Genomic DNA, 144,179 nt, shown 5'->3' with positions numbered 1-144,179 from the left:
CGTTGGTTCTGCTTTCTCCAGACTAGATAAGGAAGCAAAGTAAAGGCAGTGAACGAGGGCAAGACGAAATATCTCCAGTCATCAAAAGTCACGTCATTCTTGACAATCATAACATGGAAGTCATATATATTTTCGTCTATTTCGGAACCAGCATCAACACAAACAGCAATGTCAGCCTCGAAATCCAACACAGAGTATCTTTTTCCATCAGGGGCTACTTCGGACTAAGTAGGCAATTGAGAAGTAAAGTCCTCTCTCAACGATCAAAAATAAAGCTCTATAAATCACTCATTATTCCCGTTCTGCTATATGGTGCAGATGCATGGACGTTGACATCATCTGATGAGTCGACGTTAATAGTTTTCGAGAGAAAGGTTCTGCGAAAGATTTATGATCCTTTGCGCGTTGGCCACGGCGAATATCGCATTCTATGGAATGACAAGCTGTATGGGATATACAATGACATTGACATTGTTCAGCGAATTAAAAGACAGCGGCTACGCTGCCTAGGTCATGTCGTCCGAATGGACGAAAACACTCCAGCTCTGAAAGTATTAGACGCAGTACCCGCGGAGGAAGCAGAGGATGAGGAAGACCACTAATCCATTGGAAAGACCAGATGGAGAAGGACCTGGCTTCGCTTGGAGTCTTCAATTGGCGTCACGAAGCGAAAAAAAGAAACGACTGGCGCGCTGTTTTTAACTCGGCTATAATCGCGTAAGCGATGTCTACGCCAATAAAGAAGAAGAAGATATGGGGCTAAGGGAGGTATTGGTCCGATTCGACGCATTTTTGACATACAGACATACCATTATAAGAGAAGGATTATACCTTAATTTCAGTTATACAAATCATACATTGACCGACATTTTCGATCAAAAGTCAACTATAGGCACTGAGGTCCAAATATTCGGTACTTAGGGGCTTGAAAAAATTTTTGGTCATAAGGTGGCACCCACTGAAGGCATTATTTGTGCAAAGTTTTATCCCGTTATATTAAATACTTTTCATTTGTGTATTGGAAAGGGAAAGACTCAAATGAAATTTAAAATTGTGCTATATGGGAAGTGGTGGGAAGTGGGAACGGGGTTCACCATCCATTTCACACTATCGGTCAACCGGATTTCAACTTTTCTCGATTAAATTTAGTTTATACGTATAACCGTTAGGTGAACAAAACTATAATAATCTCAACTGATTGTAAGAATATAAGAAAGGCATCACTTAATTTATAAAACTTTATTTTAAAAGGTTAGTATCGTGAGAGTTCACTTTTGACTCTGATTTTATTTAGTGAATTTTCTTCCTTATATCTCTTTTTTTTTCTTTAAAGACGTAGACACTGCTCCCGCGGTTATAGCCGAATTAACAACAGCGCGCCAGTCATTTCTCCTTTTTGCAATAGTGCACCAATCCATTAAATGGAATACAAAGAGCAGCATGTGCGGATGTTACGGGTGCAATCAGGTCATGTCCGACTGATGCGCTCAATGTGATCCTGCATCAACTACCAATGGACATTTTTATTCACAAAACAGCAGCTATTGCGGCGATAAGAATAAAAGAATTGAGAGGTTGGAATCAGCAGAACTACGGACATAGTGTAATTCTAAACAAGTCAGACTACATTCTCCCAAAGCTGGATTTCAATAGACATTTCCAGGTGAGGATACCATCTAGACGAGAATGGAGAAGAGGTTCAATGGTAGAGGAAGATACCACCTCAGTCTATACCGACGGGTCCAAAATGGACTACGGAGTAGGCACGGGGGTATTGTCCGCTGATCTAGGCATATCTCTCTCTATACGTCTACCGAACTCGGCTAGCATCTTCCAAGCAGAACTACTAGGCATAGAAAAAGCCTCCGAAGTTCTATTAGAAAACCACGGGAATATACATAAAGCAACTATATTTACGGACAGCCAGGCGGCCCTCCTGGCATTGACTTCACCAATGACAAATTCCAGTATAGTTCACAACTGCAAGAGAGCACTAAGCTCAATAAAAGACAAGCTCCATCTAAACTTGATCTGGGTTCCCGGCCACAGGAACATTTTCGGTAACGAAAAAGCAGACGAGTTGGCAAAGGCAGGAGCTTTCCTCAATGAATCCAAGGCGGAGCTAATACCAAGCCCGCTAGGATCGATAAAAGGAGAGATCAATAGACAATTTTAGCAAATTGCAAACAACAGGTGGAAACTAAACAATTATGGCCAACATATAACAGGAAAAGAACCAATGACTTATTAAATAGGTCAAGAAAAAGTATTTACAGAATAACAGCTACCACAACAGGGCACTAGCCATTTGGGGAACATGCGTCCAAAATGGGATTGCCCTACAACGACATCTGCCGTGGCTGCGGAGTAGCAGGGAACAAGAAAACAATCTTCCACTTTCTCTGCGAATGCCCAGCTCTAGCCCAGATCCGACACAAAACACTTGGAATCCACCAAGCATCAAACCTTGAATGGATTTCCACCAAAAGCATATCGGACATAAGTAGTTTCATCGAAACCTCAAAATGGTTTGAGAGAGAAGGTGAAACGTAATAGCAGATACAGGAGGTTCTACGAATAGTGTATCAAAATAGCACATCAAGTGCTAATTGAGCCCGATAGGGCTGCACTCCTATCTACCTACCTACCAATTATAGATTCCAAGTGAAGTCAGGTTCTTCTCAAAATGTTATTTCCAAAGGAGTGGAGGTCTTCCTCTTCCTCTGCTTTCCCCGGCGGGTACTGCGTCGAGTGTTTTCGTTCATTCGGATGACCTAGCCAGCGTAGCCGCTATCTTTTAATTCGCTGAACTACAGCTCATCGTTCCATCGGATGTGATGTTCGCCGTGGCCAACGCGCAAAAGATCATAAATCTTTCACAGAACCATTCTCTCAAAAACTTTTATCGTCGACTCATTAGATGCATCTGCACCATATAGCAGCACGGGAGTAATAAGTGACTTTTAGAATTTTCTGTTTGTTCGTCGAGAGAAGACTTTACTTCTCAATTGCCTACTTAGTCCGAAGTAGGACCTGTTGGCAAGAGATATTCTGCGATGGATTGCTAGGCTAACGTTGTTGTAGGTGTTGATGCTGGTTCCAAGATAGACGAAGTTATGACTGTCAACGGCGGTGTGGGAGCCTAGTCGCGAGTGCGACGACTGTTTGTTTGATGACAGAAGATATTTCATCCTGCCCTCGTTCACCACTAGACCCATTTGCTGATTCCAAAGTAAACAGGACTTAAAAAAAACCAAACAAATGGTTTTTCGGTAAAATCAATTTATTTTATTCAAAATAGTCTACATCTGCTTCAATACAGTTTTTGCACGGTCCAAAAGCATGGCGAACGAGTGTTTTAGCTCGTTGGCAGGTATGGTCGCCTGTATGACGGTTCAAGCCATTTGAATGACATCTACATACGTCTACATAACGCTTTCCTTTCATGGGCAAATGTATTTTTCCGAAGAGGAAGAAGTCGCACAGTGACATATCAGGTGAATACGGAGAGTGGTTAATGGTTAAAATGTGATTTTTGGGCAAATAATCGGTCACAAGCGTCGATCGATGAGAGCAATTTTTGGTCGTCAAACCGTGCACCCACCTTTCGTAAGCCCAAATGTTCGGTCGAAATGCGATAAATCGATGATTTGGAGATGTTAAGTTCCATTTCCATGAACTTGAATAATGATTTCGGCTGATTTTTGATACACTCTGCTATGAGATTGGTAATCATCGCCATAAACTTGTTTCATCAATTCAAATGCTTCGGTAAAATAAAATAAAATGCTTAAATACCAATTTTATAACCAAATTTAATGTTGGCTGACACTTAAAACGCAATAACTTCACTTCCAATTGATGAAATGTTATGAAATTCTCACTGGACAATCGCTAAAGATAACAAATTCTAACGCACTAGTCGACATATAGATGGCGCCCCTAGGGGAGCTAGATTCAAAAAGTCCTCTTTACTTTGGAAAGCACCTTGTATGTATATGCGTGTGTGTTTATGTACATACGTGTAAATATGTATTATATTTTTATCGCATATTGCAAATACCAAAGCATGTACGCATGTTCTGTATATTTTATATTGTCTTCAATATAGGGTTGTTTTTAAGTGTACATATTTCGTCTACTACTCTATATGCATCAGTAAAATATATCTATGTATTTTTTGTATACACTGTAATTTATATCTTTCTTCGAATAGAAATCTTTACAATTTAAACAGAATTTACAAAAAATTGTTTAAAACTTACCGTCCTCAACAATTTAATAGCGAAATATGTCATTGTGTAGTATGGCAGCTGGCACAGGGTTGCAATTATTTTTTTACGTGTCGCGTGGGTTTTGGTTCGAAATTTTTCAGCCATTGCAAATATTTTTTTGTTCGTGTTTATATCATAGCATAAATGGGAAAACTCCGAAATCAGGTCCCCCTAATGTTTTTCCCATTTTTATGAGCAAAGTCTCATATTGCAATTTTATTGCTTATCATTGCACTTGACATTTAGTGCCTGTGTTCTTTCGATTTAATTTATTGTTCACAAGTGAATATTTATGTTCTAATTTACAAGTATCAAAAATATATTTTTCTATACATACATATATAATTTTATCTTATGTCAACAATATTTTCATGTTCATATTTCTATGAACATTTAAACAGTGGAAAGTGGGAGGAGCACCTACCGCCATTAGGTAAAATGTACGCGATACATCAACCAAATATAGTTGAAATGGATGCAATCAGATTATAACCATGCCCACCGAAAATTTTAATTCCGAAACCAGAGTACAAAAACCTCAATAATAAACAAAAAACATGCTCTTCTTAAAAATGATGTGTGTTGTTAAACATACATATATTCGGAGCCAAGTGAAATAAAGCGCGAACCCCCTCATTTATAGTTCTCAAAATTAAAGAGAAGGACTGAATCGTTTAATATTATGTGATATAGTATCAAAATTCATAACCACAATAATGATTTCCGCATTTGAATTGACGCACTTAAACCTTTAGTAGGTCCATTGTGAAATCACCGGGACTAAAATCCCCTCAATCTATTGTCTCCTTTCTAAACGTTCCCCAGGGAGCTCCAAAACAATAGTTTTATTTCCGTCTCACTATCGATAGTTTACTTATAGGTGGATTTCTATGCCTTAACTAATTTTCATAAAATTTAGTACAATTCACTTAATAAAGCTACATAATGATATAGTCAGGTAATACCAAATGTGAAATCGATTTTGGATAACAGCCCAGCAAGTCAAGGCTACGGAAACTCCCACACATTGAAGTAATTAACGCGGAAACAAACACATACCGTGTAATTCATAAGCCCAACACGTGAAAACGGTATAAACGGTTACACGAACGCAAGAGTTCGGGTTAGAATTTTCAATAGGGTCTTAAAAAATGTCTAGAGTTCTGGAATGTCGGTTGCACATAATCTCAGTTATTCATACATACAGCCACAATTCAGAATTCTGACGCCAAGGTTTTCTGACGCTTGGAATATCCAATTGGCGCCACGTAGCGAAAAGAAGAAACGACTGGCGCGCTGTTGTTAACTCGGCTATAATCGCGTAAGCGGTGTCTACGCCAATTAAGAAGAAGAAGAATATCTTTGAAAATATTCATTTAAATCAGATGCAGTAAAGGGCCAGAAGGTCTATATTAAATCAACAACGTATTTAAGGCATTTAATTCAATAAGTATTAATGCTGTATTGGTTAAAATCGCTTCAAAAATTGGCCATTATTTGTCGTAAAAATTAAATGACAAAAAAATGTTTTCGTGGGATATCTATAAGAGATATAAATATACCATCGCTGAGTTTCTGTAGACCTTTTCAATGTGTACAATACTTAATACATTGTTTTAATAAATTTCGTAAGGTTCAGTCTGCGTTTGCAATGTAACCGGAAGAAATGTAACTATTTACGACACATTAGAAACCTCAAAAATAACAGTATTTCTCCACTATTTAATGCGTGCTTTTATACATATAAACTCTCCTCTTCAATAACTCTATCTATTAAAAAAAAACCCATTAAAATCGGTTGCGTAGTTTTAAAGATTTAAGCATAAGGTACAGAAAAAGGGACTTTGTTGTTGTATGTATTGATTCAAAAATTATTTCATAAAAATGAAGTGTAGAAAGCCAAGGTCACTTAATTGAAACCAGCGCAAAGTAAGTAGATTTCAAAGAGAAAAAATATCGGTTGTATCGATATTATTGTTTAAACTATCGAAACTATTAAGTTCATCAGTACAAAAATTTTTATCTGCATATCCTTAGAAATATCATCAAGAAACCCTCGGCCGATAGTTGCGACTCTTTACAAAGCTTTACGTTCGCATAAAAGATGTTATATATGTACAAGTAGTATAGTCTCCTCTTCTTCTACTTCATGCTATCTTGTACAATAGTTATTTTTGCTTGTACATTTTTATCGTGATCACCGGGAATACACTGGCTGCCAAAGTTTAATAAAATTAATTAATTATTTATTAAATATTTGATTGTGCAGGAGAGATAAGTATCGTATTCCTTAAAGTGACCTGCAGTGAATGAGTTAAAATCAAGTTTGAGCTACTTGCGAAAAATTGAGTATGAAATAAGCAAATTATCCACGGAATAAATACAAGTGTGATTACTGATCACTTACAATTGGGAGAGAGAGAGAGTTTAGGCTTGTAAGCTGCTTAGCTTGTATTAAGAAACTTTTCACGTGTTTGGTTATGAGTTCACAATACTTATGAATCTTTGCTTAGGTTTCTCTGACAATTATGAATCCGAAACACTTGTGAGTATACTAAGAATGTCAATTATGCGCAAGCCACTTGAGCCGTAACGCTATAACCAAGGGCAAGAAAATCCATTACGAAAGTTTTAAAAGTTACTATTATAAAACGAGGATTTTGTGACTAGTTCCAATAATGACTACATACAAGTATAATGAAAAAAAAAACAGATTTTAATCACATATACCTTTATGCATGTTATCACGCATAATATTACATTTTATTTTATATAATGAGATTTCAATCCTTTTAAAGATATTAAAATTAAAAGTAACAAGTAAGGAAGCGCTAAGTTTGAGTGCAACCGAACTTTTTATACTCTTGCAACTTTCAGGAGTCAAAGCTAAGGAAAATACCTTAAGATATAAAACGTCAACCAGAGGATCGAAATCCAAGCAATTTTATATACGTACATACATACACACATACATACATATACAAGTATAACTCATATGATGACATACTCATAAGGTTTGTTAGAAAACTTAAAATCGATATATGTACGTAGTATATGGAAGTTGGGGTAGTATCGACCAAATTTTATCTATTTTTCCCAATACCATATACTGTTGGCATGTCACATACTAAAAAACTAAGCATATAGAGCAGTGGTTCCCAAACTTATTTTGTCCACCGCCCACTTTGAGAATAAATATTTTTTTAGAGCCCCCATTTTTTCACCTATTTAAAAACCAGTATAACTTCAAATTAAATTAATTAATTATTGTGACCTATATATGTACATATATTAACGGAGAATTCTAAACGAAACTTTTACTATAACCAGTAACTTGAAACCTAAGCGCAGTAGGTAACATACAACTGCGCTTAGGTCTCAAGTTAACTCTTACGGGCTCCACCTGCCAATAAGAATGATTATTGAAACACAACTTTATAGTATTAAAACAGAGAATATTTTATTAAAAATAAAATAAACGATCCATATAAAAAAACTAATGTGAAGGATGAATCTGATGCTGTTTAATAATTTTGTTAATATCAGGTTCCAATTTACTTAAGAACAGTCGCAAGTCGCCACGTTCGGTAACAAGCAAACGATTTCTATTTTTAGTAAGCAGTGTTGTCACAGCACTAAATCCACGTTCACACAAATATGACGATGGGAATGCTGTCAAGAATCGTTGAACGATTGACCACAATCCAGGGTACAAGTGCGAGATCGGTTTTTGTAGCCAAAATTCTTGGTAACCATTTTTGAACTTGATTTTTATTTCCTCGTTTGTTGTCAATTCTATAAGTTCTTCTTCCAGCTGAGGTGACATTGCTGTGTTGACATTTGAAAACGGATCCAGCACCCAGCCCGGTATTTTCAAGTTCAAAATGTCCTGGTATCGTTCGGTGAAGTCAATGTGGAGGTTTTCCAAATGTTGGCAGTAGGCAAACAATTCGTCGGTACTGCATGATACTGATAAATTCGGAAAATGGAGAAACTCACGTCAGCCCAGATTCTTTTTGTGTCAAAGCAGTTCGGCTGCGAAAGCAGCAACGACGTTTTTTGTTTTAATTAAATTTAGTTTATCGCCATGTAGTTGGAGACTCATGTCGTTGAACAATTTATACAGGTTCATGTAAGCTATATCATTATTTGATGTTATGAGCTTGTCTTGCAATTCTGTATCTTTAGTTTCCAAGAACTCTATAACGGAGTCAAACAGGTTGTAGAGTCGAGTCAGACAATTGTCTCTTGATAGCCAACCAACTTCAGTATGAAACAACAAACGATTGAAATCCTCGTCACTAATAACACAAAGCTGATGAAATAATCTATCATTCAAAGAGCTGTTGCGGATTTTATTGACTGCTTTGATGACATATTGCAGTGATTGAAATAGTTTTTCACTTACATAAGTTTCTAGCAACTAAATGTTGTCTAGGAATAACGCAATGTACACAAGGACATCTGGAATTTTATTTTTTAATTACGCTATGAAGCCTTTATGGCACCCTGTCATAGCCGGAGCGCCATCCGTAGCAACTGAAATAATATTTTTCAAAGGAATCTCTTTCTCATCGCAAAACTTTTCCACTATATTGAATAGGGTTTCGCCTTTTGTATCGATCTCTAAATTTCTATCAAATAATAGTTCTTCACATATTTTCTCATCTTTAATAAAACTCACGTAAAACAACAACAATTTTTCATTAGTTGGTAAAGTGGACTCATCCAGCTGAATTCAAAATTGACTTGACCTCAGGTGATCGTACAATGATTCTTCAATGTTTTCAGCCATTTCATCAATTCGTCTTTGCACAGAATTATTACTCAAAGGAATTTTTCGGATAATATCTGCGGCCGGTTTATGAAGCACGGTAGTTATTACTTCATTTATTGCTGGCAATATTAACTCTTCTCCGAGGTTATGTGGTTTGCCTTTTTGAGCAATTAACAAAGATATATTGTACGAAGCTCGAAGTCCGTCGTCATCTTGGTTAGCAGCCGCCGAAAATAGTTTTGCTACACTTGGCTGAGTATTATGCTTCTTCTCTAGGTCTTGAAAATATGCTACATTCTTGTCTCTCTTATCTGGATGCATTTTATTCAAATGATCCTGCAGTCTTGAAGGCTTCATTGCTTCATTCGAAAATGTTTTTAGACATAGAAGACACAAAGGCGAGGATGGGTTTGTGGGATTTTCAGTATTGCCGGCTGTTCTTTTTTACTTCCGACATTGTTTTGCTTTGAGAAATACGTTTAACTTCGCGAGTAGTGTAAAGGAGGCGTAAGTAATGCTCATCTATTGCGCGCAAAACCACAAATGAATATAAAATAAATATTACATTGTTTATATAGGAATGCTTAAGCACAATTATTATATAGTTGTCCAAAAATATGAATTCTTATTTTTTCTAGAAATACATTTGTAAAAAAAGAATATTTCTCCTTTTCGTGTTATCTTATTTTTTCCAGAAATACATTTGTGAAAAAAGGATCTTTATCCTTTTTTTATTTTCCACATAAAAGATTTAAGGAGTTCAAAAGCTCAAAACGTGCGTTACATCAGCTACCTACCCGACGTCATTTCGCAAGTGATAAAATAAATTATTCAAGAGCTCAAAGCATTCGCTAAATCAGCTCGAACCTACCTACCCTACACCTTTGCGCAAATGATTATACATATTATGATAGCAAATGCCCACATACTGATTTGGCAATGGCAATAGCAATACGTTTGACAGTTAGTATTCTATAAATTCTATCCTGTCGAGATGCCCCGTTATGAAACGGAGCGACCGATTGACATGATTTTCATTTTTTCTATATTCAATAAAATAGGAACAGATATATGAACTACGCGGAGAGAAATATAGAACCGAGTCTGTCATTTTGTTAATTCATATTAGTTGATGTTCACAAGTTTTTGTTGAGAGTCGAGAGCTCATGTAGTCGTTGTCTAAGAGGCCTCCTAGCTAAATAAAATTACAAATAACCCCCCAGGCCTCTACACAACGCCCCCATTTTCTTTCTGGGTCTCTTACCGCCCCTCTTGATACTTGCAGCGCCCACAAAGGGGCGTTATCGCCCATTTTGGATGGTCGAAAATTCTGATATTAGTTATATGGGGGCTAAGTCATGTTTTCGCTCAAATTTATTTATTTTTGGCATAAAGTTACACTATTATGAGCAAACACGCTAGCTCTTTTTCATTGAGATAACTCTCATATTGGCCGATATATGCGGAACAAAGTCACCTGGAAGTTCGAAAATCTTTATATTAGTATATCGGGACTAAGGGAAGTATTTGTCAACCCATTTTTGACATACAGACGCACCATTGTCAGAGAAAGATTATCACTGATTTTTAATTTTATATCTCACACATTGACCAACATTTTCGATCAAAAGTCAACTGTAGGTACCGAAGTCCAAATATTCGGTACCTAAGGGCTTGAACAGTTTTTATGTAATTTAAACAATTTTCGGTCATAAGATGGCATACACTAAGTACACTATTCGTGCAAAGTTTAATTCCGGTACATTAATTGCTTCTTGATTTACGTACTGGAAACTGAACGAATCAAATGGATTTAAAATTGTGCTATATGGGAAGTAAGCGTGGTTATTGTCCGATTTCGCTCATTTTCACAACGTGACATAAGAATATAAAAAAAATACCAAGTACCAAATTTTGTCGAAAACTGATCTTTCGGGTCCCGAGATATGGGACTTCACCCAAATGTGAAACCCATTGTCCAATGTTCACCCCGGCTCTCATAAAGCTTTCTCATACCATCTCGGTGGCAAAATTTTACGTCTCTGACGCATTAAGTTATTGATTTATCGCGCTTTTAGTAGTTTTGAACAGTACCGTTATCTGGGGAGTGAACGAGATTTTCATCCGATTTCGTCCACTTTCACACTATAGATAGGAGTTCTTGTATTACTTGTGCTGACCAAATCCCCCTCGGGGATTTGCTATCTTGACGTGATGAGGGGGCTCAGTAGATATAATGATCCAAAGAGCGACGCTGGCGGTAGCGTAGCTACCAGTAGGGCCACCCATGCCGGTAAGGTCGATGGTGGACGGAAAACAGTAAACCCTTCAGAAGGCAAGGGGAAACCACTGAAGTATACTTCCCAGCATATCATATGACAATGATAGCACAACCAAAACAATGGCCCTCAGTCTCCGGCAAATCGAGGGTGCTAAGAATCCCCGGAGGTAAAACAAAACAAACTTTAAACATCGGAACATGGTACACAAGAAGTTTATACGAGCCTGGAAAACTAGCTAATACGATTTTAGAAATGGAAAAATTAGACATCGATTTACTTGGCATAAGTGAAACATGGTGGCCAGATTGTGGAGAATTTATTTCCCAAAATACAAAGTTCTTTTTCTCTGGCAACCAAACTAAAAATCACCGCAATGGTGTAGGCATTATAGTTAAAGAAAATATTGCAAAATCTGTCATCGGATTCGGGCCGATAGATCATCTGATAGATCAATGATGCTAAAGTTATTTGCAAAACCACTGAATATTATTATTCAAGTCTATGCTCCAACGGCCGACAAAAGTGATGATGAAATAGAAACTTTTTATGATGAACTAGACGAACTTATGCGATTAACAAAACCATACGAAATAAATATAATTCAAGGCGATTTTAATGCAAAAGTTGGAAGAGAAAAATTGGAAGGAGTTGCAGGTCAATACGGCTTAGGTGAAAGAAATGAGAGAGGAGATCGACTAATTCAATTTTGTCAAGAAAACAAATTAATAATTTCGAACACATTATTTAGTCTGCCTCCCAGAAGACTTTATACATGGAAATCTCCATCGGACGCCTCTGATAATATCATCAGAAATCAAATAGATTATATTCTGATAAATAATCGATTCTGTTCCTCAATAAAAAAGTCAATACATATCCAGGAGCGGATGTACCTTCGGATCACAACTTGCTACTGGCAAAATTGCGTATTAGGCTAGCCGTAATTAAAAAAAGTAAGCCTCAATTTAAGCTAAATGTTGATAAGTTGCGAGACGAAAGAGTGAAACGCCTATTTGAAAGTGAAATCAATGAAAAAATAAATGATATCCCATCAGGAAGTGCGGAAAGTATATGGAGCGACTTAAAAGAGATAATTTGTACTACAGCAAAAAACTCTCTTTGAATAAAAAAGAAAGAAAATAATAAGAATAATTGGATGACAGATGACATATTAAAACTAATAAGTAAACGCCGGGAATATAAAAATAAAAACACTGACATGTATAGACAACTGAAAAGAAAAAAAGAAAGATGATCCGTAATGCAAATACAAATTGGATAAACAATGAATGCCAAGAAATTGAAAGACTACAATTTTTACATGATACCTTCCATTTACACAAAAAATTGAAAGAAGTCGCAGGTATTCATCGTAAAAATCCGCCCTCAATCCTCATAAATGAAAACAATGAGGTGGTATTTGATTTAAATGAAAATAAAAGAATATGGAAAAAATATATTGAAAACGTAGACAGTAGATTGAACCAGAATCTTCATCTTCATCACAGACCAACTGGCAATTATATTACGAAAGGCGAAATAGAGAGAGCTATACAATCCATGAAAAATTACAAAGCAACAGGTCCGGATGAGGTTCCAGCTGAAAGTTTAAAGTTAATTAATGACAAAAATATGACTCTTTTACTAAAGCTTTTTAACCAAGTTTATGACAATGGCCAATATCCAAAAGACTGATTAAAATCAACATTCATACCACTACCTAAGAAAAATAATGCGAAACATTTTAGTGAGTACAGACTAATTAGTCTAATGTCACACGCTCTTAAGATATTTCTAAAAGTCATTCACGCCCGAATATATAAGAAATGTGAAGAGTCAATGGGTAAGACGCAATTTGGCTTCAGAGAAGGTCTTGGAACACGCGAGGCATTGTTCTGTATACAAGTCTTGGTTCAAAACTGTAAAGATGTCCAAAAAGATGTATTTTTATGCTTTATTGATTATGAGAAAGCTTTCGACACCATTAAACACGATAAACTTATGGAAATTCTTCATTCTATGGGAATAGATGACAAAGAGATTCGTTGCATAAGAAATCTGTATTGGCAACAAACTGCCCATGTAAGCATCAATGGTGATATAACCGAAGAAATATCTATTTCACGAGGTGTAAGACAAGGATGCATTCTGTCACCCTTGTTATTTAACATATATTCGGAAGTAATATTTCAAGAATCGGTAACCAGTATTGATCAAGGTGTGAAAGTTAATGGTATTTTCATAAATAATATAAGCTATGCAGATGACACTACACTTATAGCCGATAGCTTGATGGGATTACAAGAACTTGTAAGCCGAGTTAACTTACGTAGTGACGAATATGGCCTACGCATTAACATAAACAAGACGAAGTACATGATTATTAGTAGGAAAAACATATACAATGACACACACCTCATGATTAATAACAGTCCAATCGAAAGAGTTAAAAATTTCAAGTACCTTGGTTGTCAGATCAATAAAAATTGGGATTGTTCAAAAGAAATAAAATGTCGAATCGAATTTGCGCGAACGACTTTTCTCAAATACAAAAACTTATTATGTAGCCATGACCTCAACATCACAACTAAAATACGTTTTTTAAAATGTTATGTTTGGTCAGTGCTTCTCTATGCGATGGAAACTTGGACTCTAAAAATCACAGATATGAACAAGCTAGAGTCCTTCGAGCTATGGCTTATTAGAAGAATCCTAAAAATCCCATGGACAGATTGAGTTACAAACAGTGAAGTTTTGAGAAGAGTGAACCGCAATAGAGAGTTGTTAAGGACTATAAAACAAAGAAAAGCAGCCTACCTAGGACATATTATGAGGCATTCTAAGTATGAGCTCCTACAAATAATTATCCAAGGAAAAATTGAAGGAAAGCGGGGTATTGGCCGCAAACAACTTTCGTGGCTTCGAAACAATCGACAATGGACAGGAATCCAGAACATTGGCAACCTTATAGATGTGGCGAGAGATATATGCTGCGATAATTCAAAATGTGTGATATTTTTTATTTTTTTTTCTTTCAATATACAATAAATAGTATATATTTAACATGTAAATACATTATTATATTAATATTAAGCTTATTAATATTGTACATAGTACTAAATGTTATATGATCACCAATATTCGAATACGAATTGGCAAATAAAGAAGAAGAAGCTTAAGCGGTTTAGGAGATATGCACATTAAACTTATTAGATGGCGGGGCCACGCCTTCTTTTTGAAATTTTTTTCTCGTAGGTGCCCTTTCCTATGACAAATATGAGTTTTATATCTTAATAGATATTTACACTTTATAAGTTTTCGGTTAATGGCGATTTGTGGGCGTGGCAGTGGTCCGATCACGCCCATCTTGGAACTATAAGTTTTTTTGTACTAATAAATCTGGTTACCAAGTTTCATCAACATATCTCAATTTTTACTCAAGTTATAGCTTGCACGGACGGACGGACAGACAGACAGTCAACCGGATTTCAACTATTCTCGTCACCCTAATCATTTATATATATATATATATATATATATATATATAACCCTATATCTATCTCGATTAGTTTTAGGTGATACGCATAACCGTTAGGTGAACAAAGCTATAATACTCTGTAGCAACTGGTTGCAAGTGTATAAAAATCACGTCAGTTCAATGGTATAAAATTAAATGAATTATTAACGAAAAACGAAATAACACACTTCGGGCCGATTCGGTAAAAAATAAAAATAGTAAAACATGAAACATACTCTTAGGTAAGATTTAACTCCAAAAATATAAATAAATATATTAGTGTTCCACTGTACACACTGGTAGTTTTACGCACAAAAAAAGAAGTACATAGGCACGAAATTTGTGTATATATTCATGAATAAAGCCACTCAACAATATGCAACAAATAGCTCAAACAATTGCAAACAATCTTCACACTCCATATTACACAAGCAAGTCATGCGATTGGAAGAAAATAATATTATTTAGTGAAAACAAGTTTGAGTGAATTTAGGTGTGATTCATGAATTTGAGAGTATAATCATAAGCCAAATTATTCACTGGAAATCTCTGGTTCCTTACATTGAATTGTGCATTGACTTTTAGTATAAACATTATTATTTCAGTGCCGAGTCATTTGTTTTTCATGACACTACTTGCAACCAGCTCCTATATTTCTGCGAAAACATCCCAACAGGAACTAGCTGGAGATGAAATTATAATGCTCCTTAACTGGGAGCATACGGGCCTCACTATGTAGATGTTCAATAGGAGACATCAAGAGGCATTCTATCGTGGTCCGGAGTGCAGTATTCTGAAGCTTCTTACTCTGCGTTCCACTGTATACAAGGCGACCATATTAGTGCGGCGTAGTTGAGGACCGGCCGGCCGATTGACTTGTAAGTTGCCAACAACGTGACACGAAGAATCACTGATTTTCGCGATTTTTTTAAATGTCGAAATTAACTAATCCGTCGGTTTTTTTATAAATAAATACATTCAAGACGAATACGAAATGATTTTTTTATGTTTATTTATTGAGTGTATATTCTTATATACATATATAAAAATGAATCGCAAAATGTGTTGCTAAGCGCATAGCTGAACAACGCCTGGACCAATTTGGTCAATTCTGTTTTCTAAATGTTCGTTGAGGCTCAAGGATGGTTTTTACGGAATGAAAATTTCGAATAATTGCCGGAAAACTCCTAAAATCAGCCTTTTTCTTTTTCCCATACAAACGAATGAATGTTTGTTTGTTAGTAACGCTAAGAGAACGGCTGCACCAATCTTGATGAAATTTTCAGAGGTGGTTCGTTGTAGATCGGGAAAGGTTTAGAAATAAAAATACCTTTTACTTTTTGTGAGGAAAAGTCGGAAAATTGGACAATTCCAAAAATTAACTTTTTTCCATACAATTTTTTTTTAAATTCTTGTTTGTTTTGTTTTTCAATATTTTGATTTGTAAATTATTTGAACCATTCAATTTCGGTCGCTTGCTGTCTTATTGCGGCTATTCAAAAGAAAAATTATTGAAATTCAATGAAAACTTTATGTGTGCTTCACACAAAGTGATCAATTGCAGATTGAAATATGTTAAGAGGCACGAAGAGGTCGCCATAATTTCGCCTAATAATATGGCTTTTTTGCCATCAACGTATGGCAGCCCAAGGCAAGGCAAGACAAGAAGTACTCCCAGGATACGATGACATACATACGTGCGGAATTATGGATCGCGGTCAATCAGCAAGCGATCGCCACAATGTCACAGCACGACTTTTCAAACAACAGTTACGAAGCTTGATGAACTTTATCTTGAAGCAACGTATATGTCGTGCTGTTAGATGCTGATGTTGAGTGGCAAAAGAGAGGTTTGTCGCACGTACACATTCTTCTTTGGATGGTGGATGATGATTACACCAGATCAAATTGATGAACCCATTGTTGCGGATATTCCTGATGCAGAGAAAAATCCAGTATTTTTGCGGACACCACAATCCCACTTCGGTTTGTATGTATGTCTGACAATAATTGCACGAAGCACTATACACGTGCTTTTCTTTCGGAATCACAAACTAGAAATAATGGATATCCACTCTATCGGCATCGCTCACCAGATAACAATGGCAGAACATTCAGCATTCAATTTAGAAAAGTGAATATCGAAGTTGACAACACATGGGTCGTATTATATTCACAATTATTGTCTAATTCACATTCAAAACTCATATCAATGGTGAGTATTGTAGTTTGGTGAAATCGATAAAATACGTTTGTAATTACGTCACCAAAAGAAGCAACATGACGGTTATTGGCCTTGAATGAGATAAGATCAGGAAGTATCAAATAGTTCGATCGTGAACTGCAATAAAGCGCTTTGTAGGATATTTACTTTTTTAATTCATGAACGTTTTCTGACTGTTTTGAGTCTTTCAGATATGCCTTGATATTAGACATGTAATGCATCGTCAAAGAAATGGTTACTCTGAAAGCAAGGTCAAGCAGAAGATGGATATCTAGGTGTGTTCTCAACTAATGCCTTAGGACGAATTTACACCATCCACCCGAAAAAAGTTCGATTGCTATTGATTAATGTACGCGGTTCTACTTCATTTGAGTCATTGCGTACTGCGAATTGCACGATGTGTGCAAGTTTTGGAGAAGTAAGCCAGCAATTACAATTGCTAGAGCATGTTAATCACTGGAATGCAAATGAAGTTCGCACACTTTTCGTGATAATCATTTCGACATATCACCCTTCAAATCCGCCTCCATTATGGGATACGAACAAAAATGACATTTCCGAAGACATTTTACACCGTATTCGCTAAGAATTGGAAATGGGAAAATTTTGGTTGATACTTCCAGTGGTTTGATATCCATTCCACCTGCCGTTTGTCAATTTACTTCAACGAAAGATAAACTCATCATGAATGCTTATACCAACATTGGCTAAATTATCGTAACTATGATTGCTTGAGAGCTCGCGCAATTTTAGCTACCAAAATACCGATGGTAATGACTTAAACTGGAAGATTCAAAGTCAAATGCCGGGAGGTTTGAGCTCATACAAAACGATTGATCCTCTTGATAACGAAGACGAATCCGTGAATTATCCAGTGGAATTTCTAAAATCTTTAGAGAGGCATGGTATACCGCCGCATAATTTGCGTCTCAGAGTTAGGTCTGTCATTATTTGTAATGGAACCCGACTGATAGTGAAGAAGCTATCGAATACAAGGGGCCGAATGCTTGATTCCACGAATTCCTTTGAGCTCCAACGATTTGCCATTTCAGTTCACAAGGATAGGCGCTAGAAGAGTGTGGCATAAATCTGGAAATGCCATGTTTCTCACACGGCTAGTTATACTTGACATGTTCACATACGCACCGGAACTGAAAGCAAAAAATGTCGTTTATAAAGCTGCCCTACATTGAAAAAAAAATGTAGGGAAAGCGCAAATTAATGATTTTTAACACAATATCAATTCAATTTTCTTTTTATTTCAAAACACATAATTTCAAAGGACAACCCCTGCGGAGGCAGCTAGTAGTTAAATAAATTGTTAAAATGACACGTAAAACAAGGTCCTGTACGATGTCCACGATTGTGGCCGTAATTTTGATCTAAAACAAATTTTTCCAAAAAATTATTAATCTGTAGGAAAGTCGCTATAGCGCTATGGAAGCTTTCTTTTTTTTAAATTGGACAAAATGACGGTTTGAACAAAAACTATCGAATTTGGCCTATTTTTTATGTTTTTTGAAGAAAAAATCAGAACATTTCACAAAAAATAAGCTTCCACAGAGCGATAGATACTGACGTTAAAAACATTCTCTCCGAATTGGAACTAGATATCTTCAAAACTCTTCCTTTGACAGTGGAAATAGTTTTTAAAAACACAATTCTGAGAAAAATGCATTTAAAGATTGGAGTCGCTTCCCCACTCTGCTCCCTTTCGACAAGAAACGTTGGAGCTACCGTAGTAATTTGAATTTCGATTTCAAAATTTGAGAGAATTAAACATTTCAGTGTATACGATCCGTTAATGCAACCAAAAAAAAATCGATTTTTAAAAAATTTCACACTGAGACGATCTCTTAACTTTGTAAAAACTAACTTTAAAAAGTTGAATATTGAACTTTCTACTGTAAATTGTTCTGACTATTATGGAGGTATTGAATTGAGTCTTAATAAAACTATTATGAAATTATTTGAGAAGTATGTTCCTATAGTAATTGTTAATAAAAGTAAAATTACAAAACCGTAGTTCTTAACAATTTGGATATTATATATGTACATACACTGACTTTAGCAAAGCTTTCGATAAAGTAAATAAAGCTTTCAACCAAGATTTCTTCAATGGGTATCTTCTTAATAGAACACAAAGAGTGATATTTGAGGAAACTCTTTTAGATTCAATTAATGTCTCTTCAGATGTTCCGCAAGGTAGTCTTCTTGGCCCGACTCTGTTCTGGTTACTTAAACACGATATCTTTTCTGCCATAGATTTTTCAAATATTTTATTATATGCCGACGACGTAAAGCTTTGTAAATCATGTACATCAATTGATGATAGGTGTTTGTTGCAAACAGACTTAAGTAATTTGTTTCTTTGGTGTGTAGAATTGATTTGCCATTAAATCTCAAGAAGGAAGGTGATTTTCTAGATCTGGGTTCCCCTCTGTTTGAGTAATAAAATACAATTTGCTATAGCACGTTTTTAACCTTGTTAATTTGGGAGTTACTATACACCCTAAGTTTAATTTAATTCTTCATATTGATACCATTGTCTTTAAAGCAAAAGATATTCTCAGTTTTCTTAAACCTTAGTCAAAATAATTTAGAGATCCAACATTGGTTAAAAATATACATATTTGAACATGGCTCTGTTGTATGGTAACCTAGATTTTAATGCTCATTCCTGCATATTTGATTTATCTCACTTTTCTAAATATATGTACATATAAAATATATTTACATAGCTGTTGAATTTTTTTTCTCTGTAACTGAGCAATTTTAGATTTCGTCGTTTTAAAACTGTTTTGTCTTTCAAGATCCCGCACGTATGCGGATGGGCCTCACGCGTCGATTGGGCGGGAGAAGGGTAATCGTTCAGTTAAAGTAGCCAGAGGCATATAAATTCCCTCTTTTCTGGAGTTTCATTGAAAGGTGGTGTATGCTATGTGGCAAGTTCATCAGCTTGATATTTACCAGGAATGTCGCTATGATGGTGGAACTCATTGCAGCTTTAATGTTAGATGCACTAAGATATCAAGGCATTCATAAGAAACTTTCCAAGCCTCTTTGCTATCTGTATATGTGACCTGGTCTACGGAAAGGGGGCTTAGGTGTCAAAAAAAAGGAGAACAATTAATGAGATAACGAGAAACTGGCGATTATTTTTAACAGCTTTTCCCAGAAAACTAGTTTTCGCACGTTAGCTCCCTTTTCGTAGACCAGGTCACATTTACTTATAAATATATTTCTTGTTGTGAGCACATTCCTTGACCTGCCTTTTTTATATAATCTAATATTCCTTTGAACTACATAGCTCTGATCTGGTAGATGGAAGGAGATTTTGGTACCTAATTTTGATTAAACTCAATTATCCAGCTTGGACACATCCGTATAGATCCCTATCCCTGTCCACCACTCCCTTTTTCCACTCTTCTGTGGAAGGGAAGGGGACCAAATTTAAGTTTAATTCGATAGGATTACAAAAATGTGTGGTATTGCGTAGGTAGGGAATGGAACAAGTCTGCTGGCAGCAGATGTAAAATGAGGTTTAATGTCTGACTAGGCGTTGTTAGCAGATCTTTATGTGCTTCCAACATACTAATATTTTTTGCACACACATAGCGCCTACGTTTAGTTTTCATCAGAATTGTATATCTAAAATTAGTCCTAAGTAGCTGACCATATCTATCTGTTAATGGCCTAATAAACAATCCGATTAATATCGTTTACTTTTGTTTAGTTTTCACCGTAGACCACCCGCTTATTTTTTGGGCCTAACAACATTTTTCTCCTTGTCAAAATTCAAGAAAACGAAGATAACACGCCTTCTCGTGGTGTACCTCTCACGAGAACTTCAGAGATGCCCAAATCTTTAAGCGCATTCAGTATGGTCTTAGACTGGATGTTATTGAAAGCACTTCCTTTGTCAACCTCTAAAACCACTCAGCTTTTAGTGCCGTTTCTGTGGATGTTTCTTTGAAATAGGCCTGCTGCGAAACTGACAGTTTTTATGGGTTTAATTTGTTTCTTATATGTACTTCTAAGCCAAAGGCTCCTTCGTTTTTAAGAAGAATAAGGAAAGACGAATTGGTCTGAAATCTGAAGAACTTGTATGTATGTGAAGCTTAGTCCGCCTTGGTATATGTACATATTTATTATTTTGATCTTCCTCCATAACCGGGGAATGAAGTTTGAATGCAGAATGGTTGCTAATCAGACTTTTATATAACTCTAGTATTGTTTTAATTGAGCCAGAAATAAACCGTCAGGTCTCGGTTATTTGAAAGGCTTGTAGCTGTTATGTACTCACCCGTATAGTTTTCAGAGCTGTCTGGGAACTGAGTATTTATTAAGAAACTATCCACTGGTTAACGTCAAGTTGTGGTATGGCTCCTGAAAGTATTAAATATTATAGCACAGCCAGTGAAAAACGTAGAATCGTGGCTCATGTCAGCTGCCACGACCTATCTTATGGGCCGGCAATGTAACTGCACAGTGAAAAACGCTACTCCCTTCTCTCTTTGACGTGGGATGACGTGAGAATTCACGACATTTGGATTTTTGCCGTGGAAACGTGCAAGGTTGCCAATATCTGTACACTGTAGTAATTATCAACTTTTATAATTCAATCTGTTCAATATGTTTGAAATTTTCATAAAATAACTCAAAATCAGAGTCGAATGCTATTATTTATAAATATGTAAACTACTTTTAATAGTTTGTTTTCAGTTTTGAAATTTTATATTGTAAAAAATTGTAATTGAAAACAAAGATGTGCTCAAAACTATATATGCGTATTGGGCAATGTTGTTCAAATGTAAACAAACAAAGATGGCTGATTTCTGCGTTTTTACCACGTTTTTCACTGTGCACACATTTTGCCGATGAGGAAGGAAAAGGAAGGAAGGCAGTAGCGTTTTTCACTGGTTCTGCTATTATGCATTGACTGTGCTGGGTGCCGAGACGCACCCAGCTTACTGCTGTGCTGTCCTGGTTGCCTTAGCAATGTAACACTCACTTTTCTTTACACTTTTATTTCTTGGCTTTCGACGTTTTTCAAGGACCCCCTAGGAGCATTGGTACCATCATAGCTACCCTACCTTGGCTATACCTTTATAAAGTTCGACCAATAATTTTGATTTGATCTAGAAGGAGGCCGGCATCCGTGTTTGACGGTGCACCTCCAGTGCCACGTTTGAAAAGTATTTCGTGGGTGCCACATCCATTATCCTCACTCGTTTGGTTGACGGCTTAGCCTCTCGAGCTGACATTTGCCTCTTAGCTGCCTCTTCTAGTGGTTCAAGCTTAAAATTGGATAAAACCGCTTTCGCGTAGCCATTTCTGCAGCTCCTTTGTAAGCTCTTCATTCTCTGGAGGTTGCAGTTATACACTTCCTGAAATTCTTATGTTAGAGTGAGAAAATGGGCGGACTAGAACTACAACAACGCCTAGTTCCCATGTAAGACAATTTTAAATTCCATTTTGTTTAATACTTTATGACCAAAAACCGTTAAAATTGGACTAAAACTGTCAAGCCCCCGGATACCGTGTTTGTGGACCCCAGATCATATTTTGAACATTTTATCGAAAATATCGGCCACCCTATGAAATATGTAAAAAATTAGTTGAATTGGATGAAGGTTTCTCTCAGTCGCTAAATATCTAATATAAAGATTTTCGAACATCCCGTTTACCTTATCCCTGGTCGAGACCAACGGTCTGATACACTTAGTCGAGACCAATGGTGCTTGGCTAGGCCTAGGCTTTTTTTTTTTATAGTAGGAGGAAGCATCGAAAGCCGGAGTGCGGGACTTTAATCCGCTAAACCTAACCTACTCCCACCTTATGTCTCTCCCACGGGACCACTTGACAAAGTATTACTTCATGGGAGAGAAGAAGACGTTTAAGTCTCCTCTATTGCACGGACTGACTGACGCCTAATCTGTTCTAAATGTCTCAATTTTGTCATAATTAGATTTGCCGCTTCGCTGACAGCATTCCACTTTACAGAGGACTCGCACATAAGTGCTGTCAAATTTTCCACCGTGATACTACCTCCAGTGGTGGTTTTCAGCTTTTCCCTTATACTAGAAAACCGAGGGCAATAAAAGAACACGTGTTCAGAGCCTTCTATACACTCTGTACACGTCGGACAGTATGGACTAAAGTCATGACGATATTTGAATAGATAGCTTCTGAAACAACCATGCCCACTGAGTATTTGGGTAAGGTGGATATCCAGGTCTCCATGTTGCCTACCTATCCACGAGTGTATGTCCGAAATCAGTCGTTAGGTCCAACGTCCTTTGCATGAAGTTTGCCACCGCTGCTGCCACATTGCAATGCTTTTTATTCTCTCTTCTCTTTTTGCTTTGGTAGACGTCTCTGATAAGTTATATATTCGCGCGAATTCGTCTCCCTGGATGTCAATCGGTACCATACTGGCTAATACCTCAGCAGCGTCATTTGAAATGGTTCGGAAAGCACTTATCACTCGTATTGCTGAAAGCCTATGCACTGTGTTAATTGGTCTAGCATATGATTTTGTTTCTAGCGCCTGTATCCATATTGGAGCCGCATACAGGATCACTGAACTTATTACCTTAGCTATTAAACATCGTCGGCTGGAACGCATACAGCCTTTATTTGCTATCATTCTAGATAACGCATTATATATTTTATTAGCTTTACTTGTCGCACTTTCTAAGTGTTCTTTGAACTTGAGTCTTGAGTCCACTATTACCCAAAGATACTTCAACTGCGGTTGTGAAGTAATCTCACATTCTCCTATGGTCAGCGATATTTTCTCCTCAATTTTCCTTGAGCTTATGAGCAGGACTTCTGTTTTCTGCTCAGCCAGCTCTAAACTCTTGGTAGTAAACCATCGGCGCAGACCATTTATGCTGTCATTGCATTTGATCCGGAGGTCATCCAGATGTTTAGCTACAGCAACCACTACAAGGTCATCCTCATAAGCGATTGTTTTCACATTTTTTGGTTGCGGTATTCTTAACACCCCGTCGTACATTAGGTTCCATAACAACGGGACTAAAACCGAGCCTTGCGGAACTCCACTGGAGATAGTGTAGCTCTGAGTGCCCTCGTCCGTCTCGTATAGCAATATCCTATTTTGGAAATAACTCATTATAATATTTATCAGATAATGAGGAGCATCTAGTATATCGTGTAGAGCTTTTATTATATTTGCCCATTTTGCGGAGTTGAACGCATTCTTCACATCCAGGGTTATTAGCGCGCAGTATTTTTTCCTGCCACCTTTCCATCTTTTTCCACTTATTGCATATTTTGCAGTACCAACTACTTCTCTTAATGCGTCAATAGTGGACTTCTTTTTAATAAAGCCGTATTGTCTCTCTGATAATCCGCCGGCTTTTTGGATTGCTAACTCCAAGCGGTTTCTTACAATGCTTTCGTACACTTTCCCAATTGTGTCGAGCATGCAAAGAGGTCGATAAGATGAAGGTTCTTCTGGTGGCTTTTTTGGCTTTGGGAGTAGAACCAGACGCTGTATCTTCCACGGATCAGGGAATACCTCTTCTAATATACACGCATTGTACATATTAACAAATAGGCTGGGCCTTAGAGTTATGGCTTCTTTAAGGGCTCTATTTGGTATACCATCTATTCCGGGCGCTTTAGAGTTTTTGATTTTTTTCGCAATAGCCAATAATTCGTCTTCTGTGACTAATAGGGGTGGCTCCGTAGCTTCGTTTCGTTTAATATAGGAAATTGAGGCATGTGTTGGGGATAACGCTTCGACAACATTTTTCATAAGGATGCGTTCTTAGGTTGCTGAGACTTATTTTTAAACTTCGACATACAAATTTTGTATGCCGTTCCCCAGGGGTCTATGTTCGCTTCTTCACAGAGCTTTTCGAAACAGGATCTCTTACTACGGATAATGGCTGACTTCAGGAGCTTTTTTTGATATTTAAATGATTCTCTGAGTCTGATTTCGTTATCACCTCCCTGGTTACGCTGTAGGCGGCGTCTAGCTGAGTGACAGATCTTCCTCAGCCTTGCGATTTCGTCGTTCCACCAGTACACCGGCTTCCTATTTATATTGTGTCTCGTCCTGCGCATAGTTGCATCGCATGCTGCTACTAGCTCCTTTTGCCGCACTCCAGACGCTTTCAAAAACGTCAGTATCAAAGTCTTTTTGCTGCCAACTTCGTTTTTGAGAAGTATTTCTACGACAGAGTTCCGTTTCCTGTGAGAACGAAACTTCGGCAATTATAGCCATATGGTCGCTATTTGTATACAAGTCTGACACCTTCCATTTAGTATGCCTGCTAAGCGCGTCGTTGGCAAACATTAGGTCTATTACTGATCCTTTATTTCCCTTTTGAAAGGTATTTTGTGTGCCACTGTTTAAAATCATAAGTTTTGTGTGACTCGAAAATTCTAGAATGAGGCGACCACGATGGTTTGTAATTCTGCTACCCCAAGCAGTAGACCATGCGTTGAAATCTCCCGCTACTATTATTGGGGATTTGCTTCTGATTTCTAAAGACAACTCCAGGAGAAAATCTTCAAATTCGCTAATTGTTGCACTAGGACGAGCATAGCAGCTTACAAAAAATATTCCTTGTATATTCGCCCGTGTAAAGCCATTATGGGTTTCATTGAAACGAGATGTGAAGGCTTGTCCTTTGCAGGCCCATACTGCTGCTTTGCCACTTATATCTTTACACCAAGTGCTTTCCGAACGTTGAGAATATTGTTCGCTTAATATGGCGACAATGATTGAGATTAAGTTGCAGTATCTTCATTTTTTCGTTGACTTTAACATATCTGCGTATTTAGGACAGGCCGTACTCAGAACAGAGTGTTTCCCTTTGCAGAGCATACAACTCGGGGAATTCGTGCATGTCTTTGCCATGTGACCTGGGGTTCCGCAACGAGTACAAAAGGATGACCTATCAATGGGGCTGCTACATTTGGGTGCTATATGTCCTAGTTGGAAGCACCTAAAACAACGAGTAATAGGTGAAAATTCCCGGAGACGACAAATAGACCACCCGATCTTTACTTTACCGCACTTAAGTAAAGTTTTGGCATCCTCAGCTCGTAGGCATATAAGATCTATTTGAGTGCCACTTCGAGTTTTCCGCAAATTTTTTATATTTTGCTTCCCCAGGTTTTGGATCCCACACTCCTTTTGTAATGCCTCACAGATTTCTTCAGGGATGGTTATCTCATCCAAGTCTTTACACATAATGGTAATATTATGAGTTTTTGGCTGTATTACGGCCATCTCACCAATAACTCCTTCTAGGGCACTTTCGAACGTGTCGGCTCTCTTTTCTGCTTGATTTTTTAGTTCAATTAGCAGGTCTCCTTTGAGGGATTTTCTAATGTACCTCACGTTTGAACCCAATTCTTCAAGGTCTCTGTCGCATTTTATTTTTTTCAAAATATCCGCATACGACGCTCCCTCCTTTTTTGTTAAGATTATAGCGTCTGGTTTCAAACTGATTTTCTTCTCGATCGGTTTCTTCTTTCTTACGACGTTGACCCATTTCTCGCCAGCGCGCTTGTCTCCCACACTGTCTTTGTGCATGCATTCAGTGACCTCACTATATGTTGCTTGCACTTTATGACTCATGTTTTTCGGCTTCTTTGTTGGTGGCAAATATCCAAATACCTCGCGAGGTCTCTTTGGGGCATTTTTATCACTTTTGTTAGGAGATACCTGCGACGCTTTTCCTACCATAACTCTTTTCGACGGGTGCTCTTGCTTTTCTGCCTTGTCATACAAGCTTGTGATACAGCTTATCAGATCCCGCATAGCTTGGTTAATATGTCTCTGACCAGACATCATGCTTTCGAGCTCTTTGATTTTTTTACCCAGTTTGCAGAAATTACTGGGATTTTCATTATTTCCATTATTTTGGAGCTGCTCAGATTTGCCACCTTTGCCTGCTTGGTCGGGATTTTCGCATATTTTTACTGATCCAGCAGCGGTGGCCCCTTCAGGTTTGCCTTTTGGAGGCGTTCTCAAAATTTTTGAGTTCCTCCGAAAAGGATTCTCTGGTGTACATCCCAAACTGTTCTCAGAGGCCATAATTCTGCCAGAGAATAGTTGGGAACACCTGTCAGTGGGTACGTTCAGTCTTTGCCCTAATAAACCTTACTTATATTTTGATGGTTGGCAATGCCGTAACCAAAGCAAAACGAAGAAGGAGAAAAAGGCCTAGGCTAGTTTACATACATTTGTATGGAAATACGTGTTGTATTTACACTCATATACATATGTACAATATAGATACATTTTAGAAATTTCTTACCTCTCGATTTGGTTGAAATCAAATTGACTGCCTTGTTCACGCTTGGCGTGGCAATAGCGTTCACAAAATATGTAACATTTTGAGAAAAACTACATACATTTTTTCTTAACCTTTTAAAACGCTCTAGCGGCTAAAGTATTTGACATAGATAAACATACAAACTAATTTGGACATGTAACGAACATGAAAACAGATAAATCAACCGTGCGAAGTGATAGAAACATACCAAAGTTCATATATTTTCATACAAAAGCCAAGCACCATTGGTGCACTAAGGTGTAATATTATATTATCCTTTTTTCGTCCTTTTCGATACGATATCCTTGAATTTTTTTTCTGAATTCTATAGACAATAAAATTCTAGGAAGCTACCTGGAAGCGCAAGTCGTTTGCTATACTCTAATAATATTTAAATAACATTTAAAAACAAAATATGCCTGGCCAGACCAGAGGGTCTCGATGAGGGTTATACCACATATAGCGGCCAATATGTGAAATCATGTAATGCAAATAAGAGAGCGTGTTTTACTAGTAACAAAGTATACCTGTGCTTGAAATGGATAAAATCAGGAGAAAACCTACTCATATATCAGTCAATATGTAAGTCATCTTAACCAAATTTAACTGAAATATGAGAAATTGGTCCATGAGTTACCCAAACTACTATTTCGTTATTTATAAAAGTTTTGAAAATATGTTTTCAAGTATACCTGAGCAATGTCAAAATAATGCAATCAGAACGGCGCTTTATCTGCCCCCAATATAGCCTATATAATGCTTACCGCCTCTCCACCTGACCTTGTATGGTTCAGGTTAACCAAAATGTGTGATATTTTAAGGCGATTAAATGGATAAACTTTTTGAAAAGCTATGTTTTTCACCGCGAAATAATAATGACACCGCGAAATAAACATCATATTCATACTATTCCCATCCTCTGGTTGACGTTTTCCACTTCAACTCAACATATTAATTTTAGCCTCTTCAGTTGAGGTCGAAGCATTTTATACTCTAGAAATTTCCCAAAACAAAAGCCGCGAGCATATTTTCGGGTGTTGTCAAAACTTTATATTAACCAAGTAAGGAGATGCAAAGTTCGAATGTAGACGAACATTTTATACTCTCTCTTGTGTGTTGGCAAAACTTTTATTAAAAACTGTTGCTGTTGAAACTTTAATAGCCTTTCCCCAACCAAATAAAGGAAGTGGTTATACCTACAAACATAAGTTATAAGCATTCGAATATGGAAAGTCTGTACTAGTGCGCTATATTACATGCCGCTTAAGCAGGACGCTAAAATATCTATATATCTATCCGTGTCTGCTATTTTCTTTAAAATATCACACATTATGACCAAACTAAACGGGTAGAGAAATGTCTGGGTTTGTTGCAATAATCTTTATCATTGCTCAGATTTACTCGTAAACATTTTTTCAAGCAATTTTATAAACAATTAACTCACACACTTACCGACATATATGTATATTTAGCATAAGGTTTGCTAGAAAAACACATGCCAGTAAATTTTTTTATAAAATATTATACCATATTTGCGGTATTAAACTATAGTACCAGTATATCCAATATTATACGTTCAGTTAATTTTGCAAAGATGTATTAAATATTGACCGATACAGTAATTATACGATATAGAAAAGTGTGAAAATCTTATACCGATTTTATCTTTTTTGGCATTACTACATATCAATAACACAAAATGATGCTCTCTGAGTTCCGTTAAGGCAGTGGTCCCCAAACTTATTTTGTCTACTGCCCACTTTGAGAAAAAATATTTTTTTAGCGCCCCCATTTTTCACCTATTTAAAAACCACTATAACTTCAAATTAAATTAATTAATTATTGTGACCTATATACATATGTATATTAACGGAGAATTCTAAACGAAACTTTTACTATAACCAGCAACTTGAAACCTGAGGGCAGTAGGTAACATACAACGGCGCTTAGGTCTCAAGTTAACTCTTACAGCCTCCATCTGCCAATAAGAATGATTATTGAAACGCATCTTTATAGTATTAAAACAGAGAATCTTTTATTAAAAATAAAACTAAAATAATCGATTCTTATATAAAAACCAATGTGAAGGATGAATCTGATGCTGTTTAATAAGTTTGTTAATATCAGGTTCCAATTTATTCAAGAACAGTTGCAAGTCGCGACGTTCGGTGACAATTAAACGAGTTCTCTTTTTAGTAAGCAGTGTTGTCACAGCACTAAATCCACGTTCACACAAATATGACGATGGCAATGCTATAAAGAATCATTCTTCTGATTCGATTGATCACAATCCAGGGTACAATTGCGGGATCGGTTTTTGTAGCCAAAATTCTTGGTAACCATTTTTGAACTTGATTTTTATTTCCTTGTTTGTTGTCAATTCTATAAGTTCTTCTTCCAGCTGAGGTGACATTGCTGTGTTGACATTTGAAAACGGATCCAACACCCAGCCCGGTATTTTCAAGTTCAAAATGTCCTGGTATCGTTCGGTGAAGTCAATGTGGAGGTTTTCCAAATGTTGGCAGTAGGCAAACAATTCGTCGTTACTGCATGGTACTGATAAATTCGGAAAATTGTGAAACTCACGTCTGCCCAGATTCTATTTGTGTAGAAGCAGTTTGGCTGCGAAAGCAGCAACGACGTTTTTGTTTTAATTAAATTTAGTTTATAGCCTTGTAGTTGGAGACTCATGTCGTTGAACAATTTATACAGGTTCATGTAAGCTATATCATTCTTTGATGTTATGAGCTTGTCTTGCAATTCTGTATCTTTAGTTTCCAAGAACTCTATAACAGAGTCAAACAGGTTGTAGAGTCGAGTCAGACAATTGTCTCTTGATAGCCAACCAACTTCAGTATGAAACAACAAACGATTGAAATCCTCGTCACTAATAACACAAAGCTGATGAAATAATCTATCATTCAAAGAGCTGTTGCGGATTTTATTGACTGCTTTGATGACATATTGCAGTGATTGAAATAGTTTTTCACTTACATAAGTTTCTAGCAACTAAATGTTGTCTAGGAATAACGCAATGTACACAAGGACATCTGGAATTTTATTTTTTATTTACGCTATGAAGCCTTTATGGCGCCCTGTCATAGCCAGAGCGCCATCCGTAGCAACTGAAATAATATTTTTCAAAGGAATCTCTTTCTCATCGCAAAACTTTTCCACTATATTGAATAGGGTTTCGCCTTTTGTATCGATCTCTAAATTTCTAGCAAATAATAGTTCTTCACATATTTTCTCATCTTTAATAAACCTCACGTGAGACAACAACAATGATTCATTAGTTGGTAAAGTGGACTCATCGAGCTGAATTGATAATTGACTTGTCCTCAGGTGAGCCCACAATGATTCTTCAAAGTTTTCAGCCATTTCATCAATTCGTCTTTGCACAGAATTATTACTCAAAGGAATTTTTCGGATAATATCTGCGGCCGGTTTATGAAGCACAGTAGTTATTATTTCATTTATTGCTGGCAATATTAACTCTTCTCCGATGTTATGTGGTTTGCCTTTTTGAGCAAATAACAAAGAGATATTGTACAAAGCTCGAAGTCCGTCGTCATCTTGGTTAGCAGCCGCCGAAAATAGTTTTGCTACACTTGGCTGAGTATTATGCTTCTTCTCTAGGTCTTGAAAATATGGTACATGATCTTGCAGTCTTGAAGGTTTCATTGCTTCATTCGAAAATGTTTTTAGACATAGAAGACACAAAGGCGACGATGGGTTTGTGGGATTTTCAATGAATCCGAATTTAATATACTCCGCACAGTATTGCCGTCTCTTCTTTTTTACTTCCGACATTGTTTTGCTTTGAGAACTTCGCGAGTAGTGTAAAGGAGGCGTAAGTACTGCTCATCTATCGCGCAAAACCACAAATGAAAATAAAATAAATATTACATTGTTTATATAGGAATCAGAGAGCTGCAACGAGTATGATAAAATCAGAACAAACAGTCGTGCCAAAAACACAATCAAATCAGTTCAGTTCAGCATAGACATCATTGTTAATTAATTCGTGTAGCCGCCAGCGTCAACTGACCTGATGCAACACGAACAATCTGTTCTTCGGCAATTACGATCGTGTAAACGTATGGCTGGTTTCGGTTGCAATCGTATCATGTCAGTTCATAGCGTTGCGACGATTGTTTGAATTGAAATGAAACATTGGGTAAACTATAAGTAAATTTTCTAGTAAATCTATGGGTAAATCTATGAGTACAGCAAACAACAACAATTTTCTGCTGGACTGATTTGAATCATGTGTGGCAAAAAATGTATCAGCTTTGAAAATGTGCGCATGTTACAAATTTTCGAAGCGTTAGCAATGGAAATTCAATCAAGAACGTACATACATTTGTTGTATGTATGTACTCGATGGAATTTCCATTATACATATAACATATGTACATATATACATACATACATGTACATAATCAAAACCTCCAAAGCGCCTGGAATAGATGGTATACCAAATAGAGCCCTTAAAGAAGCCATAACTCTAAAGCCCGGTTTATTTGTTAACATGTACAATGCGTGTATATTAGAAGAGGTATTCCCCGACCCGTGGAAGATACAACGTCTGGTTCTACTGCCAAAGCCGAAAAAGCCACCAGAAGAACCTTCATCTTATCGACCTCTTTGCATGCTCGACACAATTGGGAAAGTGTACGAAAGCATTGTAAGAAACCGCTTGGAGATAGCAATCCAAAAAGCCGGCGGATTATCAGAGAGACAATACGGCTTTATTAAAAAGAGGTCCACTATCGACGCATTAAGAGAAGTAGTCGACACTGCGAAATGTGCAATAAGTGGAAAAAGATGGAAAGGTGGTACAAAAAAATACTGCGCGCTAATAACCCTGGATGTAAAGAACGCGTTCAACTCCGCAAAATGGGCAAATATAATAAAAGCTCTACACGATATACACGCTCCTCATTATCTAATAAATATTATAATGAGTTACTTTCAAAATAGGAGATTGCTATTCGAGACATACGAAGGCACTCAGAGCTACACTATCTCCAGTGGAGTTCCGCAAGGCTCGGTTTTAGGCCCGCTGCTATGGAACCTGATGTACGACGGAGTGCTAAGAATACCGCAACCACAAAATGTGAAAACAATCGCATATGCGGATGACCTTGTAGTGGTTGCTGTAGCTAAACATCTGGATGACCTCCGGATCAAATGCAATGACAGCATAAATGGTCTGCGCCGATGGTTTACTACCAAGAGTCTAGAGCTGGCTGAGCAGAAAACAGAAGTCCTGCTCATAAGCTCAAGGAAAATTGAGGAGAAAATATCGCTGACCATAGGAGAATGTGAGATTACTTCACAACCGCAGTTGAAGTATCTTGGGGTAATAGTGGACTCAAGACTCAAGTTCAAAGAACACTTAGAAAGTGCGACAAGTAAAGCTAATAAAATATACATATAATGCGTTATCTAGAATTATAGCAAATAAAGGCTGTATGCGTTCCAGCCGACGATGTTTAATAGCTAAGGCAATAAGTTCAGTGATCCTGTATGCGGCTCCAATATGGATACAGGCGCTAGAAACAAAATCATATGCTAGACCAATTAACACAGTGCATAGGCTTTCAGCAATACGAGTGATAAGTGCTTTCCGAACCATTTCAAATGACGCTGCTGAGGTATTAGCCAGTATGGTACCGATTGACATCCAGGGAGACGAATTCGCGCGAATATATAACTTGTCGGAGATGTCTACCACAGCAAAAAGAGGTGAGAGAATTAAAAGCATTGAAATGAGGCAGCAGCGGTGGCAAACTTCATGCAAAGGACGTTGGACCTACCGACTGATCTCGGACATACATTCGTGGATAGGTAGACAATATGGGGACCTTGACTACCACCTTACCCAAATACTCAGTGGGCATGGTTGCTTCAGAAGCTATCTATTCAAATATCGTCATGACTTTAGTCCATACTGTCCGACGTGTACAGAGTGTATAGAAGACTCTGAACACGTGTTCTTTTATTGTCCTCGGTTTTCAAGTATAAGGGAAAAGTTGAAAACCACCCTGGGGGGTAGTTTCTCGGTGGAAAATTTGACTGCACTTATGTGCAAGTCCTCTGTAAAGTGGAAAGCTGTTAGCGGAGCGGCAAATCTAATTATGACAAAATTGAGACATTTAGAACAGATTAACTTGTCGGAGATGTCTACCACAGCAAAAAGAGGTGAGAGAATTAAAAGCATTGAAATGAGGCAGCAGCGGTGGCAAACTTCATGCAAAGGACGTTGGACCTACCGACTGATCTCGGACATACATTCGTGGATTGGTAGACAATATGGGGACCTTGACTACCACCTTACCCAAATACTCAGTGGGCATGGTTGCTTCAGAAGCTATCTATTCAAATATCGTCATGACTTTAGTCCATACTGTCCGACGTGTACAGAGTGTATAGAAGACTCTGAACACGTGTTCTTTTATTGTCCTCGGTTTTCAAGTATAAGGGAAAAGTTGAAAACCACCCTGGGGGGTAGTTTCTCGGTGGAAAATTTGACTGCACTTATGTGCAAGTCCTCTGTAAAGTGGAAAGCTGGTAGCGGAGCGGCAAATCTAATTATGACAAAATTGAGACATTTAGAACAGATTAGTCGTCAGTCAGTCCGTGCAATAGAGGAGACTTAAACGTCTTCTTCTCTCCCATGAAGTAATACTTTGTCCAGTGGTCCCGTGGGAGAGACATAAGGTGGGAGTAGGTTAGGTTTAGCGGATTAAAGTCCCGCACTCCGGCTTTCAATGCTTCCTCCTACTAGAAAAAAAAAAACATACATACATGTACTTATATACAAACATATGTATGTATTTGAAATAGAACAAAAGTGCACTAGTAAATCAGGGTTTAGGGGATGATATACAAACCAAACTCTGTCGATTACTTCAATCATTGAAGCATCAGTTTGCATCACTTCGGGTATTTTCTGCTGATACGTAAGTACGTTCACAAATTAGGTATAAGCTGAGCGCTAGTGATACAAAGTTGTTCTCTATCGCTGATTTGCAGACAAACAGTTCGCTTCGTGTACATGAACTGAACTGACAGAGTCAGACAGAGTAACGAATCAGTACTTAAGTATAAACAAAAATTTATTACTCGTTACAGTTCTCTGATAGGAATGCTTAAGCAGCACGCACCGACAGGAATAAAACAAACATGCATAAACTCGTTTATCTCATTCGACGCTGAATCGTACACAACAAGTCCGAACAAGTATTCAATGAACCAGCCGATTGATACAGGAATGCACAATTTGGGTTATTTAACAAAAACTTGTTAAAACATGATAGGTACTTATCTACGAGTACTAATAACTATTAAAATGCGAAAGTGTGTCTGTTGCATTTTTATTTGTTTGTTTGTGTCTACTTTCATTATGAAACGGAGCGACCGATTGACATGATTTTCATTTTTTCTATTTTCAATAAAATAGGAACAGATATGTATATGAACTACGCGGAGAGAAATATAGAATCGAGTTTGAGCAATCTTTTAATTCATATTAGTTGATGCTCACAAGTTGTTGTTGAGAGTCGAGAGCTCATGCAGTCGTTGTCTAAGAGGCTTCCTAGTTAAATAAAATTACAAATCACCCCCTAGACCTCTACACAACTCCCCCATTTTCTTTCTGGTCTCTTACAGCCCCCTTAACACCTGCAGCGCCAACAAGGTGGCGTTGTCGCCCACTTTGGGACAGACTGCGTTAAGGTATCTCACATACCAACACAAATATGTAAGAAGTAAAGTAAGCCAGATGTTTGAAATTCACCTCATTTTATCCGTTATTAGAAAAACACGCTCACTAAGTTCTATTCAAATTGAGCGATACTACGGTATAAAGTCAGCCAAAAGTTCGAAAATCTATCAATTGGGTATATGGGATCAAAAGAAGTATGCACCTCAATTACAAAATTAGCCATATGCTTTAAGGTCCACTTTTGCAGTATCTGGGACTTGAATAGTTTTAATTCGACTTTGAGAATTTTTAGGTTTGATGGTATACCTTAAAGGTACTATTTGTGCAAATTTTCATCCCTATATATTCATTAGTACTAGATTTGTGTACTGGAAAGCGAAGAGTTTGAATTTAAAGTTGTGTTGTATGTAGTAGTAAGAGCGGTTGTAGTCCGCCTTTTGAGTGTTTTCAATCTCCATATAACGAATTTATTCAAATAACTTTTCAAAAAACAAATCGACATCGCTTTGTTGTGTTATTGGTGTTGTTATTCTTGCTCTGTGTGTACTTTGTTGCTTTCACAACGCACAAGCAGAGACTGATGCTTTGAACCGATGCTTTGATGTTAAAAGGAACAACATTTTTCTATATAGCGAATTTTCTTTATAGCGAAGTAAATATCCAGTCCCTTGGAATTCGTTATAGAGAGTTTCGACTGTATATACAAGTATGTACGGACAAGCGAAAGAAATAAACGGTCAACCAGTTCATTTATACATACTTATATACATAACTCTATATCTATTTCGATTAATTTAAAGCTTTTTAGGTTAACTAAAATACATGTTGCGAGAGTATACCAAACTTATACATATACATACATATATAATAACATAAAAATAAGTTGGGGTGTTTTCTGTTCGCTATAGCTGACTAAACCGTTGCTTGATGTGAAAAATGGCCTGAACCACTTTGAAGGTAATCCAATGAAGATGGTTTGTAAAAAAAATCAGAAAATGTTCATTTTTAACCGACTTACGAGCGTAAAGTGAAAAAAAAAATCATTACTTATTTATAACAGAGAATGTTAAATTTAGACAGAGCTAAGCTGCATCACACTGAAAAGCGCGAGTTATAGCGTGAATAATAACAAAAACAATATTTCCTTTTGTATGCGCCAGGTCACTGGCAAACACTTTCATGCAATTTAATACTTGCTAAAATAAGACAATCAGGGAAGATAGCGATAGCAGTTGCTTCGTCGGGAATAGCGGCAACCTTTCTAAAGGATGAAACAACTGCTTATTCATCTTTTAAACTTCCGTTATCCATAAATCTTAAACAGCAATCAATATGTTCTAACCGCAAAAGTGGGCCTCTTGGTTAACTATTGCAAGACGCCTCATTGATTATGTGGGATGAATGCACCATGAGCTATAAAGCACATACATATAGCGGCCGTGGACAGAAAATTAAAAGACCTTAGAAACTCCTTTGCTCACATAGGCGGGATAACTTTTGTATTTGCATTTACAAAGTTACGCGAGCAGATATCATCAAAGCATGCTTAATATCGTCGCCCTTATGGAATTCGATTGAAAATATAAATTTACGGACGAATATGAGAGCTCATCTTCATGGAATCACTGATGGCGATTTTCCACAGCAACTGCTTAAGGGGGTATTCTCATGTCTTCACTTCGAAAAATCGATTTTTTTTATTTTGACAGTAAAACCAATTGAAAACATGCAGTGAAAATTTCAGACCGAAATTCATAGTATTTGATAAGTTACAGCTCATAGTCGCCGACGTGTCGTAAGCGACTGTCTACCAGGCGCCATTGACAAGTCTGCAGCTGCTACGTTTCTAAGCGCATTTTTCTCGAATTATCATTTTCTGAAACCGTTATGATCCTAAAAAATAAGTATTCAATCGATTGCTTTAAAATGTTCTTCTGCTCATTTATACTTATCGTCCCTACCAGAATTGTTTATTTTCGAAAATATTTTTATATTTGTTTTAAACGATTTTTAACGAAAAAACAAGATTTTCGAGACTTTTTTTTTTGAAGTTCGACATTTTTGTTTTATGAAATTGATTATATTTGCAGAACTACTGAAAATATAATAAATTAGATTTTTTTTATTTCAGACAACATGAACAGCCGCTATCACCATGACCAGTGAACTACTTTTTTTTGTTGGAAACTACTTAGATTAAAAAAAATTTTATTAAAAATGTAAAAAACGAAAAAAAAAATTGTTTGTACATTTCAAAATACAAATAAAAATATTTTAAAAAATTAAAATGAATGAATTTTGTTGTCGCATAAAAAAAATTTTCCTAAAAAGTGGTGAAATGTATGCGTTCACATGAGAGTACCCCCTTAAACTTGGGGAAGGAATTTTTCCCACTCCAAATTTAAGGAGTAATTGTAATATTCTTCTCGATGAGTCTTTGGGCCAAATAGTCCATAGTTTAGAAATTTTAATAGATGCAGTATACCCTGACATCGAGAATTTGCACGAAAAGGAATTTCATTGGTTGTGTTCTAAGGCAATAGTGTCACCCAGGAATGATAGTGTCAACGAAATAAACGTTTTAATTATTCAAAAAGTTCCCGGAAAAAATAAAAATCGATAGACACCTTAACTAATATCGGAAACGCAGTCCATTATTCCTAGGAGTTTTTACCTTCATTAAGCTCTTCTGGACTGCCACCACATGAATTGGCTTTAAAAAATGGTATTCCAATATAATTCCAATGTAAATATCGTTGACAGGGAAGCTCTGACGCAGTAAATTATTTTTCAGGAGCAGAGAAAATAAAATATATAGTAAAGGCCTTTTTACAAAAATTAAAAAAATAATAAAAAAAAATGAGAAAATATGTGTGGGAGAGTGTGTAGAAAATTATAACTTTTGAAATTATTGTTTAATACCCATATGAAGCCGGGGCGAGCTGTTAGTGATGTATAAGAACTCAATATTCGGCATTCTACGAAATTATTATTGGGTTAAAATCATATTTGGTAACGTAATATCTTTTCATTACTACTAGTTACTTCATGTCCGAGATATTTATACCTATTTAAATCAACCCAAAGAAAAAATATGTATGTAGATATGTGATATAATAGGTCAAATGGTTTCTGAGATATAGTACCTCTGCACCAAATTATAGTTTCATATCTTATTTTGGAGCTTAGTTGAATGACGTTATAGGTTGTCGAATAACGGCGGAAAGGGAAATATCTTCATATGTATATTGCACCGTAGGTTTATTGTTTAAGGCGCGCCTTAATGTACAAACATATGTATAATTGCGATATCACTGCTTGAATGAGTAAATAAACCGTATGTAAATTCATATAATTACTATGTATAGGTAAATCTTATCACACATATGTATTCTTTGTCACAAGCAATTCAAATAACCGAAGCTGAATTGCAATGAGCTAGGCGTTACAAGTACGCAGAGCGAAAGTGTTCTACGGATATGGATATAAATCATAAGCATAATCTATTGACAAACGAGACTTGTCGTGGGAACTAATACGGGATGCTTTGGCGTTTAGCAGGAAAACAATACGTCAATAACACTTCACGGTCGCAGCAGTAATTCAGTTTGAACTCGGTGGTGCATATTAACAGCCGCCTAATACGAATATAACAGCACTTTCAACTCTCAACAAATAACGACTATGGGATATTGGTTAGAGCTATTGGATTGGATATTAAGAGATCCTGGAAAACTAATACGCTATTTAGTCCTTTTTGTGTGCTCAGTTATTGTGATTGTTCAGGTACATAAAGTATTTTCATGGAGTGAAGATTTATTGGAGCTTGCAGTGATAAATATGAAGTGTTAATAATTAACAATTAGTGTTGGAAAGACACTCAAGAATCGAATGCAAGTTGTTATGAAAGTATAATAATCTCTTGTTTTCCTCAACTAGTTGTCGGAATGCTTTACTAAACTGAATAGTCCACCGATATCAACTCACTCATACTTTAGTCTGAACGACACTGTAGAAATGCCAGCTGTCACCATATGCCGCGAGCCACCATACAAAGAAGATGTACTAAATGTGAGTTCTCCAATAAGTAAATTATGATAACATTTTAATTTTTATCAACATATGCAAAACGAAGAAAGGCCTATGAACGGCGGTGCGGTTACTCTCCGTGTAAAATATAATTTTAAAACTCCCAAAACTCACAAAATAAATAGCTTAAATCACGCATTTCAGGTACTGTTCAAACAATTTTAACTCAGTTTGGAGAGTAACAATATTTAGACATTCTATGTTACGCAATTTTTAATTCCATACAATTTATCGAAATAAAAAATTGTACAAATCGGACCATAATTTTCAAGCCCTCAGATCAAATATATAGACCCCAGTATTTCTTGCAGACTTTTTACCGATTATTATTATATTGGTCCATTGTCAAAGGAGATCTATGAGAATATTTTTATGATAACTTAATATTTTCGAATTTCCGATTTGCTTAATACCACGTATATGGGTCAATGTGGTACTTATCTTAATGAAAACCAGATGGAACATCTTTCTAATAACTGTATATCCTTGTGATAAAATTAATAAAATCAGGTGAATTAACGATTTTCAATGTATCACTTATACCTTATAGTTATATTGGTCAATATGTAAAGTATGTTAATGAAACTCAGAGGGCATTTTTTTCTGAGAATGAGAAATATATATATTATATACATACATATACATACATATATAGGAGTATAAAATGTTTGGTTACATTCCCTTATAGCGCCCATACACGAGCACACAAGTGCGTTCGATCGGTATGAATTCGTTTGCCCATACACGACACACAAATCCATTTTGCGTTCGTTCTTCACAGAGTTAACATGTGCGACAGGCAAGCGGAACATTTCTTGGAATTTATTTCTAATGTAGCATTTTTATCTATTTCATTGTATTTCGTTAATAAGTTTTTCCAACTTTTATTTTTCTTACACTATGTATATGTATGAGCGCTTAGGAAAAAAGCGAAAACTTTGAAGCGTGATTTCTCGGTTTTTCATTTTTACGATTATTCTTAATTGGCGGGCAGGATAGAAAAAAAACTTAACGTCGTATAGAATTAAGGCAAAGTTTATTATCATTGACATAAAATTATCTTACATTTAAACTGAAAAAAATATTAAGAAAAGTCAAATTTTAACATATTTTTAAACTATTTATTCAATTTTTAATAAAATTTTAAATTTTACACTTTTTTTTGGAATTTTCTTAGTTTAACTAGAAGATAAATTAATAAAAAATATGAATCTCTTTGAATTTTTTGTTTCCGTCCGAAAAATGTACATGCGAGATGCATCGGATAATTGCTTCCCAAAGGCAGAATATCAAAGATTTCGTATCCAAAAAATTTGTGAAAGATGTTCAAATATATAACTATAAAGCCTAGAAATTTCGCTTGAATCAATTATTTCTTTCCAACCAAAAAAATCCTCAAAAAAATCGATTTTTTGAAGCCTCGAAAGCAGGCCCTTAACACTTGCCATTGTCCGCGATCTTCACTGTTCGGCGACACGAGAGAAATGAGATTTTGTGCGCCGACAACGCCATACACGATAAACATGTTCGCGCACCGATCGTAAAAAATCAAACATTTTCGCGAACATGGATCGGTACGCGAACAAGCTCATACACGATAAACCGCAAGCACACACATACCGATCGAACGCACTTGTGTGCTCGTGTATGGGCGCTTTTAGCCCTCTCTTTTTTGTTTATTACAAAAATTGTCCAACACTGAAAAGTATTTCCTATGCTTTGATCTTTACAAATTGCAAAAGTACAAAAGGGTTGACTACATCCGATCCGATATATTATACATATGTCATTTTTATTCCAGTCTTTATTTATTAAAATCTATAAATACATCCTAACGTGTTGTTTTTGATATATTTTGTAACGTTAATAGAATGGGCTCCATATAACTAAAATTATATAGTTGAAAATTAGAAATGATAAGAACCTCTTTCTTCTCTCGAATTAATGAGCAGGTACATATGTATGTTTGTATGTACATATTTTTTGTGTAAAGTTATAAAAATATTAGAATTAACAAAGTATGCTAATTTGTTACAGCATATTTGTATATATTTTCCAAAACATATGCACAAATTTTGCTTAAACGACATATTTTTATTACATTTTAATAGTAAGCTTAGTTGAAAAATTACTTTCTGTTGATTTAAATCGATGAAGCGACTGATATACGAGACCGTTTTGCAGCAAATATTTTAATGTGTATTTTACAACGAGATACATACATAAGCAGCAAATTTCATATATTAAGGATGAATGACTTAAAGAAATATTCGGTGTGCTAAGTTCAAGCACTACTATGTACTCCGAATGAGCTTCCTCCTCCAATCACCAGGGTCGACGTAGAAAGAGCGTTTCCTTTGTGGCCAAATAGGGAGAGCTTTAACTTAGAAAATTAAAAAAAAAAAACAATTAACTTAATTTTAATATGTAAAAAATATACCATTGTATATTTTTAATTTATTATATTTATTAGACTTTTTTAAATTATGATATATAGTGTTGTTAAATTTTGTGGCTTCATTTTTGATGCTTTTAGTTTTTTTTTATAATACTAAACATTACATTTTATATATTTCTTTGTTGATTATAAGCCATAAGCCATAAGCATATAAAAAAGCTTGCAATATAAATAAATGTATTAAAGTAGCAAAAGAAATTAGAAATTTTCTTACATATTTTGTTTGTTAATAAAGCATATTTTTGATTTTTTAGTGTATATTAACGAGATGTAGCCAGATATCATTCATTTTTGATACGTAGCGAAGATACTTTAAAAATATTATATTATATATATTCGGTCCGCTGATATGAAATCGGGTTGATTTTACCATATTTTAATATCAAATTTTGCCAGCACCTGAAGGACTGGACTTTGATTCTAGCAAGTTACAAGAGTATAAAGTGTTACACCCGAACTTAGCCCTGCTTCACTTGTTTCCTTCATTTTTATTCACTATATCATACGACTTCAAGGGTTTCAACAAAGTTTCGCATCTCACGTAATTAAGGGTTGGGTAGTATAAGGTGCCAGCGAACTGGATCTCATGATTACCGATCTTTATTTGTCCCATTATGGAATGATTGACTCTCATGGATTATCTTTAGATATGTATATTTTCATATTATATTTCTTTTACATCTACATCGTCGGACAAAACTTATTGGATTATCTCAAGTGTCACACATATTCCGTCATAACTTTTGACAAATGTAGATGCATTAGAAGAATTTTTTTTCTTCAACAGAAAGATCGCATATTCTATATTAAGAAACAATTCAATTTTATTTTTCAATTTTTATGTAAAATTTATAAATTATAACAGAAGTGAAAAAAATAAAAATTCGTGCTAATAACTCATTGGACTAACACTTTGATTAACGAAATAACCACTTCCAATGGATTAATTTACCATTATCTGGCAGGAAAAGAATTTTGCAGGTACTTAAAGTTATAAATCGTAGATCAGACTTATTCGAATTGTGTATGTAAACGAGAACGGGTGAGTTGTGAAATATATAAACTTTTCCCGAAAAATGGTACTAAAAAATTGTTTTAGACAAAAATGGTTGGAAAAAGACATTCAACTGAACTTAAATTATTATTGTAAGCGAATTCACAAAAGGTGTGCGACAAAGGATCTTTGCAAAAATTATTCTGTTGGGAAATCAACTGTTTCTGCTATTTTACGCAAGAACAAAGCAGAAAGAACCGTTAAAAAACTTAATATTGGAGGACGTTCTAGAGTCAATTCGGTAAAGGATGACTTACGAATAATGCGCGAGTTTAAAAAAGGTGCAAAGATATCAGCAAAAAAAGTTGTAGATAGCTTACAACTAAGCATGAGTACGCATATAGTACAACGACACGCCGTTGATGATGTTCTATTTAGCTTCCGTGCTGCGAAAAAACCATATATTTGCAAAAAAAACAAACGATTAGGACGTTTGGAATTTGCGAAAATGCATATCAATTGGACTCCAGAGCAGTGGAAGTCATATTGTTTTCAGATGAGTTCAAATTTAATTTGCAGAACTCAGATGGAATGACACGTGCGCGAAGAGCAACAGGAAAGCGTTTAGGCCGTCGTTATTTGCAGGGTACAGTAGAGCATGGTGGGGGTAATATAATGGTGCGGGGATGCTTTTCTGGTCAGATAGAAAGACCTATTTACAGAATAGAAGGGAAAATCAATAAGCTCTAATATAAAAATATACTGCAAACCCAAATCTTATCCCATACTATCAAAAAAATGCAGCTTGAAATTATTCTTCTAATGCATCTATGTATGTAATAAGTTATGACTCGAGTTAGTCCAATGAGTTTTATCCGACGCCGTAATTCTAGTTCTTCTAATAAATAAAACTGTGCGTTGATGAAAATGTAAACATTTTATTAGTTTATTTTATTTTTATTACATTATTTTATTTAATTATTATAGTTTTTTCCAATTTGATTCATGTAATAATTGAAACCTTATCGAATTTTAAAGGATGCGACATTGGTTAAATTGAAGTCTTAATCCTGAGGAATTAAAAAATTTCAATAAGAGACAGGTCCGATATACTAGCTGTCAGTATACTTGTATCTTTAAAATTTTCGTTTTGGAAAGATCGCATTATTATGCAGATGCTTTGAATTCGAATATTTTAATATACACAATTAAAGAATTAATAAGTTATGTCACAGTCTGTTAAAAGTAATATAAAACTTATTACAATTTTTTAAATATTTCTTTTAGAGTATGTCGGGTGGTATATGCCCGCATCCAAAATATATAACTTGCTGGAATAACTTCCCTTTCAACGACTTAGAACTAGATGATTTCTTTATGAATTCAACCTTTGATTTAGAAGAAACCATATTAGGTGAACAATATGGACTTGATGGATTAACAAAGAGTGAGTTAAGATAAAATATATTCAATATTATCAATTTATTTAAATATATAACTGCGTATATCAAGATTTAGAAATAAAAACCAGCTTACACTTCTACATGGGCCGCTGTTACACTTTGAATCCTAAAATAGAGTTAAAACGTACAACTCGTACTTCTGGTTATTCTCTAATGCTTACTCATCACATTATACCGGGCTCAAGTATGGAAATGATGTTGGAAAAAAATCCAGGATGGCATGTTTATATACATGATCATCGTCATGAGTTCACAGGTAAATAAAAATTTATAAAGTTTTGAAACTACTATATTGAAACCCTTTTAATTTTTCCTTTTACCTTATTTCATGAAATCTTACTTATTTATTTTTTTTAGAACTCAATGTCAAAGGGGCAGCACGTTCAGAATATATTTTCGCTGAAATTGACGAAGAAATTGAAATAAAACTCCAAAGTCAACAATTCAGAAATATTGAATCCAAAGAAACGCCTTGTTCAGCCACACTAAGCTATAGTGACATGAAGGTATACTAACCTTTTACTACCTACCACGTTTTAGGTATTTTAAAGAAAAGAAGATCACTTATTAAAAGCTTAAAATAGTAGGGCTAATTTCGGGCGGCACATGTATACGGGCAAAGTGTAAATCATAGGCCACAAAAAATACACACAAACCATGCCTATGTATATTGACATGTATATTGCCCTCAAATGGAAGAAGAAGAAAATGGAATATCATATCTTCTTAACGTTGTTGTTCAGGGTGCCATCGATTTACCCCTCTCTTATCTCAAACAAACCTAACTCAATTTTTTGCAGATATTTACACACAAATAGATATGTATATACTGCATAGAAATGAAAAACTTCGATTTATTAAAAACATAATATTTTCTCAGTGCGCAGAGTTATGTGTTTTCGATGACTTGGCTACAAAAACCAATTGCACTGGTCCTTGGATGACCGGTATATTGCAGCAACCATGCGATAACAGCAAGTCAATGCGTGCCTTAATAAAGGATTACGGGATGTAAGAAGACAAAAGAACTGACGTTTTTACAACAAACTTTAAATGTCATTTTATTATATAGCTACTATGAAAGTGACGACGACATTGAATGCGATTGCAAACGTCCTTGTAACGCGCGTATTTATTCGACATTTATACAAAGCAGAAAACAACTTAATTCAGGTCAGCAATATACCCAAGTATGGATTTACTATTCCACAAAACTGGTTTCGGTAATATTAAAATCGGAAACAAATTTCACAAATAGTAGGAAAGTTTATATCTACGTGTGTTCTTTTCAGCAGATGGTGGAAGAACGTCTGAGTTATGACACAACACAATTTATAGCTGACATTGGTGGCTCATTGGGTTTTCTGCTAGGTCTCTCTGTTCTAGGATTAATCGGCATATTGGAACATGTTAGTAATTGTTCAATTTTATTCATAAAAAAGTTAGAAATATTTTTCTTATATTCAATGCCTTAACTTGCCTTATAGCTTACCTTATTTTTCTGCGGAGGATTAATAAAAAAACAATTAAAACACGAGAAGCAGTTACAAGACGACGCAGAACGTCAATCCCAAAAAAGTGATGCAACTGATATAACAGGTACAACTCTTGATATAGCCACAATATCCAGAGAGAAGAAAACATATATGGACGAAGAAACTCTTGCTTGACTTATTTTCATTTATTATTTTTTATTAAGTAGTATAAGTAGTATTTAATCACTTTATACCGTTTAATAAGTAAAACTGTTCCTTGTATGTGGTATCCCGCATTGAGTAAACTTAGCAGCACTTAAATTTTTATCAAATTTACATCCATTTCTCCGCCTCTCTAATAAAGCGTCGTAAACAAATAGAACGAAATTTTGTTTTTTTTTTCGTTCTAAGTAACCCAACTTGACTCGAACGGGTCCATTTAAACTGTGTAAAACAAATCGATACAATCTACAATTTTTAGATTAATGTATACTAGTGCCCGCATACGAGGAGTTGTTAGGGGTTCTATAGAAAGCTGACAACAAAATCATCTTCGGTATCCGCAAAGCCAGGATGAAGATCTTCCAAGGCAATAAAGTGGCGACACAGATAATTTCGACAAAGCCAGCCAGCTGCTAAGGGAGATCTCAATAAGAGATCAGATCTGCAGCATTCAAAAAGTGCTACAGGGAATTTGACAACCCTCTTATATGAGAGGTGAAACAATACACGATCAAAGTGTTAAATAGCAGTAACTACACCGGTGTGAAAATTAGACGATGGGCACCCCTACTTCCCATATAGCACAATTTTAAATTCCTTGATTCTTTTCCTTTCCAACACACAAATCAAGAAGTAATTAATATAACGGGATAAAACCTCGCCTCATTATGACTTAAAAAAAATTAAAATCCCCAAATGGGTTGAGGCTGATCGGCTTCGCCAAGGCGCGAAATAGATTCCAGCATAGGAAAATTCATCAAACAAGCTGGTTATCTCCGAATCGAAACGCCACCAATCAGATCGGTCATGTTGTGTCCAGTGTTTCAGATGTGTCCAAGCATTGAAACATCTTGTTGCAGCTAAGTTATGTATCCGCCTCTGTGCAGCAAAAAACGTATGTACGTCAACAAACACAAGGAAGGTTCGACGTCGAGAAACTGCAATCACAACAAACAGCCGAATGATTTTCTGCTCGACTTGCACTCCTGCTCTCTTAAAGTACTCTTCAGCAGCTCGGTATAAAAGAACTGTGGAACGGCATTACAAGCTCCTTAGATACGGCTGCAAACGAAACCATTTTTTTCGCAAAAGGCAAAAGAACAGCGATTAACAGAAGGTTTCAAGGCCGGAGCATATTTTTGTAGAACCCCAGTAGTAATCTAGTGACCGATGCCTGGAGCCCGAAATTATGGAGGGAACACTTCTCCAGAGTGCTGAATGGCAGTGAAAACATAATATCTAAAGATAGTGAAACCAGTTTCCCCATCAATGACAATGGAGCAGAGTTTCCATTGCCCGATCATACATAAAGAAGTTCGAATAGCAATTACCGGTCTGAAGAACAACAAAGTGGCGGGGAGCGATGGAATGCCGGCCGTGCTATTCAAATACGGTGACGAAGAACCGATAAAGAGCATGCATCAGCTTCTTTGTAAAATATGGTCGGACAAAAGCATGCCCGGCGATTGGAATTAAAGTATTCTACGCCCAACTTATTGTGTGAAAGATTAAAGCCCACCGTCAACAAACAAAGACTTGAGATCTTTTGCGAATCGGCAGCGCCAAATAACCAGTCAATGGAATGCCAAAGGCTGTTTAAATGCAAATGTTAAAAACATGTTTTAGTTTTATAAGTTCAGTCGTTTCAAGACTTTAGTACTACTGAAGCATTTTTTAAATTTAATTTTACTTTTAATTTTAATATTTTAATTTACAAATAAATATATAGTACAATTATTTTCATATTTACGTAGTTTTAGTTGCGATCGCTATACGAATATAAAATCAGAGTGTTTTAAAACTAGCAAACACTGAACAAATTGTCGATTTGATTCGATTTTTCAAAAAACCAAAACCAGAAACAAACCAAATGATTTTGCACGAGAATGAATTATAAATTTTAATTTATTTTCTACAATTTTCTGTAGGTTTTGTTCACATTTTGCTCAAATTCTTCAATAAAATTTAAAAACTATTAACATTGTTAATAAATTGTATTTTCTATTGGTCGAATTTCGACCACTGTCGACTCTAGTACGTATAATTGCGTGAGCGAAATCTAGCGGTAACATACATATGTATGTAAGTGTGTGCTTATGCTCGCCAAGCCGACAAATATGCATGACTACGGGGCAAGTACAATCATTATCTGCATTGAGGTGAATGACTTCAAAGGTTTGACCTTGAATAATTTGAATTAGTGAATAATAGTATAATATATATGTAAGAACATATAAGCGAAGCATGCAGTGATTCTCAATCTGCCCCAGCACCATCTCAAGTCTAAAAATTATCAAAATCAGATCATAACCGTTCAAGTCCTCAGATACCGAATATGTGAACCCCAATGCCGCTTTTTACCAAAAATATCGGACAATGTGTGAGATATATGTCAGAAATGGGTTCTATACATCCCTTAACCTCCGTATGCATAATAGAAAGATTTTCGAACTTCCGGTAGACTTTATATACTTGTAGCTTATATAGGCCAATATCGCTCTTAAGGAAATGGTATGATTGTGTTTTCTTAACAACATCTTTCACCAAAAATGGATAAAATCGGGTCAAAACTTGTTTTAGCACCCATATATGGTAACTTATATCCAGTGGTGGATTTACACTGGGGGCAGTCGCGGCTAGTGCCCAGGGCGGCAAAATTTGGAAAGTAGAAAAAAAAGTGAGCTGTCAGTTGACAGCTGGCAGATGTGAAACATCGAAATTGTTTTATAAAAGAAATAGCAGAGAACGTATATTTAGAGAGAAGGTTCACGATGTTGAAAATTTAGGGATATTTACTGTTTTGGATGAGCGTGTTTCACCACTTAACATCAGGGGCAGGAAAACAACAGAACTGAGCATTTTCAGTGTTAAATGATTACAGATTCGCATATCTACAATGCGCCAAAGACTCTGAATATAATTTATATACATATGTACATTGTATGTATATTTTCTATATCAGTCACCGACTAGCAGTCAACGCGATCGGTCACGCTTGTTAAACAGTCCATAAATTGTTTTTCTCTACCATCAATTCTCTTTTCTCACGGGTCGCGCACCAGTGCATAGTGTATTTGTTTTTTTTTCGCTACTTCTGTACATCTAGTGATTTGTAAACACACGTGCTTGACTAAACTCTTGATGTGAGATGGCCCCCGGGCCCCAATATCTCGGGAACAATAGATTTGCTCTATTGTCTCCGAGCCCTCGTGCAAAAAGAAAAAAGCCAGCAAACGGTATTGAAGAATTCCCAGAATTGCCCGTAACAAAAAAAGATAGCCCCAAATTTCTTGTGATAAAATCTAAAGACGAAAATAAACCACTAAGTAGCTACTCCATTTTTGCGGTGCACAAATCACTCCTGGCTGGAGGCTTATTGCTGCTGGTGAAAAATAAAGAAATAGCAAAAAAGTTTATTAACACCCATTCTCTACCGGGCCCTTGTGAAGTTTCATGTGAACTCCACAATAATTTAAATTGGTTAAAGGGACAGTATACGCGCCATTCTTAAATCAAGTTCCAGAGGACGAGATTATTGAAGAACTCAAGCAATACAACGTCACTAACGTCCACAAATTCACGCGCATAACTGAAGGAGTCGTCAAGCCAACTGGAGCAGTACTACTATCATTCGACACCTATTTTTTACCGGAAAAAATTGACATAGCCTGGGAAATATGCACTGTGCGGCTATATTTCCCAAACCCGATGCGATGCAAATCGTGTCAGAAGCTTGGGCATACAATGAAAATGTGCAAAAACGCACCCGCCTGCGTCTCTTGCAACCTGCCCCCCCATCAACCAGAAAACTGCATCAGAACATCATGTGCAAATTGTTTTGGAGAACACGCAGCCTCGGCCAACACATGCCCCAAATATCAACAGGCCAAAGCTATTCTTAAAATAAAAACTGAGAAGAAATGTTCTATGCGCGAAGCGTTAAAATTACACAAAATACAAAATCCAATCGCAGTCACAAATTCCATTTCATTCGCCCAAACAACAAAAATACAAGACAATTCTATAGCACAAGTAAATACACATAATCCGCCTGATTCCAACAACTCTACTTCAGAAGCTCCTAATATTATGCAAGAAACCGTCAAAGCAACTACTAGCAAAGACAGTATACAAAAATTTTTAATAAAACTAATCTGACAACAACAACTAATTCAACAAAAGATCATACTATTGTTACATTAAATCAACACAACAACTACGGTAGCGAGAAAACGTCGAAAACAGAAACTGAAAAAGAAGAAGATCACCACATGGATTTCGACACGTCTACGTCTACAACAAATACCATGAATAGAGCAATAAGCAAAGTGAGTCCCAGCGTACTGAGACGTTCACCTATCAAAAAAAAACAACAGCTCCAAGTAAACAAGGCTATGTTCGTAAATGCATCATGACGCGCATCATGACGATTGCATAACAAACAGAACGTTCAGAAATGCCAATATTGCAGCACTGCAATAATCAAGCGTTCAAAAAGACAACACTTCTATCAGCTGTCACTCATAATTTCTATCAAAAAATTGTTTACTGCATTTAACTACGATGTCTGACGAAAAGTAAGTGCAAAACTGTTTTATTTTAATTTTTGTATTGAAATTTAGTTAAATTATGTTAATAATAATTGTATAAATTATTATTTTTAAATTTTTAGTGAAAATCTCAGTAATGCGGAGACACAGTTATTGCTGAGAGTACGGTAGAATATGGAGGACGAGTTTAAATCGGGTAGAAGGAAAAAAATGTATTGTGGAAGAAAGTTGTGACCGAAGTTAAAAACGTAAATGAAAACAATAAAAATTAAAATGAAGTTCATCAGAAAAAGTAATAAAAAAATTATTCAAATAAAGGAAGGTGAGGTAAAGTAAATTTTTTATGACGAAAACATAGTGGTAAAATAGTTTCTTCTATCGATTCCATTGATATCATCTGAATCAACGGGGGCATCTTGAATTCCTTCGATTTCATTGTTGGTTTCCATATCGGCATGAGTTATTACATCGTTAATATGTACAGAATAACCTCCCTTATTTATGATAAAATTGTGTAAGATAGCACAAGCGAGTATTACATTAGATGTGGCTTTAATGCTCGAAGCTTCAATATAATTTAAAATTTTAAACTGTTTCTTAAAAATCCCGAAAGTTTGTTTTATAAATACTTTGTCTTTTAAAAGACAAACATTTGTACCTACAATTTTTTTTTGACTTCAATACCCTTATTTTTCTTAAATTTAAAGAAAATCTATCATTTCTTTGTTCACAAATTTCGTCTAGTGTTAGATTCAGTAAAATTTCCATTTTAGTATTATACGCGTTCAAAAATGCAAACAAATGTATCTGCAAATTTTCAAAAATTGTATAAGAAGTATCAAACGTCAAACTTGCAGTATTGCTACTGTTGCTTATGCTGCAAGTCATGATGCATTTACGAACATAGCCCAACTTAAACATTCTTTAGACATCCCAATTATCTTTTATTTTATAAGTTATATTATAATAGATTCAAGTGTTTAAATTTATTTTTTATTTTTTTATTTACAATTGAAATGTCATTAAAAATTATACAGTGGAATTTGAAAGGATATGGCAACAATTACAATGAGTTAGAGCAATTGATAAAAGATCTTAACCCTCATATAATTTGCCTTCAAGAGATCCACATCCATTTTCAAGTAACTAACACTATAATCCGTAAGACGTATATTGGTTACTTCTATAATGACAGTAAAAACAGATATGCGCACAAACGAATAGCTATACATACAAATATCCTGTCAGTAGCCATAGAACTGCATCTCCTTACACCCTTCTCAATAATAAATGCATACACCCCACCAAGTCAAACATTTTCCGACAAAGACATAAGAGATCTCCTCCATCAGACGCTACTACTAGGTGATTTCAATGCGTGGAGTCCCCTATGGATCTCCAAAATTCTTGACAGACTTTGCAAAACGGGATCAATTCCAGATACACTGTCTAGAGGCGATACAAGAGTGGCACCCTGTAAACATTCACCAAGAAGCAGCCACAATTACCAAGATAATTAGAACAGCAGCCAACAAAACGATTCCTCAAAGCAACCCAAAGGGGCATAAATCACACTCACCATGGTGGACAAACGAGCTTAGTCTATTACGTACAAATAAACAAAAACTTTGGCAGGTTTATAAAAACTCTTGTAACATTGTCAACCTTATCGCTTACGAAAAGGCAAACGCCCAGTTCAAAAAACGCGTCAAAGAAACAAAACGGAAATCTATATCTGAATTCACCGAAACTATTAATCCAAACTCTTCGCTACAAAAGATCTGGGCAAGAATCAAGACGCTCACTGGTATTCCAAGAGCTCCCATTATTGTGATACGTCATAATAACGGTTTTCTTTCTTCCTCCACCGAAATTGCAAATGCCTTTGCTTCTACCTGGTGTAATTACGCCCAAGACACTAACTTTTCCGAAGAATATAATACGTTAAAGCAGACAATACTGGCCGAAGTATATTACCCCAGCACAGTCACAAAAGACGCTCTCTACCTAGAAACAGAATTCTCCCAAATAGAATTAGATGTCGCTCTGCAACACGCTAAAGGGAAGTCTCCAGGAAAAGACCGCAATCTACCACTTCCGGCAAAACGTATCCTTCTCTCATTGTATAACAACATTCTCAACGGGGGGCTTTATCCTCACACGTGGCTATCGGCCACCATACTACCAATCCCTAAGCCAAATAAACCCTAAGACAGTACAAGTGGGTATCGCCCAATCTCACTAACCTCCTGTCTCAGCAAAATATTTGAAAAAATGCTCACGAAAAGGCTAATGTGGTTTTTCTTGAAAAATAATTTAATAAGCCACAACCAGTCAGCATTTAAAAAGAAACATGGAACCATCGACGCACTCCTCCACCTACAACACTTTATCGCCGATGCGCTCTCAACCAAAAATCACATCACAGTGTTAGCCACTGACTTCGAAAAAGCGTATGATCGCATTGGCATTCATGTCATTTTAAATCAACTCAAAGAGTGGAAAATTGGGAAAAAGATATTTCAAGTCATAAAATCGTTTATGACTGGGCGGGCATTCCAAGTTAATATCAACGGACAGCTTTCAAAACCTTTTCCACTCAATAACGGTATACCCCAAGGCTCCCCTTTATCGGTTGTCCTATTTATGATAGCCTTTGAGCAAATAAATAGAATTACAATAAACTACAAAAATATCAATTTAAATATTTATGCAGACGACGCTTTTTTTTATACTAAAAATAAGGACTTACCAAGCACTAAAAATACATTTTTAAAGCTACTACTCGAACTCAAACAATGGGGATTAAGATCCGGAGCCACCCTTGCTTATGAAAAGTGCAAAATTTTGCACATCTGTCGAAAACAAGGCTGCCCGCAATTGATATCAATGTTGAGCTCACTAACATTCAAAATGTAAAAAACTTAAAAATATTAGGCATTATATTTGATTCTAAATATTCTTTCAAAGGGCACTGTCAGCAGTTAAGAAAAAATCTAGCTACCAGGCTTAATATTATTAAATACTTATCATCAAAAAACCTTTGTATACATACTAACACTTTAATTAATATAACAAGATCAATAATGCTATCAAAAATAGATTATGGACTCCCTATTTACGGGTGGTGCGCTAAAACTCATATAAAACTTTTGCAAGCGCCATACCATACAGCGGTTTCTCCACTTCAACAGTTAAATGTATGCTAGCAGAAGCAGGTCTTTCCTCCATTGTTGAAAGGCGCGACCTAGCTACGTGGAGACTAATCCCAAAGTTTATTAATACCACAAATAAAACGCTATTCAACATATTCCGTCTCGCTGCATCCCACAAACGCAACTACTCCACCAAATCTACTATTCGTCGGTGCATATCCTATTGCAAAGAATTAGAGATTCAAATACCCCCAATGGGCAATCAAATTTGGAAACAAGCGCCTTGGTCGCTACCACAATCTTCTGTATCCGAGCTTTTACACACAGTAGGCAGATGATCAACTGGATCCCCATATTTACAGATGGATCAAAAACTGACCACAGTACAACTTTCGGTGTAGTGCACCAAAACGGAACACTCATAACAGCCGGTTGGCTCCCATTGCTCTGTTCTATTTATACAGCAGAAGCAGTCGCGGTACTACAAGCCGCAGAATTTGCAACTAAAAACAAAGGGCACTTCGTTATTTGCACAGATAGTATGTCTGTAGTCTTAGCAATTAAAAATATTTACCACGATAACTCCATTATCAACCGAATTAGAGACAGACTTACACAATACAAAAAGAAACTCCAAATCTTTTGGGTTCCTGGGCATAAGGGTATCCCAGGCAACGAGTTTGCCGACGAAGCGGCCAAAAACGCAATCTCATCACCATGTCTAACTTTTAATGCATCGCCGAGCAAGGATTTACAGAAGATGATAAATAGACACCTCCGTAACAAACAAATTTCAGACTGGTCCCATTATCAGCATCTTTACTCCACCATTAATCGTGAATGTGCTAAAGCGCTTTATCCAGCGGATTTGTCAAGGAAAGAAATTACCTATTTCACTCGACTGAGGCTCGGCCACACAGTGATCACGCATGGCCACATTCTTCAATGTGAGACTCCACCTGTATGCCCGTATTGTCCAAACCGCCTAACTGTTCAACACATCCTCGACTATTGCCCAAACCTATCGGCGCTTCGAGCAAAGAATTTTGGTACTAATGTACCGTTAAATGAAATTAACATCGGAAACGTTAAAAAAATAATAAAATATATCAACAATATTAATCTGAGCAGCAAAATTTAAACCAATTTTAACCAAATAAAATATATCACAATATCAATATGTTAAATTCGGAATATAAGAATAGCAATCGTATATAAAAACAAAAAAAAAATTGTAAACTTTTAATCGCACCGTAGGCCCTGGTAGCTAGCGTGTATTTACTCAAGTTAGTTTAATATTTCATATTACTCTAATAAATAATAATAATAATAATATTTTCTATATACATACATATATATTTTATATCAAAGCACACAAGCATGTAAGTTAATACCACCAGTTCACATTACATGAACATATTCTTTATCTGTCATAAATATGTAACATGACACTTACGACCCATATGGTCCGTATTGAAACATTATGTGTACTTTGCTAATACTGTCCACCTTAGGTGGTCCCAAAAATGTAACTCATAGATTGTAAGATGAATCTTCCCACTTGTAACATATGTCCTACATATGTCCTATCTCAAGTGGATTGTAGATATACTTCCTAGAATGTAAGATTAATATTTGTATCTAGGCTTAAGCAAAATATTGTATTTAAGAAAATGTAATAAAGAAAACGAGGCAGTTGACCACAGGCAGTTGACCACGGGCAGTTGCCCGTAGTTGCCCACAAAAACTCAAACGGAGTTTTTAATTTGTACGCATGTATTGAACTATTTCATGATGAATTCCTTAAAACCTTTTGAAATATATTTATGTATGTAATAAAGTCATGTTTATGCTGTTACCAAATATTTCATTAATGTAGGTTTGATAAGATATGTATATATTTATATACATAGTACATACATATGTATTTATTTGCAGACGCGGTCGCGCATATTCACGTATGTATGTATGTAATTATGTGAGCATGTAAACAAATTTGCAAGAACCATACGCATAATATTTGTAAATTTGTCTACTCACAACTTTGTATGGAAATGTGTACACTTATTGCCTTATGCGAAGCTGCGGACAACCAATGGCCGAAGCTCACATTTTGTCAAAGAGTCAATGTGTCAAAAGACTGACGCGACGACAAAGCGTCACAACATTGTGTTGTTGGTAGAAAATCCGAACTGTGCCGAAAACACAAACGAACACAAAGTGGCCAATTGCCACTGCTTCCCTAGCCGCTGTAACAGCTTCTCCGACAAACCAGCGTAAATATGTATGTTTATGTATGAGCTTGCATACATATCGGCACAAATATTTGCAAGCCGCGTAAAAATATACATATATATATATATGTATATATGCTACATATAGACGCCGGTATCGCCCCGGCGACAATCATGTTTACCCGCGCCTATAGATGTTTCACATCAAAAATTATTTTAAGTGTTTTCAAAAGTTCTCAACAGGAAATTTTTATTCTTTTAAATAACCGTTTATTATTCAAGAAATATACTTTTGAAACTAACCAACTTGCCCCTGTGCAATACCGCAAACCGCAGTCTGTTCTAAAAATTTATCTAGGCTCTATCGGTATAGTAATTTTTACATTTGACGTTTACATAAATCTAAAGGCCTAACTATAATATGCATACGCTGCCGTATGTTACTGTCAAAAAATTAACGAAAAGCCTGTCAAATGCATAAGGAACAGAGAGTAGACTTTTGAATGACTATATAATGGTCAATAAACAATTTGTGTTTTGATTTTATACATATTTCGTTTGGGTTTTCCAATACAGGAATGGATAGAAAATTAAAATATTTAAAAACAATTAAAATGCTTACTTATGTTTTAGACGGAGTATGCATATTTAAAAACATGAGTGAAATGAAAAACAAAGAGTTCGGTTCATGTTTACTGAGGGAAATAAACAGAAAGAGGAAGTAGGATGGTTTTTTTGTACGATTCCCAGAAATGAAGAGGATTGACCACATCAATTTTTTTATACACGCGACTGAAATAAAAGGGATCTTATTTTCGTACGAAACTGTTTTTTCTATATTTTCGATTAAATTTTGTACAAAACATTCGTCGTCCTCCATCTTCAAATTCAAAATGATGTATCTGTTGACAAAAAACGAAAACAGCTGATTCCGTACGGAAAATGCGACCAGTTTCGCACTTTGCTTAAGCAAATGACATTTGAAAAAATTTTACGAAACTTGATGTAAAGTACATTATAGTTGCAACATACAATTTGTGTGTATTCGGACAGTTGCTTACGCTGGCTTAAGCTAGCTTATGCACATTATAGTTAGGCCTTAACCTGCAAAAAATTCCACTGATTTTGAGCATAAATATAAAAATATACAATGTCAATCATGGCTAATGGACCCAAAAAATTGAGTGGATCTGAGTATCGAAAGCGCGCTTTGGACAAAAGTAAAAACGAACAAGAAGTTTAGAGTAAAACTCCTAAGCTAGATGATTTTTTAACGAAAAGAGAACGTGTTAAACAAAAATCAAAATCTAGTAGTAGAGATTGTACAAATGTAGATTATGAAGGTTTGTCCCGACAATCTTTTAAAGTTCCATATTTTTCCAAGTATGAAAATGACTTATTTGTCGATATGTATAATGTATATTTATTATTTATTGGTATTATTAGGTTAATAGAATAATAGTAAATTTTGACAGGTGATGATGCGTGTTCTACTTTAACTTCAGAACAAACTCCGTCTACGAGTCATAATGCTGATAGTACCACGACTTTTTCGTTGCCATAGAATATCCGTCATGGAAGCGAACTTTAAGATAAAGCGATAAATATAGAAGATAATGAGCATGGAAACATGCGATAAGCGATGATCCAGGAGAATGGGTTATAAACGATTCCAGAAGAGATTATGTAGCTACGCATGGGTATAAACAAAATGAAAATTTGAATTTGTCCGGTACAAAACGTGATTACAGTGATGGAACTTCACGGTGGCTGTCAAAGTCACTATTTGTAAGAAAACTTATCAAAGGTGAGAAAGTTCCACGCCTATGGCTCATTTACTCTGTTAAAAATGGGTATGTATTCTGTGCAGCTTGTCTTCTTTTTGACGGAGACTGTTCATTTAATGGCAAAAACAGTTTTAATGACTGGAAGCATGCAGGCGTTCGTGTTAGTGAGCATGAGAACTCCAAACATCATCAAAAATGTATGTTAATCCTTAAGCAAAGATCGGATACTAAGAATAGAATAGACCATGACTTAATCATTCAAACAGAGACAGAAATCTCCTATTGGAGAAATGTTTTAAGAAAAGTAGTCGCTGCTACTAAAGCCTTAGCTTCCCGAGGACTTCCATTCCGAGGAAGTGATGAAAAGTTTGGGTCACCAAATAATGGAAATTTTTTAATGCTGATTGAATTTCTTGCTTCCTATTCCCATTCCTAGAAGAGCATTTTCGACAATTTTGTAAATAAGGATCTGGCAGTACGTGTTCCTTATCAAAAACTATCTACGAAGAATTTATACAGTGTTTATCAGAAAAATATCTTCTATCATAGTTCAAGAAGTCAAATCAGCGAAATATTATGCGATTGTTGTAGATTCCACACCTGATATATCTCATGTCGACCAACTTTCGTTTGTTATCAGATACGTGCAAACAGATGGAACGCCTGTTGAACGTTTTCTAATGTTCATTGAAAATTCTGGACATAAAGCTGAAGATTTGCTAGTTTCTCAAGTTTTTTGATCTTGATCTTACTGACTGTCGAAGTGAATCATATGATAACGCTAACAATGTATCAGGAATTTATTCAGGTTTGCAGGCAAGAATTCATGAAATTAATGATCTTGCAGAACATGCTCCTTGTCCTGCTCATTCTATGAATTTAGTTGGAGTTCACGCAGTAGAATGCGCGCCAGAAGCTGCTTCTTTCTTTAATACTGTACAAACTTTATATAACTTCTTTACTGCATCGACGCGCCGCTGGGAAGTTTTACAATTTCATACTGGAAAAAGAATTGCGTTACAATCTTGATCTGCAACCAGATGGTCAGCTCGTTATGAAGCTGTTCATGTACCTAATCAACATTTCGACGAAATAATCGAGACTTTGATTATTATTGAAGAAAATATGGAAGAAAATGCAATTACAAGACAAGAAGCTAAAGGTTTACGAATTCAATTGGAGTGACTTGAAACAGCATTTATGCAGATACTTTGGCAGTTTTTACTCTCAAGAATCAATGCTGTTAGTCAAAGATTGCAGAAAGTTGATTGTAGCATTGCTGACGTGATCGACGATTATCGTGGTGTGATCAAAGTTGTTGCTGATACGAGAAATGAATTCGAAATCTATGAAAAAACTGCTTTAAATATTTCAGAGATAAAAGAATATAAAACGACAGTTTCTAGAAAAAGAAAGAGAAAATTACATGCTGATGAATCACGGGATGGAGATGTACAACTGTCAGGTCGAGACCACTTTAGAGTCAACACTTTTAATGTCATTCTTGACAATCTAGATTCTGAATTGCGAAGAAGATGTGTTGTAAAAACTACTTACGTTCTACAATGAGTGCAAGTAGACTCAATAGCTTAGCTCAGGCCCGTCCAACATAATTTTGTGAAGGGCCAGGTTTAGCATTTTCATAACCGTAGCGGGCCAAAAAAAAAATAAAATGACCTTCAGTTTTGGTATATTTATTTATAATAAGCAACATCACATAAATCTTAATATATTATTATTAATGTAACTATGGCCTTAGCATATAAAGATATTCTTATTCTTAAAATCTAATTAATGAGATGTCTGAAATTTTTTCTGTTTGCACAGCGCATCTATGTGAGCTGGAGTTTTAGAAGTGGCTATGCGCAAAATGCCTTTAAGATAACTATCTAATAAAGATGATCTGGTTTTTGATTTGTTAAATTTCATGCGAGAAAACAGCTGCTCGCAAACATATGTACAACCAAATAAAGAAATATGTTGAATAGTTAGCTTAGTAAGGTTTGGGTATTGACTGGGTGTAATATACTTTTTGTAAAATTCAATTAAGTTTGGAGGACAATTATTATATGCTGTTTTTAGATGAGAGCTGCTTTGCAATTCTATTAACTCCAGCTGTGTACTCTGCGCAGCGCCTTCAATTTCAACATCAAATGGATTTTGAAATATGTACTTTCATGCAGGGAGTTTGTGATTTGAAGTCTGCGAATCTGTCGTCAAACACGTTCCTTAATCTTTGTAACATCAACACGTACTTGTCAAAATCCAGGGTATCTTGCTTTTTTGTAGATAAGGTCTCCCAATGAATCAACTGCTTTTGTTTAGTTATATCAACCAGGAAAGCCAGATCAGCCAACCACTCCTCATCAGTAAGGAAAGTAATTTCTTGCTCTTTGTTGCCAAGAAAAATCTTTAAGTCGTCCAGCAGGGAATAGAATCGTTTTAGTGTGGCTGCTCTGCTGAGCCAGCGAACGCGACTGAAATATACAATGTCTTCGTGATCTGAACCGACATCAGCCAGAAAAGCCTGGAACTGTCTGTGGTTAAGCCCTCTTGCGCGTATAAAATTAACTGTCTGCACTACTTTATCCATCACGTGTTTCAGGCCTATACAACTGGGATGCCCAAAGGCTATAAGAGATGGCGGGCCGGATGAAGGGCCTATGCGGGCCGGATGGTGGCCCGGGGGCCGTATGTTGGACAGGCCTGGCTTAGCTATTCTATGAATCGACTCAGATGTACTTCAACGTTTACATTGTGAAGATTTAATCGACCAACTTACAATTCAAAAAGTCAGGCGTGTTTATCTGTGAAAAAAATTATTGTAATACAATTATTAGTCAAGCTCAGTGCAAAATTTGTAGTTTTAAGAACAAGAACCTGCTTATATCTGGATTTTCAAATTCGGTTGACTGTACACAGGTATATTAACAAAACTCAGAGAGCATTTGTATGTCGTGATGCCAAAACTAGGAAGAATCGGGTCTATACTACCCTTATCTTCTGTGTACCTAATATAAGAGTTGTAAATCAGTGTGCCAGTAAAAAAGTCAGAGTGCAAACTATCTTCACAAAATTTTATAGAAATATATCCTTGTGAAATAAAAAAAATAAAGCAATTAGTCCAGATATTTCTTTACCCCCAATATACCCTGTATAGTAATTTGAGACTTTCCAGCAGACTTTAAACGTTTGAATTGGCCAAAATGTTTAATAATTCAATGAAATTAAGTTTAAAATTCTTTTTTTAAGTTATAAAATTATATTGATGATTTAGCGCTTAATATGAATGGAGTTGGTCTAAATCTTTCATCTCTAATATAAGGAATTCCGATCCTCTGGTTGCCGTTTTCCACAAAAACTCAATATATTTAATTTAGCTGCTGCAGTTGAGTTTATATTACACTTTTCCCATTTGAAGATGATTTTCATATAATTTTAGCCGATGTAAAGTAAAATATAGGACTAAAGTTAAATGATCAGACTTATATTATCACTTAGTAAAACACCACATTTAATGTAGTATTCCATTCACGATTTCCAAGAATAATGAATGATTAGTAACATAAAATATCGCCAACACCTGAAAGTATTTTGCTACTTTTGATCCTTGAAAGTTAAAAGATTATAAGCTGTTCGGTTACACCCGAACTTCGAACTTATTTATTTCTTTATCTTAGATTGGTACAATCTTTTATATTTTCATTTGCCGTTTAATCTTCAAATGTCAATTCATGTGTGTAGCTGCTTGTTTACGGCGCGAAAATTTTATCCGATTTGTATCCTGGAAAAAATAACAACGAGCTTGGTTGAAGTTTTGTGTTTATTTTGATGAAATCGCGGCAACATAAACGTTGAAAGTGTTGCAGATGTGTTTTTAAGGAGCCTACTACTTAATCACTAGCACAAGTATCGGGGTTCCCAAGGGTGATATGATCTCTAAGTGTCGTTTCGGTCGTTTTTAATTAGCTTGTATATTTGCTTGCTTGTTTGTTTGTAACTTTCTTCAGTGGCACTGAAACTTAAAATATTTGGCGACGCTGAAAGAAGGCGGTCACAAGTTACATATCCTTGAAGAAAGTATAATATAGCATCCGACGCTTTTCTTACAATAATACTTATACGAATTTTTGGTTAATTATTATTGTTAGCCTATGCTAAGAATTATTTTTCACTTTTTCGTTTGATGAGCTCTAAAAGCGTGTTTTTAACTTTTTAAAATATATCTATTTATTAATGTGTAATGATCTGTAATTTTTTTCATTGTATTTACAAATGTTTACAATGTCATCATGTAAAGATAAACGCAAGAACAACGTTTACCAATTATTAAATTTGATTATTAAAATTCACCGGTGTTCGATATTCGCCGAATTGTTGAAAATTTCGAGCTTACATTTTCTTTACATAATGTTCAAGTTTGAATAAGTCAAAGAACCGCACAAAGTAATGAAAATATTGCTGTCGTTCAAGCAAGTGTTGCCGAAGACCGCAATTTGTTGATTCCATAAAATTTGGGACTATCCCAAACCACAGCCTGGCGGAAAAACGTGGAGGCCATTTAAATGAAGTTATATTCAAAACTTAATTACATCGATTGTACTTCACATTAAATGAAAAACATTTGAATTTCCTTAATAATTACACTTATCACTCTTATTGAAAAACCCTGTATTAAATCAGTGAATTTAATCAATTCATTATAACTTGCCAAATACAAGTTGCCCATCCACCTCTGTTAATGACAATAACATCGATTTAAAGGAACAATGCTCGAAAATCATCGTGTCAGAGAGAAGGATCTCAACATCTCTTATGGATCCACTTAACACATTAAGTTTAATATTTTGGGAATAAAGCAGGCCAATGTTAAAAAGATCTGAATCGTTTGCATTAAGGACGTCGACTAAAGATCATAAAAGAGATGCGTGAGTAGCATCATTACGAGACGTGGGTTTATGGATATGACATTGTTTCCAAACATGAGCCGAAACCGAACACCAAAATTTACTAAATATACTGAAAATATGCCAACCGCGAATTATACCAGTGTATGGAACACTATATTAAACGTTGGCATGCGTGTGCTGACTCAAAAGGAGATATTAAATATTTCTATTAAAATACGTCAAAATGTTTTTTTTTGGTTTGTCAGTCCGCATCGTTAAGATTTTATACGGTATTCCCATCTAATCCTACGGTAGCTGTTACTAAAATGCTATCTCGTTTAGTTTGAGATGAGCCAATACGAAAATATTCAATACATTGAATTTGATCAATTCTAAAACTCTTTGCCACATATTAAGGCTACGAAATGTAGTCCAGTCATTTGTGTGAACCGTCGATATTGTATATGTTACAATAGCTGCCATGAAAACTAAACGATCAAAATAAAGTTCTTATGTAAAAAACTTTTATTTAACCCAATGCTTTTAGAGAAGTTAAGTGCAAAGAAAGTTACCTTTCTCTTTCAAATATACATTTATATTTATATCTCAATAATGATCTAAGCCATACGTATTTTTGTATGCAAGTATTAACAAATTATTCTGACAGTAATTTGTTATATGAGCAGAATCAGAGGCGAATTTAGACTTAATGCCGTCCTAAGCCCGGTCAGATATGCCTGTTTTGATCAACAAAATAATATACATTCAGGTTTACAATTTAAATACAAAGAAAAATTTATTAAACTCTTACCTAAAAACTACTAATTAGGATATTTCTCGACTTATTATGCATTGTTCAATTTATAAGTATCTTTTTCCTGGCAAATGTCCATGCAAAATATAAACTATAACACTGTAATCTACTTGTATTTCTTGAAATATATAAGCTTTAATAGTCAGTATTGCCAAAGATTTCCCTTATCTCTACCCATACTTGGGCGTACATAAGTTTTACATTTTTTTAAACTGGAAAATTATCTTTCTATTGAACAATTCGTAGCGGGAATATTTACTCAAAAATATACTTAGAACAATAATTACATTCGAATATCTCGAAAATTTTGAGAATGAAATACACTGCCTATCATATGTATTTCCTGTTCACATGTTTCGTATTTGCCAGGAAAGCCTGTATTTCCAAATCATGAAAATAATTTTTGACTAATTTATTTCGAAGTTATTTTAATTCATTATAGTCTATTTCAGGAGGATGGGGACATGTGTAGAAGTTCACGCAAGTGAGGAAAGTTCTCTGATCGCCATTCACTTGGAAGTGGCCAGAAACGATTCTTTTACATATGGCTCAAGCAGCTCACGACTTCCGGTCTTTGACCAAGTATCCTCTGGGTAGCCTAAGAACATCTGTTTGAAGGCGAGCTAAAGTGAGAAGGCGAAACATCCCCTACATAGGGTTGTGCGCTGGGTTTGGGACCCGCCACGTTAAACAAAACTATACCAATGAAAAACTACCAACAGCCTCGGATGAGAAACCCCCCCTTTGATGACGACCATGGCAAACGAAATAAGTACTGAGATATTAGAGCATGCAACTGGAATATCCGTTCCCTTAATTGGGAAGGTGCCGCTGCCCAGCTGGTTGATGTCGCAGTGAAAATAAAAGCTGACATCACCGCCGTTCAAGAAATGCGATGGACGGGACAAGGACTGAAACGAGTAGGTCCTTGTGACATTTACCACAGTGGCCATTTAAAGGAGCGCACGTTTGGTGTGGGATTCGTGGTGGGAGAGAGACTCCGTCGCCGAGTACTATCATTCACTCCGGTGAATGAACGTCTAGCCACAATCCGCACCAAAGCGAGGTTCTTCAACATATCGCTGATTTGCGCCCACGCCCCGACGGAAGATAAGGACGATGTGACCAAAGATGCCTTCTATGAGCACTTGGAGCGCGCATATGAGAGCTGCTCCTGCCACGATGTCAAAATCGTGCTTGCCGACGTTAACGCCAGGGTGGGTAAAGAAGGTAGCTTTGGCACTACGGCCGGAAAATTCAGCCTCCACTAGGAAACATCCCCAAATGGGTTGAGGCTGATCGACTTCGCCGGGGGCCTGAAATATGGTTATCTGTAGTACTAGATAGATTCCAGTATAAGAAGATTCAACAAGCCATCTGGCTGTCTCCGGATCGAAAAACCACCAGCCAGATCGATCATGTTATGATAGACGGAAGTCACGTCTCCAGTGTTTTAGGTGCTCGCGCTCCGAGGTCCTAACATCGACTGGGACCACTATCTTGTTGCAGCCCAGATTCGCACCCGCCTCTGTGTAGCAAAAAACGCACGCCAACAAACACAAGGAAGGTTCGACGTCGAGAAGCCACAATCACAACAAATAGCCGAAGGATTTTCTACTCGACTTGCAGTCCTACTCTCTGAGAGCACTCGTCAACAACTCGGTATAAGGGAACTGTGGTACGGCATTTCAAACTCCTTACATACAGCTGCAACCGAAACCATTGGTTTTCGAAAAATGCAAAAGAACAGCTGGTACGACGAGGAGTGTCGTGTCGCAGTGGAGAGAAAACAGGCTGCTTACCTCGCAACGCTACGATCGACCACAACACGTGTGGGATGTGATAGATAGCGAGAGTTGAAGAGGGAAGCGAGACGCATTTGCAGACAGAAAAAGAAAGAGGACGAAATGCGTGAGTACGAAGAGCTTGATAAGCTGGCCGACAGGGGCAATGCTCGAAAAGTCTACGAAAAGAAGCGGCGGCTAACTGAAGGTTTCAAGAGCGTAGCATATTCTTGTAGAACCCCCAAAGGTGATCTAGTGACCGAACGCAGTGAACGCACAACGACAGGAGAAGGCGAACCCAATTCCCCAATCGATGACGATAGAGCAGACGTTCCATTGCCTGACCATGAAGAAGTTCGAAAAGCAATTACCTGTCTGAAGAACAACAAAGCAGTGGGGGCCGATGGATTACCGGCCGAGCTATTCATACACGGCGGCGAAGAACTAATAAGGAGCATGCATCAGCTTCTTTGTAAAATATGGTCGGACGAAAGCATGCCCAACGATTGGAATTTAAGTGTGCTCTGCCCAATCCATAAAAAAGGAGACCCCACAATCTGAGCCAACTACCGTCCAATAAGCCTCCTCAACATCGCGTATAAGGTTCTATCGAGCGTATTGTGTGAAATATTAAAGCCCACCGTCAACAATCTGATTGGGTCTTATCAGTGTGGCTTTAGACCTGCAAAATCAACCACCGACCAAATATTCACCATGCGCCAAATCTTGGAAAAGAGCCGTGAAAGGAGAATCGACACACACCACCTCTTCGTCGATTTCAAAGCTGCTTTCGACAGCACGAAAAGGAGCTGACTTTATGCCGCGATGTCTGAATTTGGTATCCCCGCAAAACTAAAACGGCTGTGTAAACTGACGTTGAGCAATAGGAAAAGCTCCGTCAGGAACGGGAAGGACCTCTCCGAGCCGTTCGACACCAAACGAAGTTTCAGACAGTATGACTCCCTATCGTGCGACTTCTTCAACCTGCTTCTGGAGAAAATAATTCGCGCTGCAGAACTTAATCGAGCAAGCACAATCTTTTATAAGAGCGTACAGCTGCTGGCGTATGCCGATGATATTGATATCGAATATGGCATTCGATGGAACGATGAGCTGTACGAGATATACGACGATATTGACATAATTCAGCGACTACGCTGGCTGGTCATGTTGTCCGAATGGACGAAAACACTCCAGCTCTGAAAGTATTCGACGCAGTACCCGCCGGGGGAAGCAGCCAACCATCCAAAAAATTTAACCTCAATAAGTTTCAGCGCTTTGGTAAAAATTATGTCATCGTTGGCTAGTATTATCCTTAGTTATAGGCGAACAAGTCTTCTGCTAAAGTATTTTTATACTTGTCCCACAATTTCCGGGGTTTGAGAATCCGCAGGTGCTTATCATAATCGCAAAGAGCTCTTCTAGCATAGTCGCTGGCCTGCACAACATAGCGTCGTCTGTAGTTTCGTCGCAGCAACTGCTTCTGTTAAGGATTCGGCTGCACAAGTTCCTACTAAATTCAACGAATGGGCAGCATAAGCAGCATATTCTGCTAATGGATTAATCACTTTGATTTTTGTCTGCACTCCTGCATATAAACTTGATACCTAAACTATTGTTTTCAAGAGATTTAACAGGGCATCGGTATAACTTTCTATCATCGTAGTTGTGAGATGATGATCAGGCAAATAAAACACTCGAATTAATCGATTTTTGACGATGAAAACTAAGTTTTCTAAGTTTAATTAAAAATAATTACTATAAATAAAAAAAAATCTTTTAAATTTCAAATAAATACCAGATGTTAACGTATTTCAACTCAACGCCGAAAGAAAAGGGAAAGACCATTGGAAAGATAAAAAATATTATAGTTCATAGTAAACACAAAAATATTAGAACTAATTTTAACGCCTCCTAAATGAGACCCAGACCTAAGCGTAACCCCTCACTGATTGATTAAAGGTATTATACCATTTTGATGAGGTATTCGAATAATCTCGTGTATCAAATTTAAATCGCTAAAAAAAGTTTCGAAAATATTTTTCCGCAAGTACTCCATATATTACGCTAATGTCATGCAAAAGTGGAGTATATGGCTCTGTTGTTGTGACCCCACATTATTAAATGTCCCAAACACTTTGCATGAAATGTGGTTAATTTAAGAATAATATGAATGTATTAAATAAAAAATCTTTTAATCAATTCAAGGAAAATTCATTGCGTATAAATGTAAGTACCATAAGTACAAATTAAACAAGTAAGGAAGGGCTAAGTTCGGGTGTCACCGAACATTTTACATAAAGTGATAATCGAGATTTCATTATCCGTCATTTACATATTTTTCAAATACCGTATTTGTGTAAAGTTTTATTCCGCTATCATCATTGGTTCCTAATGTATATATTATACAGAGAAGTCATCAGATGTAATTCAAAATAGCGTTATATGGGAAGAAGGCGTGGTTGTGAACCGATTTCACCCATATTTCGTACATGTCATCAGGGTGCTAAGAAAATATTATATACTGAATTTCATTGAAATCGGTAGAGTAGTTCCTGAGGTATGGTTTTTGGTTCATAAGTGGGCGACGCCACGCCCATTTTCAATTTTTAAAAAAAGCCTGGGTGCAACTTCCTTCTGCCATTTCTTCCGTAAAATTTAGTGTTTCTGACGTTTTCTGTTAGTCGGTTAACGCACTTTTAGTGATTTTCAACATAACCTTTGTATGGGAGGTGGGCGTGGTTATTATTCGATTTCTTCCATTTTGAACTGTATATGGAAAAGCCTGAAGGAAACGGCCCTATAGAGTTTGGTTGACATAGTTATAGTAGTTTCCGAGATATGTACAAAAAACTTAGTAGGGGGCGGGGCCACGCCCACTTTTCCAAAAAAAATTACGTCCAAATACGCCCCTCCCTAATTCGATCCTTTGTGCCAAATTTCGCTTTAATATCTTTATTTATGGCTTAGTTATGACACTTTATAGGTTTTCGGTTTTCGCCATTTTGTGGCCGTGGCAGTTGGCCGATTTTGCCCATCTTCGAACTTAATCTTCTTATGGAGCCAAGAAATACGTGTACCAAGTTTCATCAGGATATCTCAATTTTTACTCAAGTTACAGCTTGCACGGACGGACGGACAGACGGACGGACGGACAGACAGACATCCGGATTTCAACTCTACTCGTCACCCTGATCACTTTGGTATATATAACCCTATATCTAACTCGTTTAGTTTTAGGACTTACAAACAACCGTTATGTGAACAAAACTATAATGCTCTCCTTAGCAACTTTGTTGCGAGAGTATAAAAATGCACCATTTTGACATTCCCAATAAAAATAATGTTATCAAAATATAAGTAGTTAAAATTTATCCTCAACATTTTCTATACTCAATTAATAAGGAGATAGTATTTTATAACATTAAAAGTTATAATATTGGTAGAAATTTAATCAAATTCTTCTATACTAAATATTTAATTTTCTATTATTACATACAAAATACGATTAGTTGGACTTAAACTATCTAGATAATATTAAAAATTATACTAATATCAGTAAACCCGCGGCTATGAGTACGATGATTCCGCTTAAGCTTTTCACTACCACACCTGAAGCAGATACCTCTTTCGTAGAGTTTATCACTGCGTCCAGTATCGTATCTAATTCAGTTTCAACTATTTCTGGTAGCGGTTTCATCTTGGTATCGCATACAGTATTTGCGATTGCATCCACAACATTCGCAGTAAAAACACGGTAATTTACTCTGCCAGGATAGAGCTCATCATAAATGAATTCTTGTAATTTATTCGAAAGTACCCATAATCTATCTTCCGTATCGACCTTTACTTCGCTGGGAAATACGAATTCTTGCGCACTCGTGTAAACACGCCCTTGAGTATCGGTAGAATAATCTGTATTAGTTGTACTCCAACAGTCCAGAGCATTTAGATTTGGTAATGTGTAAAACAATACTTCGGTACGTGGGTCTATAAATGCTGCACCTGCTTGTCCGTTTGAACCACGCGCTCCTAAAACTTTGAAGTTATGGTAGATTTCACCAGAACTAGCTAAGGTTTTGTTTCTAAGAACACTTGTACTAACTGAAAACTCAGTTGTAGAGCTGAGTGGATGAAAGTATAGTATAGCAAAGCCATCTTCCTGTGGTTTAGATAGGGCCAAACCGTACAAACCATCATCCCATTGAAATTCTATACCATCTATACTGTAATTTCCAGCTAATGGGTCAGGATGAAAGAAATTATGCTGTACACGCCATGAATCATCTTGTGCCCATGAATAAACTATTAGACCAGGGGCACCTAAATCAGCAGCATAGGCAAAAGAATATTGGCAATTAGAGTCCTCTACCGCTAAATTTGCGAAGAAGGAGCCTTGTTTCATATGACTGTTAGGAAATTTGTAGCGACGTAAAAGGTTATCATTATGCAAATCATAAACTAATAACTGGGCAGTTCCAAATATAGTTGTATTCTCTAAAACGCCTGCAATACGTGAGTCTAGTACCCATAGTCGGCCACAGCGATCAGCTCGAATTCGAAATGGAGAAACAAGCTCTGGATCCGAGTCGGCAAGATTATGTGCCTCCCAACTAGGGAAAGGAATGAGTAGTGGTGATTTTGTAGATTTTTCTGAAATTATAACATAGTTATTAGTGAAGAAATTACTAGACTTTAAGGCCTTTTTAATTAAAATTTTTGATTTTAGTAATTTAAATTTTAATTGATTAAGCTAAACAAGCGGCTACACATTGAAAATATAAAAATGTATATATAGTACATATACAAAGTATTTAGCTTTATTAAATGATACTTTACGAAGCCCTACTAATGTGCAGAAATTAACTGATTGCTCATAGCCGGTTGAATATGGAAAACAAATATAACATTAGTTTAGACGCTGCTCGATCGTTTAAATTTAGAAAGTAGGAAAGACAAACCTATATTCTGCGCCATAAAATTTGAAAAGACAAATTTTACCTTGAACACAATATAAAAGCAAATATGAACGTTAAACTGGTTTCTTTTAATTCTAAACATTCCAAATTCGAATACATGTGTGTATGCACATATACTCATACACAAATAATCCAGGTGTTGTTTTCGCAACAAACAAGTTAGAAAGAATATTTGCTTTTATTACTTTGAATATAATTTTTGCCGTTTGGCCGAAAAGGTGCATGACTTTAGAAAAATGTAAGCAATAAATCAAAGCAAGTATTGAAAACTGCCAAATGCACAGACTATGACTAAGAAGTTACAGAATATATAGATGTACCTTAGTAAAGAAATTATATGTGCACGACTTCAAAGCTGTTGAATTTGGAAATGAAGCGAGCTATCAAAGTTTTGGTTTTTGTTTATATATGTATTTATATAGTAACATCATATAACAAAAATTAATTAAAATTCCTGTTGTTCATACAACAAAATTAAAAACTGAGCATATGCTTCATAGAAAGTATTTATATGTGCATGTTATAAAATAAGTTGTTTTCTTCAAATATTCTGATAAATTAGGTTTTTAGTAATTAATATGCTTTCCTTTATTCATTTTGACTTGGTTAAGTCGAGATGGCATCGATTAAACCAAAGATTTTAGCGTTGACATGCCCATTGAAGCCCATTCTCTCTGTATTGCCATTTTTGGCTGTTTTGAGGTAGTAAACTGGCGTCCACTTTTAAAAACTCTAGCAGATAGTATTCCCCACAGATGCTCGATAGGGTTTGAATCTGGACTTATTGCTGGCCACTCCAAAAGCGGAATGTTTCGTGACTCGAAAAACCTTTTAGTAAGGGCTGCATTGTGGATCGGGGCATTGTCTTACTGGAAAATCAAATTGTCCTCTTAAAATTGGTCTGCAAATTCTATCAATTCACTATCAAGCAAGTCTAAATAGATTTGTGCATTCATTTTTGTTGATATGTAGCATATTGGAGTTTTTCCTTCATAACAAAAAGCTGCCCACGCCTTTATAGAACCTCTGCCGTGTACTCAACGGAGACACGTGCGCCGAGGGTTTTGTGTATGATTCCAATATTTATTAAAACCATCAGGTCCATCGAGAATAAACTTTTTTTCATCGCTGAACACAACGCTTCGCCATTCTTCATCCCAAAATTGGTATTTATCTGTAAATGCTAGGCAAAAGGTCAGGTTGTGGACCCCGCAGCCGTTGTATTACGTGAAATTATTTGTTTTGAAATTGTAGTACCATAGAAAGGTGTTTTATGCTAGGATTTTGATGAAAAATTTGACAAACTCGCATTCTTGTGACATCTAAATCCAAATGACGCTTTATTTGTGAACTACTTATTTGATTAACGAGTGCAAGGCGTTGAATTTAACGTTTGCATCGAAAATCTATTTTGGGTTTTCCACCACTGCGTTGATTAGTGCCATACTTTGAAGGATTTTTTAAGAAAATACTAAATGTATTTCTATGGCGGCTTAGTACTGTGCAAATTTCTTTTATTTTTATACCACTTTCACGCAAACTTAGTGCTCGTCCCTGCTCAAACTCTGAAAGGATTCTTCCCCGTGGCATATTTGACTACAAGTCCGAAATTACTTACTAGAATCTTATTTTAATTATTTAAAATTTTAAATTATTTACTTACTTTTAGATTCTAAAAAATTTATTATATTAACTTAATTCCAAACGCGTCTATAAAAAAGAACTACTGACCAATGCTCCCGTGCACATACAAATATTTTCTACTATTTTCGAAAGACATAGTAAAAAACGCGTACTAAGAATGAAATCGATTAACAGTAAATAATAACTGTATATTACAAGAACAATCTATTATAAAAACAAGTGTACAGTTACAGAAAAAAAAGTTACAACACAAAAAGTGTATGCACATATAGTTTCTTTACTAAGGTATGTACATTAGGGTGTTTTTTTTCTTTGAACTATTAATTTTTTTCAGTCCCATCATGAAATTTCCTTGGAAATACCCTAAAAAAAATTCCCTGACAATTTTAGCCCTTAATATTAACATTAAGAACTATCCAAGGCCTGTAAAAATTTTCCATAGAAAATACACTACAATCGTGAGTTTTCATCTTTAAATTCCTACAGATCCGAAGTATTTTATGGCATCGCTTTGACTTTAGACGCATATTTCTCAGAATTGTTCACTATACAGAAGTGTTCAGTACAACAAAGTCGTAACTCACACCGGCGAGGTAGTACGGGGCTCTAAACCTGATTTTTCCATGAAATTCGCATTTTTTTGTATTTATCACGTAAATGACAAGAGCTATAGAAAAAATTAAGATGACAAATTTGTAGGAAATTTTATTTGGCATAAAAAAGGTCCGAGGTAAAAATCGCTATCAATAATACTTCTCGACATATTCAGCTTTTTAAGTAAGGGGGTATGCAAGTTTCATAGATTTTTTAATACATACCATCTATAAAAATTCTATATAGCCTTACTTAAAAAGCCGAATATCTCGAGAAGTATTAATGACAGTGATTTTGAACTCGAACTTTTTTTTCATACAAATTTGTCGTGTACATTTTTTCTATGGCCCCGTACTACCTCGGTGTGAGTTATGACTTTATTGCACTGGGCACTTTTGTAGAGTGAACAATTCTAAGAAATATGCGTCTAAAGTGAAGGCGATGCCATAAAATACCTCTGATCTGTAGGAATTTAAAGATAAAAACTCACGATTGTAGTGTATTTTCTATGTAAAATTTTTACAGGCCTTGGTCTAGTTCTTAATGATATTATTAAAGGCTAAAATTTTCAGGGAATTTTTTTAGGGTATTTCCAACGAAATTTCGTGACTGAAAAAAATTAATAATTCAAAAAAAAACACCCTAATGTATAGTACATATATAACTCTTTTATGTATATGATTGTGAAAATTGTAGCTGTTTCGGTACTGTTTGAACCGGTCTTTATTATTTCGATTTGTTAATTGAATATTTTTGTACTTCACATATCATTTATAAAAATATGCTTTCTCTAAGCCTCTACTTTATATAACATTTTTTTGTAGGAAATTTTACCATAGTAATCCTGTCAAATATCATCGAAAATGAAGATGTGCATACATACATATAGAATATATGTACCATTGCACATTTAAGATTTTTTATGCTTATTGCCAATATACATAATTTTGATAAGATAAATGGATTTAGTAAAATACGAAATCGTTTTGAATTATCCGACTTGTATACATTAATATCAAATATTTTACAAATTGTTGCCACATATCACAATATTCAAAATTTTGAAATACAAAACTAATTTAATTCTATAGACTCTTTATGTTTTAATCAATTTCGGTTCTTTTAAATACAAAATTTCTTCCGCGTAAGCAAATAAAATTTTTTTTTTTTAAAATCTCATACTTTTATCCAATGGATTTTTCGTTCAGTTTTAATCCCAGAAGAAAATTTAAATTCGAGTAAAACCGCACAATGAAAATATAAGAAGGCATCTGCAAAATACACGGAAATATGAAAATATTTCACTTCGAAAATGCCAACGGAATGCATTCATTTTTCGTCTCATATTAAATTATAGTTTTAATAAAATATATAAAAAAATCTTTCTTAATTCTCCTAAATTTTTGGAAACAAATCTCAGCTATAACGAAAATTCTCCAGCAAGATTCCTATTAATATCTCCGAATCCTTTCCGGTATATATAATACATATCTGGTCTAAAATCAATCATACGAAATCACTGGCAGATATTTGATTCGATTTAGTTCATTTCTAGAAGAGATTCGCTTCTTATATACATATATGCGATAAGTTTACTTGATATCTTCATTCAAATTTTTGAACTGTATAAATACATAGGTCGCTATTTAGTTAAATAGTTTTAAACTATAAATTTTAAGTGTGGTAAGGCCTGCTAAAACAAGAACGAACAAAAGGCATCCTAACCAATTTGCAAATAAGTAGTAAACCAGTCGCAACTTGGATTCTGATCTTGTTACCATTTACGAGGTTTGTACTGAAAGTATTGCGACTTTCTAATTTTCTCGGGGTACGTTTATTCGATTTTCGATTGTTTTGTTGTTATATATTGGTACTCATATCCTTGAATTATGCTGAGAAGTCGGCTATTTTAAATGTTTAGTTAATTTTTTACACCTGTTTTACTTGAACTGCATCGAAGAAGGATCTAATGAAGATCACAAAAATTTTTTAAAAGTAATTTTTGGTTTGAGAACTGGAAAAAACGCTGACAGAAATGCAACATATCCGAGAGTGATTACTTTGAAGGGGATATTCATGATATTCTTGAATATGAATATGAAATGGTAGATAAATACTTTATTAAGAAATACACAATACGTAATGCATGTTGAACAAACCTTGTATAATATCTTCAATCTGTATTTTTTATCTGACTCACCATTGATATCAAAATAAGCCAATGACGCTGGTACACCGTCTCGCCATCGTGGCAAAGCAACATACATTCGTGACCTATATACTTCCAACCCAAAAGGTATAACGTTATCTGGCCGAAATTCGTGATTTTCAATTGCCGTCCAACGTGCTTCGGCATTCTCATATTTAAAGTCCATCTCCTTCCACTCGAATGCGATACGCAAATTATCTTTGGTTTTAGCCAAAACAGCAAAAAGTAATATAAGGCAAGTATTTTTTCTTAGCCTCTCACACATTTTATATTTGTTATTTGTCCTCTTCAACCAAAGTGCTAATTGGGTTAATATTTTTATTTTATTACCTATTTGTACGGCTTTGTTCTGAATTTTAGCTTATCCATACAATTATTAAAAATACATATGTATGTATGTTCAAATCGATACGGACATTATTGTTCGTGAGGTGATTTTGAGGAGTTACTAAAAATATAAAAAGGTTTGAAAATACGGGACTATTAAGAGTTATATATTTCTTCCGGTTTGATTAATTTAATTTGATACTTGAGTATTCATTCATTATTATTCAATATGTACACATTTTCTTTTGTAATGAAGCATTTTCCATTTTTCAGCTTTTTATCAAAGCCCAACTTTTTTTTCAATATTATTTTATTGGATCTGCTTTTTGTTTTAAATCCTAACAATAAGCTATAAAATCTTAAATCTATTTAAAAACTAGACAGGCTCAAGCAAGTGATTGAGCTGTTTTGGTGATACGTTGCTCTTTAGTACGGAGGGATATCTCTTCGTTTAAGGAGAATCGAAGGAACGTACATTTGTATTATATCAATATTAGTTGCACAGGTCGTACCCCACAGTTGAATTTCAGTTATCCATCGGCTTTATGACCGCATTATATAAAAGCACTTTGTTGTTTAGGCTAAGTTTAGAGTTTTTATTTAAAAGCAGCTCTAATCTTCACACATATTATTGTTTATTTTTACTATCAGGCACATTTTTGGTCTTAGCGAAAATGTAACTTGTATATCCGATATTTTTTATGTAACTAAACAGCTTTACAAACCTACGGGTTTTCAGTAACAGAATTACAATTAGTAAGTTTTCTGTTAATATAGCCTTTTAAAAAATAACACCTTTAAAAGAACAAAATGAGAATTATTTCACGATAACTTCAAATGAAAATTAATTCTAATCTATAGTAATCATATTTTACATAATATGAACTAAATGCTCATCAAAAACTGCCTATATGTTTTTCAATGCTCCCTGCATAAGGAAGAATGAATAGTGAAGAAATTTATAATTGTGTACCACGAGCTGTGCTTGATGTATTATATGTTTCGTTTATTTATTGTTATTATTTAAATTAATTGATGAATTTTATTTTATTTTATTATCAATCAGTTTATTGCTTTTTGACGGAAATTAGACTGTTAAGACTGTGCGACTGAATTAACGTAAGTGCGTGGTACGTTTATATTTTTACATACATTTATAAATATAAATATTTACGTAAATGTATGAACGTTTTAAGAAATTATTGCATCTTTCTATTCACCTCTTCTTAACGCTCATGCCTCACTGTTGCAAACGTGTTTCTTTCAAAACAAAAATATAATTCAACTCCTTTATATGTACATGTATAATTCGATCTATTTAACTGCGCTTACATACATACATAAGCATTTAAAGGTAAATTTGAGATACTTACATATGTGCCTGCTGTGCTATTGATAACACAGTCGAGATAATTTTGATTTCCCCGAGTATAACAAATTACTAGATGATATGGTATAAGTGAAAATGAATTGCAATCCAATCTATTGTTTACATGGTACAAATAACAATGCGAACTCTTAATTATTGCTTTTCTTAATCTAATGTGAGTAAACATGGATGAAGAGCAATATTTTTTCATGATACCTGCTGGTGTTGGCTAATTTTGTAAAATGAAGACCTTCCAAAGCAAACACAATAAGAGGGCCGTTAGCAACTATTCTACATAACTAAAAAAACGATTCAAAGGTGTTTTATTTCTACCTGCTAATACCTATTATTTCGTAAAGCAGCTATAAAAACGTTTATCAGTATTCTACATGCAGAGTAGTGAAAACCATCGTTAAAAAAAAAAATAGTTCAGGCTGAGTTACTTCAATAGAGTTGTGACCAATTTACTTTAAGAGAAATTTCTGGAATATGTTTAGCAAAGTAATACTACCTGTATAGTATTTTGCATCAATCCGCTCTAAAATAAAAATGGCAATACCGCCTTTCATAAACAATATGTTTAACGTACATGAGCCTAAATAACATAAATATTTAAAAAATTATTATTTTGTTTATGCTGCACAAAAAAGTTTAGTTATAATGATAATTGATTTAGTTATCCAGGTAAAACTGCAAAGGCATTATTAATCTAAATTCGTCTTTTAATATTAACACTAAGGATGAATCTATTTGTATAATCTGATTTTATGGCAAGTTTTTCAAATAAAAATCAGCTTTAAATGTCGGATTTTTCCAGAATTTTATGAGAATATTTAGCACAGTAATGTATATTATTTGTAAACGAAACCACAGATTTTGACGATTAAAAAGCCTACCTATTTTTTTAATAAGCAAAAATTTTGAAGTGAGAATTTTAGGTTGAACACTAGAGATTAAATTGATATTAGGTGAAAAGTAACTGATTTAAATCAAAAAATTCCAACCAAATAAACGGTTATTATTTAAAACTTTCACATAAATTTTGCGATTACATTAAAAAGTGTTTTTTTCATAGTGGCTGGTAAACTTTTTTCCTACCATTATTTAATTTAGAAATTGTTTTATATTACCATTAAATATACCTAGTATTAGTTCCCTTTACATGTTTTTTCCTTTTATCGAATTTGTAGAAGGAACCCACAAATGACGCAACATAAAGATGTAAGCCAACTCTTAGTGATTTTACATTGAACATTGAAGAACGATGCCATTAGCACATATTTAATTATTATGGAAAAATATCATTGCCCCATGACTAATAATTTTAGAGGAGCAATCGGGTATTATCAAAGTACAACTTAATACTATGTTCGGACCGACAACGTATGTTTTCGATGAGTTTTCACTTCGTACGAAAACCAGTTTTTCCCACGAAAACATGTTTTCGTTGTCGGTACGAACATAGTATAAGAAATGACAATTACTTATTATGGTAATTACATTTGAATAATTCTCAAAATTTTATAGAAAACATGTCTACATATATACTCTTATATAACTAAAATTTGAAACGTAATTTTATATACGGCATTTATTACTAAAAATAATTTTTTTCCTTTACTTATTTTATTAATTTTATATTATGCCCAGTACTCATATAAAAACTTATGAAATAATTAAATTGCTGATCCACTGTCTTTGCCATTTATGTCCGCCAAATTTTAATGTAGATATCAGTATGAATGTAAAGACAACTAGACAAACCAATTAATATGCAAACACAATTCAAGTTAGTATTGTATACATCGATCAGGTTTGTGCCTTAAGTCTTTTGTATTTCAAAGCTTAATTAAAATTATTTGTATTTTCTGTCATTTGACATATATTTTACTTTTAAAACCCTTAAAGGTGATATAATATTTACAATTTATGGTTACAATGGTTTTTCACATACTTATATTTTGAAACCATTAAACTTCTTTACACTGTTTTTAAAAATCATAACTTTCACGATTTAGATACTTAACATAACGTTTCTTTTTTTCATTCATTACACTGTTTTAATTTGAATATAATAGCATGTCTATGAATGCAAGTATAACGATATACCCTAAAAGATTTTAAATTTACGCGAATCGCTTCAAATTATATTACCTAAATGCGGCTGTGCTTTGAAACTACTAGCAAATAAACAGTTAAGAATATACTTTCAAAACTCAAATATGAGGCTTTCTAAATTGTTGTAGTGTTGACTAATGTTTTGTTTTCTTATTTCACTCAATAAAAATATGAAGTTTTACAATTGTTCTACAACACTTAATATCGATTATCACTCCGTATATAGAACATACTTTTTTGTTCAATTATTAGTTTACAAATTAAATGCGTATTATTAATATATAAGTACATGCAAATATTCATAATTCTTATTTTTTACATTTTCTTTACTGATTTGTTATTATTATATATGCAGTCATGATATTGGCTAAAAGGAATAACACGTTTTGATTAAATTATTTTTATCGATCCGAACGAAATTTTAACTCTTTACTGAACGCAATGACTTCTTTACAGTATGTCACTCGAAATGAAACTAAAAGTAGTTTCCGTAAATTGAAATGGCTAAGACGAATCAACCATAACTGCTAACTACCACGAACGTCTGCTTGAAAATAATGACTCATTGAGTGATCATGTTGTAGTCTCTTTTCTCAAGTGATTTTTCAAAGAGGTCAACTCAAAATACTTTTTTTTACTTATTCGTAATGAGTCATAACTTATGACTATGAGTCATAAATAACACTGGTCAACAAATTTGTAATTTTTTTTTATCACATGAAAATTTATAAGAAAGATTGAATCTACTAGGGCCACCAAATAATAATATACCAATGAAAAAATGTACACATCATGTTTTCTTGTGACATCAAAACATATATTTTCGTAAAAAGTACAAAATTCAGCCACACTTACAGAATTATTTCCTAATATAATATCTAATAGATACTTATGATTATCTTGTATATTTGGCTTCCGGTAGGTCTCTTTAAGTCTCCAACAATAGTTTGCTAACATTCCTGGACTCCATTTCCCTTGATAACGCTTCTCCATTAAGGAAATGTCTTGATGGAACCTCTCACCTTGTTCGTCACTCACAGCACCCAAATTTGCCGGAAAGAAATCCAGATGAGAGTCCAGCATATGTATTTTCAAGGACATATTATACCGCAAAGCTTTAAATGATATCATAAACTCATTTATTAAATCTTTGTAATTTTCCGCTTTATGGTTACCTAGGAAATTTTGAACAACATTCATAAAACTTTCCAGGCGAGTTTTTCGTGATCATTCAGTTTTAATTCAAAGCTCTTATCCTTCATCAATTGCCTACAAATATTTCCTCTTTGATTTTCGCCTCGCTGAGTTATATCTTTAAGATATAAAAATCCATCTCCATCTGGTAGTGGAGGCATCGGCACAGGCAGTTCGGCACTATGTAGAATGGGTCTCTTGACCGAAGACAAGTTTGGATACTGGATAGTGTGTTTGGATTTGGTAGTAATACCTTTTGTTTGAGTCAAAAAAAAAATGCAGCCAGATGATTAAATTAAATTGGCAAGAAAGTATGAGTGTAACTCTGAACATATACATAATGTATTCATTATTTTGTGTACAAATGACAAACAGAATTAGTTTGGTCAATGAACTAAAAATTTTAGTTATGTACATTTTTTGAATTAGCAAACATTTATAGTGATATTTTTTATTTTGTACAAAAAATTTGCCTTGTAACCAGATTGTATCTAAATATTTCAATATTCGTTTGTGTTCTTTGATGCTAGTCTTTTTTAAATAAATGCACACAATATGGCTTACGGCTTCGAAAGAAGCAAAATTTTTTGTCTGTATGTCAATCCATCCGCTTTAGTATAGAGTCATTATTAAGGATGGGCTTGAATCGGACCACGTATAATGCGGACGTCTAGTAGATTGGACATATACATATGTACATATATATTTTAAAAATCAAATTCTCTCTACCACCTCCAGATAAAGTGTGAAAATGGGAAAAATGAGAGGATAAGCATATCCGCTCCATATAAAAGTTATGTTGAAAACTACTAAATTATCTTGCTGAAGAAAAATGTCACAAGCATTAGATTTCACGCCAAGATGGCATCTCGTATCGCACCGATCAATATCAACTGAATTGATTAACATCCGTCTGTTTCTTTTGATTTACAATTTATATCGTTTAAAGCAGCAGTTAGATGTAGAAATAAAACTTTGCAGAAAAAATGCACCCAAGGTATACTATCTCTTATCTTGGAAATCGCAAAAGTATAATATGTTAAGTCACACCAAAACCTAGCCTTCCTTATTGATTCTATTCGATTCATTAAGCTTAGAACCGTGTCATAGATGTAAAACTTAATCTCGTGACTTGAACACTCAGTGCCCAGTAATGTATTTTGTATGGAAATTTAGACTTTTAAAACGTTTTTTTTTTTATAGAAAAGCCAATATTTCGCTTGCAAATAATTTAATGAGACCTGGGTTTATTGTTAGAAACAAAGGTATTTTTATTGAAAAATATGAAAATCAAATAAAATTTTAATTTCGAACCACTCAAATGGGCGAAGCTCTTCGCTCATTATAATCATGTATGTCTTGTGGTTTTTTTGTTACAGGATTTGCATCTTCGGTGGCATGAGCAGTTGTAAAGCTTACTAATTTGCATTGATTTTGAAAAACAAAACACAGATTCAAATACACCCCTTTTTCTTTCTTCTTCAGAGGATGTAAATAGTTTTGGCAATTGTGGCTTATTACCTCGTATTGTGCCCACCAACATGCTATTCCGCACAAGCAAATCTTCCGCCAAGTCATAACTTGTGAAAAAGTTGTGCATCGTGATATTTACACCCCTGTCCGAATTTAGGTTGCTGAGTCACTTAACGAGATTGCGCGAGTAAATTTTTACATTAAGTAAAAATGAGTCAAAAGAATATATTTTGAGCTGCACAGAAATGTGTACTCTTTATTTATACTCTTAAGACTAACTTATTACATGTTTCTTACTTCTATTTATACTAACTAGTATGTTTACTTATTACTAGTTGATAGTTTGTTGAGGTACAGATTATATTATTTGTTTAGGTTTGTTTACATACATATACATATATTGTTTGCTTAGATACATTTGCTTTGTTTTAAGATAAGGTTGTTGTGGTATTCAAACTCAATGTTGTTTTGATACTTGTTTGTTTAGGATTGTTTGTTGTAGTGATAGTGCATTTCAATTGTTCTATATCAAGGTTGTTTCTGCATTCTGTTTACTGAAACAAAAGGTTGTTTTGATGTTTGTTACTATTATAAGGAATACATTCCTTAACTCGCGCAATACCTGGCGGCCGCTGTTCATTAGGCTGTGCACCCAAATATACTTCGCCTGCAAGTGGATAGTTGGTTTTTGCGTCAACAAGCCAAAATACTTTTATACCATATTTTCCAGGCTTAGAAGGAATGTATTGGCGGAAACTGCATCGGTTTCTTGTTGAAAGTAACTGCTCATCAACTGTCAATTCTATCTGGGGCAAATGGTATCGTCAAATTCGCAAAGAACAATGTCGATGCATGACAAATAGGCGTCAATTTGTCGTATCGTCAATTTATGCCGTAAGTTGGCCAAATAAATCGCCAATTCTTCACTCATTTCAAAAAATTATATTTGTCTCAACTTAAAATTAACTATCCACTTGAAAATATTATGCGAAACTAATTAGAAATACACCATAATCACCAAAACCGTTGGAAAACTACACTTTTTCGTACAAAATGTATGATGAAATATTATGGGCACTGAGTGGCCTAAGTCTCCAGCATAAGAAGATTCATCAAGCTACCTGGCTGTCTCCGGATCGAAAAACCACCAACCAGAGCGATCATCTTGTGATAGACGGAGGACACGTCTCCAGGGTTTTAGATGTGCGCGCGCGCGAGGTCCTAACATCGACTCGGATCACTATCTTGATGCAGCCAAGATTCGCACCCGCCTCTGTGCAGCAAAAAACGCACGCCAACAAACACAAGGAAGGTTCGACGTCGAGAAGCTGCAATCACGACAGATAACCGAACGATTTTCTACTCGACTTGCACTCCTACTCTCTGAGAGCACTCGTCAACAACTCGGTATAAGGGAACTGTGGGACGGCATTTCAAGCTCCTTACGCACAGCTGCAGCCGAAACCATTGCTTTTCGAAAATCGAGAGAAAACAGGCTGCCTACCTCGCAACGTTACGACCGACCACAACACGTGCGGGATGGGATAGATACCGAGAGTTGAAGAGGGAAGCGAAACGCAGGGGAATGTTCGAAAATTATACGAAAAGATGCGGCGGCTAACCGAAGGTTTCAATACCGGAGCATACCCTTGTAGAACCTCCAAAGGTGATCTAGTCACCGATGCCCAGTGCATACTTAAATTATGGAGGGAAAACTTCTCCAGCCTGCTGAATGGCAGTGAACGGCCAACGCCAGGAGAAGGCGAACCCGACATTCCATTGCCCGACCATGAAGAAGTTCGAATAGCAATTACCCTTTCTGAAGAACAACAAAGCAGCGGCTGCCGATGGATTACCGGCCGAGCTATTCAAACACGGCGGCAAAGAACTGCTAAGCAGCATGCATCAGCTTCTTTGTAAAATATGGTCGGACGAAAGCATGCCCAACGATTGGAATTTAAGTGTGCTATGCCCAATCCACAAAAAGGGATACCCCACCATCTGCGCCAACTACCGTGGGATAAGCCTCCTTAACATCGCGTATAAGGTTCTATCGAACGTATTGTGTGAAAGATTAAAGCCCACCGTCAACAAACTGATTGGACCTTACCAGTGGGGCTTTAGACCTGGAAAATCAGCAACCGACCAGATTTTCACCATGCGCCAAATCTGGGAAAAAACCCGTGAAAGGAGAATCGACACACACCACCTCTTCGTCGATTTCAAAGCTGCTTTCGACAGCACGAAAAGGAGCTGCCTTTATGCCGCGATGTCTGAATTTGGTATCCCCGCAAAACTAAAACGGCTGTGTTAACTGACGTTGAGCAACAGGAAAAGCTCCGTCAGGATCGGGAAGGACCTCTCCGAGCCGTTCGATACCAAATGAGGTTTCAGACAGGGCTACTCCCAATCGTGCTACTCCCTATCGTGCGACTCCTTCAACCTGCTGCTGGAGAAGATAATTCGAGCTGCAGAACTTAATCGAGCAGGTACAATCTTTTATAAGAGTGTACAGCTGCTGGCGTATGCCGATGATATCAATATCAGCGGCCTCAACACCCGCGCTTTCTCTGCTTTCTCCAGACTGGACAAGGAAGCAAAGCAAATGGGTCTGGCAGTGAATGAGGGCAAAACGAAATATCTCCTGTCATCAAACAAACAGTCGTCGCACTCGCGACTTGGCTCCCACGTCACTGTTGACAGTCATAACTTTGAAGTCGTAGATAATTTCGTCTATCTTGGAACCAGCGTAAACACCACCAACAATGTCAGCCTGGAAATCCAACGCAGGATAACTCTTGCCAACAGGTGCTACTTCGGACTGAGCAGGCAATTGAGAAGCAAAGTCCTCTCTCGACGAACAAAAACCAAACTATGTAAGTCACTCATAATTGCCGTCCTGCTGTCTGGTGCAGAGGCCTGGACGATGACAACAACTGATGAGTCGACGTTGCGAGTTTTCGAGAGGAAAAAAAGATTTATGGTCCTTTGCGCGTTGGCCACGGTGAATATCGCATTGACATACATAGTTTAGCGAATTAAAAGACAGCGGCTACGCCGGCTAGGTCATGTTTTCCGAATGGACGAAAACACTCCAGCTCTGAAAGTATTCGACGCAGTACCCGCCGGGGGAAGCAGAGGAAGAGGAAGACCTCCACTCCGTTGGAAGGACCAAGTGGAGAAGGACCTGGCTACGCTTGGAATATCCAATTGGCGTCATGTAGCAACGACTGGCGCGCTGTTGTTAACTCGGCTATAATCGCGTAAGCGGTGTCTACGCCAATTAAATGTGTAAACACAATGGCTACGACAGACTGCAAACTACATCTGTCCAATTTTAAAATACACACGTTCTTATGGGCAGTGTTATTTTCACAGCTGCACGACTACACGACTGCAGGCCGACAGTTGTCGTTCTCGCTAACTTCAATATCCTCCTATTTTTGCCAACGACAGTACGACGACAGTAGAGTTGACAGTAGAATGGAAGATAGAAAGAGGAGGTAGAGTGGTGATGCCACTAATATGTAAAATGTAAAATTATTCACAGCTCTAACAAACTTGATGTTATTTTACAAATAAAAGCATAAAATAGCTATATTATAGCTCTATTATATCATTTGTAATAACAAGTGATAATTTAAAGCAAAAATATTTACCTATTTACTTATTTTTTGCATAAAAATTTCACTTTGAACAAAATATTAAAATTTCATTGAAGTGAAAGGAATTAGTATGGCCACAACGAAATTGTGTACATGCAAAATGGACAACTGCGTTGTTTTGTGTACATGCCGGCCATTGTGTTGTTGTTGCTTCTCAAAATGTACATGTAGTAAGATGAACAACGACGTTTTCAGTTCACTGTCGTGCCGCTGCAGTCTGTCGTAGCCATTGTGTTTACACTTTAAGAAACAGAAGTGTGCCTCAAGTCACGGGTAGCGCACTCACTAAATAAAACGCCGTTACTCTGTCAACTTATAACTTAAATTTCAGTTTATCACTACGTTGACTTGGACTACCCAAACCCCAGAAATTTAATATCAAAAATGAAAATGGGCACTGAGTGCCCAACTCACGCTTCTAAGGTTAATCGCCACTGAGAAATATGCTATAAAATAAAGGTTTATTTTTGCAAAATTAATTTCATTTTTAACATATTTGCCGTCAAAGGATATATACTCGTACCTTTCAACTTGTTGATACTATTTAACTTCTTTATAATAAGCAAAATTACTATAATTGAACTATAGAATTATTGCTTTGAAAAGTCATTATATCTTTTATAATACACAATTTCGGTTTGAAATGTCTCGATTGTTAGCGTATATTACACAGTCCCCAACTGAAAACAAAAAAATGGCTAAGTTTAGGTGTAAACGAGTATTTTACACTCTCACAACTTTCTAAGATCAAAGTCGGGGAAATATTTTCTGTTGTTTTATTTGTACAAAAATACAGCTCGTCATTGTTTTCTTGTTTCTCCTTTTTAATTTATATCTTTTCGCGTTTTAACTTAAAAAATTTTGCATAATTAAAAATTGGGTAGTTCTTTTTTTTTGTTTTTTTTTTTTATTGTAATCGAAGTGGAAAAATTGTAGAAGTATTGCTGTTTTTGGGAGTATTGTGTGGGTCTGTAGTCACACTGTCTTTGCTGAAACTATGAATATCAAAATGACATAAGCTTCGGAACCAGATGTTACAGGTAGAATTCTCTGCAAAGTTTTGCGATATCTGTCCTTCAAAATTTTCAACTTTTTTACTACCCTTCTTAAAAATATCTTATCAAAAATACCCAAAAAAAAAAACAAATTATAATAAATTTTCCGCGACTTCAGAATGTGCTCCCCAGCTAAAAGGAAAAGGCAGCAGTCAAATAAAAAATTGAAGAAGAATGAGAGGCTCTCAATCATAGGGGTTTTAATGGATGAGGGGGAATTTGAAGTAAGTTTATAATTATGTTTAAATTTTTGATCTAATTCGGTTTTCTATCTTTTCAGGCTCCAACTGCGCAATTTTTAAAAGCGATTTTTGCAAAAATCGCAGTTGGATGCCCCATAGAAACAGGTGGTGGTATACCGCAAAGCCGAAAGCTAGCTCCCGTCAACTGGTGCAGGCCTTCAAGAGGAGGCTGATGGTGGAACCATCGAAGGTTAGTAGAATATTGACATTGCAAGTTTTTTAGATAAATATTTTTTTTTTTAATAATTTTAGCAATAATAGCTAAAATGTGTCCCTACTACGACCAACTGAGGGAAATCTTTGGCAAACGTGAACCACTATGCAAGCGTTGCTCATTATGGGCAGCGTCACCGGCTTACCTTCGCCTCAGTTGTGTCCAGCGAGTCCTGCGCCAGAATTTAAGATCGATTTTTGGAAGAGAAATTTGCAACCATTCCTCTATCAACATTTCAACATTCAACTGGACAATTGGCGGCTGTTCAAGCGAAGATAATTGTCATGTAGAAGCTCGCACTTGAAAAATATAGGATTAAAAGTAGAAAATTAAAGAAAAAGAATAGATATTGAATTAAAAATGCTAGAAATAGATGAAAAATATTCAGATATAGAGATGAGAGAAAGAGTGGCTAAATATGAAATACAGAAATAAATAAAAAAATATGAACAATAAAAAGTAATAAAACATATTAATTTGCATTTGTATTTTCTTATGTTTATTTATGGCAGCCATCTTATTTGTCCCCAATCGATGACGATGGAGCAGACGTTCCATTACCCGACCATGAAGAAGTTCGAATAGCAATTACCCGCCTGAAGAACACCAAAGCGGCGGGGGCCGATAGATTGCCGTCCGAGCTATTCAAGCACGGCGGCGAAGAACTGCTAAGCAGCATGCATCAGCTTCTTTGTAAAATATGGTCGGACTAAAGCATTCCCAACAAAGTTTGCTCAGCCCAATGCACAAAATGGGATACCCCACAATCTGCGCCAACTACCGTGGGATAACCCTCCTCAACATCGCATATAAGTTTCTATCGAGCGTATTGTGTGAAAGAGTAAAGCCCGCCGTCAACAAACTAATTGGATCTTATCAGTATGGCTTTAGACCTGAAAAATCAACAACCGACCAGATATTCACCATGCGCCAAATCTTGGAAAATACCCGTGAAAGGATAATCGAGACACACAACCTCTTGTCGATTTCAAAGATGCCTTCGACAGCACGAAAAGGTGCTGCTTTTATGCCGCGATGTCTGAATTTTGGATCCCCGCGAAACTAATACGGCTGTGTAAACTGACGTTGAGCAACAGGAAAAGCTCCGTCAGGATCGGGAAGGACCTCTCCGAGCCGTTCGGTACCAGACGAGGTTTCAGACAAGGCGACTCCCTATAGTGCGACTTCTTCAATCTGCTGCTGGAGAAAATAATTCGAGCTGCAGAACTTAATCGAACAGGTACAATCTTCTATAAGAGAGTACAGCTGCTGGCGTATGCCGATGATATTGGTAACATCGGCCTCAACACCCGCGCCGTTAGTTCTGCTTTCTCCATACTAGACAAGGCTCTCACGTCACTGGTTACAGTCATAACTTTGAAGTTGTATATAATTTCATCTATTTAGGAACCAGTATAAACACCACCAACAATGTCAGCCTGGAAATCCAACGCAGGATAACTCTTGTCAACAGGTGCTACTTCGGACTGAGTAGACAATTGAGAAGCAAAGTCCTCTCTCGACAAACAAAAACCAAACTCTATAAGTCACTCATTATTCCCGTTCTGCTATATGGTGAAGAGGGTTGGACAATGACAACAACTGATGAGGCGACGTTGCACGTTGCGAGTTTTCGAGACAAAGATTCTGCGAAAGATTTATGGTCCTTTGCGCGTTGGCCATGGCGAATATCGCATTCGATTGAACGATGAGCTGTATGAGATATATGACAACATTGACATAGTTCAGCGAATTAAAAGACAGCGGCTACGCTGGCTAGGTCATGTTGTCCGAATGGACGAAAACACTCCACACACAAGTATTCGACACATTACCCGCCAGGGGAAGCAGAGGAAGAGGAAGACCTTCACTCCTTTGGAAGGACCAGGTGGAGAAGGACCTGGCTACGCTTGGAATATCCAATTGGCACCACGTAGCGAAAAGAAGAAACGACTGGCGCGCTATTGTTAACTCGGCTATAATCCCGTAAGCAGTGTCTACGCCAGTAAAGAAGAAGCTTATTTGTTTAGGTTTCGTAAGTATGATCTTATATAAAGTTAAATCAGAAATGGAGCTTACATACATACATACCTCATACCACCCTACGTATGTTCTATAGGTTTCCACCTGCTAAAAATGTTGTAGTCAATTTCAAAAAAAGTGTATTTTATATTGCTAATTCACTTTTTATTGATCACCAAACATTATTGTATACAAAGATTTGCGATTGGCTTCTGACTTAGTTTTTCGCTACCATTTTCATGTGGAGAAAGTTCATCCAGTTCTTCGTCGTTATCGACAACTTAATTCTCTACGTATTCAACATCGTCAGAAGTAGCTCGTAAGATGTTATGCAATATACAGTTGAAACTTTGAATCTATCGTCTTGAAAACGTAATATTAATTATTTGAGACAACCAAAGCGATCTTTTAGAATCCCAAAGCAATGTATGTTCAATCCTCACGCGAGGTAGCATAGATGTCACTAACAGTACTACCAACTTACAGAAAAAAAAATTACCGATTCGAAAAACACGCGAATTAATTCAAATTAATTCATCTTTCAATTTGATCACAGTAGTATTGTAAAATGTAAAGCCGCAGGTTACAGAATATCTGTGGGCAGTGGCGGATCCAGAGACAATCCTTGGGGAGGGTGGGGGGTGGCTAATTGAATTTATCCTTCGATTTTGGTTTCAAACTTATTATTGCGAGAGAAATACAGTACAAATTATGAAACAAAAATTATCAATTCCAATTTTTAAGTAAACAAAGTGGTTATAATGCATTACATAGTGGCTCATTTTATTAAAAATTCAAACAGAAAATCCTTTTACATTGCGTGTTTCATAACGCAAAACGATGACTGCCAAGTTTTGCGAATCTTTCGATGACTTCTTCGGCGGTGATTTCGATGTCATGATGTGTATGAAGCAACGCTAATCCAACTAGTCTTTCTTGAAGCATGGTCGTCCTAAGCCATGTTTTGATGCGGCGAAGATAAGAGAAAGAACGTTCAGAGCTCGCGTTTGTTACGGGAATTGTACAGAATACTCGGAGATAGGTGTGGATTGTTCGGAATATGTCGACATCACATTTTCTTAATGTTTCCAGTGCAGAAGTTGGAATTTCGCTGCCTTCAATTTTTTGTTGCTGCTACCAGTAGCTTAATTCACCTTTGAATTTCAATTTTTGTACGCTTTTTTCATCATCTAGAAGATTTCCGAATCTTTCTATCAAGCATCCGATTAGATTAAAAGACTTGCTTTTTCTGGGAGCTATCCAGCAGAGGTATGTAGACAGAGAAGCTGTAGTAATCTTCGCAAGTTTTCACGTCGTAATTTTTGCGTTTCGTTTGTCGACCACATGTTCTGGGTTTCGCTTCGTCAACATCGAGTTTTTCTGCCATTTTCTTGGCTTCTGAATAAATCAATCGGAATATTTCATCAACTTTTTCCCTCTTTTTTTGCCAACGTGGCAAGCAACGTCCCAATCATTTTTGATGCCTTCGCCAAATCAATTGCTTCCTTTTGAAGAACTACGCTGAGCGAATGGATGAGCGATAGAATGTCGCTGAGACAGAAGAGCCCACCGTTAAATTCGAACTTGCACAAAGCCGATATGAGAATTGTTGCTTTGCCTGCTGTAACTCTGTTCTTCCACTCACTGATTTTTGACAGAGCTTCGATGATCAACGGTAACTTCGCAACAAATTAAAGGACAGCATCGTGCCTCTCTACCCATCTTTTTTCACACAACTGGACAATTTTTTCGCCAAGTATCTTTGCTAATACAGTCACACGTTTTGGAAATGAGTTCTTGAAGAATTTGTCGACTTGTCTTATGGCACTGGCAACGTTTTCGATTAATGGTACTTTCATTGACTTTGAAATACTGTTGTTGAGTTTGTGCGAGAAACACGGTGTCATGACAGCATTTTTTGCTTCTTTTCGTTGACTGCTCCGATATCTGACAGCATGACCGCACATACATCAGTCCCTATCGAAGCGCCTTTCTCCATTCGGAGATTAATTTTCTTCATGTCTCCAAGAACAATCCCCCCGATGGCAAATCCACTTAGAGACAATTGTTCATCGGTTCGGTCATTTTTTCCAGCAGTCCTGTAAGCCATTAATCCATCTTCATCCTCGCTTTCTTCTGATTCTGTGCCCTCCGCGAGAGCATTCTTCGAAAGTTGACCGAATGCGTCCAAAAGAGATACAAAGTCTTCTCGTATGCATGATTCGCCAGAAGAAAAATCGACGTATCTGTGTACAACGTTAATCTGTAACGAGAAACATTATTCTTCTGTAAATTTCTGTTTATTTTCTTGGGAACAACCACTATCCGATAGTTCAGACAACAGGTGTGGTTCGTGGTGTCAACTGACGCTAGGTGACACCACGAACTACGAAAAACATATAGACACGATGCCGCTTGCGACTATGGAACGCCCCATTAATTCGATATCTCTGCGGGCATATATGTCTCATACTGTACTCAAGACTTCGACTCTTTCTCAATTCAGAATTTAGTACTTCCGCTGTGAGTCGCCCAGAAAAGGGTTAAATAAGTTTAGACAGGTCATATAATGCAATTTATGATAGTATCTTGTTGTGATTTCCATAGTGTATTTGGTGATAAGAGTGTCACTGCTGTATTTTCATTTTTTTATTGCAGAGAATATTTTTCTAGCAAACAAGTGAAATTTTTAGGTTCTGCGGTTCCCAGGGCGGGGAAATTTCCCTAATATAGCAGACGTAGCTGAGAGTGTACACGAAGACCATGGAGATTCGATTCGGCGCCTTTCGTAGCAACTCTGAGTTACGTATGGAACGACTTGGCGCAATTTACGTCGATATCTTTAATTGAAAACGTATGTACTTGTGCAAAAACTGAAGCCGCTCGACCTTCTCAATCGACATCGCTTCGCTCTATATGCTCTTGAAAAGTTCCAAGAATATCCGTCGTTTTCGAGCCAAATTTTGTTCAAGGATGAGGCCTATTTCTGGCTCAATGGTTATATAAACAAGAAAAATGTCCGCATTTGGGACTAAGAAAACCTGAAGGGATTGAAGTGCTGCCATTTCATCCAGAAAAAACAACGGTTTAGTGTGGTTTGAGGCCCGGTGTAATCTTCGGCCTATATTTCTTTAAAAAAGGTGCTGGTGAGAACGTAACCATCAATGGCGACCGTTATCGCGCCATGATAACCGACTATTTGATGTCTGAAATTAAAGCTCGTCATCTCGGCGACATTTGGTTTTAACAAGAAGGCACCACTTCTCACACATCGCATCAATATATCGATTTATTGAGAGAACACTTCGGTCAGATCGTATGATATCACACCGTTGGACTTTTTTCTGTGCGATATGTAAAGTCTAAGGCCTAATCCCAATTGAGACGTAGCCGCGGCCAACATTTGAAGGAGATAATCTTCCAACAACAAATGGCAAAGAATGCTATTTCGAATGATCGTAAATATTTCGCACAACATTTGAAGTTTTTGTGCTTTTTCTTTAAAAAATATATGTATGTGTAATTGATTTTCCACCTTAAGGTATTATTATAATTTTTGGATTCATTGTAGTACTGTAGCTGACACCGAGTAAAATAGAAGTGGGAGGAAGAAGAACGCAAAGTGTTGGAGGTACATTTGCTGGATGCTGGAAAATTATTTAGATTGCTTAAAACGAGTAAATTTAGTGTTCCATCACAATATTTCAATATTAATTTTCCAAATTTTTTAAATGGTGATGGCAACCCGCTCAAAAACCACTAATTGAAGATTTGAAACAAACTGAATTTTACAATGAAAACCTTTCAAAGGCAACGAAATGCATTAATGTGCATTTGGAATTTTAACCTCGAAATTGAGCTGTTTACAAAGAAAGGGGATGTTCGAGTGTCAATCACTGCGGCAATATTGCAAAGCATCATATTCGACGCGAAAATGTAGCAACTTTTGCAAATGTCAAACGTTCGAACAACTCAAATTTTAACATTTCTTGCGCGCAAATGTGACAAAATCGGCATCAAGAAAATTTATGATGGAAAAAAGGAGACAAGCGAAATCGCTCTTTATTTTTGTTTATAACCAATTATTATCATTAATTGTGTTTCTCGAGACATTGAAAATGTGATAAATATATGTATATCTTGTAGGTACAATTTAATGTGTCTGGCGTATTTAGTTATTGATTTATTGCGCTTTTTGTAGTGTTTGCGTTATATGGGAAGTGAACGGGGTTGTCTTCCGATTTCATCAATTTTCACTATGATGAGACTTCTTATAATATTTATGATAGGCAAATTTTTTCCCACAGTTCCCCCGAGCAACTGCAATCACCTGTGCCAAATTACAGTTTTATGTCTTAATTTAGTGCTTAGTTGTGACTTTTTATAAGTTTTCGGTTAATAGCGTTTTTTACTAAGGAACACACTAACCAAGTTTCATCAAGATATCTCAATTTTTACTCAAGTTATAGCTTTCTCGGACGATCGGACAGACAGACAGACAGTTACCCCGATTTCATCTCGTCATCCTGATCATTTATATTAATGTATGTTAAATATATTATGATATACAATATGATATTATTGTTTTATTAATTTGTGGATTTTGTTCTTAATTTTACAGGATATAGTAGAATCAATTCGCAATTAAAAAATCTCTTTTTTTTACACATTTCGTTCCCTTTTTGTACCTTTCTAACTGAAAGAGTTAATTTTTGCTAACTCTTAAAACTAATCGAGACAGATATGGGGCTATATATATATATATATATATATGTAGGAGATTTGCTTTTGGATGTCTCCATATCACTTTACTACACACTTTTGCACTTCACACTTCACAGTTTTACACTTTACACTTTATACTTCACTTTTTATTTTACGAGCACAGCGAGTTCTGTTCCAATCAAGATCACTTCTTGAACTGATTCTGCGAGGACATTGCGCTTAATTATATACGCACCCCTTTATCAAGAATGATAGAGACAATATCTATCATTCTTGCCCCTTTATTATCTACAACTCTCTTCTTCTTAATTGGCGTAGACACCGCTTACGCGATTATAGCCGAGTTAACAACAGCGCCCCAGTCGTTTCTTCTTTTCGCTGCGTGGCGCCAATTTGATATTCCAAGCGAAGCCAGGTCCTTCTCCACTTGGTCCTTCCAACGGAGTGGAGGTCTTCCTCTTCCTCTGCTTCCCCCAGCGCGTACTGCGTCGAATACTTTCAGAGCTGGAGTGTTTTCATCCATCCGGACAACATGACCTAGCCAGCGTAGCCGCTGTCTTTTAATTCGCTGAACTATGTCAATGTCGTCATATATCTAGTACAGCTCATCGTTCCATCGGATGCGATATTCGCCGTGGCCAATGCGCAAAGGACCATAAATCTTTCGCAGAATTTTTCTCTCGAAAACTCGTAACGTCGACTCATCGGTTGCTGTCATCGCCCAAGCCTCTGCACCATATAGCAGGACGGGAATTATGAGCGACTTATAGAGTTTGGTTTTCGTTCGTCGAGAGAGGACTTTACTTTTCAATTGCCTACTCAGTCCGAAGTAGCACCTGTTGGCAAGAGCAATCCTGCGTTGAATTTCCAGGCTGACATTATTAGTGGTGTTAATACTGGTTCCTAAATAGACGAAATTATCTACAACTTCAAAGTTATGACTGTCAACAGTGACGTGGGAGCCAAGTCGCGAGTGCGACGACTGTTTGTTTGATGACAGGAGATATTTCGTTTTGCCCTCGTTCACTACCAGACCCATTTTCTGTGCTTCCTTGTCCAGCCTAGAGAAAGCAGAACTAACGGCGCGGGTGATGAGGCCGATGATATCAATATCGTCCGCATACGCCAGCAGCTTTATTGCTCTACAAGTACCTAATGGTTCCTGAGTTTCTTCACTCTGTTCGCAGAATACGATCAGACCTCACTCAGTAACAGTTTCTCTAGTCCTGTTACTATGCTTATTTGCGCATTTACATTCTGTAGTACCGTATTACATGCGCCAATGCGTCGCCTACTTCAAATAACGTTGTGTCATACAGCCACCTACAAAATAATACCACTACAACATACGCATTTACAGTGACATACAAAATACAAGCATAAGCGCTCCGACTTATACATATATATATATATATAATAGGGTGTTTTTTTCTTTGAACTATTAATTTTTTTCAGTCCCATTACGAAATTTTTCATAGAAAATACTCTACAATCGTGAGTTTTTATCTTTAAATTCCTACAGATCAGAGGTATTTTATGGCATCGGTTTGACTTTAGACGCATATTTCTCAGAATTGTTCACTCTACAAAAAGGCTCAGTGCAAAAAAGTCGTAACTTACACCGGTGAAGTAGTACGGGGCTCTAAACCTGATTTTTTCATGAAATTCGCATTTTTTTGTATCTATCTCGTAAATGACAAGAGCTATAGAATATAGAATATTTGCTTGTTTGGCGGCAATTTTAATATGGAGCCCACAAAGGAGCATTTTCGTCATATTTACTTTATTATTTCCGTAAAGGAAAAAATGCAGCTCAGGTTGCTAAAAAGTTACGTGATGTGTATGGTGACAAAGCCTTAAAAGAAACACAGTGTCAAAGTTGGTTTGTCAAATTCCGTTCAGGTCGGCCAAGTGCAGTTGATGATGACGTCATCAAGGCTTTAATCGAATCGGATCGTCATGTAACTGAGCATGAGATTGGAGAGAAGTTAAATATACCACAATCAACCATACATGATCATGATACCACGTGACCATACCCATGATTTCAACCCTCCTAGTTATCTGAAACCAAAAAAAAAAAAAATATTATTAATCTAGAATAATGTCGCAATGGCCGGAACTACGGAAAAGTGGGAAAACATTTTTTTCACAAAATGGCGACTGCATTAAAAAAAAGTTTTTTTGGATCACTTTTTCTGACTATTTTGAATTTTTTAAAAATAATAAAAATAAAAATTTGAGGATGGGGCTAGTTCCAACCATAGACAAGCCTATAAAGAAGACTCAATTAAAATTTCAAGTAAATCGGTCCAGTAGAACCTGAGAAATCGTAGGTATCGTTCCGAAAAAGTCAGTTTTGAGAAAAATGCGTTTAAAGTTTCGCGAAAAGTCGTTTGTTCGATTAGTTCCGGCCGAACCAGTTTGGATGCCGGGTCAGAAAAATGCCTATATCTCCGAAAATAATTTGAATTTTGAAAAATCCTCTTGTACACATATTCTTAAATAAAACTTTGAAAATATAAAAAAAAAATTTTCGATTTTTTTAAATTTCTAGACCAGAACACCCCCTTAATCACTTACAATGATATGTATTGGTTTTGATGTAAATTTGTTCTGGGCAAATAAACCGCTTCCTACACGTTATCTAATAGTGTGCAAATAAAAATTGGAACAAAAACAGTTTGCATTGAATTACAAATGGAAAAACTATAGAAAAAATTTATTCATCATTTAGTAATAAGAAAAAATACAAAATATCGCTAAAAATTTAGTTGTTATTTATTCAGTACTGCACAAATTTTACTACAGAACAAAATTACATTTAACAAGGAAGAAAGGGCTAATTTCGGGTGCATCCGAAGATCAACACCCGGGAAATACTTTAAAGTGAAAAACGTCCACCAGAGGATCGAGATCCATTTACCATATATAACTCATACACTGACAGACACATAAAGTGTGTTCAAAAAAAATCATTATATGTAGTATATAGGAGAACCCGATTTTATATATTTTTGCCAATACCATATACTATTAAATGCTACATACCAAAAACCAATCATATAGAGCAAAATCTGTCGGATGTTCCGAAAATCCTGGTAATAGGTACATAGGGGCTAGGATAAGTTTTCACTCAAATGTATCCATTTTATGTACAAATATACATTGTTATGACTAAAACCCGCTCTTTCATTTTCTGACTTATTGGCCAATATTACAAAGTCACCTGAAAGTTCGAAAATCTTTATATTGTTTATGTGGGGTATATGGGGACAAAGAGAAGTATTGGCCCGATTCAACCCATTTTTGGCATACACATATATCATTGTCCGTAAAGGATTATCACTGAATTTAAATTTATCTCACACATTGACCAATACAAGTATTTCCGAACAAATATCAACTTTAGACACTGAGGTCCAAATATTCGGTACCTTGAACAGTTTTTTTTTTTGGATTTGAACAATTTTCGGTCATAAGTAAAATAATCAGCTGCAGGTTGCTAGGGTGTAAAAAGTATATATGAATAGGTACAATGGAAAAATACTATTCATCTTCGAGGAATCGCTGGGGGTTTCTTCTACGTCTAAATTCCGTAAACTCTTCACATTAATACTATAAAAACTTGTTTATTTTTATTAGAAATTTTGAAAAAAGCACACATATAATAAATAGAATTTGATGATGGCAGATCATGCAATGGTATAAGGGCATGAGGATGTAAAGGATCAAACAAACAGAAATAAAACACTTGTACTCAGGACATGGACAATATAATAAAATTACATTATGCGTATTTACTTACTACCTTCTGCTGCCGAAGCAGAACCAATAAGGTTGAACCCACGTCGAATTAGTCAAAAACGTCTTTGACTAATAAGACACAAAAACGTCTTGCGCTCTAACCGACACCAAGCGAAGCTCAATGCGACATTTTGTCTTTTTGCCTCGCTTGGTGTGCATTGAAATTAAACGAAAAAAAGGAAACGAATATTTTCAATAATTGAATTTTGTGAACGAAATGAAATGTTAACATTCGAATATTTGCTGTATTTAATAAAACATTTCATTTTTAAGCAAAATACAAACTACCGCAAAAGCATAACTCCTACAAAAAGATTAGTTATAACATTTTTCCTTTGAAAAACAATGGTGCAGCTATAGGCAACGAAACGTGTTTTTCTGTCTTATCATGTCTGGTCCATTCGGTGTAAGTTGCGCCGTGGCTCAGCATGTATAGATCGACAACATAGACGGTTTTGTCGCATTTGGTATGCGTTGACTGTATGAAAATACATGAGAAGTTCGACAAGTCAAAGCTCGAACATACGTTTTCGTTTCGCCTTGTTCGGTGCGTATTGTCACATATGAAGCTATGGGCTATGAGACAAGAAAAACTGTTTTGATTAATCCGGTGTGGATTCAGCCTAAGCGGGCATTTCCCTTAACTGGACATAAACTTAGGAATCAAGTTTTACGTAAGGTTTTCACTTTTGATAATTTTTTTAAATAAAAATCAACAAAGCCAGCATCCGGAAGACATTTTGTTAACCGACGATATTGTTAATACAGAAGACAATAACAATGACATTGACATTATCACTGACGAAATTTGATATTCGACATTTTGAGGTAAAGTCTCAATTTGTGCCTACTACTATTCACAACACAGTCTTTAGTCACAAAACTAAAAAAAACTTTTGTTTGCCATTTTGAATATACTGAATAGAGATCACCATAGATATTAATCGATTGTAATTTTTTTATATTTTGTAAGCAACTCAAACATTTTTTGTGTTAAAAATAAATCAATTTCACATAAATTTCGTAAATATTCTGTAACAAAGTCAACATACACTCGTGCCACACAAACCTTACCACTCAATATTTTCAAGTATTGTGCATATTTGACTACACTTTATAGCGGTACTTTTTGCGGTATAGACATTTTTTATTTAGAAATAAGTTAATGATTAATAACATCAAAAATATTAAAAATTAAAAACAAAACACATTCAGCTATAAATCAATTGAAAGATAGGAGCTTTACAAAATGAGCTCGAAATGTAGGAGACTGACATGCAATGAAAAAATTATATTTCGGTATAGTCGGTGTATCACTTTAAAAACAATAAAATCGGCCGCTTTTGTATTAGCACAGAAAAGCTAATTTGTGTTTAACTCATTAAACGTAACAAATTAAAAACTATAATTATAATTAGATAATATAATTTAGTTTACTTATCCTTACTAAAAACTTAAAAAAAATGAAGAAAATCCCGAACGAACGAAGAAGCCCGAAAAAAATTTAAGAAAGTATAGTAGTAAGGTTTGTGTGGCTACAAGTGTATATTTTTATTAAATATTTATATTGGTTATTTGTTATCGACATATTTATTTTCATTAAATGTAAATACATCTCTAAATAATGAAATGTAAGAGCGGATTAGATCGGTTCGTTTTCAATTGAGAGATATTTGTGATTGTCACGTTCTGAATTACAAAATCGTCTCAAGTCACAAAAATTGCATCTAATTGAAAATCTCAATTTTAGAGACTTGTGACTGTATCACAGTACCGAATCGCTCGGTTAATAAGGCAACAACTGAATTAGTAAAAATCATTAAATTAGTTAAAATCATTATTATGAAGTATAGTTCATTTTAAAATTATGTATAAAACCTACCAATCTTCGTCCACATTCCTTACGGGGCATCTCGACAGGATAAAATCTATGTCTTGCGAACTGTATTGCCGTGCCTATTGCCTGTGGAGTCTCCACAATGCTTATATCTTACAATATATCGCAAAAAAATTCGTATGCCATATATCGTAAGCTATAAGCTGTCACTTCAGCAGTTTGACAGCGCAGTTTTCATTTCTATGAAAATTTCGAAGATGCAACATATCCCATTTGCACATATGCCTACGGCATTTTCATTTCGGTAATATGAAAATTAGAAGAGCGAGTATTAAGACGGTTGTGTTATATTATAAAAATAAAGTACATTTTCAAAATAATATTTTTTCAAAAAATTATTATTTAGTTTAATATTGTTAATTTACAGAAAAATTATGCAAATTGGTTTGGGAATAAGCGAAATCTTAAGTTTAATAAACTTATACTAGGGAAAATCAAAATATCATTGCTCATTTTAAAATTATTATTTTAATTGGTATATAAAATGTATGCCACAATCATGACATAGTAGTCCAAAAATATGAATTCTTATTTTTCCCAGAAATATACATTTGTAAAAAAAGGATCTTTATCCTTTGTTTTTATTTCATTTTTCCCAGAAATAAATTTGTAAACAAAAGGATCTTTATCCTTTTTTTATTTTCCACATTAAAGATTTAAACAGTTCAAGGGCTCAAAACATGCGGTGCATCAGCTACCTACCCAAATGCTACCTTCGCAAATGATAAAATAAATTTTTCAAGAGCTCAAAGCATGCGCTACATCAGCTCGAACCTACTTACCCTACGCCTTTGCGCAAATGATTATCTTATTTGATAGATAGATTAGATTTGGCAATGGCAATAGCAATAGATTTGACAGTTCGCAAGACATAGATTTTATCCTGTCGAGATGCCCCGTTAAATCGCGATGAAAATATTATGTTACTATACACATGCATACATACATATTACACACAAAGCTTGTTTATTTTCTCTTGCTCTTCAAATGTGGATCATTCACAATGCGTAACCAGCTGTCAAAATTACTTGAGGAAATAATGTATTTTTTTTCTTGAGCAATTACTTAAGAGCTGGGTACCAACCTTTACCAGACCTCAGTATTATTGAAAATTGTTGAGGATACCTAGCAAGCCAAGTTTTCGCAGAAAATAAACCTTACACTAGTGTGTAGGAACTGAAAATGCTATTGTGTCAAAATGGGGAGCGTTTCCGAAAAAATACATTAAAAAAAATTATTTAAGTCAATTTCCAATAGTCTTACTGAAGTTTTAAAAAATCAAGTAGGATCCATACACTATTAAACTCCATTTATATCTAAAAATTGTACGTACTTATTTAATTTTATGTTTATATTTATAAATATACTATCACTTTGTCATGGCAAAAGAAGTTTTTGTTTTGTACTAAATGCAATTAAGAAATTTGTTTGTCTGTTTTTTCGCTACATTGTGTTGTAAAATCGGTAAAGGTTCAGGAGAGCGGCTTTTCCGAAAACGTGCACCAATTTTCACGAGAAATGTCTTAAAATACTCGTTTTTAGTTCTACTTTACGAATATGTTAGGCGCGTGCTTTTAAGAACAATATTTTCTTTGTTGGACCGACCAGGGTTATTATTTTTCGAGCGCTCGAAAAAAAATAACCCTGGTCGGTCCAACACCCGGCGTTCATAATTCTTCTGTGTCCAACTTCTTCTTCTTTCTGCAATAATAATGAATTATAAATTTTTCTATTACGTATTTCTCATTTTTACCAATTCTCTTTCAGACACGAATATCGAGAGTATCGATATTTTAATTTCTTTTTATTTTTCCAATTATTATTATTTTTCTATTATGTGTCTCTCATTTTGATCAATTCTTGTTTAGTCTCGAATATCGAGAGTATCGATATTTCGAAACCGATCTCTGCTTGTATCACTAGTACCCAACTGAATTTCGAACAGTGATGCCATTTATAGCGTAAATATCGTGCAAAATCATAATTTTTCTTTTTGTTTTTACTACAAAAAAAACATAAAAATAGATAACGCGCCATACATATTCGTAAATTGGAATTAAAAACACGAATTTTAAGACATTTCCCGTGAAAATTGGTGCACGTTTTCGGAAAAGCCGCTCTCCTGAACCTTTACCGTAAAATCAAATACTTTCATTAATTTGTTTGATTAGAATTAAAAAAATTCAATGTACTATATTTTTGCCGTGGACCGTATGTACCCAGAATCATATTCATGGAACAACTTCGCCGCATTAAAAATTCGTTAAAGATGACGATACTGGATTCAAGTACGCCAAAACTTTGGAAAGTTATCTTGAAAACTGTTTTATAAAATAGAATCAAGGAAAGTTGCGTCAAAATATGGCGGAAGAAATTTTTAAAACCCAAGCACAAATAAATTTATTGTAAATATGATCCATCTCAAAAATAAACACGTAAATTAAATTACTAAGAAATCTAATTTCTTTAAGAAATGTATGTACATATATTATTTGGTTAAATTTTTATTCGTCCACTTCTAAAACACAAATGTGCCCATATGCAGTAAAAGGCTGGGATTTAGAATAGCATCCCCGGATTTCGGGAATAAAATGGGTATCACTGGAAAGGTGACGTTCTCCAGATCACGAAAATATATATATAGTTGCCGCTGACTTATAGTTTTAAAGATATTTGCATTTAAAGTTGAAAAATTGATAACTTTTACATTGAAAATTTGTATATTGTGAATAACTTTTTCACTCATGTTAAGCACTTTTCACTTACTAACACTTCACTATAACGTTTCTGTATATTAATTTTTTTAATATTTGTTGTAAATAAAGCTTTATTTTAATTATTTTATTTTAGTACAATTCTCTGCATTTGCACAATAAGAAAAGGGTTGCCATGGTTATTTTTTTTGGAGCGTGGCGCTCAACTTTAAATGCAAATATCTTCTTGAAAACTATAAGTCAGCGGCAACTATATATATATATTTTCGTGATCTGGAGAGCGTCACCTTTCCACTAATACCTATTTTATCCCCGAAATCCGCGGATGCTATTCTAAATTTTACCCCAGTAAAATAGTGGAACCATCAGTTTGGAGGTTTCACAGAACGTGAAACCTGAACCAGAGAACTGCAAAACTCACTTTTCCTTGAATCAGCTCATACGCAAAAGTTTCTCTTCAAGTCCAATCACTGAGCGAAGCACAGCGTTGAGTAAAAATCAGCTCATGTTGCCGAATCGCTCATTCGCGTACAATGTGAGCCTTCGGTCTGAAATGCTTTGCTCACGTTTGCTCACTTCACGAAATATTTAGCTCATGCTCGCTCACTTCACGAAATGTTTAGCTCACTTTCGCTAAGTGATTGGAATTGAATAGAAACTTTTGCGTATGAGCTGATTTAAGGAAAAAGTGAGTTTTGCAGTTCTCTGGTATGTATCGGGTGATTTTTTAAGAGCTTGATAACTTTTTTTAAAAAAAAAACGCATAAAATTTGCAAAATCTCATCGGTTCTTTATTTGAAACGTTAGATTGGTTCATGACATTTACTTTTTGAAGATAATTAATTTATTTAAATGTTGACCGCGGCTGCGTCTTAGGTGGTCCATTCGGAAAGTCCAATTTTGGGCAACTTTTTCGAGCATTTCGGCCGGAATAGCCCGAATTTCTTCGGAAATGTTGTCTTCCAAAGCTGGAATAGTTGCTGGCTTATTTCTGTTGACTTTAGACTTGACGTAGCCCCACAAAAAATAGTCTAAAGGCGTTAAATCGCATGATCTTGGTGGCCAACTGCCCATGCATCCCGAAAAATGCACTGTTTGGTGTGGTTTGTACGCTGGTGGAATCATTGGACCGTATTTTTTCAAAGATGCTGTTGGACGCAACGTTACGGTGAATGGCGATCGCTATCGTTCGATGCTAACAAACTTTTTGTTGCCAAAAATGGAAGAACTGAACTTGGTTGACATGTGGTTTCAACAAGATGGCGCTACATGCCCCACAGCTCGCGATTCTATGGCCATTTTGAGGGAAACTTCGGAGAACAATTCATCTCAAGAAATGGACCCGTAAGTTGGCCACCAAGATCATGCGATTTAACGCCTTTAGACTATTTTTGTGGGGCTACGTCAAGTCTAAAGTCTACAGAAATAAGCCAGCAACTATTCCAGCTTTGGAAGACAACATTTCCGAAGAAATTCGGCTATTCCGGCCGAAATGCTCGAAAAAGTTGCCCAAAAATTGGACTTTTCCGAATGGACCACCTAAGACGCAGCCGCGGTCAACATTTAAATGAAATTATCTTCAAAAAGTAAATGTCATGAACCAATCTAACGTTTCAAATAAAGAACCGATGAGATTTTGCAAATTTTATGCGTTTTTTTTTTTTAAAAAGTTATCAAGCTCTTAAAAAATCACCCGATATATTGTTTTTGTATGCTTTGTTCGCGATCAGCTTATGTGTCACATGCATTGCACTAAGAATTTGGTACACAACTTATATTTTAGTATGTATTTGTCATCCCGTCGATATGGAGCAAGAAGATATTTTAGAAAAAATACGTACAAACGCCTACACATTGTCAGCCCGACATAAGGGAAGGAGCCATGTTTGGAATATATTATCTGAAATTATTAAAGAGGATGGCACTATTTGGAATGGATTTATATACTGCCAATCCTGTAACAATATTTTAAAATATTTGCCAAAAAATTCTTCAAATTTAAACAGACATATGTAAGTGCTGCAAATCGCTTAAGGAGACGGCGCTTTTATTCAAGCACAGTGAGTTCATTCATATGCGTTGAGTTTGCTCATACCCATTGAGTTTGCTCATAGGCGTTGAGATTGCTCTTTTGTGTTTTTGTTTTCATTCAACACGATCATTGTTGAGCCGAATGAGCGAACGCCTGAGTAGAGCTGTTTCAACACGAGCGTGAATAAACTCAGCAAGCAAACGAATTTACCGCAATTGAGCTGAATTTAGCTCAGTAGCGAAAACATTCACGAATGCCATTTTGAGCGCTTGAGCCGAATGGGCTGATAGTTCGGGTATTGATCGTGCATGAACATTTTTGCGCTCAACGGAAGCCGTTCTCTGGTTCGTACATACATATATCTAGAGAATAAAGCTTACACAATTTACAATTTTGCTGTTTGTTTTTCATTATCATTTATATTGCATTTCATTTCCATTGAAAGTTACATTAAATTACTGTGAAACAACTTATTGAAAAGAAAACACTATAATACAATTTTCAAATACATGTACATATTTTTATAATATAATATAGAATATTTAATGGAAAACATAAAAACTTAATACAATATATAAACATTGAAATATACATAAGTGTATATGTATATGTATAACATTAAAATATTTAGCTACAACTTAATGCGAAAAAAACAAAAAGAGAGGCCTGCAAACAATAACCTTCTTAAAACTAAAAACTATGATAAATAATTCGAAAAAATAGTATAAAAAAGTTATAGATTTGGTTTATTTAATTGAATTTAACACAGAAAAACCTCCAAATCAAATGTGAACGAGCGCAGATTTTTGTTTTTTTTGTATTTCACTTTTTTTTTGCAAAAATTTATTTTTTAATATTTCAAGTGTACTCTTAGCTATGAAAGTACACAAGTATCTGAAGGGTGTAACTCCAAGATATTAAAACTGCGAAATAATTTTATATTCCAAATAACTGAATACTTAACTCCTAAATAAGCATTTATTAGTTACACAAATATGTAATATAGTAAAATAATGTTGCATATTTCAATTATAACGTTTATGTATTTTTCAGAAAGTAACAAATTTTAGTTTTAGTCATAATTGCTTGTTATGCATTTACACGATACAACTATAGCTAGAAAATATAAACGATTGTATGCATTCCATATTTTGTATTCGTTTTTCTTTTTAATCAGTTGATTGGTGCGCACAGCAACTGTAAAAAAAACTCCAGCTCCACAAACTTAAATAATGTTAAAAATGTTCAATTTTCATGTGATGAACAAAAAATAGACCGAAGTACTTAAATAGTGACAAGGACCGAAAAGTCCAACAGCCTGCCCGTTGGGCTTACCCAGGACCTGACTATGATGTGCGCTAGCACATCGCCTGCTCTAGCGGTGGCATGCAACAAACAGTATAAGCAACAAAAAAAAATTTATTGCATGCGCACGCACCTTTTGCAAGGGACTTTTCAATCAGCAAAATTGATGTGACACGTTTTCGATTGAACGCTCGCTCTCGCAGTCGGGAAAAACAATTTAGGAAAAATAGAGGTTTGAACATACAAATATTAATTACGGAATAAATGCAATATAAAAGAGTTTAATAAAAAGTACACCCATAATACTATAAATACTAAAAATATTAATTAAAAATTTTACCGGGCCATATTTAATAAACAACATCTTGAAAAGTCGGATAGAAAAGTTAATGTTAATAATTCAGGGAAGGAAATAATAAAAAATATTCTTATAGCATATAATGCATATTAAGTCGTCAATCTCTCTTAAATTTTTCATTCAAAGTTAAAAATTATGATCCTCACCATGAGTGGCATATGTTTTCTTTTAATATTTCTTTCACTGAACGGTGTTTAACCTTCTACACGTATGGAGGAACCAATCAATTATTTACTTATTATTTTACTTCCTATTCATAGCCGCAAAGCAACCTCGCTAACTACGCCAATAACATAGCAGGCAGCAGAATCATTACACACGAAAACAGTTAATAAAATATTATCTTAAAATTGTTATAAACCAATATTATTACAGAAATACATGTTAAATATACGGAGGAGTGGTGTTTTGAAAAAGAGAGCGAACGCAACCAACTACTCATGTGTCGCCCAACGCAAGCGGATTGTCTTTCAAAGAAGAGCTTATAAATTGATATGGTGAAAGGAATAGTGAAATTAATTTCTACAACTTAAAAAAAATTATAGTAAGTTATAAGTTTTTAGATTACAAAAATAAATTAAATGTTAACCACCTACAGCTTTCCGAGTTTAACATAATATACTAAGCTACCTTCACCAAGAATTCTTGCGGTTATTCTATTGTTTAAGTATAATGACTAGCCTTCTTTGAATCATATATATGTATATGTATATATTTGAGTTCAATATTTGCTCAAGCCTTTCCGCTTTGCATTGAGGTACCCAAGCCTCGCATAACTTCATACCAGGTGCATTTGTTTGCCCAAGATAAGCCGCTGCGAGTCAAGAGTCCAACACCAGTTTTGCGCGGCCGCAATTAAATAAATGTTTTATGGAATACAGTTCTGGTAACTTTTGCGAACCAATCACTTGTCACTCGATATATGTAATAAATAAAATGTGTATATGGTTCATTTAGATGTGAAATATGTATGGATGAGTATATACAGAAATAAATACCTCACTCATTATGTCGAAAACTCTAATAATATACAATGCGTGTTAAAAAGTTGATGGAAATGTTAATATACACATATAATTTATTGTACATGACGCTACGATTGCTTATATGTATCTATGAATTCCAATAAGTTCTATGAAAAGATATATACATATGTACATATGTATATGTGCAATTTATCACTGTTATACTTTAATGTATTCAAACTTTTCAACTGCAAAGCATTTTGAAATTTCAAAAGAGAATGTGGTATGTATATAATTTTGTGAAAACAAAAAAAATATTTAAATACAACTAAGAATGCAATTGGAAGCTCGCTACCTAATTAAGAATCGAATATTAGTTAATGTAACAAAAATTTAAAATTAACATAGAAATTTTAATATTAATTACTTAGTGGTATACTTCCAATATATCTAAAAAGCAGAATAGAAAAGTTATAGTTCTAAAAAGCCAAATGATCTTGAAACTTTAAGATCAAGATAAAAAATTCTCAAGATGTTATTTTCTAAATTTGTATATGCTTGTAACTTTAAATAGAGAACTAATTTGCAAAACTGAGTTTTAATCAAAAGTAAAAATATTTTATTATTTCAATAACAATTAAATGATTTTCAAAGAAATGCTGAACTTCATACGCACATACTGCAGCCTCTAACTTGGTGCACAAGAAAGTAATGTACATACTTATGTATATGTAAAAAGAACAAAAACTATTTTACATTTAATTGGTTGATTCCAACTAAGACAAGTACCTTGTAAATGGTAAATGAATATGGATATTAATGAGCATAATTTCAGAGCACCATACAAAGTCATTAGTCGTGCAGTAAAAAATTTAAATTAAAGTTTACAATGTTGGTGTATCTACATAGAAAAAACAATCCAGGCCCAATTTCTGTCGATAATTTCCATCCCAAACCATATTTTTGGTTATACCAGACACAGAAAGTAAGATATATTTTACGTTTAATACCTGATTTTCCGGTTACTTGTCGGTACGGCTGTATGTTAAGTATAAGCAACTTTAACATGTGTTACAAAATACAGTGAACTTACTGATCATCGTGAAACGATACTTATAAAATGTTGTAGTATAGTATATAAGAAAATGGAGGGAAAACTTACTTGGAGATTTCCATGTAAAAATTAAAATCAAGTACCGACCTTTATCTCTTTTATCTATGCATATGAAATAAAATGATCGAAATTTAAATTCAGAATACGCAAAAAATTTAGGTACATACAAGTTTTTAATACAAATTTAACATCAAGTTACGTATTTGCTTTTTTGTTTTTACGTATGTTTTTTAATCGTACAGTTGCCCTGTATATTGAAAACCGCTCAATTACGTTATGCGAATCAACCAACGGAGCCATATACTTATTTCACGTTTTAATTATGATGTATGTATGTATGTATGTGCATGCATACATATATATATACAGATGTGAATATGTATGTAGGTTAAATTTCTTGTAGTATAATTTTAATTATAAAATCAGATATGTACATTTATTAGCATATGCTTTCTAGACAGACTTTCTAAGTGTACAATTAATAAAGTTTACGTGCTTACAAATATTACGAAAAACTAAACGTATAGTAAAGAAACATTAAATGATCGCTTATTCAGATTTTGCAAGCCGTGGCTAGATTATTTGTCTCGTGGGGTTTTTATATTTTATTTTAGTTTATTTTTTCAATTAGGTTGATCAATCGACCAAATTGTCTGGTTTTTTTTCGACCAAAACCTGAATGAAAATGATCTTAAAAAACAAAAACAGAATAGATAGTAATAAAACAAAATAGAAAATATAATAAGAAGTTTGAAATAATTTCAAAGTCAAGTTTTGTTAAATAAACGTATAATAAATTTTGTTACAAGGTTGACATCATTTGAGGGCACACTACTACGTAATTACGTATATAAAATTAAACGTTTTTGTACTATGGGTATTTGTGCAAATTCATAAGTCAGCTATATAGTTTAAAAATAATCAGAGTGTTCTGGAATCCAGATTTCCTTAATTGTCTGGTTTTTAATGGTGTCACAATATTTGATTGGATTTTGGTATTTACGTAACAATAAAATAAATTAATTTGTTAACATTTCAAATCTGTTAGAGACTATATTCTTTCTTGCTGATAACAAAACTGATAAAATTGGTTTCCGTGATACCCAAAACCTATAAATTTTTTGTTTCGAACATCAAACCAATATCTGAATTCGTGACACTAACGATACTATTCTGTAACACCCTTGAATAATTTGGTTTTTTTTTTTAACATTTATTCATTTGTCCACATTACCAAATAGTTCCTATTCGATATTACGTACTTATACCAGCGCTTCTTCCAATCATTGAAACACTTATGAAACTCGATTGTTGGGATAGATTTTAACTGTTTCAGCGATGAGCTTTTAATATCATCTCTTTAAGGTGCTCTTTCATGTTGGAAATAGGAAATAGTCACACGAAAACATGTCTGACAAATATGGGGCATCATTAAAGTATTGTATTTAGTCAAAAATTCACTAAGCTCGTAAACACGCATCTAAACTTAGCGGCTGCTTCAAACAAAGTAAACATGACTTTCTTTAAGCATATGGTATCAACATAATAAAAGTTTTACAATTGGACTCTCTTAACCGGCGAAATTTTAACTTTTAAATCCTCATTAATAAAATTAATTCGAAGATAGTAGCGCTGCTTCTGACAGTAATGCATGCCAAAAAAAAGTTTCACATACAAGCACTTGGCCTTGATCGTTCAGTTTGTTTGGCAGTTCCCTGCTATATGGGTCCCATATCGGCGGTTCCGACAAATGAGCAGCTTTTTGGAGAGGAAAAGATGAGTAAGCATTTCAGATCGATATCTCATAAACTGAAACACTAGTTCGCGTAAATACAGACAAACATGGATAAAGCGACTATAGTATATTTCATAGAATATTCGACATCTTCCTTCTGGGTGTCTCAAACTTCTTGGCCAACATAATATACCCTCTTTATATATAATAAACGAAATTACATCATAATATAATTAACATTTTTATTAAAATGTGAACAAAAAATTTCAGAATGTTTACGGTAAAAGTATTTCAATTAAGGAAATTTCAAGCAAAAACTGATTTCCAAAAGTTTCTACATTTTGTCATTAAAAATGATATAACCAGGGACCGTAACAGTAATGAGGAAGTGGGCAAAATAATTAAGTTTTAACATAGTTATATTTTGATTTTTATTTTTGTTTTTCTCATGAATTTTATGTTTATATTTTGATGGCCTACTGTGATTTGGAGTCGGTTATCACTCAAAAAACGAATTTTCATTAATTTAAATCTTTGAACAACTAAATTTTGAATCATAAAAACAAAGCAATGTAAAACAAAATAGCTCTTTTTGATAGTATGGATGGAATTATTTTTAACAGATTGTTGTTTTTAGACTATCGACACAACGTTTTATAATTGAATCATGGTTATGCGATGAGTTTTTCATAACTCTCGTTCAATTAGAGTTGAAGAGTATGGATTTTGTTTGTCTTTGCCATTTGAAAGTAATAGCGTGTCAAGGTAAAACAACTCAACTCTTCTTGCGTGAGAGTTTTTTACAACCATGACTCAATTATTGACGGTTGTGTTGATACAGAGCGTGCTTCCTCTTACGAAAGAAATATTTGTATTCATAATGTGAAAATTAGTTGATTTGTAATTTAAAAACTTCCCCATTCAGTTACCACCCAAAAAACGCATTTTCATTAGATGAAATTTATGAAATTTTTTGTTTTGAATTATAAAAACAAAACAATAGAAAAGAAAACAGCTAATTTTGACATTATGGATCCAATTACATTAAAAAAAAAATTGTTTTTGGGCTATCCACACAACACAACAATATATAATTGAATCATGCTTACAGCTCAGCGCATATCTATTATTCTGTGAGCAATAAAGAAAAGTTATGAAATAACTCTTATCTTATAAGCGAAAAAGAAAAATCAAAATATAACGATTATTTTATGAGGAAAAAAATAAAAATAAAATTTTAAGAGTTTTTACAAATTTGTCAAAAGAACAAAAATTTTCTGCTACTACATCATATACGTACATATGGGTCGGATTCATATTGATTTTTGAGTAAAAAATTATACAACAACTGTTATTTTATGTCCCTGGATATAACTTCTTTTTGAAATGGTTGTATATACAGATGTTTATATACTTATAATAAGCTTTAAATGAAAACCACAAAAAACATATATACCAATCCTACCTCGTACTGTTCCGGAGCATATTCGAGAGTAATGTTTGATATACATATGTATTTTGTGCACAAGCTAGGAAATGAAATTCATAATTATAAAAAGTATACATATGTAAGAGGGCAATAAATGTTAAAAAGCTAATCTATGGTATATTTACGATTAATAATTACATTAATATAAAAATATACCCGCTAGTTTTTATAACAAAAATTAAAGTACATAGAAATAGAGCAAAAGAGAAAGCTTATTAGAAGTTATTAGTAAAGACAGTATCTACGTGATAAATGTAAAGTTGTGGTTAATAGTAAATAAATTTATGTTCTCTGTGTCATGACAATCCAAATGTAAAATAAATATATATGAGTGAATACGTTTATATGATGTTATGACACATTCATACTTAACAATAATCACTTACAATGTACAAGAGTTGCAAAAACTTACGTTTTCTTTTAAATCTATTACTTGTGTTTCATTGATTGGTTTAAAATGACTTTCTTTACAAATATCTTATCTTACTTTAAATTGAATATTCGCAGATAACTAAAAAATAAACAAATATGTTTAGTAAATGAGTACGTACATAGCTTTGAAAAACAGAAGATAAAACTGAAATGGATTCACTAAATAATAAAAGAGAGTTAACAATTTCAAACATTCAATAATTAAACACCACATTAACCCAAAACGCATTTCACAGTGCTTTAGTTGAATATACCAATGTTCATAAGTGCTCATTAACCCCCATATTCTTTGCGTAGCAGGCTTGATGATTGAATGGTTGCTTATGTACTGACATATTTATTGGATGTGATGATACGATTTTGGTTAAAATAGGGCGTATAGAAGAACTAAGAGAAGTACAAAGTTGTTTTCTGTAACAACAATGTTGCTTAAAAGTACACTCTTTATGTGATAATAACTTTTAAATAGTGATAATTTAAAAGTAAGTTTACTAGTAAATATAAAGAATAGTTTAAAGGAATTTGAACTTGCTTGTTGTTACAGTTCTTGTCGTTGTTGTTTTGTTGTGCTCCTTTTATAATAAGGGTTACATTCTACTGCCATATTTGCTCCATGAGTGGTTTGATTTTATTATAATCGCTACTGGGTGATAATGTGCTCATTAATTCATTGTGTAATAAATTTGCCTTATATCGACTCCACTTTTAATAAGCACTGCATTGGTTTTTCATGTGATGTCTATTTGTTGTATAGCATTTGATATTCTTTAGTTATTTTAAACTTAAAAATTTTTTTAGGCGATGCTAAATGCATTATTGCTTATTCCGTATTTATTCTTCTGGTGGATATAATAACGGCAACCGCATTCCTAACAGCGCCGTTGCCAAACAAAGTGATGACGGTGCATATTGTGCAACGGATCACCGAAACCGTGGCATCATTTGCAGTACAGGATGACCTGCCGGTAACATGACACCCATACCGGGCATATGCATCCCCGGTGGTATCTGAATAGCTTGCATTGGTAGCAAACCTACATAAAAGCAAAGAAAAATATTATATTTCTATATTACTATGCATAGTTTATACCTTTAAATTATTTGAACATATAAACACTAACCTGGTATTCCCGGCAAACCACCAGGCGCACGCAACATATTACCACCCAGTAGGGGAGTATGTGGTCCCAAAGGCATGGCGGGACGCAGCATCGGTTGCATCAGTTGCATTTGTCCTGGTAACGGCATCTACAGGGCACCGCAGAATGACAGCAACAAATTAGATAAAAATAAGAAATAATACATCAACGAATTCAATTGGTTATTTGACAGAGCGAAAGCAACGGCTTCGCACACATTTCAGTTACACAAAAATCACTAACGTTATTTATAGTATTTATTAATTAAATAATGTATTATATAGAGTAGTGGTGGCGTATAAAATATAAATGTACTGTTTATTTTTTGTTTCGCATAACAATGAATATAAAAGGCGTTTTGGTAATAGAAGTATAATAGAAAAACGTACTTACTTTAGCCGTTTCTACTCACTTTCTCGCGTACTCACTTTTACACTAAGTTTAACAATATTACTCTTACGGAATATATGCCTAATTATGTGTATATAAAATTATATACAAAATTTTTTGCAAAAATTTCGTATATTTGAATTGAATAAATCACTTTTGATCAAACTTAGTTTTTAAAATTGCATTAAAGAAATCATACATAAATATGTTACTAGTTGGAAAAATATAAAGATATAATATATATCATCTGATATTTAGCCTGGGTTACACCCTAGTTTTGTTATGCAAACTCGTAATTTTTTTGGCATTCCTTTTCATCGTGAAATTATTTCCATTGTTTCAATCGCACTCGGTATTAATTGAGAATTTACTTTCCGTTCAGAAACTTTAATTTTATCAAGCATTTAATATGCAAAATATAAAAACAATATTTAAAAAAATGTGAATAATTAAATAATTAATAAAATTTATGAAAGGGAATGCAGAACCCAGGTTCTGGTGAAGATACATTGGGCAACACCAAACGAAAAGAAGTTTCTGTGTGTAAACCCAATCTTGTACAACTTTTTATTATATGCTGTACTTCAATTATATTTAATAAAAAGCCAAGAAGAAACTTATGTATGAAACAAATATTACTAATTATAAAATTCAGAGTTTCTTTTGAATGCTTATTTAGTAAATGAACACTTTTTCAAAATTAGTTCATCTCACAAACCTCAAGCTCTTTAATTGATTTAATATTTTATCTGCTAGAGTCCCAGAGAGTCCGAAAAAGGGGATTCGGATTACTTATCCAAAGTATTTTAATCTATCCTTATTGGTGAATGTTGTCAACAAAAGAAATAATAATTTACATATGCCTGAAAATCTATTTGTTTAATATTTATAATAACTTCTTTTCAACACAATTTTTTTTTTTTTTTTGAACTGGCATTTGCCATTTTTATTTACTTTGTTTTAAATAATCACATTTAGATCCCAATAAATATAATTACTATGTTAAGTTAATCGCCTTCCGATAGTTTTAAACAAAATGCATAATCACAACGCATAGATATTACTAAGAGCTATTTTATCATTCCGATTTAGATTTTGTTTGAGTAATTTTGACCAATGTGATTACAAGATGATTAAGAGAAGTGAGATAATTGCATATAGTATGTTGATGGAGATGTGTGATTACAATGCTGAGTAACGAGCGTGAGTTAACAGATTAAATGCAAAGGGAATGAGAAATGGAAAACAATTGGGACTTGTGTATAAGGAGCTGGATATTACCGTCATCGCTTTAGTATTCAGTAGGTAAGTATGTGTTGATAAACAGAATACTGAGTTTTAAATTTCATCTAATTAGGTGTGGATAATTTTGGTCTTGCACTTGCACTTAAATACTATATTATTTATAATAAAGTTTATGGTAAATGCAATATTTGTTGTAATTGCATAAAAATTAAATACACTAAATGCCCCATCACTATTGTAATTTACGGAAAAAATAACATTGAGATATTTGTAAGACATATCCATTAATCAACCAACCAACTCAGCAACTATTTATTACGACAATTTATTTATGTATACTAATATTGTGAAAATTATACTTACATGATATTATCTTTTCTTTGCTTTTAATGAATTTATTGTTACTTATCTTATTTCAATATCAAACATTTCTTTGACTGTTGGCTTATTTGTACACTCAAACTGCTTGTGTTCTGACACATCGCTTTAGGCTGTTGTCAAAAACCTAGATTAATCTTAAAAGTCTGCTAAATGAAAATATGTGTACTTTTATGTTTTCAAATACTTCTAAAAGAAGGTAATAGCCTATGGCATTTTCAGTAATAGGATTTTATGGACATTCATTTATGTATAATATATTATGTATAATTAATACCAAAGTAATTGGGCGATAAATATATCGAATCAGCAACTCTTTTTAAAATTCTAAAGGCTTTTTAGAAGCCATATGAAGAAAACATCTGATATGTTATAAAACAACAAGTATCAGCATGATCTTTAGTGGAAAGATTTTTCTCTTATCGTAACTATTCAACAACCTTTCTTATATTTTTGCAGGCCTATGTAAACAATAATATAAATGTCTATCTAATCGACTTAAAAACGACGAAAAATTAGAGTTTTGTTAAAATAATCTGGTAATATAAAAATACTTACTCTTGCTACACTCTTTCTTAGTTAGAACCCGTTATTTGTGGTTATTAATTTTGCCTGATTTCAGAAACATGACATTCCATAATAATATATTTATCGATTCCCGTTGGCACAAGTCAAATTGAAAAAATTTTAAATTTACAGTAATAGCAAAGATTATGAGAGACATGTGCTAATTTTTTTACTGGATTATTTTCTCAGTATAATGGTTTACTTTTGCCATATTCTCCATCTTATTACTCTATGAAGTTTTCAACATATTAAAGTTTTTGTATTTGGGCCGTTCTATAGTCCATAATTGCACATAGAAGTTATGTACGAAGTTTTATCGGGATGTTTGCTCACTTATTTTGACGGACATATATGGCAACATTATATGAGACTGTCAATAAGCCTCCTTTAAAAATTTATGAAAACTACAGATAAAAATAATTTACAGTAATTGTAATCATATTCATAAAAATTAGCAAATACATATGTTTATTTAAATACATAAATTGCTTAAGTTGGATTGAAATGTACGACTAAGCTAATGTAGTGCTTGGGGAAAAGTAGTAATTGGTATCGCTGATTTTTGGTACTGATAAGAGAAACACTCCAAATTACTGCAAGGATATATGTAAGCCCAGAAAACATGTTCGTTCCATCTCTTTAAGATGTTTCGCATATTGATATTTAAATATCGTATAAAGTCAATCGGAAGGCCAAAATCGCCATTGACTCGAAAACAGCTAGAATCTAATATAATTCCAAAGGTTTTATATGGAAAGTACTGGGCTTATCTACATATAACCGAATCCTGATTGATTAAATTTAATCATTTTTTTCTATTTTAACACTTCGTTCAATTGATTTCAACATAACCATCATATGGTGTGTGTGGTTATTACCAGATTGCAACTCATATCATGAAATTCTGAAATTAATATTCTTACTAAGTTTACTTAATGCAAATAAAAGAGTTTGAGTCATGTACAAGAAGATTATATTACACTTTTAAACAAATTGTATACTACACGTGACTCTCCCTAAAGTACCCCCTGTCCCCATTTCAAATTTAGAAGCGTAATTAGTGTCTGGGTTATGGCACTTTATATTCTTTTAATTGTTGGTGTTTACTTGTGTTACTTTGGAGAATCTGAAATATAAATCCAACACATTGAAGCTTGAAAAATATTTATAACATCTTGCTAATCGTCTAGCCGTGTATGACGTCATACATGACTATGTATGTAATTGGTGTATAAAATCGATGTAATATGGTTTTAATGAAACAGCTACTTAGTTGTTTTTTAATGATTTTTGGGAAAATATATAAAACCCTTTTATAGACACTTACCATGCCTACCGTTGCGCCAGCGGCTGTGCCAAGTGCCGTTGGCGGATGTCCTGGTCGTGTGGCTTGTAGACGTTGCAGTATCACAGCCCGATTGAGATCTTCCAATTGTTTTTGTTGTTGCTGCTGTTGCGCGGCTACCGCTTGAGCGACCTGCGCTTGAGCGTGAGCTTGTGCTTGTGCCACCTGTGCCTGAACTTGCGCTGCTTGTACCTGCGCCGCAGCGTGGGCATGCGCATGCGCTTGTGCTGCTTGCACGTGAGCCTGCGCCTGCGCCTGAGCGTGTACTTGTGCTTGGACTTGAGCTGCTTGGACCTGTGCAACCGCTACCATTGCAGCAGCCTACGAAGAGGAGAGATAGAGGTAGAGATAGAGAGAGAAAGCGCGCAATAAATATAAGTTGTGGTGGCAGATATCAGCATAAGTGTTACTGAGATGGAGGAGGGAGGTTAGTCTGGTTAACAAGTCGGTTATCGCTTTCATTAAAAAATGTTCAATAATTTTGAAATCTCCACGTTTTTACACTTTCTTTTGTGTTATAATATTTATTTTATTACAAATTTGGAGAAATGTCACATTTAAACACTAGACCTTGCATAAAATGTTACTAATACTCTTATTCATTATTTCAAAACTTTTTATTTTTCTATCCTTTACAAAACTACCAACGTAATATATTTTCAGTTCTAAAATATATTGTTTTGTACGTATCCTAAGTGAATTGAGACAAGGAAAAGCAACTTATCGACTGAGTTGAGTTTTTTCTCTGATGTGATTTCAAATTGGTGTATTTGTTGCACATTTGAACTGCCATTGCACGTTTCAGTTGTTATTTATAACTTTAATAGTGTGCTATCACATCGTTTGTATACGCCTTCACGAAAATTTTTTTTATTTCGTTATTTAAAAAAAATTACTCATAATGACAGTAAGATATGCAAATCATTTTGACATACACTTCGTCATTAATATTTCCTAGTAGACAAATTTTATACAAAAGACATTTAAATCTGCGTTGCATTTGATTTTTTATTTTGGTTATGTGATCATTAATTGCAATCTTGGCTGACATTAACTTTCAACATAAGCCAATTGCCGAATTTCAAGCAAGTTAAAAATTTAAAAAGTTTAAATTATACAAAATAATGGTAATTTTTTTTAAAAGCAGTTCGGAGCACGAATTTGTGATGCAAATATTTGATTTAAAAACCACTTAAAAGAACGGAACCGAATCGAATAATTTCTACTTTTGCAATTTTAAAATCTGACAAGTCTTATCATGACATTTGAAAACCAAACAGTTCACTTCGTATTTTGTTTATATATATCAATGGAAAAAATGTAACAATAAAAATGGTTTATAGCCTATTTGTATATTCTTACTATGAGAGTGAGTAAGCACTAGCACTTTAAAACCACGCCAGATTATAGGAAAAAAAGAACGTGTATGCATTTTATTTTAAAAAATTCATGATTTATTTCAATTAAAATCGCCTTTTATCTGCATTGTAAATTATAAAAATACAAACAATTATAACGTCGGTAAGGTTTGTCGAAATTTCAAAATTGCAAAATTAAAATTATATAATTATACTATTTAACGGTTTAACAAACGATGCCTGGCAACCATTTTTATATATGGACAAATTAATTTAATCTGAAAATTGTTGTACGTAACTCATTATTTAATTCCTGCATGTATGTGTAAGTGATTTATTAATTCTATAAATAATACATAAGTTTGTATTATGTATTATTTGTATAAATCATTTTGAGTTATTTGAAATAGAAATTAAATTATTAAATGCAGAACTATCCCACTTAAGTAAACATTACATAATCGGTCCGTATTTATACATATATATTTCAGTGAATGAGTTTCGCTTTATAAGGGAATAATTTGTACTTTTCCCCCTTCTGTTTTATTTGATTTTACGAATTCATATGCTAATTCGCTTCATCTGTTATAGTATGTTTATGTTTTTCGCACTAATGTTTTATGTATTTGCTTTGACTTTCTTATTATAATACCAAGAAGCACGTATCTATTGTGCCGAGTAATGCGTTTATATGTGTTAATCTATACTTTCCCTCCCAAACTCGCCTGCTCAGTAGTTATATTGACTATGATTTCTATATCTATGGTAAGAACTCACTTCCTGGGCCTTTGATATAGCTGCAGCCTGGGCAGCCGCTGCACTTGACGTACTTGAATTTGTTGGAATTGTTGTAGATGATCCGCTGCTGACAACTGTATTATGATTGATATTGCGTGCACTAATTGATGTAATCCGTTGGTTATGATTATTGCTCCCAACACAGTTGTAGGATTTCTGATATTTTGGTTTGCGCGCACGTAACTCTTCTAAACTTAAATCCTCTGGTGGATGCATGATTTTCGATGTAATGCTACCAGAATTTCCAACAGCAAGTACAGGTGGTGCTTTAGAGGTCTCATGTGGTGCAGCACTACTTCCTGTTGCACTTTGATTGTTGGTTGTTGGTGGTGCACTTATTGTGGCATTACTGAAAAATGTAACATACAAGTAACACCTAACTGCTAATGAAATACGTCGTTTAAATATTACCTGTACGCAGGAAACGTTGGCTTTTGTGGAACTATGGGGGCATGTACCGCTGCTGCAGAAGTTGTTGCAGCCATTGTTGCAGCCATAGTTGCAGGGAATAGAGGTCGCGGTGGCATCATGTGAGGTGGCATCATTGGTATACCACCCGGACCTAAAAATGGAGGCATTGGTGCCATTGGCGGCATATTGGACATCAATCCCATTGGCGCGTATTGACCAATCATCGGTTGCATCATGCTTGGTGGCATCATCATGGGAGGAGGAGCCGTTAAAGGTACTTTAAATAAAGACACGGTTTAGACATATTTGGTAAAATACAATGTACAATATTGCTATCAAAATGTCACATACTTTCAACTTTTTTCTTTGCAGCTGGTTCGTCATCATCAGAATCTGATTTACCGCCATTTTTTTGCCGTTCATGCTCTCGGACATCCTCTGTTGGAATTCCATCCATACCAAATATCTCTATTTCAATATTAGATCGGTTCGGCAAAGAGTTCGGCACCTTATCTACAGTTTCTTTATGAACCTGCATGCAGTGAATTGATAATCCTGGCCCTGTGTATAACTTCTTATGACATATGTGACACTTGAAGTGTTTAGCCTTTTGATGTTGAACCAAAATTTTCTCATCATCGAACTCACGATTGCAATACCTGTTTGTTTACAAAAAATGTTAAGTATCCGCAACTTAAATTATTAAAAATATCTAACACCAAATTTGGCAAAAAAAACGTGGTATACAAAGGAGCAACCCTCCTTAACAACTCTGTTGACGCAATTACATAAAACAGTGTAGATACATTTGTCACAAAGTACAAATTTATCTTTTCTTTAAAAAGGATACCAGCACCATGGTTTAGAAGCCTTCTTTTTCTTGCGACCCATCTTATAATATAGCAAACTGACTCTTAAAAAATTATAATTATACTTTTAGGATATACACTAAAATCTAATACACTCAAGTGCACAATTTTCACGTCCAAATCACTTATAACAAAATGGCCTACTGAAATATTTTTATTCCTTTTGTTTTGACGTTCTCATTGTCAGGGTTGCATTAAAGAATTTTATCGCATTAATAAAAACAATAACATATTTTTTCATTAGTAGAGTGATAATACGTAATTATCAGTTTTTAAGTAAATTATGAAAATAGGACACATATTTTATGTAACACTATTATAAAATACTTTGTTACATGTAACATGTATCGGGCATCTCGACAGGCAAAAATTTATTGTATACTAACTGTATTGCCGTGCCTATTGCCTGCGGAGACTCCATATTCCTTATTGCTTTCAATATATGGAATACTAATTAGTATGCCATATATTACGGGGCATCTCGACAGGCGAACATTTATGGCATACTAACTGCAAATCTATTGCTATTGCCATTGCCGAATCTGTATGTGGGCATTTGTTATCATAACATAATCATTTGCGAAAAGGCGTCGGGAAGGTATGGTCGCGCTGATGTGGCGCATGTTTTGAGCTCTTGAAAAATTTATTTTATCATAAGCGAAATGGCGTCAGGTAGGTAGGTTCGAGCTGATGTACCGCATGTTATGAGCTCTTGAACTGGTTAAAGTTTCATATGGATGAAAATAATTTATATAGAAAATAAGAAAAGGGGAAATATGCTTTTTTCTACAACTGTATTTCTTGTAAAACAAAAAAGACTTTATATTTTCGGACTATGATAATTACATCATAAATTTTATATACCAATTAAAATAATAAATTTGATATGAAATTATGATTTACGCTTGTATAAGTTTATTAAATTTAAGACTTCGCTTATTCCCAACCCAATTTGCATAATTTTTCTGTAAATTAACAATATTAAACTAAATATTAATTTTTTGAAAAAATATTATTTTGAAAATGTACTTTATTTTTATAATATAACACAACCGTCTTAATACTCGCTCTACTAAATTTAATATCACCGAAATGAAAATGCCGTCGGCATATGTGTGAATGGGATATGTTGCCTCTTCGAAATTGTCATAGAAATGAAAACTGCGCCGTCAAACTGCTAAAGTGACAGCTTATTCCTTCCATAGGCAATAGGGAGTCTCCACAGGCAATAGGCACGGCAATACAGTAAGTATAACATAAATTTTATCCTGTTGAGATCCCGCGTTAAAAGCAATAAGCTGATACTTCCGCAGTTTGACAGCGCAGTTTTAGCACATATGCCGACGGCATTTTCATTTCGGTAATATTAATTTTAGTAGAGCGAGTATTAAGACGGTTGTGTTATATTATAAAAATAAAGTATGTTTTCGAAATAACATTTTTCCAAAAAATTAATATTTAGTTTAATATTGTTAATTTAGAGAAAAATTATGCAAAATGGGTTGGGAATCAGCGAAGTCTTAAATTTAATAAACTTATTCAAGCGTAAATCAAAATTTCATATCAAATTTATTATTTTAATTGGTATATAAAATGTATGCTATAATTATCATAGTCCGAAAATATAAAGTCTTTTTTTTTACAAGAAATACAGTTGTAGAAAAAAGCATATTTCTCCTTTTTTTATTTTCCATATAAATTATTTTCATCCATATGAAACTTTAACCAGTTCAAGGGCTCATAACATTGTTAAGTATAGACACATAAATTGCGTCAAGCGACAGTCAGCGTCTGTCAACAATTAAAATATTCACGTTTTTAAAGGGAACAGTTATATCGATCATAGCACTACTTCCCGGCAGCAGTCGTGAAGTTGTCGCTAAACTAAAACCATTTCTAATATTGCCGACGACAATGGGCCATAATTATATGAAATGTACAATTATTTAAAGCTTTAAGAGCTCACAATCGCTGAACCAGCAGTTTACGTAAGAGAATAGGCCCATGTTATGTAAATGCTTATTAATCTTGCAGTGGCCGGTATAAAATGCGACCAGTAGTCTGAGTTTGTCCCTAGGGAGGTTGATTGCAAATTTAAACCTGCTGTGGTTGTACCCCCCCATTAGCAACTTGGCATATCACATGTCATGCATTTGTTGCCAATACTTTTCTCTGCCTACTCCTTCTTCCTTGCGGAACAACTCCTTTATGGTATGGGGACCCACTCCAATCAAGGGTTCGGGTCCCTCTATGTTGGTGGAAGCTGCGGAGAGGGCGAGCTCATCAGCCAGTTAATCACCGGCTATATCTCTGTGACCGGCACCCAGATGAGGTGCACCTGGTTACGTTCTGCTAGCCATTTTCTGCACTTCTGTACCAGTAGCGATTTGATCTCGTAGGAGGAGATCGCTCTTAGTGTTGCTTGACTATCGCTAAGTATGGTTATCCGTTCATTGCGATGCGATATCCTTGTCAAGGGTAACCTTGAACTTCTTGAAATGCAGTTCCTCGGGAAATGGATGGAGTCATGTGTAGAAACGATTCTTTTTCATACGACTCAAGCAGCTCACGACTTACGGTCTTTGACAAAGTACCCTATGGGTAGCCTAAGAACATCCGTTCGAAGGCGAGCTAAAGTGAGAAGGCGAAACATCCCCATAGGGTTGTGCGCGGGTTTGGGACCCGCCACGTAAAAAGCTCACCCCAATTAAAAACTACCAACAGCCTCGGATGAGAAACTTCCCTTTTGATGACGACCATGGCAAACGAAATAAGGACAATGATATTAGGGCATGCACCTGGAATGTCCGGTCCCTTAATTGGGAATGTGCCGCTGCCCAGCTGGTTGATGTCCTCGGGAAAATAGGCTGACATCACCGCCGTCCAAGAAATGCGATGGATGGGACAAGGACAGAGACGAGTACTACGGGTACTACAGTGGCCATATAAAGGAGCGCAAGTTTGGTGTGGGATTCGTGGTGGGAGAGAAACTCCGTCACCGAGTACTATCATTCACTCCGGTGAATAAACCTCTAGCCACAATCCGCATCAAAGCGAGGTTCTTCAACATATCGCTGATTTGCGCCCACGCCCCGATGGAAGAGAAGGACGACGATGTGACCAAAGATGTCTTTTATGAGTGCTTGGAGCGCACTTATGAGAGCTGCCCCCGCCACGATGTCAAAATCGTGCTCGGCGACTTTAACGCCAAGGCGGGAAAAGAGGGTATCTTTGGCACTACGGTCGGTAAATTCAGCCTCCACGACGAAACATCCACAAATGGGTTGAGGCTGATCGACTTCGCCGGGGCCCGAAATATGGTTATCTGTAGTACTAGATTCCAGCATAAAAAGATTCATCAAGCTACCTGGCTGTCTCCGGATCGAAAAACTACCAACCAGATCGATCATGTTGTGATAGACGGAAGACACGTCTCCAGTGTTTTAGATGTGCGTGCGCTCCGAGGTCCTAACATCGACTCGGACCACTATTTTGTTGCAGCTAAGATTCGCACCCGCCTCTGTGCAGCAAAAAACGCACGCCACCAAACATAAGGAAGGTTCGACGTCGAGAAGCTGCAATCACAACAGACAGCAGAACGATTTTCTACTCGGCTTGCACTCCTGCTCTCTGAGAGCACTCGTCAACAACTCGGTATAAGGGAACTGTGGGACGGCATTTTAAACTCCTTACGTATAGCTGCAGCTGAAACCATTGGTTTTCGGAAAGTGCAAAAGAACAGCTGGTACGACGAGGAGTGCCGTGTCGCAGCGGAGAGAAAACAGGCTGCCTACCTCGCAACGTTACGATCGACCACTACACGTGCGGGATGCCATAGATACCGAGAGTTGAAGAGGGAAGCGAGACGCATTTGTAGACAGAAGAAGAAAGAGTTCGAAATGCGTGAGTATGAAGAACTTGATAAGCTGGCCGACAGGGGTAATGCTCGAAAATTCTACGAAAATTTGCGGCGGCTTACAGAAGGTTTCAAGACCGGAGCATACTTTTGTAGAACCCCCAAAAGTGATCTAGTCACTGATGCCCAGAGCATACTTAAATTATGGAGGGAACACTTCTCCAGCCTGCTGAATGGCAGTGAACGCACAACACCAGGAGAAGGAGAACCCGATTCCCCAATCGATGACGATGGAGCAGACGTTCCACTACCCGACCATGAAGAAGTTCGAATAGCAATTGCCCGCCTGAAGAACAACAAAGCGGCAGAGACCGACGGATTGCCGGCCGAGCTATTCAAACACGGCGGCGAAGAACTGATAAGGAGCATGCATCAGCTTCTTTGTAAAATATGGTCGGACGAAAGCATGCCCAACGATTGGAATTTAATTGTGCTATGCCCAATCCATAAGAAAGGTGACCCCACAATCTGCGCCAACTACCGTGGGATAAGCCTCCTCAACATCGCATATAAGGTTCTATCGAGCGTATTGTAAGAAAGATTAAAGCCCACCGTCCACAAACTGATTGGACCTTATCAGTGTGGCTTCAGACCTGGAAAATCAACAACCGACCAGATATTCACCATGCGCCAAATCTTGGAAAAGACCCGTGAACGAAGAATCGGCACACACCACCTCTTCGTCGATTTCAAAGCTGCTTTCGACAGCACGAAAAGGAACTGCTCTGATGTCTGAATTTGGTATCCCCGCAAAACTGATACGGCTGTGTAAACTGACGTTGAGCAACACCAAAAGCTCCGTCAGAATCGGGAAGGACCTCTCTGAGTCGTTCGATACCAAACGAGGTTTCAGACAAGGCGATATTGATATCATCGGCCTTAACACCCGCGCCGTTAGTTCTGCTTTCTCCAGACTGGACAAGGAGGCAAAACAAATGGGTCTGGCAGTGAACGAGGGCAAGACGAAATATTTCCTGTCATCAAACAAACAGTCGTCGCACTCGCGACTTGGCACTCACGTCACTGTTGACAGTCATAATTTTGAAGTCGTAGATAATTTTGTCTATCTTGGAACCAGCGTAAACACCACCAACAATGTCAGCCTAGAAATCCAACGCAGGATAGCTCTTGCCAACAGGTGCTACTTCGGACTGAGTAGGCAATTGAGAAGCAAAGTCCTCTCTCGACAAACAAAAACCAAACTCTATAAGTCACTCATAATTCTTGTCCTGCTATACGGTGCAGAGGCTTGGACGATGTCAATAACTGATGAGTCGACGTTGCGAGTTTTCGAGAGAAAAGTTCTGCAAAAGATTAATGGTCCTTTGCGCGTTGGCCACGGCGAATATCGCATTCGATGGAACGATGAGCTGTACGAGATATATGACGACATTGACATAGTTCAGCGAATTAAAAGACAGCAGCTACGCTGACTAGGTCATGTTGTTCGAATGGACGGAAACACTCCAACTCTGAAAGTGTTCGACGCTGTACCCGCCGGGGGAAGCAGAGGAAGAGGCAGACCTCCACTCCGTTGGAAGGACCAGTTGGAGAAGGACCTGGCTACGCTTGGAATATCCAATTGGCGCCACGTATCGAAAATAAGAAACGACTGGCGCGCTGTTGTTAACTCGGCTATAATCGCGTAAGCGGTGTCTACGCCAATAAAGAAGAAGAAGTCCCTCGGGAAAAAGGAAAGGAAAAAGATTACATCAGCTTTAGCTTTTGAGTCCCAGGCCACCGCTCCGTACGTGATTATCGGTCGCACAATCATGGTGAACAACCACCTAACAATCCTTGGCTTGCAGCCCCAGGACTTTCCCGCCAACCGATTGCACACCATTAGTGATTTTGTCGCCTTGACCAAGGTCAGGTCAACACACTGCTTCCACCGCAAAGTGGAATCCAGCGTGAGACCAAGATATTTGACCACTCTGGTCATCTCCATCTCTCTGCCTCCAAGTGTAAGGTTCCTGAGACAGGGTAGGGACCTACGTCTCGTGAACGGGACGGTGATCGTCTTGGAGATGTTCAACTCAACCCCACATTGTCGGTTATCATTGCTAAAAGGTCGTCCACAACAAGACTCCATAGCAGGAGTGGATAGCACGCCCCCCTGTGGGTAGCCCCTTGTTATGCTAAGATGGATCCTTGTGTCTCCTACTGTGGTTTCAGCAATTCTGGTGCGCACCGGTGCTGCGCTAGCAGTGCCCTGGCTACACTCCTGTTAGACATGTTGTCAAAATCACCTTCGATGTCAAGGAAGGCGCAAAGCATCACTTCCCCTCTCTCCAGCGAACTCTCTTTCTCAGAGGTTAACTGATACATATCAGTATTGGTCTCTGGGGGGGCTGTTGATGCCTCTCCTGGGAAATATGCTGATGCCAGGACGAAGACTGTACCTTCAAAGTTCCTGACTTCCACCGCTATCAGATCCTGCGTCAGCAACTCTGAAATGCAAAAGAAGTACAATATTGTTCCTGACTATTACACAAGTTCTAGATCTCTCGCCAGAGAGATCCCAGTTTACTTGAGGCCTCTAACCTTCCCTCTGTAGACCCAAGGCTCTTGGATCAGGATGTCCAGTTTGTTCGAAGTGAACCTGCTCGCTATGACGGCCGAGGCTGCCGCCGCATGGTGCCTTCCACGTTGATGGCCACAAAGTATTGGTTCGATGAGGAAGCAATCTTTATCCCTGCCGTCATCCGCAATGCCATCCATAGGGTCTCCTAGCCCCTTGAGGAGTTCCTGCGTGTAGAGTAGCTCCCCTCCTTGAGCGCAAGTCTCCCCGTCGGAGACTTCCGAAGCCGCAACAGTCGCAACCTGTTCCGCCTTATTGTCGCTGGGTTGAGTAGCATTCACCTGCATCTTATCCGCTTCCATGCTCCCGGTGGCCGTTATAGGCTTGTATGGCCTCTGGGCCACCGTGCTAAACCTATAGTATAGGCGGAAGCTGCTGCTCGAACATAATTGCACATATTTAGTCTCCATCCCTTTTTCTCGACCTTGCAACGCGCCAGGCCGAGATACTGAGGCCCAAGTTCTGATTCTTGACCAGACCTAGAGCAAACTCATATGGCTTGTCTTCGCATCGAAGGAGGAACATAGTCATGCTGTGCTTGATCGGTATGTCCTTCGTCCTTCTTGCGCAGAGGACGAGACCCTTCCAGCCTTCCAACTTAGGAGCGAACTCCTGTAGCCTGTTGGCGGACGTCTCGTCCTTGCAGTCCACCTGCAACATGCCTCCTGTAAAATCCACTCCAAGGAAGGACGCTGCGTATTCACTACCTCCGAATACCTCTTCCATGAGGAGGTCCTGGAGCACGGTAAGCTCCTCCGATTCCAACGTCTTCGCCGGGTAGTTTAGAGGCAGTACAGCCATGCGGACGCCTTTTACAGCATCCACATATCTGCGCCGTCTATCCTCCACCCGGGGGGAAACCGGTGCGAAGGGTTGCTGCCCTTCAGCCTCTTTTAGATGCCGAAAATGCATTGCAGTTGAGCCTCTGCACCACGACAAGGTGCCTACCATTCGCAGAGGAATTAAAAATTCGCTTTGATGAGAAAATTAAAATTTCATTTAAGGGAATAGTTTTGGTACGACAGCAACGAAGATGTGTACATAAGCTGCTTGATATGTCGCCGCCGTCTTCAATATTTGCGGATAAAAAAATTTCGTCGTGGTACAGTGGTGTCGTGCCGCCGTCTATGTGTTCAGAGCTTTAATATTTAGCAATTGATGTCTAAATATACATATTTTATGTGACCCATTACTAGCAATGAACTATCGTTTTGATGGTTTGACAGAGATGTTTCCATGTCCACACAAATTTTGAAGAGACAACCTCAACATACATAGTTTCGGTGCCATGATACCAGCAAAAATAAAACGTTTTTTTTGTTGCGTCGTCAGTTCTCATCATCGTGACCATTGAGATATAAGTTTTCACTTCAACTGGAACTTATCCTAATATTCATTTTTCAACCAATTCGTTTTTGGTCGCATTAATAGCTCTCCACAACCACAGATTTTATTGTAAACTCGGAAATTAATTTTGCTGTTAGTTCTTGAAATTACAACAGCCAAGATAAAAATTGATTATTTGACTTGAGTATGTATGTATCTTCTTTGACTAATAACAAGGTACATTAACCAACATTTATGAATTCATAAATACTGATGTTTTATTATTTGAGGAACTTCCCAAACTTACTCACTCACTACCACTTTATTGACAAAAGTATGCATATGTAATTTATGTTTAAAATGGTTTTAAGTGATCCATAAATTACATATGTAAAGCATAAAACAAATGCAAAATATAAATATATGCACTAGATGATGGACTAGAGAGCCGACGAGACGGTGCCCAGATAAATCCCGAAGCGATGGCTTATATTCGAATGTAGCCCGGCGGCTGACGATGTCCCGAGACATCGCTGAAGAATTAACGCAATCGGAATATGCCGACACGGCGCAGTGTAGAAGCGAAAGTATATAAAACGAAAGTGTTTGCTATCCTTTTTGTTGAGTGGTTTGATTGACGTAGAAGTGTGGTTGAGTTGTGTTGAGTGGTGATGTATTAGAATGGTGACATCAGATATGGTGCATTGAGCACTGTTTTATTAGTGTGTGCCAGTTTTTCCGCGTAGAGTGGTTGGATGCTTGGCCCCTTAGGGTTGGTACGCAGCTCTCAAGTAAAAAAATACATTATTTCTCAAGTAATTTTGACAGCTGGTTACGCATTGTGAATGATCCGCATTAGAAGAGCAAGAGAGAATAAACAAAGAAAACAAACTTTGTGCGTAATATGTATGTGTGTATGTGTATGGTAACATAAATATTTTCATTAAGATTTAAGAAACGTTGTTGATGATTGGTAGGTTTTATACAACATTTCAAAATGGAATATACTTCATAATAATGATTTCAACTAATTTAGGATGAATTTGAAGATTACTTCCATTTTCCTTCAAGAAACAATTTTGATTTGATGTTTCTTCGCGAAACCAGGTTTGCCATATTCACATTTTACTGAAAAAAGTATCAAAAATTAGTACTAGATTTCTTGAGAGCTGCGTACTAGCACAAGTAAATTTATCGCAGGAAAGTTTCTTGACCGTTTCTTAAGCGTTTTTTTATATGAAGTTTTTACGTTTCTTGAGAGCTGCGTACTAAGCTTTAGGCGAATATTTTGCCTAGTATGTATTATGTATTAGCTGATACGTGTAATTCAGCTTACTGTTGGTGGAGTAACCGAGGGCGCAGAGTTTTAGCTGTAAGAAGCGATTTTGGTTTTTACTATAAATTTGTATTTTGTGTAAGCAGTGGTGCTTGAGGTAGTATTTTCCTTTTACCTGTTTTGACGACTTATTATTATAGTAAAAAAAAAACTGTTTACTTCTATTTATTTTATTAGCGGTTATTTACAATTTCTTATTTTATCGTTTTGGTATACCGGTTATTTATTATTAGCCTTTTCTGTATTATCGGAAATTGTTTGCATTTTATTTATTCTCAACTTATGAAGGATAGTAACTCCACGCCTGGCTCAGATATGGGTGCTCCTTAGCCCTGGAGTTAGGACTGTGATAATGGAGGGATCTTGCGAGAGAGTGGCCCTGAATGGAGAACGGCTACGATTCGTAGAGTAGATAATTTTTATAACTAATTTGAAGCTTTATGCAGGTGATTCCCATAACCCACCCATATGAGGCGCGCTTGGATAGATGCTTTTAATATTGGAACTATCAGAAATAACTCTGACCTTATGTTTTATACTAATTTTTGGAGTGTTGGAAAATGGTGCGTAGGGTGGTAGTCGTGCGATATACCGGCCATTATTTAATCGAGTAGTTGTGGCTTTAGAGAAGTGCTCACAATTCTGATCTTTTATAGTTTTGTTTGTTATTGGAAGTTTCCTTAACTTTTACAATTTCCTTAATTGTGAATTAAGGTATTTGTCCTCAACTTGTGGTGGTATGGTGGTAGCTGCTTCTGTAACTAGTCCATTTTGTGTTTCGCTGTGCAGCGTTTGAACAATTATACCCGTGTTTCTTTTTGTGTAAGCGCCTCGCCTCTTTGGAGTGAGATGGGATATCTGCTGTAATGAAGCATGCCATTGTGTATTTTGTGACAATATAACCAATTAAATTTGATTCTGCAATTTTTAAGATAATCAGTTTGTACAAAGTCTTTTAGATCTGACAAAGTTGTTCCTTTCGTTAATGTTTAATTTTTTAAACTCCGCTGCATAGTTCTCATAACGTATGTTTTCTTTGTTTTTTTTGGGTCTATTGAAGTTTATATTGAGGTCGTGTTGATTTTTTTTGTTCTGACTATTTTTTCTTCTACTCTTTCCGCAATTTTATATTGGGTAGTCAGAAAAGCATTCATTTGTCACCACGTTGGAGCGATTGCTCCCACAAAAGTAACGAATTTTCGGTACATATGTTTACCAGAATAGGGTCCCAACTGTCTGTGGGAATATTTAGTGTCGATAGAATCGACAAACAATTTAAAACAGTAAATTCTAGTTCGATGAATTCTACACTTGTTTCTTTCTTAATTTATGGCAAGTTTATTAGAGTAGTTACTTGTTTATCGACCAGTACACTTTCGTTTTCGTATCTAACTTTTAGAGCTTCCCAAGCCAAATTAAAATTGTCGTCAATAAGAGCAAACTGTTTTACTATGACGCCTGTTGACCTTTTGTTTTGTGTCGGAGGTAATACAATTTTTGTGCTTTTGATAAATGTGGATGGTTGATGTAAACGGCTGTAAACATGTCCCGGAAGGACGGCCATTCTTCATACCCTTGATGTGTTTCTGTGTCACATGTGGGCACCTCGAGGTGGATGCCTGAATTTGACTTCTGATTATCTATTTGTGGCAGCTCACTCTCGGATGTGGAGTAGTAGGTGCAATTGTTTTTATTAGCTTTAATTGATCGGTGATTATAGCTTTTGTTTCTTCATATTGGTCTAAGCAGTTTTCGTACATTGCGTAAGCCGATTGCTTAAAATTTTGTGGTAAGTCTGAATCATCAGATTCTATTATGGCGCCATGAGCCGCTTGGAGGCGAGTCCTAAAATTTTTAAGGTTTTGGCTTTTTATTTCTAGTAACGATTCCGAGTTTTCGTGAATCGTTGAAGAGGCAAATCTAGTGCAGTATCTCGTTAAGCTGGCACTTTCTGAAATAAATTTAGCAATCTGTTTTGGGCGTGTAGCTCCTGCAGGTGTATTTTGATTAGTCCTTTTATTAGCGATTTTTGCAAAATAATATTATTTATTTATATTTTAGTTCGAAAATATATTTCAATTGGTAATTACTCTTAAAAAACGCGTTTTTAATGTATTAAAATATTTGATGTCCGAATGATTTGTAATTAGGTAAATCCTTATACTTGGGCTTATATGTGCTTATATTTTGTGCAATTGAGAGCTCGTTGAAGAGATCAATGTGCTATTTACATACATAAGTTTGCACAAATTTTTTTTGCGTGTTTATGATTACGGGTCATCTCGAAAAGATAAAATTTACGTTATACTAAATGTATTGCCGTGCCTATTGCCTGTGGAGACTCCATATTGCTTATGGAAAGCAATATATGGAATACTAATTAGTATGCCATATATTGGAAGCAATAAGCTGTCACTTCAGCACTTTGACAGCGCAGTTTTCATTTCTATGAATACATATACCGACTGCATTTTCATTTCCGTGATATTAAATTTAGTAATACGAATATTAAGACGATTGTGTTATATTATAAAAACAAAGTACATTTTCAAAATAACATTATTCCAAAAAATTAATATTTAGTTTAATATTGTTAATTTACAGAAAAATTATCCAAAATGGGTTGGGAATGAGCGAAGTCTTACATTTAATAAATTTATACAAGCATAAATCAAAATATCATTGGTCATTTTAAATTTATTATTTTAATTGGTATATAAAACTTATGCCACAACTATTATACACTAGTCCAAATATTTGAATTCTTATTTTTCCCAGAAATGCATTTGTAAAAATAAGGATCTTTCACCTTTTTTCAATTTCCACATAAAAGATTTAAACAGTTCAAGAGCTCAAAACATTCGCTACATCAGCTCGAACATACCTACCCTACGCCTTTACGCAAATGATTATGTTATGATAACAAATGCCCACATACAGATTTGGCAATGGCAATAGCAATAGATTTGACAGTTAGTGTGACATAAATTTTATTATGTCGAGATGCGCCGTTAGAGAGGTCAATTCGCTTTTTGTACGCAATTCTGCTTGTTTTTGTTTGCCAAGAAACAAGAGGTATTGCCGGATAATTGCAAATGGGGACTTAGAATATTTGAATATAGTTTTTGTTTAAGCGCGATTTGATTTTTGTTTTTAATAAAAAAGATAAAATTAAGGAAATTTTATTTCTCTTTACCGCCATATTGTAAGTGAATTTTAAAGCGGCCTTTTTTAATTTTAAGAGTACGTAATTTTTTTTGTACCAGTACTCAGTGTAGGGTATAATGTCTCCGGTTGATTTTTTGCCATCTATATATACATACATACATACATACATATGTTCGCACTGCGAACAGAGACGAATACTTAGATGTGTCAGCAAAAGTGGACGCGTTTTTTGTGCGGTCCAGTGTTTTCATATATTTCTCCAAGTGTTTACAGTAATTTAAACTAAATTGTGGTGTTCCCAACTGTTTTTGTAGTGTGGTATGTGAATAATTGTTGACCCAATTTATTGGGGAATACAAACCAGTGTATTAAATGTTTCAAGTTGCACTCACATCCGCGCGAGGGTTTAAACAGAAAAAACAGTGTATTTATGAAAAGCACAATATATTTACAATTATTATTTATTTAACAATTAGTTCTGTGCGCTATTATATAAAATTATGTTGGAATCGAATTACTCTCCAATGGCTTGCTGTAAGTCGGTGCGGGTGGATCGGAGAAAAAAAGGTAGTGTTGACGCGGCGCAGGATTTATATAATCGAAAGTTGAGAAGCCAATTGCGTAGACGAAGTTAATGTTCAATTGTCTAGGACGAATTATTGATTGCGAATTTTAATGCGTGAATGTTGATGCGCGGCTTGTGAAGATCGAAGTGTGAGTCCCCCAATGGTAATGCCGGCCTTCGCGGTTGCGGTCGCGGGGGCCGACGGCTGGCAGTACGACTGCGAGGGGCATGATGACGCCCGACGTCGGGTTCGGCGGTGCGGTGAAGCATCGTGTGATGGTGCCGCATGCATACCTGGCACTGGTGCCCGGTCGCGCATTCGGGTGGAGATGGGTAGGCGCCAGGTAATTCAGGCAATGGCCGTGTGCCTGTGCGATCTGCTGGCGTTGCAAGGGTGTCATCCCCTTGAAGATTCTACAGTGTGGCAACCGATGTCGTCGGCGGCACAGCGTGCATTGACGCTGTGGCTGCTCCGGAGCTATTGCTTGCGGGTTACTGCGCGGAGCCGATTGAGTTTTTCGTGGAGGTGCGGCAGCGATGGTTGTTCGCGGCGCTGCTACTGGGGTAGCTCTGGGGCGCGGAACCGTGACGGCGGAACGCACAGTGGGCGTAGGCACAATTGGCATCTCGGCGTCCATATTGATCTGTTAAGAAAATAGTATTGTTAATTATCTTATATATTGTGTATATAATCATATGGCCGGTGGTGCCACGTAAGATGGCGTGAGTGAGTCGTCATATGGATCGACCTTGCTTTGGTTTTGTCTTTTGTTAGTGTTTATTACTAGTTGATGATTTTGCTATTATTTATTCTGTCTCTTTGTTTATTACTTCGGTTTATACTTTCGGTTTACTTTTCGGTTTTATCCGCGGTTGGCAAAAAACATAGCTTAACGAGCGGCCTGGTTAGCGTTCCCGTTTGTGTACGGAGATCGACTACGCGAATATGACCGTCGGAGCCATAGTAGAGCTTCTCTATGCGGCCAAGCCGCCATTCAGTAGAGGGGAGACAATCGTCATTGATTAAGACACAATCTCCAATCTTAGGCGCATTTTCTGTGATTTTCCATCGGTACCTTCTGTGGAGGTCCTTTAAATAATCATCTTTCCATCGGCGACTGAAGTCATGATGGAGAATTTTAATTCTTTCCCAACCGTTTAATAAGGAAAGCGACTCCACGCCTGGCTCAGGTGTGGCCAGAATGGGCGCTACTTTAAGAAAATGCCCTGGCGTGAGGGCAGTAAAATCTGAGGGATCTTGCGAGAGTGCAGCGAGAGGCCGTGAATTAAGAACGGCTTCAATTCTAGTTAAGAGTGTCGTGAATTCTTCCTAATTAAATTTTTGGTTGCCAGCTATCTTCTTAAAATGCTATTTCAAGCTTTTTACGGAAGATTCCCATAAGCCACCCATATGTCGAGCGCTTGGGGGGATAAACTGCCAATTGATACCTTGGGGAGCATATTCTTGTACAATGTCCGGTGAGACTTGTTTCATAAAATCCACAAATTGTTTTTCTGTGGCTCTTTGAGCTCCGATAAATGTTTTACCACTATCGCTCATGATTTTTGCTGGAAAGCCTCGTCGTCCGACGAAATGAGCAAAAGCCGCAAGAAAAGCCTCCGTCGTCAGATTCGTACAGAGCTCAAGGTGTACTGCTTTTGTCGTGAAACAGACAAAAACAGCCACATAGCCTTTCATGAGGTTAGGAGACCTTAGCATGGATGCCTTTATCATAAAAGGCTCAGCAAAATCTACACCTGTAGTGGTGAAAGGCAGAGCAAAATTGTAGCGTTCAGGTGGAAGTGCTGCCATAATCTGCGATCGCATTTTCTGCTTATGCATAGTGCAGATTTTGCACATGAAAATACATTTCTTTATTTGGGGCTTCAGTCGGGGTATGTACAGCTCTTGGTGGACCATATGTTGCATGAGGCGATGTTCGGCATGGAGCATTAGTATGTGGATATATCTAATAAATAAAGTGGAAAACGGACACCTCTCTGGTATGATTATAGGGTGGCGTTCATTGTACGTTAGGCTTGAATTAGCAAGCCGACCATTCGCACGAAGTAAACCCTTCGTATCTAGAAATGGGTTTAGAACAGTGGTCGGCATTTCTAAGCACAATTGTGCAAACTAACTTCCCACGTACGCTTACGCTCTATCGTTCAGTCGTTGTCGAGCCAGCAACGAATTAACATCACGCAAGACTGTAGCGCAAAACCAAATATGCCCTGCAAGAAATATTTTATGATTCTAAATGCCATTGGTGCCATGCAATGCCTTTTATGTTCCAAGTCTTATAAAGATAATAGGGAATATATCCTTAAAAGACATTTTGTTCATTTTCATTATACTATTAATTATTTAGATTAGATGCTTAATTTTAATTCCAATTTCTCACTGGGCTACTTTTTTTTCGTGCTCACCAACACAGTGACAGATCCTCTCATGCCGACCACTGGTTTAGAACTAAGAGTGAGCTCTTTTTATCAATAGGCTTCGATTCTCTTAGTAGTTCTATATCGTGGCTGAAGTAGCGCGTTTGGGTTGATGCGATAAGAGCGACCTTTGCTTTTTGTAAGGCTTGGTGCGTCAATTTATCGCAATGGAGATAAGTTGCTCCTTTAACTTTAAGTTTGAGCCGCTCTAAAAGCTTGAGCATATAGGCAACTACCCGTAGGGCTCGGGGGAACGATGAAAATCGTTCAAGGATGTCAGTGTCATCCAGTGTTGCATGATAAGTGTCGATTTTACGACTTTCTGGGGCAAGTATGTTGCGCATGGGCGATTGTGGCCAAGAATCGGGAGATTCTGTTAACCATCGGGGGCCATTCCACTAGAGGGTGGAGGTGGCGAGATGCAGAGGTTTGCATCCTCTTGTACCTAGATCAGCAGGATTGTCAGCACTGGCTACGTGACGCCAAGTGACTGATCCTACTAGGTCAAGTATTTCCGATGTTCGGTTAGAAATATAAGTTTTCCACGCATGGGGTGGTTTTTCTAACCAGGCTAGAACTATCTCGGAATCGGACCATAAATATAATCTGTATTTCGCCATATTTAAGTGGGTCTGCACCATTGAAGCTAGCTTTGCTAGTAGCAGAGCGCCACAGAGTTCGTCGTGGGAGACTTAGTGGTCTCGTATGCTTGTGGAAGACTGTGGCTTCCAGACAGGATATCGTCTACATACGTTTGCGTTTTTAAGACTTGTGTTGTCAGTGGAAAATCTGGCTTTGTGTCTTCTGCCAGTTCGTGTAGTATACGAATGGCTAGATATGGGACACAGTTTACGCCAAAGGTAACTGTTTTCAATTTAAAGTCGCGTAGTGGACTATTGGCAGATTTTCGTAAAATAATCCGCTGAAAATCTTGATCATCTTTATGTACGAGTATTTGTCGGTACATTTTTTCGACATCCCCATTGAATACGTATTTGTATATACGCCAGTTCAATATGAGGAGCATTAGATCTGGTTGAAGCGTGGGTCCCGTAAATAGAATATCATTTAGGGAATTACCCGAGCTCGTGGATCGTGAGGCATTGAAGACAACTCGAACTTATGTTGTTTTTTTCTCAGGTTTTACTACTGCATGATGTGGCAAGTAGAATGAGTAATATTTGCCTTTTATGATTTTTTAACATGGGCTTACTTCCTCCATGTGATCTAAATGAAGGTATTCTTCTAAGACACCATCATAATCTTGTTTAAGCTCACCTTTTCTAAGTAGGGTTTTTCCATACTTAGAAACTGCTGTATTTCAGAGGTGCGAGAGTGACCTAAGGCGAGTGTGTCTGGAAATTGTTGTTTTAGTGGTAGTCGTAGGATGTACCGACCGTTTTCTGATCTAGTAGTTGTGGCTTTGTAAAAATCCTTGTGACTGATATGGGGGGGAGTTCTTCTAATTCCCAAAATTTTCTCAATTGTGAATTGAGGTACTCATTTGAGACTTCCTCAACTTAAGTTGTCAATGTTTTGACTGGTTCCGCAACTAGTCCACTTAGGACCCATCCGAAAATGGTATTTTGAGCCAGTAGTGTTTTCGAAATTTTTTCAACACCTTCTAATATGATTTGCGGTATAAGGTCGCTGCCTATGAGGATGTCTATTTGAGCTGGCGTGTTGCAGTTAGGATCTGCTAGCGTCAGGTGTGAAACTTTATCCCAATGCTTGCTATTTATTTGATAGCTTGGAAGCATGTTTGTTAGTTGCGGTAAGACAATAGCATTTGCTTGAATGCGCTTATCCGCTTTGGGGGAAATTAGGGTAATGGGGCAAATTTTACTTGAGTTTTGTACTAATCGTCCGCCCATTCCCGTAATTTCATAATTGGCATGTTTTGTTGGCAGTTTCAGCCTATTTTGTGCCCTAGACGCTATGAATGATCGTTGCGATCCTTGGTCTATTAGGGTTCTTAGTTTGAACAGTTCTCCTCGATGTTCGATGGAGACAACTGCTGTGGGTAGTAGTACTCTACTATGATTTTCGCTATGTAGCGTTTGAGTTTTTAATGCCTTTGAACAACATGGTGTCTCTTGGCAATTTTCTTGAGTTTTTGTTTCGGGAGTTGCTGTTGTAACTAAACCCGTGGCTTTTTTTGAAAAAGCGTTGCTATGCGATGTGTTGGGAAAGTTATTGAGATGTAACATAGAATGATGCCTTTTGTGGCAATATACGCAATTGAATTTGCTTTCGCAAGTATTGAGATTGTGTGAGTGGGACAAGCAGTTTGTACAGAGTCTTTTTGACCTGACAAAGTTGTTCCTTTCAGTGACATTCATTTTTTTTAATTTCTCGCAAGCTTTTAACTTATGCCCTTCAGAACATAGTTCGCATGACGTGAATTTAATTTGTTCAGACGTGAACGATTGTGTTTTGAAAAAGCTTCTGTTCAAATGATTGTTGCTTCCGGCTTGGGGTCTGTTGAAGCTTCGATTTAAGTCTTGTTGAACGTTTTTAGTTCTGACTACTTTTTTTGTCTACCCTTTCCGCAATTTCGTATTGGGCAGTTAAGAAATCTTTCATCTGCTGCCACGTTGGGCATTTTCTTCTTGATGAGAGCGATTGCTCCCACAAAAGTAATGATTTTTGTGGTAATGCGGCATATATATACATATGTTTACCAGAATAGGATCCCAATTGTGAGTGGGAATATTTTGTGTCGATAGAACCGACAAACAATTTGAAACAGTGGATTCTAGTTTCATGAATTCTTCACTGGTTTCTCTTTGAATTTTAGGCAAGTTCATAAGTATCGTTACTTGCTTGTCAACTAATATTCTCTCATTTTCGTATCTTTGTCTTAAAGCTTCCCAAGCTAAATTAAAATTATCGTCATTCAATGCGAACTGCTTGACTATTACGCCTGCTTGACCTTTAGTTTTGTATCGGAGGTGATACAATTTTTGCGCATGTGATAATTTTGGATGGTTTATGCACACGGCTGTAAACATGTCCCGCAAGGACGGCCATCATTCATAACCTCCATGAAATATTTCCGTATCACACGCTGGCACTTTGAGATGAATGCCTGAACTTGCCTCTTGGGCTTGCAATTGTGGTAACTCTTCTCTACTGTGGGGAGTAGGTGAAATTGACTTAATAAGCTTTAATTGATCTGATATCATTGCTTTTGTGTCTTCATAGCGGTCTAAGCAATTTTCGTATTTGGCGTAAGCCGAAGATTTGAAATTTTCAGGTAGATCTGAATCATCAGTTTCTACTATTGCGTCGTATGCAGCTTGGGGGCGTGTCCAAAAATTGTCAATAGATTTATTTTTTATTTCTAGTACCGATTCAGAGTTGTCCTGAATCGGTGAAGATGCAAAACGAGTGCAGTATTTAATTAAGCTGTCACTCTCAGAAATGAATTTAATATATGAAAGGTCTTTCTCCCTTTTTTGCTTTGTAGCACCCTGCTTCGAGCGTGTATCTTCTGCAGGTGTACACTGACTTTTGTCATCAGCAATCATTTTTGGAATTCTTAAGAATTCTGCTTTAGATTCTTTTGAATCAGTGCTCATTCAGAAAATTTTATTAATAAAATATATATATATAAGCGTTGTTGTTTCCGAAAAAGATCTTTAGAATGCGTTTATCGCTTTTATTGCTCGCGTTTGTATTACTTGGTTTTTCTTTTTTTTTTGTTTTTGCTTACAATTTTATCCGTATGCCCTTGTATCAGCGCGCACTGAAAACTAGGTCAATACCCTTTGTACATACGTGGATGTTATGTGCATATAATATGCGTTAAATGAAATATGTGCACAACTTCTTGTTAGACAAGGAACAAGAAAATGCTCTGAAATCGCCAAAATTGGACTTTTAATATATGTATGTATGTACGAGTATGTATGTACAAAGGTAAGTATTAGTTTGCAATATTTAATTTTCTCAACCAATGTTCTTTGATTTTCCGCACCAAATATATGTATTTTCCGCACCGTTTATTTATTTTCTCAATATCTCTTGATTAATTGTGTCCTATGTTTATATAGTAGGTATACACGTAAGTGAGAATATAAGACAATATATAGAAATAATTCGCGGTTGTGTACTCGCGTTTAGAAATATGCGCTAAAGCGCTAAGGTAAAATAAATATATGTATTTATATTATAATTATTTATTAAGTTTAAAAAGGTAAGGAATAAGTATTTATTTAGTTAATTATAAACATATATATATATGTATACTGTGGATACATATACATATATATATTATTTACCGAATTGGCTTCTATCGGTACTTGAATTTCCCGCCGATTTAGAGCCTTTACTAACCGTTTTTATTAAACGGGTTTAATTATTATCGGTTCTATGATTTTGACCGTTGCGCATGTTACATACATACATATATTCATATAATAATAAAATCAAAAGTGGACTGGATACACTCACTCTGATTTCCCTCAGGGATTTTGGGGGTTAAATTAAGGAGTTGTGTGTGCTTCCTTGGTGGTGTTTCTCTTCTACGCCAGCGTTCCGATATGAATTTTGCTCGTTGTTGTGTTGATTTCTTGTTACTTTTTTCACGTTTTTGTTTATTTGTATTGAATATTTAATTTGTAATTGGTGTAAGGCGTTTTATATTTATTAAGCTTCGCGCCCGATTTCTTTTTTGTTTTTGTAGAATTGCTTTGTTGTTTTGTATCAATCTTTCACAGTTTTTTTTTTGTATTTACTGTATGCACTTAACTGCTCTGAAGTGTCACTTTTGATGTGTGATTTTATAAATTTATTTTTTCACTGTGAATCCACTTCACTTCTTTAGTGTAATGCACTTTTATTTCTTCACTTGTTTTGTCGTTCTTTATGTATATGTGTATGTATATGTATATAAATAATTATTTCCCTTTGTACAAAAATTTTTATTTTTTATTTTTTGTCACTGTATTCAATTTTGGACTTTTGCTTTCACTTTCACTTTTATATTTCCACTGTGTCGTTCTTTATTGCTCGAAGGACCATGTTTCTATCCCGCACTCACCTTTTAGCTCACCACCAACTTCCCGTAACTCAAGAAATAAAACAATGGATTGTTTGTGGGCGCGTGTTCGAATAGGGTTTTATTAATTTAAAAGTATGGCATCCGAAAATAATAATTAGTATTGGGCGTACACCAGAAAATCCTTTTCGAAGGATTTCTAAAATTGCAAGAACGCCGGCAAGTGGCAAAAATGAGGAGTCCACCGTTGCTGGACAATTAAGAAGTATTGAACCTGCTGACCATGTAAGAAAGAGTGGGAAATCCGAAGAAACGCAAAGCAGCAAAACTATTAATATTTTTTCCAAATTGGGCAGGAAAATAAAAGAGTTCGAAAATATGATGTCCGGCCAGAGACACATAAATCAAGCCATGAGAGAGCTTGTAAGCAGCATAACATACCTGTATGATAAAACAGGAAATTCCAGAACCTTACCGAAAATGGTGATGGTAGAGGCGTCACAAGTATCGCCTCTTACCACCTACGAAAAAGCCAAAAAACGTGATTGAAAAAGCGCAGGCAACATTTAGTGAAGTCACGAAAATACCTATGAACAAACAGGCACCTGAAAAGCGGGTAGACATGGTAAAAAAGATTAGGCCGATGAAGAAGGGGATTAGGTCGAAATCAGACGCTATAATTCTAACAAAAAAGGACGGAGCCTCGTATGCGGACATCCTCCGTAAAATTAAAAGTGACAGTGGCCTCGATAATTGAGTTCAAACGTGACCTTCATCAGGAAAACTCTGAAAGGAGACCTGCTCATAGAGTTAAAAAACCAAGAAGATAAAAGAGCTGATTCGTTTCAGAGCGCCCTAGAGGGAGTAGTTGGCGAGATGGCAGTAGTGCAACCAAGAATACACAACGTCACTATAATGTGCAAGGACCTGGATGAGATAACTACTCCAGAAGAAATTTGCGGAGCTTTACAAAAAGAGTGCGGGATTCCGAACATTGGGCCAGCAAATATTAAAAATATGCGAAAAACGAGAAGCAGCACTCAAATAGCCCTTATATGCTTGCGTGCCCAAGATGCCGAGAATGCCCTTAAATTAGGCACAGATGTTTTCATCCAGGCCACATGGCACGTAAATGTTGCAGTGTTATTGACAGGTCCTCCCTTTGTACACGTTGTGGAAGCGAGGGACACGTAGCAAAAGTATACATAAACGCACCGAGCTGCATGCTCTGCAAAGGGGAACATTTAGTTCTGAGTACGTCTTGCCCAAAATAAGTGGAGTAGCTAAAGAAAATGAGAATATTGCAGCTGAACTTAAACAACTGCGCCGCAGAACAAGCCCTGCTGCAGCAAACCGTAATAGAAAGCAAAATTGATGTCGCCTTACTGAGTGAGCAATATTCCCAACGTTCGGAAAGTACTTGGATTACAGATATAATTGGCCAAGCAGCAATATGGTCCTGCAATGTACAAACATTCACGTCTTGCTTCAGAGTAGCAAAAAATAATTTTACCTGGGCGCAAGTAAGAGGAATTTATTACGTAAGCTGCTATGCTCGTCACAGCGCGTCCGTTAGAGAATTTGAAGACTTCCTCCTGGAATTATCCTTAGAAAGCAGAGGCAAATCTCCGATAATAATGGCAGGCGATTTTAACGCATGGTCTACTGCCTGGGGCGGTAGAAGTTCGAACAATCGTGGGCGCCTAGTTCTAGAATTCCTGAGCCAAACCAACCTCAAAATAATGAATAGCGGCACAAAATATACTTACCAAAAAGGAAATAAAGGCTCTATAATAGACCTAATGTTTGCAAATGATGCACTAAGTAGACACATTAAATGGGAGGTGTCAGCCATGTTCACAAATAGTGATGCTATCATAGCAGAAGTTTTATTCTCTCGAGACCAGGAACCCCCACGCAGTAACACTATACAAAAACGAAGCTGGAAGCAAACAGATTTTGATACTGATGTTTTTGAGACAGTCTGGAGTACAGCAATAGTGTCAGGTGAAGGCGGCATCCACTTAGTAACCGCATTGCGAAAGTAACTAGTAGCAGCATGCGACGCTACAATACGAAGGACAAAATGTCACAATAAGCGAAGATCTGTATACTGGTGGAATGAAAAAATTTCCATGCTGAGAAAGCTCTGTCACTCAGCCCGACGTCGCCTACAACGCAATCAAAGTGGCGAAAACGAAAACCGTCTCAAAGAAGCTTTTAAATGCAATAAAAAGCTTCTAAAATCTGCTATAATCCGTAGCAAAAGAAACTGTTTTGAAAAGATCTGTGAAGATTGACCCCTGGGGGACAGTTTATAAAATATGTATGTCCAAATTCCAAAATAAGCGGCAGCAACCCAAATGCGCTTCGTTCATGAAGAAAGTCTTGAAGGCATTATTTCCGACGCACGCACCGATTACTAGCGCTGTGCGACGAAACGAAGCTCCTGAATCACCCCTACTGGTTACAGAAGAAGACCTATTGACCATAGTTAAAAAAATCAAAAACAACAAAGCGCCTGGTATCGATGGCATACCAAACAGACCTCTAAAGATAGCCATAATTTCAATGCCCGCTCTTTTCGCAAAAATGTACAATGCATGTATAAAGGATCTTCCCCGATCCCTGGAAAGTCCAGCGCCTGGTTTTAATCCCAAAACCAAAAAAACCACCAGATGAACCCTCTTCGTATCGACCTGTGTGGATGCTCGACACAATGGGCAAAATGTACGAAAGCATAATAAGAAACCGCTTGGAGTTTGCAATCCAGGAAGCCGGCGGACTATCCGAAAGACAATACGGCTTAAGAAAACAGGGGCCCACTATCGATGTATTAAAAGAAGTTGTCGGCACTGCGAAAAGTGCAGTAAGCGGCAAAAGATGGAATGGTGGTACAAAAGAATATTGTGCGCTGATAACCCTGGATGTGAAGAATGCATTCAACTCTGCTAAATGGACAAACATATTTGCAGCCTAAAATTAAATACGCGCCCCTCAGTATCTCATAAATATCGTTATGAGTTATTTTAAAAATAGAAGACTGATCTACGACACCACCGAAGGCATCAAGAGCTACCCTACTACAAGCGGAGGACCACAAGGATCTGTTCTAGGCCTTCTTTTATGGAATCTAGTTTATGATGGGGTGCTAAGAATTCCACAGCCAAAAAACGTTAGGCTAATCGCATACGCGGACGACCTTATAGTGGTAGCAGTAGGTAAACAACTTGATGACCTACAAAATAAATATAATGAATGCATAAATGGTCTGCGCTATTGGTTTTCTTCCATGAGTTTGGAACTGGCTGAGCACAAAACAGAGGTATTGCTCGTAAGCACCAGGAAAATTGAGGAAAAAATAACTCTCACTATAGGCGAGTGCGTGAGTACTTCACAACCACAGTTGACGTATTTAGGGGTACTATTGGATACCAAACTGAAATTCAAGCAGCTTTTGGCAAACATAGCAATTAAAGCAAATAGGATTTATAATGCCCTATCAAGAATGATGGCAAATCCAGTAGGGATATAGGCACTAAACATAAAAGCGTATGCCAGGCCAATAATTGCGGTGCATAGACTCACAGCAATAAGAGTAACAAGTGCTTTCCGAACTATTTCCAGCGAAGCAGCTGAAGTACTAGCTAGTATGCCGCCCATAGACATCCAGGGAGACGAGTTCGCGAGATTATATGAACTATCAGCGCCAATTACAGAAATCCAAAAGAGAGAAAGAAGAGCATAACTATATGACAGCAAATGTGGCAAACCTCAACTAAAGGACGGTGGATCACAGACTCATACCTGACATCCACATGTGGATAAGTAGACGACATAGGGACCTGGATTTGCACCTCACTCAAATATTAAGTGGGCATGGGTGCTTCAGAGGATACCTATACAAATTTCAAAATGACGTCAGTCCGTATTGTTCGATGTGTTTGACTGTACTTATGTGTCAGTCCTCTGAGAAGTGGAAAGCTGTTTGCGAAGCGACATCTTACATCACGACAATATTAAGACAGCTGCAGCAGAATAGGCGAAGGCGAAATGAATAATGTGCAGGTATTTTCCCGTATGCACTTTGTATATAGTATATTTTAATGTAAATACATATGTATAAATATTAAAAAAGGTATAGAACTATTTTCGCATTAGAAAATTTGCATTATTTACTTACTTATACCATGTTCAGACCGACACTTAATCATACGATTTCGGCTAATTCTATAAATTTATCAAGATTTCGCCATACAAAAATTACAGTTCAAAATCACTTCATCGAAGTGATTTGAAACTAATCCACCCCAAATCTCTCGGTGCGACTCTGATTTTGTGCCATCTACTTGTCAGCATTGGAAATCTATTACATTAGAGAGACGATTTAGAAAATACAAAGAGAAAAAAATGTAAACAATCAAATTTTTTTAAAGCAATGAATCTAATTTCACCCTTCTTGAAAATATGTCCGTTTCCAATGCGACTCTGTAACAGCAAACCTGCATACTAACAAAAAATGTACAAAACGAACAGGTCTATGATTTTTTCACTCTAACTGTTCATTCCTGTTAAATAGTTTGAATAAAGCGGAATCTCAACAGGTTATGGGCC

General features: G+C 36.0%; 4 protein-coding genes across 12 annotated transcripts in view; 1 reads left to right on the top strand and 3 right to left on the bottom strand.

Annotated features, from left to right (window-relative positions):
- Positions 1-38,661: 38,661 nt before the first annotated feature.
- Positions 38,662-45,995, top strand: LOC120768451 (acid-sensing ion channel 4-A). 2 transcript variants are annotated; one of them, XM_040095149.1, is made up of 9 exons: positions 38,662-38,920; positions 39,074-39,205; positions 43,963-44,122; positions 44,188-44,394; positions 44,496-44,644; positions 45,019-45,149; positions 45,211-45,361; positions 45,434-45,547; positions 45,626-45,995. In XM_040095149.1, the coding sequence occupies exons 1-9, from the start codon at positions 38,819-38,821 to the stop codon at positions 45,806-45,808; spliced, it is 1,329 nt and encodes a 442-aa protein (XP_039951083.1). In that variant the 5' UTR covers positions 38,662-38,818; the 3' UTR covers positions 45,809-45,995. The 2 variants fall into 2 exon arrangements, with proteins under 2 accessions (XP_039951083.1, XP_039951082.1); XM_040095148.1 differs by having other exon boundaries at positions 45,431-45,547.
- Positions 45,996-68,412: 22,417 nt separating this feature from the next.
- Positions 68,413-78,792, bottom strand: LOC120768576 (protein yellow). Of its 6 annotated transcripts, none has more exons than XM_040095328.1 (3): positions 78,608-78,792; positions 74,466-74,774; positions 68,413-69,701 (listed from the first exon to the last, which is right to left on the bottom strand). In XM_040095328.1, exons 2-3 carry the CDS (start codon positions 74,737-74,739, stop codon positions 68,593-68,595), a joined length of 1,383 nt encoding a protein of 460 aa, XP_039951262.1. In that variant the 5' UTR covers positions 74,740-74,774; positions 78,608-78,792; the 3' UTR covers positions 68,413-68,592. The 6 variants fall into 6 exon arrangements, with proteins under 6 accessions (XP_039951262.1, XP_039951257.1, XP_039951259.1 ...); XM_040095323.1 differs by having other exon boundaries at positions 74,466-74,922; positions 78,608-78,791; XM_040095325.1 differs by having other exon boundaries at positions 74,466-74,922; positions 78,619-78,791.
- A 10,117-nt stretch (positions 78,793-88,909) lies between these two features.
- Positions 88,910-119,548, bottom strand: LOC120769132 (BUB3-interacting and GLEBS motif-containing protein ZNF207). 3 transcript variants are annotated; one of them, XM_040096000.1, is made up of 7 exons: positions 119,208-119,545; positions 118,709-119,016; positions 118,358-118,634; positions 117,926-118,295; positions 115,773-116,111; positions 111,848-111,974; positions 110,621-111,760 (listed from the first exon to the last, which is right to left on the bottom strand). In XM_040096000.1, exons 1-7 carry the CDS (start codon positions 119,246-119,248, stop codon positions 111,648-111,650), a joined length of 1,575 nt encoding a protein of 524 aa, XP_039951934.1. In that variant the 5' UTR covers positions 119,249-119,545; the 3' UTR covers positions 110,621-111,647. The 3 variants fall into 3 exon arrangements, with proteins under 3 accessions (XP_039951933.1, XP_039951934.1, XP_039951935.1); XM_040095999.1 differs by lacking the exons at positions 110,621-111,760; positions 111,848-111,974 and adding an exon at positions 88,910-90,416 and having other exon boundaries at positions 119,208-119,548; XM_040096001.1 differs by lacking the exons at positions 110,621-111,760; positions 111,848-111,974 and adding an exon at positions 113,198-115,571 and having other exon boundaries at positions 119,208-119,542.
- A 12,540-nt stretch (positions 119,549-132,088) lies between these two features.
- Positions 132,089-144,179, bottom strand: part of LOC120768987 — a 20,864-nt gene continuing 8,773 nt past the window's right edge. The window contains exon 3 of the mRNA XM_040095819.1: positions 132,089-132,762. Coding sequence (XP_039951753.1) covers positions 132,226-132,756 — 531 coding nt within the window. The 5' untranslated portion in view covers positions 132,757-132,762 and the 3' untranslated portion in view covers positions 132,089-132,225. The remainder of the gene's footprint in view (positions 132,763-144,179) is intronic.

The sequence above is a fragment of the Bactrocera tryoni genome, chromosome 2, assembly GCF_016617805.1.
Source record: "Bactrocera tryoni isolate S06 chromosome 2, CSIRO_BtryS06_freeze2, whole genome shotgun sequence".
Classification (NCBI taxonomy): Eukaryota; Metazoa; Arthropoda; class Insecta; order Diptera; family Tephritidae; genus Bactrocera; species Bactrocera tryoni.
The sequence above is the reverse complement of the archived record's forward strand: the minus strand, read 5'-3'. Positions and strand labels throughout refer to the sequence as shown.

Coding starts and splice junctions, on each gene's coding strand:
- LOC120768576 (XM_040095328.1), bottom strand. CDS start 74,739: ATGTGTGAGAGGCTAAGAAAAAATACTTGCCTTATATTACTTTTTGCT. Junction 69,702..74,465: donor GGCTTATTTTGATATCAATG/GTGAGTCAGATA, acceptor TTATAATTTCAG/AAAAATCTACAAAATCACCA.
- LOC120768451 (XM_040095148.1), top strand. CDS start 38,819: ATGGGATATTGGTTAGAGCTATTGGATTGGATATTAAGAGATCCTGGA. Junction 38,921..39,073: donor CAGTTATTGTGATTGTTCAG/GTACATAAAGTA, acceptor TTCCTCAACTAG/TTGTCGGAATGCTTTACTAA. Junction 45,150..45,210: donor TTAATAAAGGATTACGGGAT/GTAAGAAGACAA, acceptor TTTATTATATAG/CTACTATGAAAGTGACGACG.
- LOC120769132 (XM_040095999.1), bottom strand. CDS start 119,248: ATGGGTCGCAAGAAAAAGAAGGCTTCTAAACCATGGTGCTG. Junction 119,017..119,207: donor GCTTCTAAACCATGGTGCTG/GTATCCTTTTTA, acceptor GTAAACAAACAG/GTATTGCAATCGTGAGTTCG. Junction 116,112..117,925: donor CTATATCAAAGGCCCAGGAA/GTGAGTTCTTAC, acceptor TCCTCTTCGTAG/GCTGCTGCAATGGTAGCGGT.